The sequence below is a fragment of the Anabas testudineus genome, chromosome 18 (assembly GCF_900324465.2).
Source record: "Anabas testudineus chromosome 18, fAnaTes1.2, whole genome shotgun sequence".
Lineage (NCBI taxonomy): Eukaryota > Metazoa > Chordata > Actinopteri > Anabantiformes > Anabantidae > Anabas > Anabas testudineus.
Window position 1 is genome coordinate 26918047 of NC_046627.1, and position 135817 is coordinate 27053863.

General features: G+C 38.2%; 22 protein-coding genes across 34 annotated transcripts; 21 read left to right on the top strand and 1 right to left on the bottom strand.

Moving 5' to 3' along the window:
• The first annotated feature begins 381 nt into the window (after positions 1 to 381).
• On the top strand, positions 382 to 2048 carry LOC113157733. The gene is made up of 3 exons (XM_026353359.1): positions 382 to 444; positions 601 to 1290; positions 1385 to 2048. The coding sequence occupies exons 1-3, from the start codon at positions 402 to 404 to the stop codon at positions 1516 to 1518; spliced, it is 867 nt and encodes a 288-aa protein (XP_026209144.1). The 5' UTR covers positions 382 to 401; the 3' UTR covers positions 1519 to 2048.
• Positions 2049 to 5468: 3420 nt separating this feature from the next.
• Positions 5469 to 9572, top strand: LOC113157816. Its single transcript, XM_026353435.1, has 9 exons — positions 5469 to 5534; positions 5685 to 6383; positions 6498 to 6608; positions 6704 to 6747; positions 6866 to 6981; positions 7574 to 7641; positions 8232 to 8411; positions 8504 to 8547; positions 8673 to 9572. The coding sequence occupies exons 1-9, from the start codon at positions 5480 to 5482 to the stop codon at positions 8787 to 8789; spliced, it is 1434 nt and encodes a 477-aa protein (XP_026209220.1). The 5' UTR covers positions 5469 to 5479; the 3' UTR covers positions 8790 to 9572.
• Positions 9573 to 12046: 2474 nt separating this feature from the next.
• LOC113157163 (immunoglobulin kappa light chain-like) lies at positions 12047 to 15427 on the top strand. Its single transcript, XM_026352470.1, has 5 exons — positions 12047 to 12105; positions 12214 to 12921; positions 14424 to 14540; positions 14629 to 14672; positions 14786 to 15427. Exons 1-5 carry the CDS (start codon positions 12048 to 12050, stop codon positions 14900 to 14902), a joined length of 1044 nt encoding a protein of 347 aa, XP_026208255.1. The 5' UTR covers position 12047; the 3' UTR covers positions 14903 to 15427.
• Positions 15428 to 18041: 2614 nt separating this feature from the next.
• Positions 18042 to 19601, top strand: LOC113157230 (V-set and immunoglobulin domain-containing protein 1-like). The gene is made up of 5 exons (XM_026352574.1): positions 18042 to 18101; positions 18222 to 18929; positions 19012 to 19137; positions 19224 to 19267; positions 19378 to 19601. Exons 1-5 carry the CDS (start codon positions 18047 to 18049, stop codon positions 19495 to 19497), a joined length of 1053 nt encoding a protein of 350 aa, XP_026208359.1. The 5' UTR covers positions 18042 to 18046; the 3' UTR covers positions 19498 to 19601.
• A 3854-nt stretch (positions 19602 to 23455) lies between these two features.
• Positions 23456 to 24992, top strand: LOC113157229 (immunoglobulin alpha-2 heavy chain-like). Its single transcript, XM_026352573.1, has 5 exons — positions 23456 to 23519; positions 23642 to 24349; positions 24432 to 24557; positions 24644 to 24687; positions 24798 to 24992. Exons 1-5 carry the CDS (start codon positions 23465 to 23467, stop codon positions 24915 to 24917), a joined length of 1053 nt encoding a protein of 350 aa, XP_026208358.1. The 5' UTR covers positions 23456 to 23464; the 3' UTR covers positions 24918 to 24992.
• Positions 24993 to 28523: 3531 nt separating this feature from the next.
• On the top strand, positions 28524 to 30506 carry LOC113157228 (immunoglobulin alpha-2 heavy chain-like). The gene is made up of 5 exons (XM_026352572.1): positions 28524 to 28584; positions 28701 to 29408; positions 29491 to 29616; positions 29703 to 29746; positions 29871 to 30506. The coding sequence occupies exons 1-5, from the start codon at positions 28530 to 28532 to the stop codon at positions 29988 to 29990; spliced, it is 1053 nt and encodes a 350-aa protein (XP_026208357.1). The 5' UTR covers positions 28524 to 28529; the 3' UTR covers positions 29991 to 30506.
• A 3181-nt stretch (positions 30507 to 33687) lies between these two features.
• LOC113157233 (signal-regulatory protein beta-2-like) lies at positions 33688 to 36216 on the top strand. 2 transcript variants are annotated; one of them, XM_026352578.1, is made up of 6 exons: positions 33688 to 33864; positions 33955 to 34299; positions 34388 to 34732; positions 35328 to 35450; positions 35540 to 35568; positions 35647 to 36216. In XM_026352578.1, exons 1-6 carry the CDS (start codon positions 33822 to 33824, stop codon positions 35797 to 35799), a joined length of 1038 nt encoding a protein of 345 aa, XP_026208363.1. In that variant the 5' UTR covers positions 33688 to 33821; the 3' UTR covers positions 35800 to 36216. The 2 variants fall into 2 exon arrangements, with proteins under 2 accessions (XP_026208363.1, XP_026208364.1); XM_026352579.1 differs by having other exon boundaries at positions 35540 to 35560; positions 35647 to 35724.
• A 3262-nt stretch (positions 36217 to 39478) lies between these two features.
• LOC113157241 lies at positions 39479 to 42083 on the top strand. The gene is made up of 5 exons (XM_026352588.1): positions 39479 to 39539; positions 39665 to 40345; positions 41313 to 41435; positions 41528 to 41550; positions 41905 to 42083. Exons 1-5 carry the CDS (start codon positions 39482 to 39484, stop codon positions 42022 to 42024), a joined length of 1005 nt encoding a protein of 334 aa, XP_026208373.1. The 5' UTR covers positions 39479 to 39481; the 3' UTR covers positions 42025 to 42083.
• Positions 42084 to 47795: 5712 nt separating this feature from the next.
• On the top strand, positions 47796 to 49399 carry LOC113157244. Of its 2 annotated transcripts, none has more exons than XM_026352597.1 (6): positions 47796 to 47841; positions 48000 to 48341; positions 48456 to 48497; positions 48650 to 48763; positions 48868 to 48902; positions 49187 to 49399. In XM_026352597.1, exons 1-6 carry the CDS (start codon positions 47796 to 47798, stop codon positions 49307 to 49309), a joined length of 702 nt encoding a protein of 233 aa, XP_026208382.1. In that variant the 3' UTR covers positions 49310 to 49399. The 2 variants fall into 2 exon arrangements, with proteins under 2 accessions (XP_026208382.1, XP_026208383.1); XM_026352598.1 differs by having other exon boundaries at positions 48653 to 48763.
• Positions 49400 to 51845: 2446 nt separating this feature from the next.
• Positions 51846 to 54199, top strand: LOC113157246. Its single transcript, XM_026352600.1, has 5 exons — positions 51846 to 51914; positions 52103 to 52444; positions 52564 to 52605; positions 52793 to 52926; positions 53276 to 54199. Exons 1-5 carry the CDS (start codon positions 51875 to 51877, stop codon positions 53393 to 53395), a joined length of 678 nt encoding a protein of 225 aa, XP_026208385.1. The 5' UTR covers positions 51846 to 51874; the 3' UTR covers positions 53396 to 54199.
• A 1573-nt stretch (positions 54200 to 55772) lies between these two features.
• Positions 55773 to 61489, top strand: LOC113157242. Of its 8 annotated transcripts, none has more exons than XM_026352595.1 (8): positions 55773 to 55851; positions 56030 to 58614; positions 58785 to 59465; positions 59604 to 59939; positions 60138 to 60179; positions 60260 to 60358; positions 60837 to 60871; positions 61020 to 61489. In XM_026352595.1, exons 3-8 carry the CDS (start codon positions 59420 to 59422, stop codon positions 61167 to 61169), a joined length of 708 nt encoding a protein of 235 aa, XP_026208380.1. In that variant the 5' UTR covers positions 55773 to 55851; positions 56030 to 58614; positions 58785 to 59419; the 3' UTR covers positions 61170 to 61489. The 8 variants fall into 8 exon arrangements, with proteins under 8 accessions (XP_026208380.1, XP_026208379.1, XP_026208376.1 ...); XM_026352594.1 differs by having other exon boundaries at positions 56030 to 58350; positions 58535 to 59465; XM_026352591.1 differs by having other exon boundaries at positions 56030 to 57008; positions 57310 to 59465.
• Positions 61490 to 71975: 10486 nt separating this feature from the next.
• LOC113157245 lies at positions 71976 to 74989 on the top strand. Its single transcript, XM_026352599.1, has 7 exons — positions 71976 to 72018; positions 72426 to 72522; positions 72646 to 72975; positions 73095 to 73136; positions 73239 to 73334; positions 74132 to 74163; positions 74282 to 74989. Exons 2-7 carry the CDS (start codon positions 72480 to 72482, stop codon positions 74423 to 74425), a joined length of 687 nt encoding a protein of 228 aa, XP_026208384.1. The 5' UTR covers positions 71976 to 72018; positions 72426 to 72479; the 3' UTR covers positions 74426 to 74989.
• Positions 74990 to 83828: 8839 nt separating this feature from the next.
• LOC113157252 lies at positions 83829 to 85794 on the top strand. 2 transcript variants are annotated; one of them, XM_026352608.1, is made up of 6 exons: positions 83829 to 83985; positions 84358 to 84525; positions 84661 to 85008; positions 85137 to 85247; positions 85381 to 85415; positions 85546 to 85794. In XM_026352608.1, exons 2-6 carry the CDS (start codon positions 84486 to 84488, stop codon positions 85666 to 85668), a joined length of 657 nt encoding a protein of 218 aa, XP_026208393.1. In that variant the 5' UTR covers positions 83829 to 83985; positions 84358 to 84485; the 3' UTR covers positions 85669 to 85794. The 2 variants fall into 2 exon arrangements, with proteins under 2 accessions (XP_026208393.1, XP_026208395.1); XM_026352610.1 differs by lacking the exon at positions 85137 to 85247.
• Positions 85795 to 87096: 1302 nt separating this feature from the next.
• On the top strand, positions 87097 to 93913 carry LOC113157236. Its single transcript, XM_026352583.1, has 7 exons — positions 87097 to 87228; positions 90116 to 90248; positions 90349 to 90672; positions 90756 to 91100; positions 91301 to 91432; positions 91624 to 91667; positions 91749 to 93913. Exons 2-7 carry the CDS (start codon positions 90206 to 90208, stop codon positions 91875 to 91877), a joined length of 1017 nt encoding a protein of 338 aa, XP_026208368.1. The 5' UTR covers positions 87097 to 87228; positions 90116 to 90205; the 3' UTR covers positions 91878 to 93913.
• A 935-nt stretch (positions 93914 to 94848) lies between these two features.
• LOC113157232 lies at positions 94849 to 99388 on the bottom strand. The gene is made up of 5 exons (XM_026352577.1): positions 97973 to 99388; positions 97128 to 97829; positions 96372 to 96500; positions 96252 to 96295; positions 94849 to 96113 (listed from the first exon to the last, which is right to left on the bottom strand). Exons 1-5 carry the CDS (start codon positions 98013 to 98015, stop codon positions 95988 to 95990), a joined length of 1044 nt encoding a protein of 347 aa, XP_026208362.1. The 5' UTR covers positions 98016 to 99388; the 3' UTR covers positions 94849 to 95987.
• A 699-nt stretch (positions 99389 to 100087) lies between these two features.
• On the top strand, positions 100088 to 104277 carry LOC113157234. Its single transcript, XM_026352580.1, has 5 exons — positions 100088 to 102361; positions 102470 to 103165; positions 103244 to 103369; positions 103849 to 103892; positions 104081 to 104277. The coding sequence occupies exons 1-5, from the start codon at positions 102307 to 102309 to the stop codon at positions 104189 to 104191; spliced, it is 1032 nt and encodes a 343-aa protein (XP_026208365.1). The 5' UTR covers positions 100088 to 102306; the 3' UTR covers positions 104192 to 104277.
• Positions 104278 to 107428: 3151 nt separating this feature from the next.
• LOC113157225 (immunoglobulin kappa light chain-like) lies at positions 107429 to 108994 on the top strand. 2 transcript variants are annotated; one of them, XM_026352569.1, is made up of 5 exons: positions 107429 to 107492; positions 107630 to 108328; positions 108405 to 108533; positions 108611 to 108660; positions 108795 to 108994. In XM_026352569.1, the coding sequence occupies exons 1-5, from the start codon at positions 107435 to 107437 to the stop codon at positions 108918 to 108920; spliced, it is 1062 nt and encodes a 353-aa protein (XP_026208354.1). In that variant the 5' UTR covers positions 107429 to 107434; the 3' UTR covers positions 108921 to 108994. The 2 variants fall into 2 exon arrangements, with proteins under 2 accessions (XP_026208354.1, XP_026208355.1); XM_026352570.1 differs by having other exon boundaries at positions 108408 to 108533.
• Positions 108995 to 112994: 4000 nt separating this feature from the next.
• LOC113157226 (immunoglobulin kappa light chain-like) lies at positions 112995 to 115102 on the top strand. Its single transcript, XM_026352571.1, has 5 exons — positions 112995 to 113081; positions 113235 to 113942; positions 114059 to 114187; positions 114280 to 114323; positions 114438 to 115102. The coding sequence occupies exons 1-5, from the start codon at positions 113027 to 113029 to the stop codon at positions 114555 to 114557; spliced, it is 1056 nt and encodes a 351-aa protein (XP_026208356.1). The 5' UTR covers positions 112995 to 113026; the 3' UTR covers positions 114558 to 115102.
• A 2205-nt stretch (positions 115103 to 117307) lies between these two features.
• Positions 117308 to 119591, top strand: LOC113157239. Its single transcript, XM_026352585.1, has 5 exons — positions 117308 to 117372; positions 117471 to 118154; positions 118380 to 118496; positions 118576 to 118616; positions 118729 to 119591. The coding sequence occupies exons 1-5, from the start codon at positions 117318 to 117320 to the stop codon at positions 118837 to 118839; spliced, it is 1008 nt and encodes a 335-aa protein (XP_026208370.1). The 5' UTR covers positions 117308 to 117317; the 3' UTR covers positions 118840 to 119591.
• Positions 119592 to 121598: 2007 nt separating this feature from the next.
• On the top strand, positions 121599 to 123397 carry LOC113157235 (immunoglobulin kappa light chain-like). 2 transcript variants are annotated; one of them, XM_026352581.1, is made up of 5 exons: positions 121599 to 121718; positions 121828 to 122535; positions 122781 to 122894; positions 123016 to 123059; positions 123171 to 123397. In XM_026352581.1, the coding sequence occupies exons 1-5, from the start codon at positions 121661 to 121663 to the stop codon at positions 123267 to 123269; spliced, it is 1023 nt and encodes a 340-aa protein (XP_026208366.1). In that variant the 5' UTR covers positions 121599 to 121660; the 3' UTR covers positions 123270 to 123397. The 2 variants fall into 2 exon arrangements, with proteins under 2 accessions (XP_026208366.1, XP_026208367.1); XM_026352582.1 differs by lacking the exon at positions 123016 to 123059 and having other exon boundaries at positions 123171 to 123251.
• Positions 123398 to 125721: 2324 nt separating this feature from the next.
• On the top strand, positions 125722 to 127589 carry LOC113157231 (immunoglobulin kappa light chain-like). Its single transcript, XM_026352576.2, has 5 exons — positions 125722 to 125781; positions 125892 to 126599; positions 126867 to 126983; positions 127103 to 127152; positions 127260 to 127589. Exons 1-5 carry the CDS (start codon positions 125724 to 125726, stop codon positions 127374 to 127376), a joined length of 1050 nt encoding a protein of 349 aa, XP_026208361.1. The 5' UTR covers positions 125722 to 125723; the 3' UTR covers positions 127377 to 127589.
• Positions 127590 to 131771: 4182 nt separating this feature from the next.
• Positions 131772 to 133476, top strand: LOC113157238. The gene is made up of 5 exons (XM_026352584.1): positions 131772 to 131868; positions 131984 to 132685; positions 132785 to 132904; positions 132989 to 133023; positions 133127 to 133476. Exons 1-5 carry the CDS (start codon positions 131814 to 131816, stop codon positions 133226 to 133228), a joined length of 1014 nt encoding a protein of 337 aa, XP_026208369.1. The 5' UTR covers positions 131772 to 131813; the 3' UTR covers positions 133229 to 133476.
• Positions 133477 to 135817: the final 2341 nt, after the last annotated feature.

Consider the following 135817-nt stretch of genomic DNA (forward strand, 5'->3'; position numbering starts at 1 on the left):
ACCCACAATACATCTGTGGAAAGCAGACAATTACTAAGCCACTACATAGTACCGGTGACACTAAACTACTCAAACTCATTTTTTGCTGCCTGTCCAACACACTATTGCACATTTAAGCACCAAGCACATTGTGTCTTGTTACTGCTGTTCATATTGAGTATTAAAGTTATTCATTTTCCGTTATGTAAATCTGATGCATAGATGAGGAATCGTTATGTTGCATCTATCTCTCAGGGTAAACCCTTGCCAAAAGCCTAACTTGGGCTTAGGTGACATGTGATCAAAGAGGACACACAGTCCTCTCAGGTTGGCCAATCAAATGCAGTCTTGTCTCTTATAAATAGAGAAACCATTGGCATTCTTTCATTCAGCACTGCAATTTGAACACACTGGCATCTCCGATGGGTATTTTCTGTCTCATGTGTTTGTTAGTGTGGAAAATGGGTAAGTTGCATTGTTGTGATATCAACTTTTAGTAGTTTGGAATGTACGATCAGACTTAATACAAACAGGTTTAATATCTTTTACTGCATACTGACTCTAACTATTTAATACCTACATTATAATAACTTTATGTTTCCCTCTCTCATTTCACTTTAGCTCCAACAACTGGTCTGAAATTCTCCTCATCTGTTCATGAAATGGTTCATTTTGTTCCAGTTCAAAGTGGAGATAACTTGACTTTACGATGTTTCAGTAAAGATGCTGCTGCACAAATGTACTGGTATACACATTCTCTGGGACAGGAACCAAGACTGATCTCTACCTTCTACATGTTTGATAAAAATGCCACTTTTTATGGGGAATTCAGTAACAATCCACGCTTCACACTGGATAATGACAAAGGTAAAAATCACTTGACAATCACAGACGTACGTACTTCAGACTCAGCTACTTATTATTGTATGAGGTGCTACTTATACTCATTAGAATTTTCAGAGAGCATTACTGTCAGTGTAAAAGATTCAGCGTTGGTCCATCAGTCAGCATTTAAAACCATCCAGCCAGGAGGCTCTGTGACTCTGAACTGTACAGTGCACACTGGGAGCTGTGATGGAGAACACAATGTTTACTGGTTCAAAGACTCTGAAGAATCTCATCCAGGAATAATTTACACCCATGGAGACAGAAATGATCAGTGTGAGAGGAAACCTGACACACAAACAAACACCTGTATCTACAACTTATCACTGAAGAACTTGACTCTTTCTCATATTGGGACCTACTACTGTGCTGTTGCCTCATGTGGACACTTATTGTTTGGTAATGGGACTGAAGTTGACATTGAGCGTGAGTAACTTTTGTTTATGGTTATTTTTCAGTCAAACTTTAATAAAATGGACACAAGAGCTGGAATCTCTGTTTCTGATGTCTGATTCTGCAGACAAGGTGAACTCTCCCAGCTCTCTCGTGTATTACTTGAGTGGAGCTTTGATATTCATGACCATCCTGGTTGTTTCACTGGCTTTCTCAGTGTGTAATATAATCAAGAGAAACAACTGCCAGTGTACAGGTTAGTGATACTCACTTGCTAATTATAACATACAACACATATATCAAATACAATCACTTCTCACAATTTTCCCACCTTTTCACTTTCTGCACATTTTATTGCATTATACATTTTTTTAAAATAGAATTAAAGTTCTGCAGTGAATCTACACACAAAAACCCAGAATGACAAATTGAAAACAGAAAATAAAAAATTTTGCAATGAAAATTCACAGATGATGCTGATCATTCTGACCATGATTATGTACCACAAAAATAAGAACTAACTCACACTAATTATTTATGTATCCATTATTTTAACCATGAAAAGTCTATGTTGAGTGAGTTCCATCTGCTACAAGTAGATCTCCAGAAAAATGAAAACGATCAGGATGCACCTCACCACAGTTTGAACTACAGTAACGGGTCTGAAGACTTCTATAAATGTAAAGTGGTAAAATGTGCAAATAGTGTAGCTGTATGAATACGTTCCATCTTCACTGTTTATACAATATATTATTTGTTGCATTATATCTAGAGTGTCAAGCAAGATTATCAGCTCCCTCCACAAACCAAGAGGTAAATATTATTTTAACAAGTTATTAATTACCATGCTGACAGCAAAATGCTAATTCATTTCTATATGCTTTATTATCAGGAGTATCGAGACATAGACAACCTGCATTATGCTGCTTTAAGTGTAAACCTGCCCAACAGATCAAGAAAACAGAGGAGCACCAGCAAGACTGAATGTGTCTACTCCAGTGTGAAGCAGTAGAAGACTGTCAGTGGACACTTTTCATTACAGTGCACTTCATATGCTCTGTAATTCTGTTTATACTAAAAGATTCTGTAACATTTTCAGTTCTACTGTGAGATTTCTCCCTCGCTTTATATTGTAAGGCAGAAATCATGGAGTACAGGAGACCAGAACTCCTGCTGCATGTAATGTGTCATGTAAACCCAATAAAGAAGTTTATTGTCTATCCGTAATTAACCATGCTAATCATGGTTTATTTGCAACCATCATTTTTGCTGAGGTGTAACCGTCTAATATTAACTTGTTTGGTGACAGGTTTAAGGTTTACAGTATCTGTGCTTTGGTTCATTTCTCTGATGTCATAATCACTCCTTGAGAACTGTATTTGTACACAGTGCATTAGTTATGTGTACATGCTAGGTGCTGTTTAAATTATAAAAAAAAGGTATTTTAAACACATTAAACAAAGTACACAATCCTTGAGTCTTTGACTGTCTGGCTTTGGCTTCAGAAGTAGACAACTTCAACTTTGATTACAATACTGTATAGCAAAGCTGCATGGGAGTCATCTAGTCACCTGTGGAAATCTCTCTTAATATGCTCCTAATAATTTTCCAAGTAGAGTCTTGCGAGACACACTGTCAAAGCATGAGTTTAGTGTACATTAAATCACAGCAAATGTCATATTCTTTACATTTTCACTTAAACTCTATGTTCATAGAATCATTTGAAACAGTCAATGAACAATCTGCACCATAAACTCATAACATCATTAACACAGAATACCCATGCAGAAGCACTTACATCAATCTATCCATTTAAGAAATACAACCCATTGCGAATCAGTTTCACCTGCTTTTTTGCAAATGAAAGTGACAACAACTTGCCAATGGACAATCTGAGACTTTCTCATACTGGGACCTACTACTGTGCTGTTGCTCCATGTGAAATTATTCCCTTTGGAAATGAGACCAAGCTGGACATTCAAAGTAGGTAAAGATAGTCTCAAATGACAAATACAGTATCTATGGATATCATTCTCCCCCAGTTAAACTTTGCAGGAACACAGATATAAAAGCTGAAGGTTCTTTTTCTGATCGCTCACTCTGCAGACAATGTGGTCTCTATTTAGTTGGTGTAAATATGGAGTGGAGCTTTGGTATTCACCACCATGCTGGTTGATCGACTGGCATTTCTGCTGTATAAGAGAAACAGCTGCCAGCCTACAGGTACTACTGAGCAGCCATGAAAGCAATTTTTAACACCATGATTACATGTCTTGTGAACATATTTTAATTTTATGAGAAACCATCTTGTAATCTAGTTGTTACAAGATATTACAACAGGGTTACAAGATGACCATAACCTTCATTATGCTGCTCTCTCCCTGACAGATAACAGGTAAGAAAGGACCCGATTAAATTGCCAGAGACCAGTAACTAGTAGAAAAATGTGTTTATTGTAAGGTATGGTAAAGGATAGAAACAGGGACAAGGCAGGGAATGTGGGTAACTCAAAGAGAAACAAACTAATAAAACGTGGCAAACATTTACATTTACAATGAGTTATTTGGCATATGCTTTTTTCCAAAGCAACTTACAAGTGAGGTACAAAGCAAAGAAATATCTAAGCCAAGGAGACGAACTTCAAAGTAAAGTGCTCCAGAAAGAGCTGTTTCAGTTTCACGGGGTATAAGTGATAGATGCGATAGATGAAATATTGTAACCACCATTTGCAGCAATAACCTCCTTCATGTAGCTGTGGATTAGACCTACACACTTCATACCACATCCTAAGAATGAAGCAGTTCTGTGAGGACAAATAGTCTGAAATTTGTCGTGGACAAAACGATGAACAGCACCTGATCTGGTGTTCTGCTGTCAGACTTATTGCTGATTGCTGTTTGGCAAACTGCAAGTTGGCAATCATATGTCCTATGGACCAAGGCACTTCTTACCCTGTCAACCAGTTTAATCAAAGTCCAACTCTAGATAGTCTGGTGCTTCCAAACTATTCTATTGAGTACATTGTGCTGAGAACTGTCAAAGTTTTAGAAATAGTTTTATAGCTTTGCTCTGTTCGCAGCTTATAGTAAAGGTCTGCAGAGTTTGTTTGACTTCATGGTTTCATGCATGTGGACTACAGTCAAGAATAATACTTGCACACCGATGGCAGGACTACAGTGCTGCTGTCCTGGCTAATGCAGAAAATTTGGGGGTTCAGTGCTTTGCCAAAGGACTAAAACATATGACAACCAGAGCCAGGAGTCCACAATGTTTGCACAGTTACTGTAAATAAAAAATAAACATGAAAATGTATATTGGCGTGTGAAACACTCAGACAGCTCATCTCTCCTTGAAGAGTCACTCGCATAGTTGGTGGTTTCTCCCTTGTTTGTATCCTGACAATCAGATATTTCTGTCTCATAATTGGACCCATCACTATCCTCATGATGCAGATTGTAAGTTAAAGTGACGCAACACAGAGCATTGGGCAGCCTTTCAGCAGCTGGTAGGCATTCAGGAAAAGTAAAGAGGGTAGGTCATTTGTGTACTGGAAGCACTTAGAACCCAGTGGTCAGTGGGTCTATTCATAAATATAGTATTTAAAGTAATTTATGAATGCTTTGCACTTATATAGCACTTTCACACTGCATCTTATTCAACCATTAGCACACACAAGCACACACACTCTCACACACCGATGGCAGAGCTGCCATTCAGCTAACTTGACTCACCAAGGGCAACTTGGGGTTCAATATCTTGCCCAAGGAAATGTTGACATGTGACAGAAGGAGCTGGGAATCAACCACCGATCCCATGATTGGTAGATGATTGCTGTCGCCTACCAACTGTATTATGTTAACTTTTATATATATCATAAAACATTTTCCCATCAATACAACACAGGAGGCAGCTGTTTCTGTGAAATAAAGCTTGAAAAGACAGTCAAAGGTCTATGAGTATATAGAATCAAAGTAGATTAACTATCTAAAATGATTTTTGTTGCCTGTCTAACATAATAACCATCATCTTTGCATCAACTGTCGTCTAGGATCTTCATGTATCTCTCACCATTTGAAACTTGACACCATAGGTGGCAGTACACATGTGATCATAGTCTTTAGAAAAGACACACAGTCAGGTTGGCCAATCAAACGCAGTCTTGTCTCTTAAGAGTAGAGAAACCATTGACATTTTTTCATTCAGCACAGAAATTTTGAACACGATGGCATCTCCAATGTGTATTTTTGGTCTCACATGTTTGTTCGTGTGGAAAATGGGTAAGTTGCATTGTTGTAATTCCAACTATTACCTGTTAGAGTGCATGGGTGGTTCTTATTTAAATGTTACTTTATGCTTTACGCAGTCTTTACTCATGAATCTCACATTAAAATTATTCTACATTTGCCTTTTCTCTCGTTTTACCACAGTTCAGATGAAAGAAGAGTCCTTATCTGTTCATCAAGCTGCTCATTTTGTTTCAGTTAAAAGTGGAGAAAATGTGACTTTACAATGTTTCAGTAAAGATGAAGCTGCAAAATTGTACTGGTATAAACAAACTCTGGAACGGGAACTGAAGCTCATCTCTACCTTCTACAAGTATGAGGAAAAAGGTCCCTTTTACGGTGAATTCAGTAACAATCCACGCTTCACACTGGATAATGACAAAGGTAAAAATGACTTGACAATCACAGACGTACGTACTTCAGACTCAGCTACTTATTATTGTATGAGTTGCTCTTTATACACATTAGAAATTCTGGAGGGCATTAGTGTCGGTGTAAAAGGTTCAGGTTTGAACATCCAGCCTTTGGTCCATCAGTCAGCATCTGAGACCATCCAGCCAGGAGACTCTGTGACTCTGAACTGTACAGTACACACTGGGAGCTGTGATGGAGAACACAGTGTTTACTGGTTCAAAGACTCTGAAGAATCTCATCCAGGAATCATTTACACCCATGGAGACAGAAATGATCAGTGTGAGAGGAAACCTGACACCCAGACAAACACCTGTATCTACAACTTACCACTGAAGAACTTGACTCTTTCTCATGCTGGGACCTACTACTGTGCTGTTGCCTCATGTGGACACTTACTGTTTGGAAATGGAACCAAGTTGGACTTTCGGGGTAAGTGAATTTATAGCAGATACTACAGTTACTCTCCTCATTAAACTTTGCATACATAGAGATAAAAGCTGAACATACTGTTAATGATATCTGAAATCTATGCCAATTATGCAGACTCTCATGTCTTGGTGTATGTTTTGAGTGGGGCATTGACATTCACCACCATCCTGGCAGGTTTTCTGATTTTCTCACTCTATATAAAGACAAACAACTATCAGTGTACAGGTACCCATAATTTTACATTATGTTTTTTTATATGTAGCACTGACAGTACTGAATTTCGGTTTTTGATCAACAAGCCCTCTTTAATTTACAACCAGAGTCCCAAGCAAGACTTCCAGCTCCCTCCACAACAAACGCAGAGGTGAATATCATTTTTAATAACTACTGAACAGACAGTCCAGTGCAACAGTTATCTGTGTGGTCAACAAAGCAATCGTTTCAATCAGGAATCATCTTTTTTACTTTTCACATATTAACAGGATTACCGAGATGAAGACAACCTCCACTATGCTGCACTAAGTGTTAACCTGCCCAAGAGATTGAGGAGAGAGAAGAACAGCACCGAGACTCATTGTGTGTACACGAGTGTAAAGCTGTAATTTGAAATATGTGAGAAATAATTTTCAAGGTACAGTTTCAAGGTGTTTTTCTTTTGAGTGTGAAGCATGTCTGCAGTGTTTTTCTTAGAAGAATTAAACAATAATCTAAAATCCAAAGATTGTCTTTGTTTTCAATTTATGCTGTAGAGAAATCTCCTCTTGTACTAGGAGAGTGAATAAGTGATAGAGCAGTAAGAAGAGCAGGTGGGTGAGTTGACCCAATGCCTCTTTTGTGGCAACTTAAAAAAAAAATCATATAAACTATAAATAAACTATAAAAGCACATAACTTGATGTAATGGAGAGAAGCAAGTGGTAATCATGTGTTGTATCTTAAAGACAAGTTTTAGCAAGTTTTAGGTGTAATGATTGTTATCACAAACCAAATTTACCCAGGTCTAAAAATACATATTTAACATGTTGGTCATGACGTCATAGAGCCTGAGGGCGTTGCGTGGGTGCTTTGGGACATCTCATGCATTATAATGCACTCTAGTGTCCACACACACATACACATCCCACCATACACACAGCCAAGCTGGAGGGGAGCTTTCTGCTGTATGTGTGTCACTGTCTTCTGCCTTGCCAGGGTAGGACTGCAGCTATGGGGGGCATGGGTCCCGCCCGGAGCCACGCAGGCTTTCGTTGTGTTTGAGTGTATGTGTGTGTATAAGTTTGGGTATATGTCCAGATGGGCAGGTGTTCATGTAGCTCATGGGTATAGGCTGGTGTGTGTGTGTGTGTGTGTGTGCACGTGTGTCTGTCTGTGTGGTGCACTTGGGGAATGTTAGTGTGGCTGACAGAACAGCTGGACTGTTTTGTGCACTGTGACATATTCTATCTTTAGCCAACCATACAGACAAAAACTAAAAATTCATGTTTTTACAGTAAAAGCCACCAACCTTATTGAAAAAACAGAAAAAAGCTCTGAAAATAGAAGATTAGGTCAGTCAGTCCTCTGAGTCCTGATGCCTGCTACTGAAACAGTTTTTTGTAATGTAGTTCTCTATGTTTTATGTTTTTTCAGCAGGATGTATGTGTTTCTCACAGAGATGACCCTTAATCCACTCAATGGTGGAGCTACCGTTGTGTTCTTTAACCATCTCTCACCATAAAAACCTGGTTAAAAACTTGACACTATAAGTGGGTGTGAACATGTGACCATGTTTCCTTTTCAGTGTCACCTCAGGTTGCCTTTTATTTAAGACGACTTTGAACGCAAGAGTTGAGCTCACGTTGAATTCCAGCAAAAAGAAAACAACCTGAAATCCACAGTATGTTTCTGACGTCTCTATTCCCGTTTGAGCTGGACTGTTTTGTGCTACTGTATATTTTGATTGGGTGTTTGACATTTGCCACCTTCATAGTTGTTTTACTGGCTTTCATCCTGTGCAAGATAAACAGGAAGATGACATATCAATCTCCAGGTAAGTGGCACATTTAATTCCGGGTAGTTTCTGTTCTGTTTCTTTCACAGGAATTTTAATCCCAAATCTTTTTTTCTGTGTTTCACAACCAGATTTCAAAGGAAGAATTTCAGCTCATTACGCCACAAATACAGAGGTGAATGTAATGTTTACTCATGAATTCCTGCACCACAATTATCTAACATGTCTTGTAAGCATTGTTTTCATTTTTGCCAGGTGTCATATAGTAATCCACTTTGTACAATCTGCTTTTGTTAACAGAACGGCCAAGATAACAACTTCCATTTTGCTGCATTAAGTGTTGAGCTGCCCAACACATCAAGGAGACAGAGGAAAAGCACAGAGTATGAATGTGTGTACTCCGACATACGGCTGTAGAACTAGACATTTGCTGTTTGTGTTGTGTGAGTAAGACAGACATTTCTCATGGAGTGATGCAGATTTCTATGTATATCTTAAGATGAGCTTTTGTTGTGGTGAGGTGTTATGATGTACATACATGTTTAGGACCTCCTACTTTTTGTTTCTTCCTGATAGTTTAAAAGCTGGCCCTATAGATACCTAGATATCTTAATAAAATAAAATGAAAAAATCCCAGAACATTATTGATTTTGTCTTATACCAGGAGGTTAGATTCATGCATGCTCTTTAAAACGACTACATACTAGGATATGAGCCCCACAATAACTGTTATTATTGCCATCTATTTTTAATGATTTCAATCTAATTATCAGTAAACAGTTTTGTTTGTTTTGTTTTACATTTACATGTAGACTTAGAATAACTTGGAGCAAAGAAATATAATCCATAATGAGTTGTCAGTGTCAGTCTTACAGGTCCTGCCACCCTCACAAAATAAATTTTACTCAGTATCATTTTACAACACAACACTTCCTGTCATTCCTGCACATCCACCCATCTCTGCTCCGAAGTTCTTACAGTTATAGCCCTTCTTCACCAGGTCAGATAACTCAGTTTGACCAGATGGACAACTCTTGAGACTTTGTGGATCCAGACTTATATCATTTCACAATAGCTGAAGCCCCTGTGCTCCCTGGACGTCATGTTGTGGTTTTTGTCTGCACACAGTCTGCATGTTTTGTTTAAACAAAGGACCTGATTTCATGTCATTGTTAGTTTCTAATCAATTTGTGTACTTGTCTTCACATAATGATATGCAGCATTTCTTAATTATTAAAAATTATTGTCTCATCATAAGAGATGTAATTTGTTTTTGTAATGTAATTTTCTTCTCTTCATATGAGACATTATAACAGCATATTACTTTATAAGGACTATGATTGTGGGCTATTCATCCAAGATGTATTTATGTTGGTTTCTCGTTGGTTTATCATAAGCATGTGTGGACATACAGTAACTTGCCTAGCCTGGAGCTGCAGTAAACATTTAAGGTTAAAATGGCAGTGTGACAATAGGTGTCCATTTTGACATCATCTGTGGACAGGTTCCATCACTGCACAAGCACTGGTAATACATACACACAGATTATGCACAAGAGCTCAAACTAAATGAAAGTAATCGACAGCCTTAATGCCTCACTGACAGATTTTTGTATCAGGATGTGTTCTAAGTAGTGTTAATAGTGTCAGTGTCTACTGACATACTACTGAACACACAACATGACAGTGGGAAAAGTAATGGCAACAGTTTTCAATAACTTGTTGAACCACCTGTTGCAGCAATAACCTCGAGCAAGTGCTTCCTATCACTGTGAATTAGACCTGCACAATGTCCATGGGCAATTTTGAATCATTCTTCCTCACAAAACTGCTTCAGTTCAGACATGTTCTTAAGCTCTGCATGTGCAGAGGTTTATTTTTCTAAAATGTCTAATCAATTCTTATCCACAGGTGGTATCCAATCAAGCTCTACACACACCTCAATAGGTTAGGTGAGCTTCCTCCATGAAAACAAATAAAGCCCTTAACATTTCCATGGAAACGTCCATAAACAAATGTAGATTAATTGTTTCCAAAATGACAAAATCTACATTAAGTTTCATTCAGATAGTTTACTGATGTGCTGAGCCCTCGGACAATTCATAGTTAAAACTGTAACCTTCCTGACTTGCAACAGCTTTTGCCTGAAGCAAAAGGCAGCAAAGCAGCCCCACAGCATTATGCTCCCACCACCATGTTTAATTGTGGGAAGAGTTTTAGGCCTCTCCTCCCAGCATCCATTTCCCCGACCACTCAAGTTTGGTCTCATCAGACCAAAGGACAGGCTTCCAAAGCTCATACTCGTGTTTGAAATGTTTATAGGAAAACTCAATCTGGTTTTAGTGTGTTGCTGTGTGAGCAATGGAGTTTTTCTTGGCTAGTGACGGTGTACCTGAAACCCAGCATGAAAAAGAGTGTTGAAACAAGTCCAGAAGAGACCAGTTACATTTACATGCACATTTAATAACTTACACATGCAACACAGTAGCATTACCTGCTGTAACAAATCACCTAACTGTTGTTCAGAGAGTACACTAAAACTTTTGTTATTGACTTTGATTATACTTCAAATAGATTGTAAATGAAAGTGATGGGACATTGTATGTGTAATGTGTGTTAGTGTGTCTGGTTTAATTCTAAACACAAATATCTGAAAACCTGAAACAGTAGATCTGAAAAAATACGTCTTAGGCCCGAAACTGTGTCCTGCTTTCTCTGCCTTCACATCTTTTATAGTCTGATTAAAAAGGAAGTTAAACTTAAAATAAATAAATCATTTATGTTATAATTCTTTCCTAATATACATTGTATAAACCATTGATTGCTGTATTCAAAATCACACTGAAAATCAAATTTATAAAAAAAATATAATTAACAGCCTCATCCTAGTTGTGTGTACTTCACAACTCGTACTATTACTCAGAGGCATGTGTGGCTCACAATTGCCTGTATATACTCCTGGGCATGCTTCTGATGAGTCAGCAGATAGTGTCCATGGGTATCCTCTAGCTCCTCAGTGAGCCAGAGGATAATGGTCATGCTGCTGAGCCGGCACCCTACTACTCCTCTGACGGCTCTCCAGCTGTAATGGTCAGTTACCTGTTATATTCTTCATGTTCTGTCTGCTCTGCTGGGAGGCACATACAGATTTACCATGTGAGTGGAATAACAGTGCTAACTAACCTAATTTGGCTGCAGGTACTGCCTCATGCTAAAGACAGAGACAACGGCTGTAACAAATCACAAACCTTGAGATAAATCAGTCAGGAGTGAACAATAGTGTGTTTGTCTGAGACACCACATGCAAAACTATTCCCTTTTTGCAATTCCATTGCACTTTTTATGTGAACCAAAGCAAATTGAGTTGATTCACAATCACTTGTGCTTCCTAAAGATGGAGATAGATCTCCCTGAATTTCAACTAACTTAATGTTATATTGTGACTTTTTTAAAGTCGTGTGGATTTCAGTTTTGTTCCACAAAATGCAGAATTGTTACAGTATGTTGCCTTACCTCTCATTTTGTGAAACATCTAAACAACACACACAGGTGGCAGTGAACAAGCTTCCTATAAAGGACATACCGAGTCACCTCATGTTAGCCAATCAAACACAGTCTTGTCTCGTAAGAGTGGAAAACCCATAGATTTGCTCTCATTCAGCACAGCAACCTGAACATGATGACACCTCCACTGTTCACTTTCTATCTAACAACTTTGTTCTTGGGGAAAACAGGTAAGTTGCTTTTTCGTGACTAACATTCCTCTGTTAGTGTATTGTCACTTTCCACATAAATGTTTTTAAACTAACTGTGCTTTTGTTTTGTCTCTTATGTCTTCTTAGCTCAGATGACTGATCTGACATCATCCTCATCTTTTCATCAACTCACTGGTTTTTTATCTCCTAATGTCGGTGATAAGGTGACTTTGCCGTGTTTCTATGAAGGTGATGTTGCTGCAAGGCTTTACTGGTATAAACAAACCATAGGACAGAAACCAAGACTCATCTCTACATTTTTTAAATATAATGTGAATCACACTTTTCATGGTGAATTTAGTAACAATCCACGCTTCATGCTGGATACTGAAAATGGTAAAAATCACTTGACAATCAAAAATCTACATATTTCAGACTCAGCTACTTACTACTGCTTGAGTACCTATTCATACAACACAGAATTTATCGAGCTCACTACTGTCAGTGTAAAAGGTTCAGGTGTGAACATCCCAGCTTTGGTCCATCAGTCAACATCTGAGCCGATCCAGCCAGGAGACTCTGTGACTCTGAACTGTACAGTTCACACTGGGAGCTGTGATGGAGAACACAGTGTTTACTGGTTCAAAGACTCTGAAGAATCTCATCCAGGAATCATTTACACCCATGGAGCCAGAAATGATCAGTGTGAGAGGAAACCTGACACACAAACAAACACCTGTATCTACAACTTATCACTGGACAATCTGAATATGGCTCAAGCTGGGACCTACTACTGTGCTGTTGCCTCATGTGGACACTTACTGTTTGGAAATGGAACCAAAGTGAACTTTAAGGGTAAGTAACATATCTAGAAGTGGGGTTATTTATTATTTATTTATCTATTCATTACTAGTCTCTATTTAAAATATATTTAAAAGTACAGGGATTTCATAAGAAGCTGTCTTAACTGAAAAATATTGCTGATAACTCAATTAACTATAGATTTTCATCAATATCAAGTCTCTGTTAATATAAAAGTTTTATGTCAACAAAAATAACTGATCACTGATATAAATCATGTCACACTGGTTATAAAACAATTTTTTTCAATCCCTTTATGAGAGAGCAGGGCAATCCATAGTCCTTTGTTGTGCTAAAATCTAAGATCTGATGTATCTAAGACTGTAATGTGATGGGAGGCAAATAATAAATGTTAGTTTTCACAGTTTCTGTTTCATTTCAGCAGTTTTAGGCTGTTATTCGGGTTGCAAATCTCTCCAGAAAAAGGTATAATTTTATAGTATACAGTGGCAAGCGAAAGTACAACGTTATTTCAAAGACTAGAAATTCTCTAAAGTTAGGCAAACAATCTACAAATGGAGACACCCACCAAGAAGTGGGCGGCCAGTCAAAATGACCCCAAGAGGCCAACAAACACTCACCAATGAAGTAAAGAAACAACCCCAAGTGACGGGCAAAGATTTAAAGGCATTATTGAAACTGGTTAACATTTGTGTTCAGAGTCTACGGAAGGTAAAACATTGAACAAGCAGGGTGACTATGACAGGACACCAGGAAGGAAGCAGCTGCTTACTAAAAAGAACATGTACTTCTGCACACACAGAACAGCTGAAGTTTGCGAAAGAGCACACTGAGACTCCCCAGCAGTATTGGCAAAATGTTCTGTGGACTGATGAAACTATATTGAACTTTTTGGAAAGAACACATAGCACTACATGTGGCGTAAAAAGGGCACTGCATATCAGCATTAAAACATCAGCCCAGTCATAAAATATGATGGAGGAAACATCATGATTTGGGCCTACTTTGTTGCATCAGGGCCTGGCTAGCTTGCAGTAAATGGCATGAAGATAAATTCCCAAGTGTATCAAACAATTCTTAAGCATAATGTGAGAATGTCTGTACGTCAGCTGAAACTCTGTAGAAGTTGAGTGATGCAAGAGGACAATGACCCAAAACACACAGAATTTGCACCACAGAATTGCTTTAGAAAAATAAAATCCACCTTTTGGAGTAGCCAAGTCAGAGCCAAGACCTCAACCCAAAAGAGATGTCATGGAACAACCTGAAAAGAGCAACACAAATGAGACGTCCAAAGAATATGACAGAGCTAAAGCAGGTCAGCAGGAAGAAAGGGCTAAAATACCTCCTGAATAATGTGCAGGTCTGATCCACAGCTACAAGAAGAGCATGGTTGAGGTTGTTGTTGCCAAGGGGGTGTCAACTAGTTAATTATAATTATTAATTCCACTAGCACTGTGAGGTTTTTATGGTTGTATACAAAACACAGCCATAATCAAACTAAACTACTCTGTTTATGATATGTGGATCCGCAGATGCAGTTAACTCTCATGTCCTGCTGTATGTTTTGAGTGGAGCTTTGACATTCACCACCATCCTGGTTGTTTTACTGACTTTCCTACTGTACAAGAAAAACAGTTGTCAGCCTACAGGTAACCTTTCTTTTTCCTCAAAGCTTACATAGAATTTGAGTGACTTTGACTTTTTAACAAACAATCGAATTTTGTGTTTCTCAAACAGAACTGCAAGCAAGATTTTCAGCTCCATCCACAACAATTTCAGAGGTAAATATAGGGTTTATTTTTTGATTATCAGGCTTTAATGACTAGATTTATCTGCTTTGTGGATATGGCTTTAATCTTTGTCAACAATCATATTTTTAACTACTTGTTTACAGAGCAACCAAGATGGCAGCCTTCATTATGCTGCTTTAAGTGTTAACCTGCCCAACAGATCAAGCAGACAGAGGAAGGACATCATGAGTGAATGTGTGTACTCCAGTGCAAAACAGTAGAACAGGACATCTTACATTTGTACTGAGGGAGACACAGAGTTGAGGTGGAAGATGGATATTACTGGATATTACCTGACATTTTTATTGTTTTATTTATTGTGAACTCAAGACAAACTTCTTGAGACAGAAGATCTTAGAAAGTAAATGTTGAAATAGATATCTGATGATTAGTTAGTTTCATAAAATTGTTCATGCACAGATCCATGGTGGAGATGTGTCTGACTTTGCCAACCAACAGTGGAAATACAAATGAGGGAGTTAGACATCATCTTTTCTGACTACATTATACAATGTTTATCACATTGAGTTCAGTTGTTTTGATTAACATGTTATAACTCTGCATAATGTAATAAAAAAGTAATAAGTCTGTACATTTACTGAGTCTGTAAATGTGCCAATAATGTAATTAATTTGTGAGTTCATATTTAGATACACACATATACAAGTCATTGAATTACTAGTATTGCAAACCTTTTTTGTTGTTTGGATGCATGTACTGTATTTACTCTATGATACTACAGTAAAGTCTGTCTGCTAACACAACTAAACTCTTAATTGCAACTGGATTCTGTTTACTCTTAACATAATGACCATATGTTCATAATTAACATATATGACAAGCCACAAATACGTTGATACATAAAATACCAATGAGATACATATTATTTTCTACCAAAATATCTGATGTTGCAGTTCAACATTCAGATATATGTTTCTAGGACAATATACACCTGCCATTCACCTCAACCTCCTCCTTTTGACTCGCTTTCTGTTAATAAATGTGATTTATTTATTCAAAGTATGTTTCACAACATACATGTTTTTACAACGTGGTCATTACATTTGTCAGTTTAGTAACATAGTAAAGTATTATTTAGGAGACAGGGTTGTATGAAGAGGTGTTACATTGGCTGCATTGGGAAAAGATATGAGATCACTTACAATAGTTATGGGAATAGAATTGATGTATTCCAGCACATAGAGACCCTCACCTGGTCAATGTACTTACAGTTCACTGCAAGAATGAATATACTAATGTACCACAGTATATGTTAAACAGAAATGGAATAGGGAGTCTAGGCTAGGCTTGCCCTTTAATCATTCCATATTGGCAAAATGCTAAAGACATAATGGGAATTATTGGAATAGAAGTGATTAGTAGTGACAGGAAAGCGATATGAAAATGGCTACCACCAAGTACACCACCAGAGAATGCCTGGACAAAAACTGTAAATGTGGTCAACCAAAAGCTGACAATTATTCTGAAACTGAGGTATTGCCACTACTGTTGGTAAAATACTGATACATAATAGACTGCTTGGATTGGATGCTTTAAAACACTGGTTTTCTTATCCTCATAAATTAATAATGAAGTAAAAACAAAACACACCAAAAAAGAAAACACCAAGGCTTAGTGTGGGTATGAATCCCTAAACTCTGTTTTAGTCTTGCAAGACAGACTAGACCATCTTTAGTCCATCACTCAGCATCTGACACCATCCTTTCAGGACAGTTTGTGACTCTGAACTGTACAGTACACACTGGGACTTGTCATGGAGAACACAGTGTTTGCTGGTTCAGAGACTAAAGAATCTTATGCCGGGATTATTTACACCCATGAGGACAGGGATGATCAGTGTCACAGGAAACCGAGATATACAAACACAATTCTAGATTTAACAGAAAAATGATAAAATTGTGACTTTAATGCAAATGAGGGAGTTCATGTTTATGCCTTTTAGTGAAGTTGCAAATTACATGCATGTCTGTCCAGACTTGTATCTTTCTAGTACATTGAAACATCAGTCCAAGTGGATGCTTGTGCTATGTTTAAGGAAATTCCTTCAAGTTGATTCTGTGGCATTCACAAAATTGGGATAAACCTCAGATCACTTGACTTGATTGCACTTTGACTATTGACAAAATACAATTCTATCCTTGAGTCCAGTTTGTGACACTTAAAATGTCTCAAGAGTTGTTCTCTTCAAAACATTCCTAAAATATTTTTGCTTCGTGGTAGGCGGTATTATCTATTAGTTTCAGGGCGCTGAAAGAGGCCACAAACATCACGGAGTACTCTTTCAATACGGTGGAGATGGTCTGCAAAAATGCTTAAAAAGTGATTAATCAGACCAGGCTGCCCTCTTTCGTTGTTCTGTGGTACAGATCTGAAGCTCATGTGTATTCTGACACCTTTTTCTCAAAACCAGCATTAACTTCTTCAGCAAATTGAGCTACAGTAGCTCGTCAATACCACACTGGCCAGCGTTTGCTTGTTGTGAGGTGGACATATAAAGGTTTAGACAGACAGGATATATAGGAGGTCAACAATCTGATACATTGCTCATTACGTCCAAGTGGATGCTTGTGCCACATTTATAGACTAGCTCTAAAGTCTTACCATAATATCATGTTCACAAGAAGGTCTCATGATGAAAAGCTCATCTTTCAAAAAACATTTTTCTATTTGTAGTACACCTTAGTAGCCTTTGTGGAGCTATTGCAAACACTTGAAGTTTTGTGGTCTACACTTCTGTTGCATCTGCAGGAGTGGAGATAGATAAAATGTGAGTTTTCATAATGAAAATTTGTTTTGAAACAGAAAGAGAGAGAATAAAAAAAATGCTCCGTATAATAAACATTTAAATTAAGTTTAAATTCATTTTAAGTCATTTTATGGTATAAAGTCACATCACAGCACGTCAAACAACATTAAAGGAAAAGCAAATCTCATTGAATGGATGAATCGTGTTTGTACATAACAAAAGATTATTTGAAAGAGAAATCTATAATTCAAGAAAATTGAGCATAGTGATACGTCTTTACTAGAGACGTTCAGAAAATACATTTTACCAGTCTCATATGATATGATACAATATCATTTCATATTAGATCATATATAATAAATTAAGAATAAATACACATTTTTAATATGATTATGTCCAATTTATCTTTGTGTTCTTCGTATACCGTGTCTTTCACTATCTTCTCAGAAACTAAGCTTGACTCTATATGTAGCAGTGACCATGTGATCATGTTTCCTCAGTAGAACAAGCTTCTGACTGGCCAATCAAACACAGGCTTGTCTGTGAAAAGTGGAAAAAACACTTTCTTCTTATCATTCAGCATAACAATTGGAACACAATGACATCTGCACAGCTTGTCTTCTATCTGACATGTTTGTTCTTGGGGAAAATGGGTGAGTTGTGTTTTTGTGACTGCAGTTTAAACTGTTTGAAGTGTTTGTCTACTTCTCTTGTTGCTTTAGACATTTTTTTTAATATATTCATTACTTATATTGGCTCTCATATTATTTCAGCTCTGACGACGGATGTGAAATTCTTCCCATCCATTCGTCAGGACAGCGGTTTTATTTTAGTTAAAACTGGGGCAGACTTGATTTTGAGATGTTTCTATGAAGGTGATGTTGCTGCAAGGTTTTATTGGTACAAACAAACAGTGGGACAGAAACCAAGACTCGTCGTTATCTACTACAAGTTTGACAAAAATAGAACTTTTTTTAATGAATTCAAGAACAATCCACGTTTCACTCTGGATACCGACGTTGGTAAAAATCACCTACAGATCAGAAACCTGCAGATGTCAGACTCAGCTACTTACTTCTGTGCCAGTCGCTATTCATACAAGTTCTACTTTGCCGAAGGAACTACTGTCAGTGTAAAAGGTTCAGGTGTGAACATCCAGCCTTTAGTCCATCAGTCAACATCTGAGACCATCAAGCCAGGAGACTCTGTGACTCTGAACTGTACATTACACACTGGGAGCTGTGATGGAGAACACAGTGTTTACTGGTTCAAAGACTCTGGAGAATCTCATCCAGGAATCATTTACACCCATGGAGACAGGAATGATCAGTGTGAGAGGAAACCTGACACACAAACAAACACCTGTATCTACAACTTACCAGTAAAGAACCTGACCGTCTCTCATGCTGGGACCTACTACTGTGCTGTTGCCTCGTGTGGACACATACTGTTTGGAAATGGAACCAAAGTGAACGTTGAGGGTGAGTAACTTTCTAGTAAATGGGTGTTCTTCTTTAGATATATAATAATGTCCTCTCCTTAAATCTGTCTCAATCTCTACAGATGAGGTGGACTCTCATTCCTTGATATACTTCTTGAGTGGGGCTTTAGCATTCACCATCATCCTGAGTGTTTTACTGACTTTCTCATTGTGCATGATTAAGAAAAGAAGCACATGCCTCTGTACAGGTATGGTAAATTATTTTGTTAGCAAATGACAAAATGTGCTAACTGAACACAGCAATTAAGTAAGAGAACGTTTTATTCTTTTCCAGAGTCTCATTCAAGAATTTCAGCTCATTCCACAGCAGATGGAGAGGTATTTGTTGATTTAGATTAACTTCCGTAAGACTGTCAGAACCTTTTTAAATGTAGTTTTCATTTCCCTCAAGTCTTACATGACTATTTACTGTTTTATTTTCTGATTAGAGTCTCCAAAATGAAGAAAACATCCATTACGCAGCTTTAAAGAAGCACAAGACCAACAGATCTAGAAGACAGACAAACAACACAGATACTGAATGTGTTTACTCACATATAAAGCAATAACATGGTACATGTTTTGTTATTGTGTTGCATGTAATGCCTTTACTAGTTTTTCTGGGCAGCGCCATAAGACATGAGAAGCAACTACTACTTAAAATGCGAAACCACATTTCCAGTGGGTTTACTGTATGTACACATAATTAAATCCATTACGTGTCATAATAAATTTGTATGATGTCTTTATTTGATGAGTTAGACTATATTTAATATGTTTCACAGATAGACAAAAACAGTTGGTATTATCTACAACAGCAACTATTTCCTGGTGAACATTATCCTAACTCTATAGCCTCAAATCAACATCATTTGTACATCTAGCTGAAAGTGAAAATCCGACTGTATGTTTCAGTTTGGAGTTGTAGTTTGTGCTTCTGTTGAGCAGTACTGCATATAGAGAGAGGATTCTACTGTTTAGCCTACAGATAACAACCAGACAGATAATAGAAGACACATTTATGACCCAGTACATTTCTAAAACTCAGCTTGAACAAAAAAAAAAACAAAAATAAACAAAATGAAACTACTATGTACAATTGCTGTGATACTCATTCTCTCTTTAAGCACTCGAATTGAGAGAGAGAAAACACACTGTACGTGAATCACATTCCAACATGTTAATATGACATTAGTGTCTGAGTAAATCAAATTAAATATGTAGACGCCTTCCTAATATTTCAGATCTGTAAGAGGGCTGTTTCAATCCCTTAGAGATGGTTCAGCTGCTTCTAACCTGTGAAACTCTACCATCAAACCATGCCACTGCTGTATAACTGCACTGTTACAGTGGCAAGAAAAAGTATGTGAAGCTTTTGGGATTATGTGGAGTTTTCCATGAACTGGTCATAAAATGTGCTCCGATCTTCATTTAACTCACAACAATACAAAAACACAGTCTGCTGAAAATAATAGTACACAAACATTATATGTTTTCATGTTTTTATTGAACATAACATGTAAACATTCACAGTGCAGAGTGGAAAAAGTATGTGAACCCCTAGCCTAATGACTTCTCTAAGAGTTAATTGGAGCCAGGAGTGAGCCAACCTTGAGTCCAATCAGTGTGATGATATTGGATGTGTTGGTGAAAGCTGTCCTGCCCTTTAAAAACAAACACCAGTCTTGGGTTTACTGTTGCAGCACTGTTGCTACTCTCCCTAGGCGTGGTCGTCCTGTAAAGATGACTGCAAGAGCACAGCGACAGAATGCTGAATGAAGTAAAGAAGCATCCTAAAGTGTCAGTTAAAGACTTACAGAAATCTCTAGCACCTCTACAATAAGGAAAACATTAAACAAGAATGGAGTACATGGGAGGACACCACGGAGGAGCCATTTGAAGTTTGCAAAAGAGCACCTGGATGTTCCACAGCACTACTGGCAATATTCAGTGACAGATGAAACCAAAATTGAGTTGTTTGGAAAAAACACACAGCACTATGTGTGTAGAAAAAAGGGCACAGCACACCAACATCAAAACCTCATCCCCACTGTAAAACATGGCGGAGGGAACATCATGGTTTGGGGTTGCTTTGCTGCCTTAGGGCCTGGACGGATTTTTGTCATTGATGGAAAAATGAATTCCAAAGTTTATCAAGACATTTTGCAGGAAAACGTAAGACCATCTGTCCGATCACTGAAGCTCCACAGAGGATGGGTGATGCAACAGGACAATGACCCAAAGTAATTCAACAAAAGAATAGCTTAAAACAGAACACAATAAACCTTCTGGAGTGGCTCAGCCGAGTCTTGACCTCAACCCGATTGAAATGCTGTGGCATGACCTTATGAGAGCCATTCACACCAGACATCCCAAGAATATTGCTGCACTGAAACAGTTTTGTGAAGAGGAGTGGTCCAAATTACTCCAGATCATTGTGCAGGTCTGATCTGCAACTACAGGAAACGTTTGGTTGAGGTTATTGCTGCCAAAGAAGGGTCAACCAGTTATTAAGTCCAAAGGTTCACATACTTTTTCCACCCTGCACTGTGAATGTTTATATGTTATGTTAAATAAAAACATGCAAACATATAATGTTTGTGTACTATTATTTTAAGCAGACTGTGTTTTTGTAAAACTCCACGTAATCCCAAAGGGTTCCTAAGCTTTTTCTTGCCACTGTACATTGATACATCAGTCCAAGTGGATGCTTGTGCTATGTTTGAAGAAATTCCTCCAAGGTGTTTCTGTGGCATTCACAAAAATGGGATAAACCTAAGATCACTTGACATTGCGCTTATACAATACAATTCTATCCTTGAGTCAAGTTTGTGACACATTTAAATGAAATCCCGCAAGAGTTGTTCTCCTCAAACCATTCCTGAAACAGTTTTGCTTTGTGGTAGGGTGCATTATGTATTATGTTCAGGGCGCTGAAAGAGGCCACAAGTATCATTGAATACTCTTTCAATGCGGTGGACATGGTCTGCAAAAATGCTTAGGTAGGTGATCCACATGGAAAGCCTGACCAAATGTTTCTAAACAGAACATATATCAACATGTGATGCCCAAAGCATCACACTGCCTCCATCCACTTGCCTTCTTCCTATAGTAGTCAAATTGATTAATCAAACCAGGCTGCCCGCTCTCATTGCTCTGTGGTACAGATCTGAAGCTCATAAGTATTCTGATACCTTTTTCTCAGAACCAGCATTAACTTCTTCAGCAAATTGAGCTACAGTAGTTCGTCAATACCACACTGGCCAGCGTTTGCTCCCCATGTGTGAGTAACCCTTGGCCACAGATGACAATGTTGTCGGTTCACCACTGTTACCGTCTTGGGCCACTTTTGAAAGTGGTACTGACTACTACAGACCAGAAACACCACACAAGAGCTGCAGTCATTTATCCATCAAAATGCGTCCCTTGTCAAACTTGCAGGAAGTCCTGAAATCCTGATGCTTGCCCGTGTTTCCTGCTTCTAACACATTACCTTTGAAAATGTTTACTTGTTGCCTAGTACATCATATCTACCACGTTTTATTGATTATGTCTGTCAGTGGCCATGATGTTATGTCTGATCAGTGTATAATCAGTTCACCATTTAGTCAGAATAGATGTTTCAGAAATTCCCTTTATGGCCCTTGTGGGGCGTGCCTGGAAGGGTTAGAAAGATAAGGATATATAGGAGGTCAACAATCTGATGCATTGTTCCTTAAGTCTTACCATAATATCATGTTCAAAAGAAGGTCTCATAAGGAAAAGTTCATCTTTCAAAAAACTTGAAACATTTTTATACTTGCAGTACACCTTAGTAGCCTTTGTGGAGCTATTGCAAACACTTGAAGTTTTGTGGTCTACACTTCTGTTGCATCTGCAGGAGTGGAGATAGATAAAATGTGGGTAAAAGTTTTTTCATAATGGAAATTTGTGTTTGGAAACAGAAAGAGAGAGAGGGAGAATAAAAAAAAAATTCTTCAAACAAGGCTTCAATGCTCAGTATAATAAACATTTAAATAAAATTAATTTCAAGTGATTTTTGTGGTATAAAGTCACATCACAAGGTCAAACAAGTCACACAACATTTAAGGAAAAGCATATCTCCTTGACTGGATAAATCGTGTTTGTATATAACCAAAGATTATTTGAAAATATTTAAAATTCTGTAATTCCACAAAACCAAGCAAAGTGATATGTCTTTACTATAGACGATACTATCATGTCATGTTCAGAAGATACATTTTACCAGTCTCATATGATATGATACAATATCATTTCATATTAGATCAATATAATAATTTAAGAATAAAAACAAATTTTGAATATGATTATGTCCAATTTATCTTTGTGTTCCTCGTATACTGTGTCTTTCACTATCTTCTCAGAAACTAAGCTTGACTCTATATGTAGCAGTGACCATGTGATCATGTTTCCTCAGTAGAACAAGCTTCTGACTGGCCAATCAAACACAGGCTCGTCTGTGAAAAGTGGAAAAAACACTTTCTTCTTATCATTCAGCATAACAATTGGAACACAATGACATCTGCACAGCTTGTCTTCTATCTGACATGTTTGTTCTTGGGGAAAATGGGTGAGTTGTGTTTTTGTGACTGCAGTTTAATCAGTTCAAAGTGTTTGTCAACGTCTCTTGTTGCTTTAGACATTTGTTTTTTTATATATTCATTACTTGTACTGGCTCTCGTATTATTTCAGCTCTGACGACAGATGTGAAATTCTTCCCATCCATTCGTCAGGACAGTGGTTTTATTTTACTTAAAACTGGGGAACACTTGATTTTGAGATGTTTCTATGAAGGTGATTTTGCTGCAAGGTTTTATTGGTACAAACAAACAGTGGGAAAGAAACCAAGACTCATCTCTACCTACTACAAGTTTGACAAAAATGGAACTTTTTATAATGAATTCAAGAAAAATCCACGTTTCACTCTGGATACTGACGTTGGTAAAAATCACCTGAAGATCAGAGACCTGCAGATGTCAGACTCAGCTACTTACTTTTGTGCCAGTAGCTATTCATACAAGTTTGACTTTGCCGAAGGAACTACTGTCAGTGTAAAAGGTTCAGGTGTGAACATCCAGCCTTTAGTCCATCAGACAACATCTGAGATCATCCAGCCAGGAGGCTCTGTGACTCTGAACTGTACAGTACACACTGGGAGCTGTGATGGAGAACACAGTGTTTACTGGTTCAAAGACTCTGAAGAATCTCATCCAGGAATCATTTACACCCATGGAGACAGAAATGATCAGTGTGAGAGGAAACCTGACACACAAACAAACACCTGTATCTACAACTTACCAGTAAAGAACCTGACCGTCTCTCATGCTGGGACCTACTACTGTGCTGTTGCCTCATGTGGACACGTACTGTTTGGAAATGGAACCAAAGTGAACGTTGAGAGTGAGTAACTTTTTGGTACATGGGTGTTCTTCTTTAGATATATAATAATGTCCTTTCCTTAAATCTGTCTCAATCTCTACAGATGAGGTGGACTCTCATTCCTTGATATACTTCTTGAGTGGGGCTTTAGCATTCACCATCATCCTGAGTGTTTTACTGACTTTCTCATTGTGCATGATTAAGAAAAGAAGCACATGCCTCTGTGCAGGTATGGTAAATGCTTTTGTTAGCAGTTGACAAAATGTGCTAAATGAACACAGCAATTAAGTAAGAGAACGTTTTATTCTTTTCCAGAGTCTCATTCAAGAATTTCAGCTCATTCCACAGCAGATGGAGAGGTATTTGTTGATTTTAGATTAACTTCTGTAAGACTGTCAGAACCTTTTTAAATGTAATTTTCATTTCCCTCAAGTCAACATGACTATTTACTGTTTTATTTTCTGATCAGAGTCTCCAAAATGAAGAAAACATCCATTACGCAGCTTTAAAGAAGCACAAGACCAACAGATCTAGAAGACAGACGAACAACACAGATACTGAATGTGTTTACTCACATATAAAGCAGTAACATGGTACATGTTTTGTTATTGTGTTGCATGTAATGCCTTTAGTAGTGTTTCTGGGCAGTGCCATAAGACATGAGAAGCAACTACTACTTAAAATGCGAAACCACATTTCCAGTGGGTTTATGTGCATATAATAAAATTCATTACATGTCTCAATAAATTTGTGTGATGCCTTTATTTGATGAGTCAGACTATATTTAATATGTTTAACAGATAGACAAAAGTAGTTGGTATCATTTACAACAGCAGCTGTTTCCTGATGAACATTGTCCTAACTCTAACTCTTGGAGTTTGTGCTGCTATTGAGCAGTACTGCATATAGAGAGAGGATTCTACTGTTTAGCCTACAGATAATAACCAGACAGATAATAAAAGACACAGTTTTGAATCAGTTCATCTCTAAAACTCAGCTTGAACAAAAAAACTAATAACAAAAAAATAAAACAACTATGTACGATCAGTACCATCAAACCGTGCCAATGCTGTATCACTTCACTGTGTCAGTGGCAATAAAAAGTATGGGCACCCTTTGTGATTACGTAGAGTTTTGCAGTAACTGGTCATAAAATGTGCTCCAATCTTTATCTAACTCACAACAATACAAAAACACAGTTTGCTGAAAATAATACTACGCAAACATTATATCTTTTCATATTTTTAATGAACATAACATGTAAGCATTCACAGTGCAGGGTGGAAAAAGTATGTGAACACTAAAAACTTTTCCAGAGCTAATTGGAGCCAGGAGTGAGCCGGCCTTGAGTCCAATCAGTGTGATGATATTGGATGTGTCGTTTAAAGCTGTCCTGCTCTTACAGACTTACAGAAATCTCTGGCACATGCTAACATTTTTGTTGACACATCTACAATAAGGAAAACATTAAAACAAGAATGGAGTACATGGGAGGACACCACGGAGGAAGTCATTGCTGTCCAAAAAAAAATATTGCAGAACGTTTGAAGTTTGCAAAAGAGAACCTGGATTTTCCACAGCACCACTGGCAAAATATTCTGTGGACAGATGAAACCAAAATTGAGTTGTTTGGAAAAAACACACAACACTATGTGTGGAGAAAAAAAGGCACAGCACACCAACATCAAAACCTCATCCCCACTGTAAAACATGGCGGAGGGAGCATCATGGTTTGGGGCTGCTTTGCTGCCTTAGGGCCTGGACGGATTTTTGTCATTGATGGAAAAATTTATTCCAAAGTTTATCAAGACATTTTGCAGGAAAACGTAAGAACATCTTTCCGATCACTGATACTCCACAGAGGATGGGTGATGCAACAGGACAATGACCCAAAGCATACAAGTAATTCAACAAAAAAATAGCTTCAACAGAACAAAATACGCCTTCTGGAGTGGCTCAGCCCAGTCTTGACCTCAACCCGATTGAAATGCATGACCTTAAGAGAGCCATTCACACCAGGCATCCCAAGAATATTGCTACACTGAAACAGTTTAGTGATGAGGAGTGGTCCAAAATTACTCTACATCGTTGTGCAGGTCTGATCTGCAACTACAGGAAACATTTGGTTGAGGTTATTGCTGCCAAAGGAGGGTCAACCAGTTATTAAGTCCAAAGGTTCACATACTTTTTCCACCCTGCACTGTGAATGTTTATATGTTATGTTAAATAAAAACATGCAAACATATAATGTTTGTGTACTATTTTTTTAAGCAGCCCCATTTTTTGTAAAACTCCACGTAATCACAAAGGGTTCCTAAGCTTTTTCTTGCCACTGTACTTTGATACATCAGTCCAAGTGGATGCTTGTCCTATGTTTGAAGAAATTCCTTCAAGGTGTTTCTGTGGCATTCACAAAAATGGGATAAACCTAAGATCACTTGACATTGCACTTTTGAGAACCTAAATGCAATTTTATCCTTAAGTCCAGTTTGTGACACATTTAAATAAAAATCCCTCAAGAGTTGTTCTCTTCAAACCATTGCTGAACCATTTTTGCTTTGTGGTAGGGTGCATTATCAATTATGTTCAGGGCGCTGAAAGAGGCCACAAATATCTCGGAGTACTCTTTCAATGTGGTGGACATGGTCTGCAAATACTCTTAGGTAGGTGATCCATGTGGAAAGCCTGACCAAATGTTTCTAAACAGAACATATGACAACATGTGGTACCCAAAGCATCACACGGCTTCCATCCACTTGCCTTCTTCATATAGTGTGTCCTGGTGCCATGTGTTCCACAAGTAAGCAAAGTATACAGCCGACTACCCACGCAATATAAAAGAAAAAGTGATTAATCAAACCAGGCTGCCCTCTTTCATTGCTCTGTGGTACAGATTTGAAGCTCATGTGTATGTGTGTATGTGAGGGACCCTTGGCCACACGTGACAATGATGCCATTTCACCACTGTTCCCGTCTTGGACAGTTTTTGAAAGTGGTACTGACTACTACAGACCAGAAACAGCACACAAGAGCTGCAGTCATTTAGCCATCAAAATGCATCCCTTGTCAAACTTGCAGGAAGTCCTGAAATCCTGATGCTTGCCCGTGTTTCCTGATTCTAACACATTACCTTTGAAAATGTTTACTTGTTGCCTAGTACATCATATCTACCACGTTTTATTGATTATGTCTGTCAGTGGCCATGATGTTATGTCTGATCAGTGTATAATCAGTTTACCATTTAGTCAGAATAGATGTTTCAGAAATTCTTTTTATGGCCCTTGTGGGGCCGACCTAGAAAGGTTAGACAGACAGGATATATAGGAGGCCAACAATCTGATGCATTGTTCCTTAAGTCCAAGTGGATGTTTGTGACAAAATTTATAGACATCCTCTAAAGCCTTACCATAATATCATGTTCACAAGAAGGTCTCATGATGAAAAGTTAATCTTTCAAAAAGCTTAAAACATTTTTCTACTTGCAGTACACCTTAGTAGCCTTTGTGGAGCTATTGCAAACACTTGAAGTTTTGTGGTCTACACTTCTGTTGCATCTGCAGGAGTGGAGATAGATAAAATGTGGGTATGAGTTATCATAATCAAAATTTGTGTTTGGAAACAGAGAGAGAGAAAGAAGTGTCTTCAAACAAGGCTTCAATGCTCAGTATAATAAACATTTAAATAAAATTAATTTCAAGTGATTTTTGTGGTGTAAAGTCACATCACAAGGTCAAATAAGTCCCACAATATTTAAGGAAAAGCATATCACATTGACAGGATAAATCGTGTTTGTATATAACCAAAGATTATTTGAAAATATTTAAAATTCTGTAATTCCACAAAACCAAGCAAAGTGAGATGTCTTTACTATAGACGATCTCATCATGTCATGTTCAGAAGATACATTTTACCAGTCTCATATGATATGATACAATATCATTTCATATTAGATCAATATAATAATTTAAGAATAAAAACACATTTTGAATATGATTATGTCCAATTTATCTTTGTGTTCTTCGTATACCGTGTCTTTCACTATCTTCTCAGAAACTAAGCTTGACTCTATATGTAGCAGTGACCATGTGATCATGTTTCCTCAGTAGAACAAGCTTCTGACTGGCCAATCAAACACAGGCTCGTCTGTGAAAAGTGGAAAAAACACTTTCTTCTTATCATTCAGCATAACAATTGGAACACAATGACATCTGCACAGCTTGTCTTCTATCTGACATGTTTGTTCTTGGGGAAAATGGGTGAGTTGTGTTTTTGTGACTTTTGTAAATCAGTTCAAAGTGTTACTTGTCTTTTTGCTTTAGACATTTGTTTTTTAATATATTCATTACTTGTACTGGCTCTCATATTATTTCAGCTCTGACGACAGATGTGAAATTCATCTCATCCATTCGTCAGGACAGCGGTTTTATTTTAGTTAAAACTGGGGCAGACTTGATTTTGAGATGTTTCTATGAAGGTGATGTTGCTGCAAGGTTTTATTGGTACAAACAAACAGTGGGACAGAAACCAAGACTCATCTCTACCTACTATAAGTATGATAAAACTGGAACTTTTTATAATGAATTCAAGAAAAATCCACGTTTCACTCTGGATACTGACATTGGTAAAAATCACCTGAAGATCAGAGACCTGCAGATGTCAGACTCAGCTACTTACTTCTGTGCCAGTAGCTATTCATACATGCTTGACTTTGCTGAGGGAACTACTGTCAGTGTAAAAGGTTCAGGTTTGCACCTCCAAGCTCTGGTCCATCAGACAACATCTGAGACCATCCAGCCAGGAGACTCTGTGACTCTGAACTGTACAGTACACACTGGGAGCTGTGATGGAGAACACAGTGTTTACTGGTTCAAAGACTCTGAAGAATCTCATCCAGGATTCATTTACACCCATGGAGACAGGAATGATCAGTGTGAGAGGAAACCTGACACACAAACAAACACCTGTATCTACAACTTACCAGTAAAGAACCTGACCATCTCTCATGCTGGGACCTACTACTGTGCTGTTGCCTCATGTGGACACGTACTGTTTGGAAATGGAACCAAAGTGAACATTGAGGGTGAGTAACTTTCTGGTACATGGGTGTTATTCTTTAGATATATAATAATGTCCTATCCTTAAATCTGTCTGAATCTCTACAGATGAGGTGGACTCAAATTCCTTGATATACTTCTTGAGTGGGGCTTTAGCATTCACCATCATCCTGAGTGTTTTACTGACTTTCTCATTGTGCATGATTAAGAAAAGAAGCACATGCCTCTGTGCAGGTATGGTAAATGCTTTTGTTAGCAGTTGACAAAATGTGCTAAATGAACACAGCAATTAAGTAAGAGAACGTTTTATTCTTTTCCAGAGTCTCATTCAAGAATTTCAGCTCATTCCACAGCAGATGGAGAGGTATTTGTTGATTTTAGATTAACTTCCGTAAGACTGTCAGAACCTTGTTTAAGAATCTTTTTAAATGTAATTTTCATTTCCCTCAAGTCTTACATGACTATTTACTGTTTTATTTTCTGATCAGAGTCTCCAAAATGAGGAAAACATCCATTACGCAGCTTTAAAGAAGCACAAGACCAACAGATCTAGAAGACAGACGAGCAACACAGATACTGAATGTGTTTACTCACATATAAAGCAGTAACATGGTACATGTTTTGTTATTGTGTTGCATGTAATGACTTTACTAGTGTTTCTGGGCAGCGCCATAAGACATGAGAAGCAACTACTACTTAAAATTCAAAACCACATTTTTAGTGGGTTTATGTGCACATATGTGCACAACAGTGTCGTCCTAACTCTATAGCCTCAAATCAACATCATTTGTACATCTAGCTGAAAGTGAAAATCCGACTGTATGTTTCAGTTTGGAGTTGTAGTTTGTGCTGCTGTTGAGCAGTACTGCATATAGAGAGAGGATTCTACTGTTTAGCCTACAGATAACAAAAGACACATTTTTGAATCAGTTCATCTCTAAAACTCAGCTTGAACCAAAAAAACTAATAATAAAAAATAAAACAACTATGTACAATTGCTGTGATGCTCATTCTCTCTTTAAGCTCTCTAGATGAGAGAGAGAAAAAACACTGTACGTGAATCACATGTTAATATGACATTAGTGTCTGAGCGTTTACTGGTTCAAAGACTCAGATTCAGGAATCATTTACACCCATGGAGACAGGAATGATCAGTGTGAGAGGAAACCTGACACACAAACAAACACCTGTATCTACAACTTATCACTGGACAATCTGAATATCTCTCATGCTGGGACCTACTACTGTGCTGTTGCCTCATGTGGAAGGATAATGTCTGGAAATGGAACCAAACTGGACTTGGGGGTCTGTCATATATCCATATCCTTAATTTATTTATTCAACTCGACTTTTGGTTTGTGTTCTCTTGTCTATCTCTACAGATCTTTACTCTGGTGTTATAAATGTCTTGCAAAAGCAGTTATCTGTGTATGTGTGTGCACATGAGAGAGCCTCAGAGAAGACTTTCTTTGTTCTTCCACAACAAAGGCAGAGGTTTTCAGTTTTAATTTAGCTTTTGCTTCAGTCATCGTCAATAATGCAGTTTACTTTTAGTTTTTCTGAATGAGGATAACTTCCTTTACACAGTGTCACCACAGATTGAGATCAACAGAGGAAGAAGACAAAGAGACGACAGCTCTCTGGTCTAAACCTGTCGAGCTAAACCGGTTTCATCTGTGTAACAACATAGGATGTTATACTCTCATCTCTCGCTATCTCTCTCTCATTTGGTAGTAGCATCTTTGTGCATCCTCGGTGTCATTTTGTATACAGTTACTGCAACACTGAAAATGCTTTTTTAAGAAAACACTGTGTAACATAAGATTTTGTGTGTGTGTGTGTGTGTGTGTGTGTGTGTGTGTGTGTGTGTGTGTGTGTGTGTGTGTGTGTGTGTGCCCTCAAACCACAAATGTTTTGTGCTCATGTGGTAAAGAGAACTGACGCAACAGGATGTGAAGACACAGAGCACACAAAGAAGATAAAGAACAAACATTAGAAGCACATACAACTAGAATTACCACATTGTGGTTGTGTCTCCGTCAACCAATGAGGTGACAGTTCACATGCCTGACTCTTTAGACACAAACTCTAATAGGTTTGTGCTTGAGTCCAAATGACTGTGTCCTAATGACTGCTGGCAAACACTGTGTAACATGTGGTTTATGCTGGTGGCAATAAGTCCAGTGTGTCTATTAATAAGCACAAGATAGACAGAGTTAGGTAAACAGCAAGTCCTTCTCCCCACAGCATTCAAACAGCCTCTTAATGAGAGGTGTTCCTCTGCGTTTTGTGGTGGTAAGGTGTCACTGACAATCTGGCTCTCGGACTCTGTCTCTGTCTCACCTGGCCTTTCTCTGTTCTCCAGCCTGCTGTCTGCTCTGTGTGCAAGAAGTGAGTTCTGTCCTTGATCAAAGAGAGCAGATACAAAGGGAGGAGAGGCTGCAGCAGACAGTAAACACTGTGTAACTGTATTTTTATTTATCATGTAAAGGTTGACCTTGCAGTTAACTAGGATTAAAGTGAAATTCTGTCCATCTCTGTGCCAGCATAGGCTATGCCATGTGTGTTTGACAGGGAACAGCAAAACAGGGCAGTGGCCAGGTGATGGATGTATGCAGCGGGCATCAGAGGGAGAGACTGGCTAAATGTGGAAGTGGTACATCGTAAAGATTGAATCCAAGACAAAACCAGACGCTTTATTCACTGACACTGCAGTATGGACATGCTATTCAAAGTTGTGTTGTTCCATTCATTCCAAATCACAAGAAAACATATTAGATCTCAGAGATATTCGATCTCTGATGATGTAATTAAATAAAAAATCAATCAAATCAAGTCATGCTGAATGAATATGATCAAACTATCTTAGAACATATCCAAGAAAAAAAAAGATGAGGAATTCTGAGCCCACTTTTATTGACAAAAGCTGCTCTTTATTTCTGTTTTGGAAAATAAATTCAAAACTAAGATTACTAATTCAACTTTGCAAAAGAAAGTAAGGGATAACCAGAGATAACCAAGTACATGCTGTCTGTTTCAGATGCAGATACAGTTCAGTGTAATCTCTTAGTCAGTTTCTATCCAAAGTGAAGAGAAGCTTCGAGACTCAGTTACTTCTGAATGTCACATGGAAAGTGATTATTAAGTTACTATTAAGAACCTGTTGAGATCATACATCCCTAATTCCAGAAAAGTTGGAACACTGTAAAATATACATAAAAACAGAAAACAATGACGTGCAATTCTTATAAACCCACATTTGATCCACAACAGAATACAGAAAACAAGTCAAATGCTTAATGGAGAAAATGATGCTGAAAAACGATGGTGATTGTGAAAATGATGGCAGCAACACTTGCCAAAAAAATTAGCGACCATGTTTATGACGGTGTAGCATCCCTGCTTCTTTTGACAACACGTATGTGTCTGATACAAGATTCATTCTGAACTGATGACGCACTTTTGAACTGAACACTGACAACAAGGTCAGGAGGTCCAGATTTCTCAGTTACTTCTCTGGTCTCTCCTTTATCATGCTGCAGTAGCTCAGCTGGTAGAGCAGTCATCTACAAGCCCCAGGGTAAGTGGTTCGAGTCCTCGTTCCTCCTAGCTACTTGCTGAGGTGTCCTTGGACAAGACACTGACCCTGTAGTGTATGTATGCTAAGAATGTGTGTTTTTTTTTTCATTGGTCTCGAAATTGGTGAAAAAGATGATGACATGCACTTTTTGTAAATGTTGCAAGCCATTCCAAACCATAAACATGTACACCTGTGATCTGTATTAACCTTTATTAAACCATTGAATATCCTGGTGCTGACTGGTTGATGGTTGAGTTACATTCTGTACAGATTGTTATAATTAAGAATAATAACAAATAATTCCTTTTTAACAGAATCAGAGATCAGACATATAGAGGGTAGTTCTTTTGGAAAAGACATTACTCTGACGTCTGGGTTCTGTTTCCCACTCCCACATTTCTCTCTCAACAATATTTTGCAAGTAGATGCCCTTTCATTTTGAGGATGTTGTGTGTACTCAATGTAATAAGCCAGCAAAAATGTAGGTCTCCAGGTCAATAATAAAACAATGCTCCAGTAAAATGCTGTTTCCATTCTGCCAACCTCATTGTGGTTTACCAAAGTGCTGCCATTTAGTATCAAAGAGCTAAATTTTCATTTCTATGCATGAAGGAAGCACAGCGGCAGTATGAAAACAAATCTTTAAGCTATTACTGACAATGAAAAAACAACTTCCATTGTGGCCTGATTTTTTTTTTCTTCTTCACTGAGAACTAGCCAACTCGGCTTGCAATATGCAGATGATGAACCAATCAGACCTGAGAGAAGTGACGGAATATAGCACATTGTGCAGTTGGTAAATCTGTTGAGACTGACTCTTTCAGGGCAGAATTGCTGTGGAGAAGCAGGACCGGAGAAGATGCTGACGTACTTCATTAATGTTCTTCTGCTCAGGTCCTTGTGTAAGTTCAATTCAAGTCAATTCACTTTTGGAAAATTTTCATGAGTGTCTTTACACACAAAGCTGATTACTTCTTATCTTTTTATTTCAGGTCTGGCACAGTTTAGTGAAATCCATCAGCCTGATTCTTTCCAAACAGTGAAGCTCGGAGACTCAGCTACTATCAAATGTTACATAAAGAGTGAAATGAGAAAGAGAGTGTGGTACAAAGTGACTACAGGGAAGAGATTACAGCTTGTGGCAGAATTTAATTCTCACTATAATCGGAGCGAACTTGCTAAAGAATTTCGTCAGCATTATTCATTAAAGTTTGACAGAATCAACAGTCATCTGAGTATAACTGCAACAGCGTGGGAGGATGTTGGAACATACTTCTGTGGAGTGGTGAACTTAAACAACATTGAGTTTGGATCAGGAACCCTTTTGATACTAAAAGGTATTCTTCCTTTGTAGCTCCTCTCAACATAATTTCAGCTGGAAGTCAACATAATTCTGATCCACAACTGATTTGTCTTTCTCCCAAGGTACAAAGATGATCACTAACTCTGTCGTTCAGCTGCCAAAGTATGAGTCAGTCCATCCAGGAGACTCTGTGACTCTCAGATGTTCTGTTCACATTGATCACTGCTCGGCAGAACACACTAGTGTCGTGTGGCTTAAAAACTCTGATCACTCTGCTCCAGAAATAATTTACTTCTCTGGAAATAACAACAGCACCTGCCAGAGGACTGAGAATGAAACATCTACCTGTGTGTACACCCTTCTCATGAGGAACCTCAGCTCTGACGATGCCGGGACCTACTACTGTGCCGTGACTTCATGTGGACAGATACTGTTTGGAAATGGGACCAGGATTATAGATTATACAGGTACTGTGTATGTCTCTAATCAAATATGTTTTCAGTCAAAATGCCAAAGTTCTTAGTTCGTTCAAAGTTTTGTAGTGTTGACAGGAAGCGTTGAAGCTACAAATAAATTCAACTCACTATAAGACAACATTGCAATTAAAAGATGCTGAATGATGAGTATATACAGTTGTCCTCCATGACATGTCTTTATGCTGGTGCACTCCCACCAGAAAAACTGCACCAGTGTGTAATAATCAACATGTGTAGATGTTGTTATGTTACAGCATAAATGTCCCATCATGTTTGTGGACTTGCGCAAACTTCACAAAACAGTCAGATACTGATCACACTAAGAACACGGTTTGTCAAATTGTGGCTTTTTTTTTGTTTTATAGAAACTCATCACTTAAATCTGCAGCATATCTGAATATGAAATAGAGATATTTTCCAAAAGAGGTGCTGTCAAAACCTTGTCTGAAATTAAATTCACAGCGCTTCCCCGGCAGAGGTGCAGAAATATTGTGTTGGGTAGATTGATTTTGTGTCCTATGCTAGTGTTGGCTTAAGTTACACGTTGTCGCTTTTAGCAATGTTTGTTGTCTTTCTTTTAAAACAGAAACTGCCATCATCAGATCGAGTCCAACTGTTATTGTGCTGATTCTTTCAAACGTCATTCTTGGGCTCATGACACTCTCTCTTCTTTGGATATTTTGTAAGAATCAGAAGAAAGAATTTACAGGTATGAAAACTATGAGTTACACTGATCAGAGTCGGTTACATCCACTGGCTGAATTGATTATAGTTCATACCTTTATTCGTTTTTTTCAGAGGCTGGGGGGTCTTGTGAAGGTAATCAGGTAAGATTTCCTTAGGACTTAGTCGCTGTATTAAGTGACACATGTTCATTGTATTTCATTGTATTTCACCTCTCACAGACTAGTGAAGCTGTTATGTATGCAGCTGTGTGTTTGTCCCCAAGAAGCCTCCAGTTCAGAGAAGAAGCAGTGGAATCCAATGGAGACTCTGTAGTTTATTCTAACATCAGATACTGTGAACACAACCCAGAGCCACATGATCCAGAGTTATAATTTAGAAAATTGCATCAGTTGCTTTTACTGTGTTGTGGTACTCAGTGTGTATTGGTTTGTGTCATAACATGGAAATAATAAATAAATAAATAAATAAAGGTAATTCATTAAATGTTAATGTCGATTCACATGCATTGATTGAATAAAGAAATCTATGCATGTATTAAGTTTGAATGTATCTGACATCTTTTAGATATTAGGAGGAGTTCTCTTGATATAAATTCGAACCAGACCACAAGTCAAGTGATGTACAGTTGGGTGTCACAGGCTAAGTTTTAGGGCACTGTTGGAGCATGAAATGTTCTGGATGATCATGAGCCAAGTCAGTGCTAAATTTTGATCCAGGAAGTATTTTTACTGTTTTTGTTTTATCTGTTCACTTAATCCTGAACTTTCTGTGCCTAACCCCAACTCAGTTGTCTTTATGCCAAAGGGCAGTTCTAGATCCTTTCTGACCCTGTTATTCCAGCCCTCTTAAAAGATCAACTATTAAAATTTGTTGAAAGTATAATTTCTACTTTTTAAAATAAAAATGAAATTAACTAAGAAATGCAGGACATCAGATTTTTATAGATTATAGATATAGAGTTTCCCAATTGAGAGACAAGAGTTGCTAGTCCAGGCTGTTCATTTGCCTCCCAAATGAAAACACTTTAAAAATGAAACAAAAAATATATGTATATAAATCAACCATATTAATATTTAAAGCATATTTAAAAATCTAAAGTTGTATGATATGTTTCCCATGCTAAGCGCCCCTAAGTATGAAATCCTAGAGCCGTCCCTGTTTATACCTAAACTCTTGCCCTGTTTCTACAACCAGTTAGCAGTTATTGTTGTTATTACATGTCTGACACGCAGCTGTTAAATTAACAACTGATGCTAATGGGTTCCTTTAGCATTAGTATGGCATAGAAGTTATAACGCACAAGTAATTGACATCATAAGATGATAACGTTTTGAACTGGAAAATGTAGCACCTTTCCAGATGTGCATGGGGTTGTGGACAGGAGTTCCAGTGTTTTTATTTTGACAGAGCCTGTCATCCCTACTGTGGAATCTTTGCCATTTAATTGCATTGGAGATGTCTTTAATACTATAGTTGGTTTGAAATGTTTGAAGCAGTGCAACTGAGTAAAACTAGTGTATGCGCATATAGTACATGGAAATACATGGGTTACGCAATAAACATTCCTGCCTGTTGTGTTAAACTATAGAGGGTATGTACATACTGTACATCACTTTTTCCAATGGACCACGGGTTCTTCACTCAGACTGAGTTGCAAAGCAAGCGGCAACCTGGCCGCATTCAGTAGGTTAAACTGCGAAAATGAGTGTAAAATAGATGCTTGGACTTAAAAGGGATCCTCACAACTTATTAAAGATACAGTGGTCCGTGGACAGACAGAACCTTTTCATAGAGCTAACTGCACTATTCAGTTAAATTCAATTAATTTCAATTTTATTAGTATAGCGCCAAATCACAACAAAAGTCATGTCAAGGTACTTTATAGTGTAAGGTTTAAGATCTTACAGAGTATAATTGAAAAAACAAATGATAAAGAAAACCCAACAATCCCATTTGAGCAAGCTTTAGGCAACAGTGGAGAGAAAAAAACTCCCTTTAGAGGAAAAAACCTCCAGCAGAACCAGGCTCACAGTGGGCGGCCATCTGCCTCGACCGGTTGGGGTGAGTGGAGAGAGAAGAGAGAAAACAACAGCAGACAACAGAAAACAACAACAAGCAGCAAGAACATTGGGCAGGTCAACTGGATTCTGGAAATATACAGCTCCAGGCTGAGGATACCTGTAGAAAAGTACAGAGAGGAGGAAACACAACTACAGGAGAGAGAAGACACAAAGTTAATGACATGAAATGGTGGCATTTGAATGGATAGAGGAGAAAGGAAAGAGGAGAAGAGCTCAGAGTCATCTGAACAACAAGTAGACCTGCACTTAGAGAACTGAGAGTTCTGCTGGGAAAATACAGAACTATGAAGATAAAATAAGTTGGTTTCAGCTTCAGTCTGATTTTGGGTGGACATTAAATAAGTGCACATAAACACACGTTGTAATCGACATGGGTGTGAAATCATGTTTCCCGACATTTATATTTTTGATTTCTAGTTTTATATATTTGTACAGTAACTCACACAGCAGCTCTTTCCCAAGTAAGATGTGTTCTCAAGTTTCTGCACACAGCAGTTTTTAAAGTAAAAAAGCCACTCATCTGTGCCACTGAGTGGGGAAATAACACCAGTGACTTCCGCGCCATGATGTCATGTGCATACTCTCTATTCTACTGTTCTCCATGTTGTAGTAACAAGCTACTGTAGTAAATCGTAAATACTGTAGTGATTACATACATTCTGCATAAAAGCTCACTTTCAAGGGTACTTTTTCTCCAGCAGCACTTTGTTTTTGTTCATTAAAACTATCCCAAATTACACTCTGAATGAATGTGAAGAATGTTATTAGGTTCTCTGAAGGTGCAAAGTAAAAAAGTTTGCTAGAAGCGTCTCACATGGAATTGAATGGAACAACAAATCTAGTCAACAGTAACTACAGCTAGTTAAAAAATGTTTAGGACGAAAACTCTGGTGTCATTCTGTCGAGTAGTATATGCGTTTGCAAATAGCTTAATGCACAACACTGGATGCAGACATGTATGCTTTTTAAAAAAATCCCCTCTAATCTATTAATAGCTTACTCTAACCAGAAACAACAGAGGGTGCAACCTTTAAACTAGCCAGCTCTCAGCACTGACTTCTGTTCTGACTCCTGTGGTGAACTGAGGTGTGATCTACTGCGAGCAGGTTTCCGCTGGTGGAAACTTGAGTCCTAGCATGTACACAGGAAAGCTGGCCTACGGCCTCCAGGCCACAGAGTACAGCAACTCAGACTTAGGCTAAGACGAATCACTTTCAAAAGGCAGTGTGAGATAACACTTATTTCGTACAGTGAAAATAAAAGCACCCATCAAGAAGGAACTTCATGGTTACAACACAGCTGGAAGCAAGAGAGCAGAGTTCCATGTTGTGTCGACTGAAAGGGTCCCAAGTTTTGAAATTAATTAATTGCATTAAACATTTTTTGGCTTGTCACATGGGAGTTTTTAGGCCCTACTTGATGCAAACCTAACCAAATTTCATCCGGGCTGAGGACTGTGTGTACTGGGACTCTGACATATGGTTAGGGAGGAGTCAGGTCATGAACCACCAACCCTAAAGTCGATGGGCAATCACTGTACCAACTAAGCTACAGCCACCCCAAACTAATAGGCTTCTCCCAGTTTTAGTTAATTCACTGTTAACAAGACATATTAACTAATGTATAAATTATGGATCCTACTGATTATGTTGTTGTTTTGAAGCTCAGTGAGAGAGAGGAGATAAAGACTGCCATTTGTCCTTATAAGGCAAAACATATACTGCACACTGGATGTAGCGTAGAACCTGGTGTGTAATATAAATGGAGATTTCATTAGAAGATAATTTTTATTACCAAGAATTATGTATGAATGAAACCCAAGGACCAAAACTATCAAGGCAGAGGGCATTGATCATGTGTTTACTGTTTCCAAAACATAAGAGTGAATCTGATTGGCCAGTGAAACACAGTGTTCTCTGTGAAGAGTTGACATCGTATATAGATTGAATTCAGTCCTCACAGCATTTGAAGCATGATGACGCCTCCAAACTTTGCTTTGTATTTCACCTGTCTGTTCATGGCCAATATGGGTAAGTTGTGTTTTGTAACTTTTAGACTTTATCATATATTAGTTTTCCACTTGTTTAAATGCATTTTATAATACACATCATTAAAACACTGTATCAATAACTTCCTCATTTCTATTTCTCCTCAGCTCAGACAACATGTTTAAAACAATCATCGCTACATTTTGAATCAGCTGATGTTGGAGAAAGTGTGACTTTACAATGTCTCTGTCATGATGATGTAGCAGTGATGTTTTACTGGTACAAGCAAACTCTGGGACAGAAACCGAAGTTAGTGTCTACGTTCTATAAGCATAATAACAAAGGCAGCTTTCATGATGAATTTCAGAACGATCCGCGTTTCCTATTGGATGCTAAAAACTTGACAATATCACATTTGCAAATTTCAGACTCGGCTACTTACTACTGTGTAAGGAGCAATGTATATGACTTTGAATTTTGTGAGGGCACTACTGTCACTGTGAAGAGTTCAGGTTCAAGGTTCCAAGCTCTGGTCTATCAGTCAGGATCTGAGACCATCCAGCCAGGAGACTCTGTGACTCTGAACTGTACAGTGCACACTGGGAGCTGTGATGGAGAACACAGTGTTTACTGGTTCAAAGACTCTGAAGAATCTCATCCAGGAATCATTTACACCCATGGAGACAGGAATGATCAGTGTGAGAGGAAACCTGACACACAAACAAACACCTGTATCTACAACTTACCACTGAAGAACTTGACTCGTACTCATGCTGGGACCTACTACTGTGCTGTTGCCACATGTGGACACTTATTGTTTGGAAACGGAACCAAGGTGGAGTTTGAGGGTATGTAACATATCTAGTAGTGGGGTTGGTTTTTATTTATTTATCTATTTCTTAATAGTCTCTATTTAAAATATATTGAAAAGTTGACTTAAGTATTTGCAAGAAGGAACGAACATGTGCACATGCAGACAAAATTTTATATCAAATAACTCTAATGAAGTATACACATGTACACAGGGTGTTTTCTCCCCTAACTTCATTTCTAATCACTGACCAGTAATACTTTCAATTGGAACATGGAATGTGCATAACAAATAGGTAGACCCCATCCCACCTAGACTGCTCAAAGATGTCTTACCTTTGATTAGCACATCCATATTAAATCAGATCAATCTATCTTAACTAACAGGCTACATAGCACAGGCTTTTAAGGTTGCTGTAGTCAAACCTAGGGGCCAATAATGGATCAATATCCAATCTGCCCTTTATCTCTAAAATTCTCGGAAGGGAAGTTTCAAAGAAATTATGTGTCCACCTGCACAGGAATAACTTGAATGACACCCTCTCTACATTTAAGACTAGACTTTGTTATAAAGCTTATAGTTAGAGACGGATCAGGTGACTCTGAACCATCTCTTAGTTATGCTGATACAGGTTAGTCTGCTGGGGGACCTCTACTGATAAACTGAGCTCCTCTCCTCTCCTCTCCGCTATCAATTCAAATGCCACCATTGCATGTCATTAATTTTCATTTTTTTCTCCCGTAGTTGTGTTTCCTCCTCGCTGTCTCCCTCTCTCTGTACTTTCCTGCAGGTATTCTCGGTCTTGGAGCTGTATATCTACAGAGTATAGTACTGAACTGCCCAATGTTTTTGCTGCTCTCCTCTTTCTACTGCAGGATTTAATCTATAGCAAATTCATAGTACAAAGCACAATGAATTTGACATTTAAGACCCCGAGATCCAGATAAAATACAAAATAATATTGGGGTCTGTTGAGTCTCCTGGTGTCCTTTTTGTCTCTACAGAGGATCCAGACCATGTGGTCTCTGTGTATTTATTTGGTGGAGCTTTGGCATTCAACAGCATTCTGGTGGTGTTACTGGCTTTCATAGTTTACAAGATGTACAAGAATAATAACAAACGCACAGGTAAGTGTTTCAAGTGCAGAGTGGACACTACTGTAAATTAAAATAAAAGTTAATTTAGCTTGTCATAACCAGACTGCATCGTCTTCTTTCAGCTCCCTACACTCCAAACACAGAGGTATGTATCATTTTCTATTAAGTAAATAATTTTAATAGCACAGAAATGTATTTGTTAAATTTCCTATCAGCAGCTGTAGCAACACAACAAAGTAATTTGTCAGACACTGATCCACAAAAACTGGTCAGCTTTTGCTGAGTGGAGATAGATGACAGGCCCAGGATGATGAAACTTAAAAAGCTGCATGGGTTTAATACAGATAGACACTACATTATTTAAATTAACAATAAAATGCAGGCTTTGCTGACAGATGTTCTTAATTCTGTTTGACGTTTTAATTGCTTGATCAAAATTATTTATTATTCATGACTGTTTTTTCTTATCTAATACCATTTAATCATTTGTTGTTATCAGTTATGTCAAGATGAAGAGACCCTGCATTATGCAGCTTTAAGGGATCACAAGATGAACAGATCAAGAAAACAGAGGGACGAGAGAGGGGCAAAGGAATGTGTGTATTCCAGTGTAAAGTAGAGTTGGAGACATTTCTATTTTTAGTTTTTTCCTACATGATATCCTGTAATTAAGGTGAATTTTCCTGCAAAATTAGTATGCATGTTGATATGATATGAATAAATTAAGTTCAATAAAAATGCTGTTATGCCCTTTTACAAACCTCTTCCACTTCCGTCCACTGAAAGAAATGTGTGCCTTCTGTCAGACGAATTCTGTGAATTGAAACATTTCCACTGTCAATGCACCACTGGTTGACAGAGCTGAACTCACACCTCTGTGGTACAGGTGGGTTTAGCTACTCTGGGAATTTCCAACACTCAGATGAAACCCCGCTGACATCACATGTACAAAACGCATATATGGTCAAACACACCACAGTGATCACAAAACATAATGCACAAGTTGGTAATTGCTGCCATAAATGTGGACATGAACACTAAAAAGCCAGTTGTAACTTCTCTACAAAGAGGATACCTCTTAACCTCTCATGCTTTTTGTCTTTGTACTTGTAGTTTCAAACAGGATGACTCTACATCAATGGTTCTCGGTGTTGTGCTGCCTTAGGGCACTGTATCATAACAACTGAAAGAGTTATTGATTATTTAGTGAATAAGAGACACACACATAATAGCAACAATACTACTGACTGGGTTAAGAACTGATCCAACTGTCACATTAAACATCAATATCAAATCAAATGTAACCACATAAGCTCTAAACTCAAAGCAATAAGAAGTACAAAGTCCTACTTGTCATGAACTACAGTTACCACTGCGAAATGTAGAAGCACTGACATCTTCAACAGGCTGAGAAAACTGAAGGTTTCTGCAGAACTAGTTGTTCTATTTAGATTATACTGAAATGCAGTGATTCCTGCATCTGCAACTGACGAGACTAATAACACTTCCAAGCAAGTGCAGAACAAAATGACATATTCTTCATAGTTATCTTTATGAGCAAATATTTCGATTTTGCCCCATTGTTTCACTGTGGCAGGCCTTGTGGGCCACCTCAATGAAAACCTTCAGTCCCACCTTCTAAGTAGGATGAAGTCCTTTCAAGTACACTGTACAAAGACGATGTTTTACTTAAAACAATGCCGTTGCTTGGCAACCTCATCCACGTCCTAGTACATATTACAAAGGGAAAGGAGAACATGCTTTTTACAACTGACTCTTAAACAGAGATGGACTGGAAAATGCACATACTCAAGGAAACCACCACCCCTACCCATAGAGCGCACAGAAGATCGTGCCACTTTTCAGTGTGGTTAGTTGAACGATCTGCACAGATCTCTTCACTATCTGCTTTCTATTCAATAATTACTTAACAACCATCCAATTATCAAAGTTCTCACGAAAAAAAACTATTGTGATGCTGTTACTGTCACCTCAGCAAATCACAGCTGCTGTGTAGAAGGTAGAGCTACAAGTAGAGAAGAAGAAGACGATGATGATGTGTGTAAGTAAAATAAAATAACACGTGTAACCCTTTTTTACACCATTCTCAAATTGGTTGGACTATTTAAATATTCACATTTCAAGATAATTCAGCTGAATATTAATATTAAGCTAACAATCTCAGTTCATCTGCTTCTTTTCCCAAGGCGCAAACATGATTAGTAATTAATTTGTCCAGCAGCCAAAGTATCAATCAGTTCATCCAGGAGACTCTGTGACGCTGTGAAGCAGAACACATCAGATTAATGCAGCTTAAAAACTCAGATCCCTCTGCTCCAGGAATTATTTACTCTTCGAGAAATGAGAACAGCACCTGCCACAGGACTGAGAATGAAGAACCTCAGTCCTATGGATGCTGGAACCTACTACCCTGCTGTGACTTCATGCTCCACCTGCAGACCAGCTCTAGTCAGACACAGTAGAGACAACTCTATTTATTTAGATACCAAAGACTAATTATTTTGTTTTTTTCTTCATTGATTGTTGACTATGTGCATTACATCACAAACTAAGTTTATCATTATTTTAAAAAAGTGTAAAAGTGTAAATTTGTGTTTACTCGTTACTTGTGATGTACCTGGTCATTATCAAAGATCTGATTTCAGCACTGAGCTTTTTAGAATATTTCTCAGACATGTAATTGTAAATGAAGTTTGATGAAAATGTAATGGACATTATATGAAGCAGTTTTCTTTACATTCAGAATCAAACTCTATCTCAATCTCTAGCTCTGAGTTAAGTGAACATTTTGAGCTCAGAGCCAAAGTCTGCATTGAGGACTTCACCATCCTTGTCCGAACCAGTTAACACTGAGTTCTTTATTACAGCTCCCAGTATGATGTCTTGTATAATCTCTGGTGCTTTCATCATCATTTGACTATCATGGAAAACTTGTCATAATGTTGTAGATATTTAAATGTGCTGTCCATTTGGTTATGGTTGATTTGTACATGTGTTCTTTTGTATGTTTCAGCTTTACAGTGTTTTCATTTGGGAGACAAATAAACAGCATGAACTAGCAACCCTCTCATTTGGGAAATTGTTCAGCTATCTGCCAAACTGAACACCTACATTCAGGGAGGGCAGAATATGTAGAATAGCAACGAGAAAAAAAAAACGGATTGTTGTTTAATTGTTGTTAAAAATTAGTTATTTTCATTTTTATATTAAAAAGTAAAAATTATACTTTCAATACATTTTGATAGTTTGATAGTTGATCATTTTACGGGGGTTGAAAATGACAGTGGAGCTGAGCCCCTCTAAAAAGAGTCTAGAACGGCCAATAATGGAAAAGCAGATGTCTAGCCAAAAGAAAAGAAAGCACAATACTTTTGACACTTAAAAGACTTGTTCCCTTAAATTATATGATGTGGGACTGTGAGCTTGCACAGAAATATGCAGCTGAATCTGAGAGGTGGCCTAAAATGGACAAACTAAACTTTAAAACAAAGTGGGAACAATAATGCTCATTATCCCACGTAAAAGATATTATCAAAATAGGTTTATTAAATTCACTTTCTAAATAGGAGTGTTTAACTATCGAGCCCCTCTCCTGTGGAACCAGCTCCCAGTTCAGGTTCTGGAGGAAGAAAAAATTCAAGACTAGATTTTTTTATAAAGCTTACAGTTAGACATGGCTCAGATGACTCCATCTCTTAGTTATGCTGCTATAGGTTAGTCTGCTGTGGGACCTCTATTCATACACTAAGCTCCTCTCCTCTCCTCTATACATTCAAATGCCACTATTGCATGCCACCCACCCTGAGACTGGTTCTGCTGGAGGTTTCTTCCTCTAAAGGGAGTTTTTCTCCTCCACTGTTGACTAAAGCTTTCTCAAATGGGATAGTTGGGTTTTTTATGTAATTTTTATACAATTATACTCTGTAAGATCTTAAACCTTACACTGTAAAGTGTCTTGAGATGACCTCTGTTATGGCGCAATACAAATAAAATAGAATTGAAGTGAAATATGTAAGTAACAAACAAAGTAACATCATCACTTCACATAGTGCTACTGGCCATACACAGTATCTTACACAGATATAAAGTTTTAACATAGAGGAAAACAATATTAACACGATTGTATTGTTCAAAGTGAAGAATGCAGGGATATACTGCTGTTTAGAAGAACTGGATTTCAGACTTATTACTGCAACAGGAAATAAACTGTGCTCAGAGCAGGACACTGATTGATAGAGATGTGCAGTGCCTCCTAGAGGCAACACCTGAAATATGTAGTGAGCAGCACTCAGATTTGACCCTTTGATTTCAGTTACCTTACTCTACAAAGATCAGTTGATTAGTGGGGGGGTGGGGGGGGGGGGGCATAGAAAACTTTAAAGAACAACTGATCACACAAGAAGGGGAGCACTAATGTGGACATGAGCAGTGACTCCTGTGGGTTTTCCACCTTTCTCTGTAGATTTCCTGACAGATACACAAAGAATTTGTGGTAATAAATCTCTTCTTCCGTCATGTTGACCACTGGTGACCCTCAGGGCCACATGCTGAGCCCACTGCTATTAGCACTTTAACACAAGTTTACTTTTTTTCCAGTCTTTTCTTTCTACTTTTCTGTCTGGAGTCTCAGATGAATTACTGTCTGAAATATACACTGCTCAAAAAAATAAAGGGAACACTTAAACAACACAATGTAACTCCAAGTCAATCACACTTCTGAGTAATCAAACTGTTCACTTAGGAAGCAACACTGATTGACAATTGGTTTCACATGCTGTTGTGCAAATGGAATAGACAACAGGTGGAAATTATAGGCAATTAGCAAGACCCCAATAAAGTAGTGGTTCTGCAGGTAGTGACCACAGACCAGTTCTCAGTTCCTATGCTTTCTGGCTGATGTTTTGGTCACTTTTGAATGCTAGTGGTTCTTTCACTCTAGTGGTGGCATGAGACGGAGTCTACAACCCACACAAGTGGCTCAAGTAGTGCAGCTCATCCAGGATGGCACATCAATGCAAGCTGTGGCAAGAAGGTTTGCTGTGTCTGTCAGCGTAGTGTCCAGAGCATGGAGGCACTACCAGGAGACAGGTCAGTACATCAGTAAATTTACATGGAGACGTGGAGGAGGCCGTAGGAGAGCAACCATCCATCAGCAGGACCGCTACCTCCACCTTTGTGCAACGAGGAACAGGAGGAGCACCGCCAGAGACCTGCAAAATGACCCCCAGCATGCCACAAATGTGCATGTGTCTGCTCAAACGGTCAGAAACAGACTCCATGAGGGTGGTATGAGGGCCCGACGTCCACAGGTGGGGGTTGTGCTTACAGCCCAACACCGTACAGGACATTTGGCAGTTACCAGAGAACACCAAGATTGGCACATTCACCACTGGCGCCCTGTGCTCTTCACAGATGAAAGCAGATTCACACTGAGCACGTTTGACAGACGTGACAAAGTCCGGAGACGCCGTAGAGAATGTTCTGGTGCCTACAACATCCTTCAGCATGACCGATTTGGCAGTGAGTCATTAATGGTGTGGGGTGGCATTTCTTTGGGGGGCCGCACAGCCCTCCATGGGCTCGCCAGAGGTAGCCTGACTGCCATTAGGTACTAAGATGAGATCCTCAGACTCCTTGAGAGACCATATGCCAGTGTGGTTGGCCTTGGGTTCCTCCTAATGCAAGACAATGCTAGAACTCATGTGGCTGGAGTGTGTCAGCAGTTCCTGCAAGTCAAAGGCATTGATGCAGTGGACTGGCCCGTCCGTTCGCCAGACCTGAATCCAATTGAGCACATCTGGGACATCATGTCTTGCTCCATCCACCAACGCCACGTTGCACCACAGACTATCCAGGAGTTGGTGGATGCTTTAGTCCAGGTCTGGGAGGAGATCCCTGAGGAGACCACCGCCACCTCATCAGGAGCATGCCCAGGCGTTGTAGGGAGGTCATACAGGCATGTGGAGGACACACACACCTTGTTTTAAGGGCATTACATCAAAGTTGGATCAGCCTGTAGTGTGTTTTTCCACTTCAGTTTTGAGTGTGACTCCAAATCTAGACCTTCATGGGTTAATAAATTAAGTTTCCATTGATAATTTTTGTGTGATTTTGTTGTCAGCACGTTCAACTATGAAAACAATAAAGTATTTAATAAGAATATTTAATTCAGTCAGATGTAGGTTGTGTTATTTTAGTGTTTCCTTTATTTTTTTGAGCAGTGTATTTTGTCCTATTTCTTCACGACATTTGTACCAGTATTAAAGTAATGAAACCACCTAACATGAGCTATTCAATACCCCGCCCCTTTTCAATGAAGCCCCCTTACACAATATAAAGTGCGCTTGCTGTGACACGGGTATATGCACAATGAGGAGTTTCACCCTAATAACAGCTTTACTTCTGTACAGCAACAGTAAGTACTGGTATTAAATTATTAACACTCATATACAACAAATACAATGCTGACCTTTTTATAACCAGTAACACAACTTTATTTCAACTTATTATACCAGTATCCGATTAACTTAGTTAAAAAGTTATTAGTTTAAAAGGTGTGTCTGTTTTTTTCAGGCTGGATCTCTGTGTCTGGTTCTGAGTCTCAGACTGTGGAGGTCCAGCCTGGTGAAGAAGTGACTCTGCTCTGCTCCAACATTTCCACAAATCCAACTCAGACAGACTGGTTCAGAGTCGTCAACAGAACCAAGCCACGCTGTATCTCCTCTATGTACGGGTCTGATGGTGAAGCTTCGTACTGTGATGGATTTCAAAATGGATTTGAAATGAGCTCCAACACGTCGACTGTCTTCCTTAAAATCAAGCGAGTGGATTTATCAGACTCTGGACTGTATTTCTGTGGATTTTACATAAAGGCACATACAATCATTTCCAGTGCAACATATTTAAATGTTCAAGGTAAGATCCTAGTTATGTCTAATCTCTTACAGAGAGTATGTATGTAAGTATTGCTTAAAAACTGCATAAATAAGAAGATGTGTCACATTATTTCATCTCCGTCTTTAATTAAAGGCCATAAACAATCTGAGAAGGATGTGGAGATTGGAACTGAAAGTAAGACTCTCCTTATACTGTAATATGTAACTTTATTCAGTAACTTTCTCCGTTCTGTAATTTCATAACATTAACTACTTGATGTGTTGGTCAGAGCATGGTGGAGTGAAGCAAATCAGAAGTGACAGGAGTGTAATCTTTACTTTTTTCAGTAGTGAAGCCTGATGGAACAACAAACCTAAAGACTGTGATCCTTGGAGGTCTGGCTGTTTTCCTCACCATAGTCATCATTGTTCTAATTGTTAAAATCAGGAAACTGAAGACAGGTACTGTTGATTTAGTTGCACAACTTCATGTTTTATGTGAAATGATAGACAAATCCAAGCTACATGGTCAGAAAAAAATGAGACCTTTGTCCTTTGCATTTTAGCTGTGACCGAAGAACCACAACTGGAGAGAAACAAGGTATACACATTTGTTTTATTTGTAGTACACAAGGTGTTTGTTATGTTTTTTAAATTTAAATTCAAGCAGTTGGAAACATAAATAGTCTGTTATTGATGTATGTGCCATAGTGGAATCAAAGGCTCAGCAAAGCATGTAACCATGTTGTTCCTATTTAGCCTAATTTGATATTGTTCCTGTTAGCTGATTTTTAAACTCTAATTTAAAGCGTGATGTTGCAAACATTAATTGACACAGGTGTGTGTAGCGTAGTGTGTAGTGACTATAAACACTGTGATTTACAGAATCGGGCCTCAGATGACCTGAACTATGCAGCTCTAAGTTTCCGGGTAAAAACAAAAAGAAACCACAGAACTGCATCTGAGAGAGCGCTGGAGCCAAATGTTGTGTATGCTGCCACCAGATGAACTCAGGAAACCGCTGGAACTGCAGCTCAGAGGGGAACTGATGCTTTATCATCTCAGTGTGAGGTTGTGTTTTTGTGTGTGCGTAGTGGATAGAAAGGAAAAAATAAAGTCTGAATTTTCTGTACTACATGCTGTGGTTTTGCTCAGGTTTCTTTTTGTCTCTCTCTGGGTCATTGTTATTCTGTCTTATTTTTCCTGGCTATTTTCAAAGTTCAACGGATGTGTGATGAAGGAGCCTGATAACTGTCAAACTCACTTATAGAAAGACTGAAATGGTTTGTGGGTTGATGAGTGAGTGAGATACAACAGGAAGAGACAGCCCAGTGCGGTCTGAGAACAAACAGAGGTGAAAATCATGAGGCCTCCAAAGTCATAGCTCTGAAGGAGAGTATTCAAGAAAACAGATAACTGAAAGCTAAATATTTCCTCTTTCTTAAGACTGTTTTGAAAGAAGAATTGAGAAAGGATATACTGTTATTAAGTGGTGACAAAAACTGTAAAAGTAAAACAAAGTCAGGTGAGTCAAAACACACATTACCTTTGACAAGAAATATACAGTATTACATCATCAAATGTAATATATTCCATATGGGACACTCAGAGTTTTTTAAAGACAATTTGTTTGTTTTTGCTCTATGCTAGAGACAGTGTGGCTCATCTACATCTGAATCTATTTAGTCATAAAAATATGTTGTGATAATTCATATGTCATGCAACATGTGTAGCACACCAGAAGTCAATGAGGAGTTATTGTTTAAGCGTCTGTAGTTCTCTGTGACAACCTTTATGTTAGCATCTGATGTGGATCTAAAATTGTAACATAACACATTAACTCTCTGTTTTACAGCATATATCTAAAATAAAGTTATATGTAAACATCCAGCATTGTCAGGAAGTGTGAACAGCAATAAAAAGCCAAAAGTGCTCCCCTCAGAACTCCTTTATAAGAGCTAAGTCCCACTAGATTTGCAGTAAAACAACTAAAGGCACAGTAAGGAGCTTTTCCTTGACAACGACTTTATATCTCTGCAGCCTTTGTAAACAGTCTCTTCCTGTCACTTTATGCCCATTGTGCTATTGAATTGATAGATTGTCTAGGAGGTAGGAGGTGTGGTCCTCCTGGTGAGAAACTGTACTGAACCGAAATAGGACCAAAAGCTATAAATCACACTAATTTTAATTCATTTTCTTCCTGCACATTTGTTCGGGTCGTGAGCAGATGCAGTGCCTCACAGACATCGGGTCGGTTGTCTGTGCAAATGATATTACATAAAAAAAAAATCAACTGGGGGAAGTGATGCATTCTGGTACAATTAGATTTTATTCCTCAGACTAGAGCAAACATACTAGAGTGTGAAAATTCCCCTAAACTCTGCAGCTCTAAACTGGGTTTAAGCATATAAGTAAAGGCAAACTAAACTATAACTAAGAGTAGATATATTTACTCATCAACCCTAACCCTCTAAGTTTACATACCACACCGCATTTGAGAGCATGCTGTAGCCAAATGTTGTGTATGCTGCCTCCACATGAACTCAGGAAACAAGTGGAACTGCAGCTCAGAGTGGAACTTTATCATGTCAGTGTGAAGTTGTGTCTTCCAAACACTGTATGTATGAGTAAAAAAGAAAGACTTTCACCAAGCCCACAAACATCAGAGGACTTCAGAGGCTATCCTGACTCAATATGAACACTGGACCTGCTGGTTGTTTTATTGCTCCACAAACATACAGCATCTGCGCTACCTTCACACTACACCTACATCAAGATCATCTCCCTTCAATAACAAAGAGGTCCAATGAAAGAACTTGGCTCTGTATATTTGAACGTACCTGGTTCTAGTCTCAGGTTTTTAATGTTGAGAGTTAAGTGAAATACCTTCACTAGGGCACTAAGCTGGAGAGAATGATCCTTAGCCCTGTAGAGTAGAAAGCAAGTGAAGTGACCTCAGTACTTCAGCTAAACTTCATTTATAGAAGTAATATGAGCTGCTCCTGAGTTTAGGCTAATGATCTATTAACTCCACCCTTTATGCTTCTACTGAATCAACCTGGACCTGATTGTGGTCTCTGTAAGCCGGATTATATGTGCTATTATCAAAAGTTATACTATTACTTAACACATTATGAAAGCAGCACGTCACCCTCCGATTTACTAAACACCTTTAGAATCAATACAAACAGACAACACATCTGTAGAAATCAGCGCCAGTCAACAATAATGTATCATGGCTTTATTTATTTTTTGTTAGCTGGAGTCAGTGATGAGTAAATGTTGCCAACTGTAGTTCTTTGTAACAACGTTTGTTCAAGTAGAATCTGACCCAGTCATAAAGGTGATCGTAAGATGTTACCTCTCCTAGCACCAAACTTTCCAGTGTTTCATTATTTCAGTATTTATATTTTTAGATATGTACTGGAGCTACCACACGGTTCGTGTGTAAAGACACTCCATTGGCATAAGTGAGAGCAGCCCTATAAAAAACAAAGACGCCCTCCCCTCAGACCTCTTTTATAAGAGCTCGGTCACACTAGATTTGCAGTAAAAAAAAAAGCTAACGGCACAATGAGGAGCTTTGCTTTGACAACAACTTTATATATGTGCAGTAAGTAGAGATCTTTGTTTATTCATTTATTTATTTTACCAGCACCTTGTAGTGTAAAAAACTGCTGTCTGTATAACTACATTATTATTATTTTTTTATTATTATTATTGTTGCCTGATTACAGTAACTGCTGCATTATTTGTTTAGAGATACAGTAAATGTCTTTTTGTGTTTGTTGTTTGTTTCAGGCTGGATCTCTGTGTCTGGTTCTGAGTCTCAGACTGTGGAGGTCCAGCACGGTGAACAAGCGACTCTGCTCTGCTCCAACATTTCCCAACATCCAACTCAGACAGACTGGTTCAGAGTCGTCAACAGAACCAAGCCACGCTGTATCTCCTCTATGTACGGGTCTGATGGTGAAGCTTCGTACTGTGATGAGTTTCAAAATGGATTTGAAATGAGCTCCAACACGTCGACTATCTTCCTTAAAATCAAGCGAGTGGATTTATCAGACTCTGGACTGTATTTCTGTGGATTTTATATAAAGGCACATACAGTCATTACCAGTGCAACATATTTAAATGTCCAAGGTAAGATCCTAGTTATGTCTAATCTCTTACAGAGAGTATGTATGTAAGTATTGCTTAAAAACTGCATAAATAAGAAGACAGTATGTGTCACATTATTTCATCTCCTTCTTTAATTAAAGGCCATAATCAATCTGAGAAGGATGTGGAGATTGAAACTGAAAGTAAGACTCTCCTTATACTGTAATATGTATCTTTATTCATGGCAATATGCTTCAAAACTAAATGTTGCGTTCTCTAATACTGTAATTTCATAATATTAACTACTTGATGTGTTGGTCAGAGCATGGTGGAGCAAAGCAAATCCAACTGAAAGATTAACAGGAGTGTAATCTTTATTTTTTTCTGTAGTGAAGCCTGATGGAACAACAAACCTGATGATTGTGATCCTCGGTGGTCTGACTGTTTTCCTCATTATAGTCATCATTGTTCTAGTTTTTAGAAACGGGAAAACTGTGATTGAACCACAACCAGAAAAAAACAAGGTAGACACAGTTTTGACTTTTATAACGTGATACTCTAACTTTAGTCTCTTTTGATTAATCTGACATTTCTAACATTGAGTTTATTCAGAATCTAAGTGGGACCCATTCTTTTCACTTCCGAGTAATTTTTATCTCCATTGATCACAAATCTAAGTTGTATCATTATTTTGCCACCAATGATAAAATGAAGCTGCCACATCTTTAAAAACACACAACCTAGTTACATATACTGTGTAGCTTAAATATTTATTTTGGTGCAATCCACAAAACCAACATTTTACCATGTCCTGGCAGACTCAGCTTCAGTGTGTGCTACAAATTTTGTAATTCTTAATATTGTGATTTTCAGAACCTGGCCTCTGATTGCATGAACCCTGCAGCGATGAGATTTCTTCCTAACAAAATAAGAAGCAGGAGACCTGCAGCAGAGAGAGAAGTGGAGACTTGTGTTGTTTATGCTGCCAGCTGAAACACTGAGGAAGCTGGAGACTGCAGCTCAGAGTATTACTGATGTTTTATCATCTTAATCTGCTGGTTTCTTTTTGTAATTACGCTCCTATATTATCAAACAGTTGGGATCTTTAGGTTCATATTTGTTTCTTTTACTTTCTTGGTCAAAGTCTTTGAAATAGCATTTGCCTCCACAGCTCATCGGAGAGAAAAAAAGACATTGTTGACATTTGATGGGGGGGAAATGGTACAGATGACTGGTAAACTTGATTATAGGAAGAATCAACTGATCTGTCAGGGGGAGGGGGTGTGATACACATGACTTCACAGGAAGAGATAACACAGTGTGGTCTGAGCATACTGAATATGAAAGACTCTAAAGTCCAAGCTTTGTACCAAAGTATAAAAAGAAACAGTAACAACAGACTTTTCTTGGTTTTGTATAAATAATACTGGCCTTTGTATGTGTTCTGATTATATTATATATGAAAACAAGTCAACTGAACAACAGTGGAACAAAAGAGTAGCCTGTGGTGACACACATTGTTTCTAACAGGAAGACTTCAGCCCTGACCACAAACATCACATGGTTTCCTGTTTTCAAAGACCAAGAGTAAGAGTGAGACTGTAATTAATTGTATATGAAATTATTCTTTACACAGCCTTCAACATCCACATCGACATACTCAGGTTACGTTTTCTATCTACCAGCCTTAATGAATAAATAACTAAATCAATAAAATATCCACTTGTGGTGCATAAAGCAGTGTTTGACCTCTGTGGACTCACATGGTAATTTAAAAAGGCCAAACATCTGTGACAAAGATTAGATGAATTTTCATGACAAACATCACTGTACTTCTCAGCTGTAACCACTGGATTCTGCGCCAGCATGAAGGTTTCTGCCTCCAACATTAAACATTTGTGTGGGATGAGAAAAGCTACAAAGGTTTCGAGTCCTAAATTCAGTAGTAAGATGAAAAGGATATTTTCTAGCTAATGTGTGTGTCCTTTATCTAAAGGGGTTTGATGGAGGAGGAGTCAGCAGAGGACACTGATCACAGTCAAATGTCCATATGAAGACATTCTTCAGTGACATCGAGCACACATCACTTATTTGGCAGGAAGCAACAGCAGAGTGTGAAAATCATACGAGCTAAGACAGAACTTGTTGAACCTACGTTCATATCAACAGTAAACATAAACATAAAGTAAACTAGACAACAACATAAACTAGAAGTGTTTCTACAAGACTTCTAGACTGATCCTATACATGTGTCCATAGTCTCCTGGCCTTGTAAATATGTTCATTAAAACAAACAGGTAGCTTTCTGCCCCACATGTGTTTTGCAAGCACATGTGCAGGCAGGCAGCCATTCTAGTGCCCTCTCCCCCTGTTATTTTCCACTGCGGTGAGAACGTCGTGTGCATGAGCAAAATCGAAAGTCACAGCAGGACTGGCCTCTAGCTCTTTGAAATAAAACCTCACACAACAAAGGAAGTACTACCTTCACACACAGAAACAAAACCTTGACCTTACTTTTTAATGCTAAATGTTTATTGCTTGTTGTTTTTAGTGTTGGATGTAAAAGACTATTGTCTGCAACAGATGCACTGCTTCTCAAATGGCCCCCTTCTTTACAGACAATACAATCTGACAACTATTTTACTATTTTACACACACTACAAATGATGCAGCTCAACAGATACAGATATAGGTTGTCATGGGGGTGGCCCTGATTGTGAAAGGCTGACTGAAAGCACAGTACCACCAGGCTTCACTGTGTCCCTGCCTAATGTTGTGAAGTGCTGACTGCATAATGAACAAAAAGAAGACACTCTTATGAAAACATGAGGCTGTTCAACTGTTAAAAAACATTGTTGACAGTCCCAGCCCAGCTGCTTGACTAGCACCACATTGCACACAGTAATTCTGCATGCGCTGACGTTACCTGTATGTAAGTATGGTGTGTGAGGGTGGAAAGATCATTCAGCCATATGCCACCCTGGCATTGCTTTAGTCTGAAGAACAGAGCTAGGTGTTTTCCAGTTGTTTATATAATGGTGGTGACCGTCACGTACAAAAGGGTTGTAAGCAATGACATATGTGGTTCCTACTATCAACAATCTTCTATTTGGGGGCCACTTTTTGTGTAGACCTTTATTAAAATAAAACATATTAATTTATTCTGCAGTAGCCCTCAATGTTTTCAGAAGAAAAAGGAAAGTAAAAGCATGCCGGCACTAACACAGAACCTAAGTCTATTTTCCCCCATACATTTTTGGACACAGTTATAAAACCACATTAGCAACACTTCAGCTTGTCGGTGGGATGGTAGCATTTTGTGTGGTCAATGTTTGACAAGTTAAAGAAAAAACTTCCTCTTTAATGAAACCTCCTACCTGTGTCAGCTGCAGTGCAGAAAGATGAACTTTACTATACTGTAATTACATCTTTACAGTTCTACAGCCTCAGTGAGTACTGACATTTACTAACTCTCAAAATGTCTAACATAGCTAAATTATGTAAATTAGCAATCATCAGCAAAACTGAATTTAGTTGCTACTTTAATCACGTATAAGCTTTTTGATGTACTTGCTGCATTTTCAGCTGAGAGCCAAGTATCTCTGAACTACACCTCTCTTTTTTCAGGTTGGACCTCTGTCTTAGGCAGTTGGTCTCACACTGTGGAGGTTCAGTCTGCTCTAGATGTTTCACTGCTGTTCTCCATCTCAGATAATCTGGTTTAAACTAGGACCCAGCTCCACTGTATTTCCTCTGTGTACAGTTCCAGTGAGTCTCCTTCATTCTGAGGTGGAGCTGAAAATGGCACATTTGAATTGACATCCAATACCTCCAATCTCTTTCTCAAGATCAAGCATGTGGATTTGTCTGACTGGGCTGTTTGTTGTGAATATTACATAAACAGATGTGCAGTTATTGTATGTGCAACATATTTAACTGTTCAAGGTAAGAATGTTGTGTCAAATATCTGTTGTATAAGTGATGCTGAGCACTGTGTCTCTTCTTCTCACAAGTGTCATCGTTAGCCTTGTTATCAGAATGAGGATTCAGGTACCTGTTTGAGGTCTGTCGCTTTAGTTTGTGCGTTTACTTTTAGTTTAGTTTGTGCTTTTGTACTGTAAAACTTGATCATTTTGTAAATGAATCATCAATCAATCACTATCTCACTCACTCATAGATGATTTTTCAAACATGCCACCTGCTATGATCTACACTACAATCTTCAGCAATAAAATGTACAGGCCCAGTCTGGGGACTCTGTGGACCTGTTTCTAAGGCCATAAAGGTTCATAGAAACAATCTATCACTATACATCATGAATAAATGAAAGGGTTCTACTAATTAAGAAAATCCACAATAATATGTCCATTGCTGTAGAGTACTTAAAATGAGTCACTGTACCGTTTGTGATAAGCTCAGCTCATGTCTTCATCTCTACAGAAACTGTCTGACTCTGGACTCCTCCTCCTGACTCCTGACTCAGCATTGATTTTTTTCTGAAATGAGAAACTCAATCACATTGATTTAGGGGCTCAGCACAGAGCAACACTAGGAAACTCTGGGAATTGGAAAGAAATCCAGTTCGACTTTTGATGCTGCAAAGTTGGTGTGTAGTGATGTTTCTTAGTTACTGTATATATTGTGTTTTTTATCACTATATATCTGTGTGTTTTTTTCTTGCAGCTTAAAAAGAGCAACTTGAAAAACAGAAAATCATAAAGCAGATGTTATGACTGTTAATATCTTTTTTGAGATTAGATAAAATTTGACTGTATGTAATGTAATGATTTTCCAGTATAATTCGGAGTCTCATTTTATGTGGCCTGCAAGAGCTTACAAATTATTCTATTGTTATTATAAATTTTATTTTATGATCTAAAAATCACAATTAGTGATTATCACCACAGGTCGAGGCAGATGGACGCTCACCCTGAGCCTGGTTCTGCTGGAGGTTCCTTCTCCTGCATTTGGATTGTTTTCTTCTTCATTAATCATCTCTTTATATACTTGTTGCCAGATAAGTTTGATCATTTAAATAAGCTGCAGTACCATCATTTTTGTGTTTTTAACAATAAAGATAATTTAGAGCTTGGGGTGGAAGAGGAACAAACGTGAAAGAGGAACAAACGTGTAAGCTCACAGCAAACCAGTACAGGTGGACATGTCAAACATTGGCCTCAAAAGCAAAAAAATCAAAACAAACAAAACAAAACAAAATTCTCCTCTCAGTGTTAAACTGAGAATGTTTACTCCTGCTTCATAATAGTAATTATCACATCAACCAGCAACAGCCACTGCCCCATCTGAGAATCAATCACTCACGTGTCTACGCCACATTGTCATTAGTTGGAGTTGTAAATTGTGTTAGTGCTGGATTGACACACCAACACACATTCACGGGGAGAAATTTGGTACACAGGACATAAACACAGAGTTGATCAATGACAATGTCTGGTCCTCACTCAGACATTGTCCCACCTTCACTCAAGAGGGAGGGGCTTGGACATGCTTCAGCAAGACGTCAAGAGACACTGACAGCACTCTGCGCTCTGGCACCACAGCACACACTACTGTGACACACAGTCATCAGAAATCAACATGGGGATTTGCAAGGAAATACTTAGTGGTTCATCCTTTTTTAAAAGATTTGCTTAGATGTGAGAACCCCAGTTGCAGCGTGACTCACAAGATCCCCAGCTATCTAATTACTTGTTTATTCATTTATTTAGTGCCACTCTAGTTCACCTTGAGTGACTGCCCTGATCAGGGTGACCTGATGGCTGCTGACCAAAGCTTCCCATCACTCCTTATTCTTCTGGATTTCACATCTGCATTTGATACAGTCGACCACTAAATTCACTTCCACCATCTCCAGCACATAGCTGGATATTCTGACAGTGCTATGCAGTGGTTCTGGTCCTATCTCACAGATAGAGCTGAATATATATGTGAGTATTTAGCGCTTCTGTCATGGAGAAAGAGAATTCTGTCATTTTTACTGTCAATTACGGTTAGGGTTAGGGTTAGAAAAAACAGAAACAGTCTGTACTAAATGTTATTGTGTTATAGAGATATAGAGATACAGCCAAGAAATTGAAGACTTCTTCAAAAAGTGTACACTGTTGTCTCCAGAGACCTGCTGCAACTGGATCCACTCAGGACAGCAGCGACACAGTGGAGGTCCCAATCTGCACATCTGTCCACGAAGACAAGTACTTAAAAGTTCTCCTTGAGAGACAGACGCCTTGTGTGTGTTTTGAGAAAAACAACAAAAGACTAAAAGAATAAATAAGTGTGTAGTTGTGTCCAAACTTTGTCTTGCAAATTAGCATCAACATCTTCTGACTTCATTTCACAACTGCATTTCACTTTGCACAAACAGGCAGAAGTCAAACCTACATCCGTTGTACTGAGCAGGAGATCCAGGAAACCAGCTGAAGAGAGAATAAACAAGGAACATAAATAGCCCATAGGATTATACCCCAAATATAATACCCACAAACATTCCCAGATTTTCCCTGCCCAGTCTGAAGATGAAAATAAGTCTCCATTCATGTTCTTCTGGTGTGTGTGTGTGTGTGTGTGTGTGTGTGTGTGTGTGTGTCTATGCGTGTGTGTGTGCACACACGTGTCTGAGATAGAGTGTTATTCAATCATATACCAATTTCTAGCACAAAGTAGTCCACTGTACAGTCAGCAATACTTCAGAGTCCAAGCCAATGAAGGGATTTACTAACACTGCTACTCACTCACAGCGAAGTAGCAACAGCAGCAGTGAGCATGAGACACATAACAGTGTTTGCAGCTAATAACACAGGAACACATTAGCTGATGATTTTTTTTATTATCAAATAACACCTTTTGAAAAATAATTGTGTTGTATTGCATTGTGCTAAACATCTGTATCAACACCTTTTTTTTTTATGTGGTCACCAATAACAAGCCCACCTCTGTGTTGAAAGTGCACCCTTCCTGGGTCACACTTCAATTAAGGACAGAGCTTCAGTCATACACACAATGGTGAACTTTACCTTGATGACAGCTTTAATTCTCTGCAGCCTCAGTAAGTACCTGGTTTAAATTATTATAATATATATATTTAATGTTTAACCAGGTATTGAAACTTGTTTACTTGAATAGATATTATTCACCTTAATGTTACTTTAAAACAAGGCAGTATTGTCTCTGCCATTTGTTTCAGGCTGGATTTCTGTCTCTGGGTCTCACAGTGTGACCGTCCAGCCTGGTGAAGATGTCACACTGCTGTGCCCCAACGTTTCCAACTATGACACTGTGAGTTTCTGGTTCAGACTGGTCAACGATTCCCAAGCCAGATGTATTTCAGTTATGTTTAACGCCAAGAGCAAAGTTGAATTCTGTGGTGGATTTCAAAATGACAAATATGAAATCAGCTCCAACATCACTGTGCTCTTTCTCAAAATCAAACAAGTGGATTTATCTGACTCTGGACTCTATTTCTGTGGATTTTTCATAAGTGGACGTCCCATTTTCAGTGTAAAGCATTTAAAAGTTGAAGGTAAGATTGTTGTTTTTCTTATAAGTCTTTCTGCCTTATTTGGTTATATTTTCCATATATATTTTGCAAAAATAATTTTATTGATTGTACTAAAAACAACATTTGCTATTCCACTAAGTGACTATCACAGTTTTGATGTAAGTCTGCCAAAATTAAAATAATCTTTAGTTAAATTTATCATCTTCTTTGTTAAAAAAGACAGTGATGAGGCACAGAATGACATGGAAAGCACACAAAAAGGTAAACATTTTCATTTTTGCCAGGTTTCAAGTCTCTTAAAGGAAATAAAAATCTATATATCTGATATTTTTTTCTTGTAGATGAATTCAACAGAATATGGCTGATCAGTATGATCCTGGGTGGACTGACTTTCTTCCTTTTAGTGGTCATTGTTGGTCAGATCAGGAAACCTCAGACAGGTATCTACAGTATCTTAGAACATATTGCGTGAATATTAGTGGTGCACCAATTCGACATTAACAATATTGTAACGATATCCTAAATTTAGACCTGATGTTGCCCGATGGTTAAGAGTTAGATCTGTTTTGTCTGGATCCATTCACTTGAATTCTATTATTTACGATCCGTGCTACGTCATGGATCAACAGCTCATGCAGCATGCCGGTAGACTTGAGATGCATGGAGATACATTAGGATATGATGTGCAAATTATAGGTTGCAAGAGTTTGTGGTATCACTGCAAAATACAACACAACAAGGTTATCAAGGTTCTTTATTTAAACTCTGCTCACTGACAGGGGCACCTGTGTAGGGAGTGTATCAGTATCTGAAGTGGAAAAGTCGCATTGGTGCATGTCTAGTGAATATGCATGAAACAAACACCTGGTTTAACTGATGATCAAATAACTGACCAGATAAACTGTTTCTGTCACTCAGCTCATAAAGAACAACAGAATCTAGAGCAAAGTCAGGTGAGTTCAGCTTTCATGTTATAGTTTTATTGTGCAAATAAACAGTCTGGACTATATTGGACAGCCTGATTTTAGCTTGTCCACAGTGTATTTAACTATTTTCATTATGTACATTTCTGGATATATGACTCAACTTGCTGATTTACAGAAAGTGGGCTGTGTCTACATAAACTCTGCAGCAATCCTTCTGAAGACACTGACAAGCAAGAGACCTGCATCAAGGGCGGAAGTGGAGACTCATGTTATTTACCGTGCTAAGTTACTGACTGAGCAACCTGAACTGCAGCACAGACTCTAACTGATGTTTAGCAATTTAATATGCTGTCATTTGGTGATGTTTATATGAATGGAGAGTTACTGTTACTGGCTGATTCGTATGACTTTCACTCTTCTTGTTCAAGTCTATCTGACTTTGTCCTCCTCAAATGTTCATCTGAGAGAAAGAAAAACGTATTTAATGGTTGAGAAAGTGTCACAAATGCTAATGATGACTGTCAAACATAGGGCGAATCAAATGTTGGGGAAGGGATGTTTGCACAGTGTGGGCTGAGCTAAAGTGAAAACTAAGCGAAAGTGACAACAATACGTAGTCTGCAATGAGCTTTGCCTTGAACTGGAGATTAGTGGCTATAAACAATATTAATAAATTTGTTAATCTAATGAAATACTGCTGTCCGTTCTTTTAAACAGGTGTAGACAACAGCAGCTGTATCAATCCTGATTGCAGCAGATATTCGGAATAAGAAAGGTGTACTATACATATATGCTAATAACAACATTAATATTAATTGCTCCCTTAATCCAGAGAAATATTGAAAATCATTTTCCAGGACTCAAAAAGGCTCCTTCTGAGGAGGTAAACACAGTTTTGACCATTTATATCTGCAAAACAGAGCATAAAGAGTTGACTTTCAGTCCCGGCCTTGTTTGCGAGCTAATGCATGTGTAACATGTGCCCCCTGCCTCTATCATTTACTGTACCACTGTGGTGACAACAATATGTGTACCAATCGTAAAAGCTACAGTATGAGTGGCCTTTACCTCACTGCTATATAACCACGTGCTACAAAAGCTGTACTACTTTCACCCATAAGCTTTGCTGCTTCCTTTCAGGATGTTTAGACTTGTTCATGTTGGTGGAATCCTGTCACCAACAAAAGCCATTTCTTTCCAAACTCTTAACTTTTGTACACACCACATCAAGTTTCCTCAAACCTGCTTTACTATTATACATCTACACATCAACACCCTATCTACAGAAAAAGCAAATGACAATCTTGAGGCTAAGTTTTCATTTGTCCTCTTATGGATCCGTATTTGCACTATGGACATTCAGAGAAGAAAAACTTGCACTGCGTCGTATGTTTTCTAGACTATCATACTGCATTTACACCACGTGCACTGCAATAATACCAACAGGCATAATGCAGTTCAGGGTTCTGCACATTATTTTGTTCTACAACTAAAACTCCATTGCAGTTGGAGAATCGTATACACACAGAGAAGCTTTATTACAATCACAGCTGTGCTTCTCTGCAGCCTCAGCAAGAACTGGCATGTAATTACTCTGCATATGTACCTCCTCTGAACCGTTTAAAACATTTATTTTTCTGCACAACCTGAAAGAACATGAGATTTTGTGGTACAACTACAGAAAAGGAGCATACCAACAAACAATAAGAAAAAAAAAAATCATGTTCAATTGTTCATTGGGGCTGTTGAGTCGGCTCCACCAGCTTTCATTATTGATCAACTGAAAAGAAAAGTGTTTTTTTTATGTATCATTTAGATTTATATTATTTATTGTGTAAATATGTTACAGTTTAATTATTGCCCACGGAAATCAGTTGTAGTTTTCTTAACGCAATACCTCAAAAATTAACAACAGAGATACAGTATCTAAAACACACAGTCTAGAGAGCTACAGAGCTGCAACAGCAGCACAGCCACTCAAATAGCAGCTAACACTAAAGTCTAAGAGCAACAAAAACAGTAACACAACTGCCAAAATAGCATAGATAAAATATGAAATCTTAACATTAACAAAAATCCAAAGCACTAGATAGTGTTTTAAAACACAAAAAGCTTCACAAATTATACTTACCTAGCACAGGTTTTACAATAATCTCACAAAGGCCCAAAACTCAACAAAGGTAGATATTTAAAGCAATCTGATATAAGCAAGAATATATAAGTGAGACCACTTAAATCAGTAGAAATACTGCATAATAGCAACACTCCAGTGGGAGTGAGGAAGAAATGTCAGGGATCTTTCTTAGTCACTTAAAGTCAACTTTTTTTAGACCTCAATTTCAGAAGATAAAAAGTCAAACAAGTCAGTGCAAGAATCGAATGTTTCCAAAAACATTCAAGTATTCACATTTTCCTGACATCTGCAGGCAAATCTAGTAATAAACTGTGACAATGGTACGAGAAGGTTGTGAGGCAGAGGTTTCTGCAATTCATACCAGCCTACCTACAGCAAACACATAACATTATATATTGCTCTTAAACACTTGTGTTGAATCAGAGTTCAGTCATTCACTTGCTTCTTTCTGGGCCTGGTTTGAAGTAGATGTTTCCACTACATCTGTGGTCAATGTGTTGTCAATAGTTTTGTCTCATACTCCCTGAGGCTTATTTTGTTGTAAACATAAGCAGCCAAGAGAATACACACCAACAACAACAACCAGCCCACCTCTTTATGTTGAAGGTGCACCCTTCCTGGGTCACACTTCAATTAGGGACAGAGCTTCAGTCATACACACAATGGTGAACTTTACCTTGATGACAGCTTTAATTCTCTGCAGCTTCAGTAAGTAACTGCTTTAAATAAAATGATGCCTGTTTTTGACTTTCATTATTTAATGTTTAACAACATACAATTTGGACATATTTGTATTATTACGCTTTTGCTGAAATTTCTTAGAAAAATAGTTACTCTTCATGTTGTATGTTTGCTTCAGGCTGGATTTCTGTCTCTGGTTCTCACAGTGTGACCGTCCAGCCTGGTGGAGATGTCACACTGCTGTGCCCCAATGTTTCCAACTATGACTCTATGATCTTCTGGTTCAGACTGATCAACGATTCCCAAGCCAGATGTATTTCAGTTATGATCAACTCCAAGAGCAAAGTTGAATTCTGTAGTGAATTTCACAATGAAAAATTTGAAATGAGCTCCAACATCACTGTGCTCTTTCTCAAAATCAAACAAGTGGATTTATCTGATTCTGGACTCTATTTCTGTGGCTTTTACACAAGCGGACGTCCCATTTTCAGCGTAAATCATTTAAATGTTGAAGGTAAGATGGTTGGAACATCTTTCTGTTCAGTTTTGTCATTTTTAATTTATTCTGTAATATGAAAAAAATGTTCTTAAACAACATCCTGTATTTAACATGGTGTTATTACAATCAGAATGTCAGTCTGCCAAAATTAAAATGATCTTCATTTTCTTAAAGGCAGTGAGGAGCCATATGATGATGCGGAAAGCAAGTGTAAAAGTACAAATTTCCTCTTTCACTCTGCAGATTATCAAACATTTGTAAGTATAAAACAATGTGGAGTCTAACTGTCTTTCTTGTAGAAGGGTCTGATGGGATAACACAGCTGATCAGTATGACACTGGGCAGTCTGACTTTCTTCCTTGTAGTGGTCATCATTAGTCTGGTTGTTCATATCAGGAAACTTCAGACAGGTACAACAGAGCTGAAATATCAGTCTTTATAATATGATGAAGATGAAGATGCTAGGTTAAACAGACAATGATCATTTAACCGACCAGATGAACTGTTTCTGTCACTTAGCTCATTTAGAAGAACAGGATCCAGAGCAAAGTCAGGTCAGTTCAAATTCCATTTCATATATTAATATGTCTGATATTGTCTGATATTATTTTGTTCCTGATGTACTGGTATTGTGTGTGTATTGTGTCTTTGGTATCAGTCTGAAAATACAGTGTCTGTTTAGCTCCATTGCAGGAATTAATAGCATGTCAAATCACCACATTAAGACTAAATATTGATTTTACAGATTCCTCAAGCCGAAGACCTGAACTACACTGCAGTCACATTTAGACCAAAAGCAAAATGAAGAGAGATGGAGCCAAATGTTTTTTATGCAGCCACCAGATAGACCCGGATTATTCGTGCGCTCTTGTGAATTGTATGACTTGTTGTTTAGAGGAAAAAATACAAAACAAATCAAACGTTTCAGTGAAGATTAAACAAACAGTATCTGTCTGTTTCTAACTTTAAAATCTCAGCTTTTCAATTTTTAGTCTGAGGTTTTTGATGCGGGGGGGACCAGTAAGAATCATGGCTTACTGTCAGAGCTGAATGAAGCTGTGCAGCAGCGGAGGAGTGATTGTGGTTCATGTCATTTTTTTGGGGGCAGGAAGAGACAGCACCGTGTGGTCTGAACAAAACAGAACCAGCTATAAACAGCACTGTTATCTATTTTATGATCTACGTATAGCTGTATCATTTGAGAGAACAAAGGCTTCATGTTTTCAAACTTTACTAATCCTCCTCTTCTTGTCGAAAAATACAAATTCATGCTAAATGTATTGTCAACATATTGATCAGTTAAGAATATGAATACTAAACATCATATTTATTTGTTTATTCAGGACTTTGGATAAAATTGAATTTAGCTCCTACCCATAGTGGCAAACTCCGACTAGCTAGTTTCCTCACCGTGCTACTGCTGTGCTTGATTGACCAGTCAGCAAACCTGACCTGAACCCCTCAGAGAATCTATAGGGTATTGTCAAAAGCAAGATGACCGAACATTACAGACAAGCTGAAGGCTGCTATCAAAGCAACCTGTACTTTGTACTAATGGAGAACTAACCTTGTGGATTTAGATGAATAAATGAACATACATCTCAGAAGGTAGACAAAGAGAAGGTCTTCATTATAAATCTTTTTTTGATTGATCTTAAGAAATATTCTAATATTTTGAAATACAGGAGTTATAAGTTTCATGAGCTATGAGCTGTAGTCATTAAAATTTAAACAAAAAAAGGTTTAATATATTTATGTGCAATTAATCAATAATTACATATTTAATTCACAATATTTTAGTTTGTTCTAAAGCAACTGTACACATGTGGACAAAATTGTTTGTACCTGTCCGTTAATGAAAGAAGAACCCACAAAGGTCACTGAAATAACTTGAAAATGACAAAAGTAATAATAAATAAAAAGTTTACTAAAAATGAACTCGTGAAAATTAGACATTGCTTTTGCGTTGTGTCTCAACAGAATCATTTGAATTTTTGTGGGTTTTTCTTTCTTTAGCAGAGATGTGCCAACAATTTTGTTAATGTGTGTACATCTATTTTACCAAGTTCTCTGCTTTGAACCAGAATTACACCTTTGTTAACCCTTGATGTTGTGGGTTAAACACTTTTCTGTCCACGATCATATTCTAATGAGTTAATGCATGAGTCCAAGCAGATGTTTGTGCCATCTAAAGTGACAAAATTCAATAATATATATTTCATCGAAATGTCTAGCAAAGCATAAGTGGTAACTCGAAATTTCATAACGTTGTAGAAATCATTTTTCTGTGAACATTGATCCAAGATGCATGCTTTAAAAAAAAAAAACAGATCTCTCATCGCCAATCTGTTCATTCATACCAATATCTTGGTAGTTCAACTGAATGATTTTAATTATGAATTTCCAAAAACTGCTAGTTTCACTTCATAGAACTAACCTAGTGGATTTAGTGCATAAATGAACATATATCTCAGGAGGTAGACATTTCTTTGTTATAAACCTTTTTTTGATTGATATTAGGAAATATTCTAATATTTTGAAATACAGGTGTTATAGGTTTCATGAGCTGTAAGCTGTAGTCACCAAAATTTAAACAAAAAAGGTACATTAATATTTATGTGTAATTAATCAATAGTAGATTTTACGAAATTCACAATATTTGTTCTGTAGAAACTGTACATACATACATCTATTTTACCAAGTTCTTTACTTTGAACCAGAATTACGCCTTTGTCAGTCCGTGATGCCAGCCTGAGCAGTTTATGCAGTCACACTCACACACACACACACACACACACTGGGCAGACACTTCATGACCTATGACTCCTGCTTTGCACATCGTATGTCACTTCTTTAGGGTCAGATGCAGATTATAAGAGAGAAAATCATGTGAAATAAATTAAACCCAAAACTAATGTATTGAGTGTATTACATTCACTTTTCTACTCTCAATCCATCCAGATTGCTCCCTAACTCAGATGAGGGAGAACCACCTCACTGCTTGCTTGTTTTGGATAGGTGGCTCTTCAAGATTGGACCTAAAGGATACACAGATTACACTTGTGAGATGCAATTGTTACCAAAAATGATTGTGGTTGTAAAATTTGATCCGGTCTCTCTAGGCAACACAGCAGTGGATGCAGCCACAAAGGCAGCTGCTAGACCAGGATCTCAATTTCCTGTTACTCTAACTACACTCTTAAACTCTTTTCTTGATGGTGCTGATGCTGTAGACATGCAGCAGCAGCCAGACAAAGCAGAGAGGTTACTGTGGCAGAAATCAGAAGCACATTATAAAATCAGGTGTTTGGTCGGGACCACAAACAAATTATGTTTGCCTTAAGCCTTTAACAGGGTGTTTTGTCACCCTGAGTGTGTGCAGATTATTTCACATGTGGGTTTTTAACTTATGCTGCAGATTTTTGTGAGAGATGATTGACAGGTGCAGTTTGAGTGAATAGAGTTTTCAGTACATGTGTGTACAATGAATGTTCCCACAGCTTATTAAGACACATTTACAGTAGCAAACAACACAGCCTTTATAGCCACGGGGGCTTTCAATAGTCCTGGTTTTGCAAACTAGTTGTCTCAGTATGAATTGTTAATACAGCGCCTCTAACGTTCAATGCAGGGAAAACAACACCTACAGTTTAGTACAACTTTACTCATAACACGGACATAACACGTCTTACTCCATAGCATTCACCTCAGAATACCTCCTCAAAACTTTGAGCGAAGGCAAATGCAGGCTGGGTACCAAGCAGAAAACCAGTAACCAACCTCATCTGTTCACATACTTCTCCTTCAAATTTAACAGTTTGTTAATATTTGAGCAGCAGGTGAACAACAAATCCCCCACATTTAAAATAAATATTATCAAAATGGAAATTACTACAAAAAAAAGAAACAACAGACATTGTTCTACTTTCAACACTTGTCAACAGGTGGGGCTGCTGCTGCTAAAACAGATATAAACTATGGTGTTGCTGGGACCCTGCCACAGGGGACTGAGTTCAGTTCTTTTAAAGATGACTATATGTGACAACACCCCCTGACTCTGACTCTAAGCATAAAGAAAGCAGGACAGGAAGTGTAGCATAGCTTGATGAGAAAGGGACTGAGGCATGATTGTGATAAACAGCTGTGTAACAGGTATTTCTTTGTTCACTCACTGAACCTTCTCGTCAGAGTGTTGTGCTGTATCACTCAGTGTCTCCTTCTCTGTCCTTCATGTAATAAACAACTTTCAAGACCATCTTGATAGAACTTCTGTTTATTTGCATGATTGTGTTGTCAGTTAAAGGAACAAAGGCAAACCACCCCCTCCTGTTAATAATGAAACCACAAGCTTCCTGGGGACACTTCAGCAATAGACAGTGCAGAGCTGCAGCCACACAGCACATGCACAGAGATGAAGTTTGTCAAAGTTGTCCATCAGCATAGTTATTAGAATTTTCTGTTTTTAATTTATGGTGACACTCTCTTGAACTTTAAGTTAAAGTAAGGAAAGTCATGTAAAGAGGTGGAAAGCAGAACTGTCTGTATTAGTGAGATGTATGAATCTGTATTTTCACACTTCTATTGCAAACACGAGTTTATCTTTACTTAGTACGAACACATCTATGAAACCTGTGAAAAGACGCCTGGCGCAGTTCGACACTTTTACAGTCTCGTGAAAACATGAGACTGTAAACATGTTTATCACAGAAACATGGCTGCATTCTATCTGTTGTAACTTCACAGGTACAGTAGGTACAGCCATGGTCAAAAGACTGCTGCTTCAGTGTTTTTAGATCTTTTTGTCAGATGTTACTGTGTTATGCTGAAGTAACAGGAGGTTTATGCAAAGATAAACCTATCTAACCAACATTTTCAGTCAATTTCCTTTCAAGACCTCTGTAATTCTGCCTTACGGCAACGTGCTCCGTCATGTTTAAAAAGAAATTGTTTGTCACCAAACTGTTCTTGAATGGTCAGGAGAAGTTGCTTTTGGAAGGGTTTGGTTGGTTTTCTTAATTTATTGACGTGTTCATAGACACAATTGCGAGCGAGCCTTGCTAAACCCCACACATGAATGGTATCAGGATGCTTTATTGTTGGCAAGACACAGAACTGATGGTAGCACTCATCCTTTTCTCCTTTAGTCCTCAGCAGTCCCTGTACCTTTGGCAGAATATCAGTCCGTCCTTGATGTTTTTCCTGGAGAGAGGTGGCTTCTCTGCAGCCCTTCTGCATACCAGGCCATCCCCCAAAAGTCTTTACCTCACTGTGCATGCAGATGCACTTACACCTACCTGCTGCTCTTCCTGAGCACGCTCTGAAGCCTTTTTCATAACAACTGAACCTCTCTTCTTGAAGTTCTTGTTGATGCGATAAATGTTTGATTTAGGAGCAGTTTTACTAGCAACAATACCCTAGATGTAAATCTTGTACAAAGTAATGATGACTGCACGCGAAGAATGAGAACAAGACTTGAACACACCACTTTCCAGTCTGTTATTCTAACTCAATCAGTATGACACTGTCTCCTTTAACACCTGTGTTAACGAGACAATCACTGAAATGATGTCGGATGGCCCTTTTGTGGCACGGCTCAAATGCAGTGGATGGTTTTTGGGAGGCCAGGTTGAGATTAAACAAGGTCAGGGCTCTGTTCTATGTATCAATCATGGCTCTGTATTAGATCAGTTTGTTCTGTGTTTATTCATTTATTTTTCAGTGAATATGTGGAGAAAATACAAAACGCCACACCGAACTAGACAATCAGTGAATTATCTGATCAGACATTTTGTCTCGTTCATCCAGCTACTGATCAGAATCCACAACAGCTGAAACAATGAATCAAGATTTACTCTTCATCATGACATATTTTAAAGCTTTAAAACTGGCAAAACTACAACAAAGCATGATTTTCTTCTATTGCAGCTATTGTTGCCACGTGGAACTCTATCTACTCTAACTTATAGACTCTGGGCTGTGATCAGCTGAAGGCTGCAGCACTGAGTATATACTCAACAACAATTATATGTAGGAGACAAGTGGAGAGTCAAGGTATTGATGCAGGTCAGCATAAAGACTCAGAGGGGAACTGCTGCTTTTATGAGGTTACTTTACTGATGTGTTCCTTAGAGTTCAAATGTTCTTATTGAAGCAAAGGTCAAATAATGGAATAAATAAACATGCAGACTTATACTTGTGATTTACTCTCATGTCTCTCTCAGTCTGTCTTCCTATTTTGATCAGACTTTGTGATCAACATAGAAAAAAGTCTGCAGCAGTGCAGACCTGGCTGACGTACACAGTCATTGTTTGACAGGAAGAGACATCACTGTGTGGTCTGAGTTCAGCTCAAGTGAAAATCGTAAGGCGTGTAAACTTTTACTTAATTTTATAACAATAAAATCTGAAATTAATCACTCAACAGTGGCTCACTGTTTTCTGTCACATCAACAAAATCTTTAATCGCCCTCTCAATATCATTGTTATCAGAGATTTTACTTAGTTGTGATGTTAGATATTATTTATTTGTGCTACATGTCTGTATTAGACGTACATTCTACAACTAAATAACTGGTGGTTGTATTTATAAAGATTAATGACACCTCTGTACCCACAGCTGAACTTTAAGCTGTAGTGGAAAGCAGAACTGTCTATTAATGAGAGATCTGAATCTGTATCTGATACAAACACACCACTAGTTTATTTTCACTTCATACAAACACCTCTTTAAAAATTGTGATCAGACTTGTGAAGCAGTTCAACACATTTGTTCATTTCTATAAAAATCTGATAGGTTTGATCCTCGTGGTCTGACTGTTTTCCTTGTCACTGTCAGCATTGGTCTAGTTGTTCAGTCAGAAAACTTCATAAATGTACTTTTGGAATGCAACTGTATGAATTGTACTTATTTGTTTGTTTTATTTCACACCTAACTAGAAAATCATGTAAATATTCTGATTGGACATATTTTATTTCTGTCATTCAGTGGCAAATGAAAAACCTGACCTTCAACAGCAGGTCCGGTATTCTTGTGAAGAATTAACTTGTTTAATAATTTAATCATCATCATTATGGTCAGCCTTTATATGACGTTTCAGGTAAGATAAGTGAATGGATATACTCCTTTTCTACAGAACCTGGGCTCTAATGATCTTCCATCAAAAAGAAAGATGAAGACAAATGGAGCCAAATGTTGTGTATTCTGCTACTAGATAGGCTCATTAATGGATAAAATGAGTTCTATCAAAGTTATCTGGAAAAAGTTTAACTGAGGAAAAGTTAATTTGCAATATATATCTTCATCGTGTTTTCGCTTAGCCCAAATAAAAACTACTGTTCAGTTCGAAGTGAGCCTTTGTTTTGGTTGATCTGTGAAGACTTAAGCTGCCTTGTCAAAAAATCAACATCCAATCTTCTCTCCAGTGATTCATTTTATTTCATTCCTCTCTTAATAATTGCATTAGCATTAACATATACTGGATGTATATGTTGATTTACTAAATGTGCCTCTACGCATATACGTATATATGACAGATACAAAAGGTAGAAAAGTCATTCAGACATTCGTTTTTTTCAACCTGGTGTGATTGCCTGATAACGAGTGAAGGGTGACTACATAGCTAATACCTTTTTTTCTGTTTTTAACTCTGATACACTTGTCCGCATAAGAAAAACTGTATGTTTACTGAAGCAGTGATGGTAATAGTTGCTGTTTCTCATATTCATAACAGCCCTCACATGACCTTTAATACATGATTTAAAAATATTACGAAACAAATTGTGCAGGAGCGGTACGCAGCACATTTGACAGGAAGAGACAGCACAGTGTGGTCTGAGCACAGCTCAAGTGGAAATCGTGAGGTCTGTGAACTCAGATTTTTGTAACACTTATATGCAAGAATAGCTGACTTTCTTCAACAAACTAATGTCTCATTACTATAGTTGTTATTAGAGATTGTATTTAATTTTGATGTTAATCTGCTACATACCTGCATTAAAGGTACTATCTATTGCTAAATTAATGGACAATGTCTAAATAATTTTGAAATTGATTAAGAGTTGCATTTTATGTTCAATTTGTAAGAATTAATTGAAACATTATTTGTGTTGATTTATTTAAACAGCTCATGTTTGATATGTTGTTTATTGCAAACAGTGAAAGTTTTGCCAAAATATCTCAGTCCTCAAGTCCTATTTGGTGTCATCTCTGGTTTTACTGAAAAGATGTTCAAGTAAACAAAAAAAATGTCCCACCCCCTCTTAAATAGGCAGCACCCTTCCTGCAGCACAGAAATTGCAGAACTACGATCATATGCACTATCATGACCTCCATCTTGATGAGAGCTTTCATTCTCTGCAGCTTCGGTAACTACTAACTAACAATACATTTCTCTCAATGTCAAAATTACAACTTTTTTCTTTCAATTAATTATTAAGAGTTATCGTTAAACATCTGTCACGACTAAATCTCGTGTGTCTCTGTTTCAGGCTGGATCTCTGTTTCAGTTTCCCACGATATGAAGGTCAAGTCTGGTGACAGTGTCACACTGCTGTGCCCCAAAACCACTGAGACTGTGATAACCTGGTTCAGACTGGTCAACAGAACCAAGACGAACTGTATCGCTCTTATCAGCAAATCTAACAGCAGACCTGAATTCTGTGACGGATTTCTAAAGGGAAAATTTGAAATGGGAACCAACGTCTCTACTGTCTTTCTCAAAATCAAACAAGTGGATTTATCTGACTCTGGACTCTATTTCTGTCAATTTTTCTTTGGTGGACGTTCAGTTTACAGTGTGACATATTTAACTGTTGAAGGTAAGGTTCATTTTAAAATCCTGCGTTCCTTTTCCTTTCTATGTTACTACATCAAATGATTGTCATAAAAACTATTCTTGATCACTGTCCAGATTAATTTATCCTTATTTTTATAAAAGGCAGTAATGGATTTCAGGGTGATGCAGACATAAGGTCTGAAGGTAAGATTGTCTTTGGCAACACATTTCTTTCATTGTGTACATTTGTCAGTTGTTTACAGATAAACAGTATGTCTGACTAAAGATTTGTTCATTTAATTTTAGCAGAGTGTGAAACAACAAAACAGATGAGTTTGATCCTCGGTGCTCTGACTCTTTTCCTTGTCATTGTCGTCCTTGGTCTGGCTGTTAAAAACACAGGTACTTGACACAGGTTCTTTATGAAATATACTAGTGGGTGGGATATACTGCATTAGGCAGCAAATGACCATTTTGTTCTCAAAGTTGATGTGTTAGGAGCAGGAAACCTTAGCAAGTGTAAGAATTTGAGTAAGTGTGACAAGGCCCACGCTGTGATGGCAAGACAACTGGGTCAGAGAATCTCCAAAACTGCAGTTCCAGTGGTGAACCAGTGGTGAAGGTTGGCCCATTTAGAAGAGGGCAAGTCAGGGGAGACAATGCTCTGCTCAGACACCTTGGTTCCAACCATACATGTGGATATCACTGTGACACGTAGCACCTACCTAGTAGGTAGTAAGTATTGTTGCAGATCATGTAGATCTTTTCAGGGAAATGGAGTTTCCCGATATCTGTGGCCTAATTCAGCAGGATAATGCTGCTGCTCCTTCAAATTCCCCAAATTTCTATACATTCAAGCTTCCATGGGATGTGCTGGACAAACAAGTCTGATCCCCTCTTCACAACTTGCAGTACAGGACTGCTGCTAACATCTTGGTGCAAGATACCACAGCACATCTTCATGGGTCTAGTGGAATCTATACCTCATTGGGTCAGGGCTGTTTTGGCAGCAAAAGAGGGACCAATGCAATATTAGGCAGGTTGTCATGATGTTATGCCTGATCAGTGTGTGTTCATGTGTTTATACATCCTGCATGTTTCAGTGTGTGAAACTCTATTTGGAGTCAACAGAATTACTGCAAATTTTAAGAATACAAGCCGTCAGTGAACTAATCAGACATATTGTTTTTTTCATCTAGCTTCCGGTAAAGATCACAATCCAAAACATAAGGTGAATTGAGGTTTATTCTTTATTATGAAATATTTAAATAGTTTAAAGATGATAATATTTTGTATTAACAAACTTGGCTATTTTTGCCACATTTAACTGTTTTTACTCAAATCTACAGAATCTGTTCGGTGATGAGCTGAAGGCTGAAACACTGAGTTTGTTTTCAACAACAATAAGAAGTAGGAGACCTGCATTACAGACAGAAGTGGAGACTCGCGTTATTTATGGAGCCAGCAGAGACTCAGAGTGGAACTGTTTCTAATTATGAGACATCTCAATCTGTATTTTCACACACTCAGTATGTTACCTATAAATTCAATTACTAAATAATAAGGTTGGCCCAGTGTCTCTGTTAATTGAATACACTGATTCCATCATCCAGTAACACAACAGTCTCAATGTGTGACTTAAAAGCAAAACCGAGACATGGATCACATTACTGTAATGTTCCAAGCTCTGGTTATACCATTTGGTAAGAACATTTTTGCTTTGTTCTTTGTCAGCTGTCATCCTACCTTTCACTTTGTCATTGTGTGTGCACACACTTACCAAATAAACCCGTTACAATCCCTTCTTGACAAAACCAATATTCTTTAAGAGTCATAAAAAATAAGAATCCTCATTGCTGTAATCAGGGTAGGAGGTAAGAGAAACTTTATTCCCCCAATTACAATTCCAGTGCACAACACAGATTAATATCTACGTGTAACCAGGTCTCTTATCATTTTTACAAGTACATAATCATTTGACTGTAACTAGGAATTGTAATGGATTAAAAGAGACATTTTTACAAGTAGTGATGCCTCCTTGTGTATGGTCAGTTTACAGACCAAATAAAACTAAAACTAACACAAAGTGGCCTGGAAATTCAGTTCTGTTTAATTCAGTTTTATTTATATATTGGCAAATCACATGTCAAGGTGTTTTCTAGTAATTAAGGTTTAAGACTTTTAAATAAGATGGAGCTTGATTATTAAGTGCTTTATGCAAACTGGGATCTATCCGATAGATGCAATTTAAACCACCCCAGTGCTGTTCCTTTAATCCCAATGACATGTTACAGTCTGTCTTACAGAATGTGGTTGAATGTAGCACTAAAATTTAACAAAACAAGTATAGAGAGAGGCCCATTGTAAGATGCTAACAAAAGATTGTTACTGACCTTTACCAGTGCTGTTGCTGTACTATGATGTCCTCTAAATCCTGACTGACAATCTTCATACAGGTTGTTCCTGCATACATAATTACTTTGAAACAATAAAAATGTCACAGATTTTAGCGATAAGGGGCCAATTTAGATATTGCTCTATAATTGGCTAAAACCCCTGAGTCCGGAGTAGGTTTTTAGAGGTTTGGCTACAGCAACCTTAATATACTTTCTACTATTCTATTTTATTAATTTTGTGCGAACTTACAGTATCCTAACAATAAGCTCAAGAAAAAGGGTGTATGTAGATAAACGTTAGTCATTACCTTAGTTTGATGCAGTGGGTCTCTCTGCAAGTTAAAATGTGACAGAATCTTTTTCACACCAAAAAATTGCTTACAAGGGGGCCTGAATGGAGATTGAAAAAAAGATAAATATATGACAGGAATTTAAAAAATATGCGGTCAGATAAAAATGGCTCCACCTCTTAAATAGACAGCACCCTTTCTGCGCAGTTTCATAACAGACATTGCAGAGTTATGATCACTTTCACTTTCATGAACTTCACCTTGATAACTGCTTGGCAGCATCAGTAAGTACTAACAATACATTTCTCTCCAATTCACTGCCATAAGTAACTCTCTCTCTCTCTAATAAAATTTAAAAAAAATTCCCACTCGCTCCTTCCTTGGAGGGGTCTTATTCCTACAAGTTCAAGTCTTCCACAGGCCTGGGAGCTTGATGGTCCTGCGTAGTATCTTAGCTGTTCCTAGGATTGCACTCATCTGGACAGAGACCTCAGATGTTGTTCCTGGGATCTGCCGGAGCCACTCTCCCAGCTTGGGAGTTACAGCCCCCAGTGTTCCTATCATCACCAGTACCACTTGGGCCTTCACCTTCCACATCTTTTCTATCTCTTCTTTCAGCCCTTGGTACTTCTCTATCTTCATGTGCTCCCATTTCCTGATGTTGCTATCACTTGGGATTGCTACATCTATCACTACAGCCTTGTTCTCCTTTTTGTCCACCACTACTATGTCGGGTTGGTTGGCCATTACCAGTTTGTCAGTCTGTATCTGGAAGTCCCACAGGATCTTAGCTTTGTCATTCTCAACCACCTTTGGAGGCGTGTCCCATTTTGACTTTGGGACTTCCAGTCTGTACTCAGCACAGATGTTCCTGTACACTATGCCTGCTAGCATCTTGCAACCCCGTTATGTGCTGGATTATTTCAGGGGCATCTTTGCACAGCCTGCACCTGGGGTCCTCCCTGGTAAAGTAGATCACAGCCTCTATCGATATTGTACTCAGAGCCTGCCCCTGTGCTGTCTTTCAGTCCAACTTAGTCCAGCCACTGGTTTGTCCTTCCATGCCCTCCCGGTCGTGAGGTAACCCGCTGGCATATGGAAGCCATATATATATATATATATATATATATATATATATATATATATATATATATATATATATATATATATATATATATATATACAGTACAGACCAAAAGTTTGGACACACCTTCTCATTCAAAGAGTTTCCTTTATTTTCATGACTATGAAAATTGTAGATTCACACTGAAGGCATCAAAACTATGAATTAATACATGTGGAATTGTATACATAACAAAAAAGTGTGAAACAACTGAAAATATGTCATATTCTAGGTTCTTCAAAGTAGCCACCTTTTGCTCTGATTACTGCTTTGCACACTCTTGGCATTCTCTTGATGAGCTTCAAGAGGTAGTCACCTGAAATGGTTTTCACTTCACAGGTGTGCTCTGTCAGGCTTAATAAGTGGGATTTCTTGCCTTGTAAATGGGGTTGGGACCATCAGTTGTGTTGTGCAGAAGTCAGGTGGATACACAGCTGATAGTCCTACTGAATAGACTGTTATAATTTGTACTATGGCAAGAAAAAAGCAGCTAAGTAAAGAAAAACGAGTGGCCATCATTACTTTAAGAAATGAAGGTCAGTCAGTCCGAAAAATTGGGAAAACTTTGAAAGTGTCCCCAAGTGCAGTCACAAAAACCATCAAGCACTACAAAGAAACTGGCTCACATGCGGACCGCCCCAGGAAAGGAAGACCAAGAGTCACCTCTGCTGCGAAGGATAAGTTCATCCGAGTCACCAGCCTCAGAAATCGCAGGTTAACAGCAGCTCAGATTAGAGACCAGGTCATTGCCACACAGAGTTCTAGCAGCAGGCACATCTCTAGAACAACTGTTAAGAGGAGACTGTGTGAATCAGGCCTTCATGGTAGAATATCTGCTAAGGACAGGCAACAAGCAGAAGAGACTTGTTTGGGTTAAAGAACACAAGGAATGGACATTAGACCAGTGGAAATCTGTGCTTTGGTCTGATGAGTCCAAATTTGAGATCTTTGGTTCCAACCACCGTGTCTTTGTGCGACGCAGAAAAGGTGAACGGATGGACTCTACATGCCTGGTTCCCACCGTGAAGCATGGAGGAGGAGGTGTGATGGTGTGGGGGTGCTTTGCTGGTCACACTGTTGGGGATTTATTCAAAATTGAAGGCATACTGAACCAGCGTAGCTACCACAGCATCTTGCAGCGGCATGCTATTCGATCCGGTTTGCGTTTAGTTGGACCATCATTTAATTTTCAACAGGACAATGACCCCAAACACACCTCCAGGCTGTGTAAGGGCTATTTGACCAAGAAGGAGAGTGATGGGGTGCTCCAGATGACCTGGCCTCCACAGTCACCGGACCTGAACCCAATCGAGATGGTTTGGGGTGAGCTGGACCGCAGAGTGAAGGCAAAAGGGCCAACAAGTGCTAAGCATCTCTGGGAACTCCTTCAAGAATGTTGGAAGACCATTTCAGGTGACTACCTCTTGAAGCTCATCAAGAAAATGCCAAGAGTGTGCAAAGCAGTAATCCGAGCAAAAGGTGGCTACTTTGAAGAACCTAGAATATGACATATTTTGAGTTGTTTCACACTTTTTTTGTTATGTATACAATTCCACATGTGTTAATTCATAGTTTTGATGCCTTCAGTGTGAATCTACAATTTTCATAGTCATGAAAATAAAGGAAACTCTTTGAATGAGAAGGTGTGTCCAAACTTTTGGTCTGTACTGTATATGTATATACAACTCACAGTGGGATACATTTTAAATGTTCAAGGTAAGATAACCATAACATCCTGCAACTGTTGTTCTTGTTCCACGCTTATGTATCTAAACCAAGACTGTCTGTATCAGTGACCTTCAGCTATTTTTTTTTTTCTGGTTTGTTACTTTTACAGTGCAACAACTACCACTAAATATATGAGATATTAATATATCTTATTATATCCACTTTTCCTCTGACATGTGACATCAAAGGACAAATGACACTTTCAGTTGAAACGTGATGATGGAGAGATTAAATGTGATTGTGCTGGTCTTAAATAGTACGAGCCTTAACGTTAATAGAATTTAGGGCATGACATGATAATTTGAATAAAGAGAACAAAAATCTTCAGCATTTAATAAAATTTGATACATTAGAGTTTTTAGATTTTTTTTTTTTCAGGGATATCCAGCTCTTCAAAATAAATGTCAGTTTAAACATTTGCAATTATACAACAGCTCCCGTACCATTAACTGATAAAGATCATGCTGTTACTGCCAGAAAACAGCTACTAAATAGTGGTAAAATCCTTTCCTCAAACTAACACTATTTGTAAATGCTAATTTGGTCAAATACTATAACACTATTCAAATATGTCAAGGATATTTTATTTATATTGACCGGAAAAAAAATAGGTTGTTCAGATAGCTTTTCAAACTGTACAAGTTATAAAACATCCTTATTCCTCTAGACAACAATAAAAAATGTCATATTTTTATTTATTTTATGTTTAGTTTTATTCGAGATGTTATATTTTCAACTGTGAGTGCTGATTTTTTGGTTCATACTTATTTAAACTCTACAGAACAGGTACATTTATATATAAGAAAGAAATATTATTATTATTTATTGAATATTCTTACTACTAAAACTATGATTTAATATTATAGTAGTTTTGCTGGAGCTTTATCACCATCTATCGTCAAGTGTTACTGATGGATGTCAAACCAATGACCATCATATCCTTTGCACAGTATCATGCTTAGTAGATGGAGTGAGGTTTCATTTCACAAGATTTCATTTAAAAGGAAGAGACAGAACAGTGTGGTGTGAACTGAGGTAAAAACCATGAGCTCATAGATCATAAACACTTGAATCTTAGTAAAGCCTAAAATGAATCATTAACTTAGATTTTCTATATAGTGTTATGAACCACTGACACCCTTTAGATGCAAATGCTTAGTAATATAGATGTAATGCTTTGAAGTGATTCATTGAGTATTTATCCATGCTTAATTAATTAATTAATTAATGCTTAGTAAAGTGAGGTTATGGTAAAGCATTACAAAAAGTAGACTTTGGTCATTTGTAAGAACCTTTATGGTGTATTTATAAACCGGACAGTCAAAGGAAACATCCACTGGATGGTTTCAGACTGGATCTCTGTCCCAGTCTCACACTGTGGAGGTTGAGCATATTGAAGGAGTCACACTGGTGTTATTTTGTCCTCCAGTAAATAATATATTTAGTAATGCCAGAGGGCGAAGGACAATTTCCAGACTGGTTAAAACTGATAGAAAGGCAACAGTATCTCAGTAACCATTCACGCAGAAGAACATAACTTAATGTACAACACCTAAAACCCACCAGGTTCCACCAAAACCAGGTAACCGAGGCTACGATCATTATGGGTTCACTAAAATTGGACAACAAAAGAAGAAGTACATTTGAATGGCCTGGTCACATTTGGCATAAACACCCTAAAGCATGGATGCATCCTACGTTAAATCATTGTTCAAATAACAAAGCCTGTTGTTTGCTGGCCATGTACATCCCTAAAAAACTACAGTGTACCGATCTTCAGATGGCAACTATCCAGCAAGATAACACAGACTAACATACAGCTAAAATAATCTCAAGCAGGTTTATTGAACATGACTATGACTGTGGTCAAATGGCCTCCACAGTCAGCAGATCTCAATCCAATACAGAACCTTTGGGATGTGTGAACGAAATGATTCACAACCTACCAATAGATGTGTCAAGTCTGCAGCAACTGGGTGATGCTACCATGTCAATATGGACCAATATCTCTAAGGAATGGTACCACCACCGTGCTGAATCTACTGTATATCACATCAAGGAATTAAGGTAGTTCTGACAGCAAAAGGGGTACAAAGAGTATATGTGTTTTCTGGTTAGTGGTTATCTGAATGTATCTGAACTTGTTTCTGTGAAAACATCTTTTAACTTTAACCTAACAGCCTCTATCATGACACCAATAAGTTAGTAACAAGTTAGCAAGTTTTAATATATCCTCTGTCTGTCATGGAGCCATTAACAATTTTCAATGCATCTGTCTCTAGTAGCTATGCATGTAAGCATAGAGGTTTCTGTGGTATGAGTACAGACTGGTGTTTGTTTAATCAGCAAATCTGCTATGTGCTGTTCTGATCTAACGATGTATGGCATAACTTTCGACTGACATGACAGCAGGCCTTTATTTAGGTTGGCATTGCTACCATCACCAGAATACATCTTTTTATAATAAAAAAGATAAAGATAGGTAGAAACAGAGGAAAAACACATAAGGAACAAAAACAGAATGATTATGAGATAAGGGAAATGCAGGACACTTCACTATGCTCTGACCAGCTCTCCATCAACCTGTTTCACTTTGCTTCTCTGCTTTCTGTTATGCTCATAATATCATTGTAATAAATAATGAAAATCAACTAATCGAGCTGAAGCTAAGATTCCAATTGGTTACTCTGTGTCCAGAAGTCCATGACCAGTCTTTCAAAGGACTTAATAACAACTAAGGTTAGAGCTACTGGACAGTAGTCACTGGGAAAGGTTGTGCTCATGTTCACTCTCCTAAATGCCTTCCTCATGTCATGCTCTGAAACGATGAACGCGTATTCCACTTTAGAGCACTGTTGGTAAAGATTCTCCAGGACACCAGTCGTCCAGGTGAAGTAATCTGGAAGTTTAGTCGTGGCAACTGGACTTCTTTCTGGTTTTCTGGTAACATTTTGTTACTCATACAAGTAACTTCATCAGTCTGAAGGTTGGAGACCACAAATTTGTACTCCAGGTTTGGTTTCACTCCACCCCTTGGCTTGAATAGGCTAGTCAGGTGAAACAATGGATGGGGAGGATGTAATAGAACACCTAAAATGGGTCACGTGTCCAACCTGGTGCAGGTGAGAATTGGGCCTGGTCTTTCTGGGGAGAGATGAAAGGGCAGCATTATAAATAGCAGATAGGTTGTGTCTAAGTCCTCCATCTCTGTTGAATAATGGGGGTGTTGATTTGCACATGTAAGTCCTCCCTCACCTCTCTCTGAAACCACTTGTCCTCTTTGTCCAATATGTGAATGCCACTGTCCTCGAACAAGTGTCCTTAAGATGAACGAACACATCTGATTCAGGTCTGGATGTGTTACTCCTCCTGTCCTGTGCCATGCTCCTGTGTAGCGGCTGTTTTGTTCCTCCACTGTACAGCTCAGAATATTCTTCACTGCACTGGACCACATACACTACATTGCTCATCTTCTGTTTTGGAGTCCAGTCTTTGGAGTGGACTAGTTTCTGGCTGAGTGTGGTGGTGGGTTTGAAGTAGATAGGTATGCTGTGTTTTCTAAAAATCCTGTAGAGCTTCTCTGAACGCCTAGCCATCTAAGGAATGACCAGGTTTTGCTGCCTTGTTGAAGGCCCACTTGGGGTATCCACAGGTCTTGTCTTTCTTCTTTTGGGCTTCTGTGGAGGAGGGGGTGTTTTGTGCTTTATGGTTCAGGGTCCTGATGACTCCTAGTTTGTCTTGTAGTGGGTGATGTGAGTCATACAAAAGGTACTGGTCAGTGTGGGTGGGTTAGGGTGAGGATTAGTCAGTTGCTTGTCCCAATGATAACCGCACAGTCCAGGAAGGCCAAACAGTTGTCTTTGGTGTGCTCCCTTGTGAAACTGATGTTGATGAAAGCATGTACCTCCTGGATCTTGATATTCACCAGGGCGTCAACCACATATCTGAACTAGTGGGTAGGTGTCATGCCCGGAAAGGAGTTGAGAGCTTTCTTCTCATGGGAACTCATGGGACAGCCAAGCCTCTGTTCATAAAAGTCACCTCTGTACATGAAGTAGGTGGCACAGAACCAGAAGTAAAGATCTGGAGCACTGAAATACCATAAGCACTGCAAACTGCAACCTTGAAGCAAGGGTAAGAGGTGTTTAACTCTCTGCCAGAGAAACATTGCAGACTGTTTTCTCCACTTACAACTTCTAGATTTGAAACATTCTGATGGATGGGTTTGGACTACATCAGGAAGAACGCAGCATGTTCTTACTTCCTTAATAATAGATGTGATTGTGCCTTGTAGCCATCTTTAAAATGTCCGCAGCAGTGATCCACTGTTCTGTCGCCCTGTTACAGTCCTCTACCACGATAAGTGCAGAGTCATGACGTTTTGTCTGATACAATACCAGCCTTCTTATCATATCTTATCTTATCTTATCTTATCTTATCTTATCTTATCTTATCTTATCTTATCTTATCTTATCTTATCTTATCTTATCTTATCTTATCTTATTTCATCTCATCTCATCTCATCTTATCTCTCTTATATTATCTTATTGTTGAGAGCTCCAGGTTAGATGAGCAGGAGCATGAAAAATGTAGGTTGCTTACGTTGTCTCATTAGCTGTTTCAGATACACGCCACCTCCCCCTGACTATCCTGCCTGTATTACTCTGTCAATGTGGTAAAGCAAGGACTGTGCCAGCTGGATGGCATAGTTAGGACCTGCTATCACATCTTGGATGAGATGCAGTGTAAAAGCGCTTTGAGTACCAGTTAGATAGAAAAGCGCTCCATAAGTACAGACTATTTACCATTTATTACATTAGGTAAAGTAGCAAATTTTGGTATTTTGGTGCGCAATATATGAAAATATTAAACAGGAGCTGCACTTAGTATAATTTTTTCATTATGTTGTTTTGTTATAGACTCTAATAATGATTTAGAATGTATTTTAGAGCAGTATAAATTATGACAGTAAGTGAATGCATCACGACTTAGTGCTCAATGTTCAGCACTGATTGTGCATGTCACTGTTCAGTAGGTAAGTGTACATTAAGTCTGTTATTAGCTCAAGTTCAATACAAAACCAGCTCATGCAGATACTGCATACAGTGTTAACAGCTCAGAGTCATCAGGTTATGAAGTGGCTTTTGTGGTGTATTTTTAAAAAAATTAAACTGTGAATCACAGTGCAGCTGGTAGCTGTCTGACAGCAGTGAGGAGCTCCACCGATAACAGTTAGTGATTCACTGAGGTGTACGTGTAGTGCATATGTCTACATCCGTGAGCATCCTGTTAGTGGTAAATCAATCTCAAACTCTGTTGCTGATCTCCATGTCACAGTCACACGTTCCATGCGTGCACAAAGTCACATCACTACTCTGTTGTGTTACTCAGTGTTTTAAGTTATGACAGATCACGTCAAACTAACAACAGCTGAACGTCCCATACATCTCCAGTGTGAAATGCAGTTGAAGCTACTCAGTTGCGCATACATTAACCCAGTACTTATCATTGGCCAGGTAAGATTTGAATTCATATTACTGATACAGTCATTTAATCAATGACTAGATTAAAATTACATAATTTCAAAGTTAACAAAACTATAAGTGGTTATTTCTTCTTGTAATTCATATGTATGTAAATACATACATCACTTGCATGTCAATGGCTCAATATAATGCATGCAATAGGGTTATACTTCTGTGCATGTAACAACTACTAGTCCAACAAATGAACTTTCAGTTAAAAGAGCTGTTAAATGTGATTATTAATTCTATACTAAATAGGAGTTGATAGAGGAGAGTAATTACTGATTATCTAAAAATGTTATTAAACTATAACTTTGTCCAAATCTCATTGCAGCTAATATTCTAAACCCATCTTCCTCACAGATATTTATCTTACCAGTTTGAGCAAGCGGATAAAGAAAAGAAAGCCCGACCTCTTTACATTAAGCCCACTGTCACTGGAGCACAGTTCAGTTGCTTACATATAAGTGGTGCAGGTCTACTGTACGCAGATGAACTTTACCTTGGTAACAGCTTTCCTCTACATTTTGAGTGAGTATGGCAGCTGATTTCTTTCTCTGAAAGGAAAAAACTGTACAATGATCTGGTAGAAATTTAACTTAAAGTATTCATTAGAAACCATTGCAGGTTTAATTACAAGTAAAAAAAAAATGTCATTTGTTTCAGGCTGGATCTCTGTCTCACTTTCTGACTTTCACACTGTTTCGGTCCAACATGGTGAAGAAGTCACACTGGCGTGTACCAACTTTTCCAGTTTTCCCTCTCACATACACTGGTTCAGACTGGGTAATGGGACCAATGTCAGCTGCATCTCATCTATGTTCAGCTCTGATGCCAATACCACGCTCTGTGTTGGATTTCAAAATGGCAAATTCAGTATGACATCAAACACTGTTACCGTCTTTCTCAACATCAAACAAGTGGATTTCTCTGACTCTGGACTGTATTTCTGTGGATTGTACTCAAATGGAAACTCAGTGATTGTTCATGCAACATATTTAAACGTAACTCAAGGTAAGATTGTTGTAAATTACTGTGATTTGATGAGAAAGAAACAGAAAAGTTCCACATTTTATTACAAAGTAAGGACTGATCTGATTCTAACCCACAAAAAAAGTCTAATTTAAATATATTTCTTGTAGAAAAAGTTGGTGAAATACCAACTCTGACCACTGTTATCCTGGGAGGTGTGATTATTTTCCTCATTATATTCATCATTAGTCTGGTTATCAAAATCCTGAGACTCCATAAAGGTACTTACACTTTTTTCTAGTTGTAATTTGTAAGTTGCAATCAAAATGTTTACCATTGCTATTGCGTACCAATTTGTTTGTCAAACAGTATTGACAGCAATATTTTTAGTTGAATGATGTTTCTGTCGTTTAGATCCTGATCAGAGACAGAATCCACAACACAGTGAGGTAATCTAAACACATGTTATCCTAAGATTTAAGTTAAGTCTATTTTTAAGCATGATCTGTTTTTAATCATTTATCAAACACTGTAAGTCTGTGAAAGTAGTGACTATTTAGTAAATATGTCCATTTTCAGACTCCGGGCTCTGATGCTCTGAACTATGCAGCAATAAGTTTCCAACCAAAGCCAACGACGAACCGCAGGCCTGCATCACAGAGACAGCTGGAGGCAGATGTTGTGTACGCTGCCACCAGATAAACTCAGGAAACTGCAGCTCAGAGTGAAAAGTTGCTTCATCATGTCTGTTTTTGGAGTTTTCTGTGTTTGGCGGATTGCAGGCATTTGTAATATATAAAACTTTGCAATAAAGATTTTGTGTCCAAACTGTGAAGTCTGTGCTTCACAGTTCAAATGTGCTGTGGTTGCCTCAATTTAAAAACTTACTTTCCAGCCAAACTCCTTTTGCTATTTTAATCTGAGAGCAAATGAAGATAAATTAATGACATTAGATGGAGGAGGAGCCAATAAATGAGGTTAGATTGATGTCTGCAGCACAGTAACAAAAACTGAGCTACATATCCTTTGTTTGACAGGAAGAGACAACACAGTGTGGTTTGAGGACACGTGAGGTAAAAAAAGCAAAAGTCCTGTTATGTCAAAGATTTCTTGAAATATATCTGCTCACACTCTGATCAAAACAGTTTATGGGAAATATAAAGAAGCATAAACCTATGTGAGTGTGATTTCATCTCCAGCGTGGCTGTAAGCTGTCTGTGTCATAACCAAATCGAAAATAGATGATTGGCACACGGCATAAAGGCAAATAAGTGGTGGCAGACTCTCTAAATGCTGTTGTTATTTGTGGAATTTTAGTTTTTTTCGTTAAATTAACAGAGCTGCATTAGTTAACATCTTGCCCCTCTACAACTTTATAATAAAATGCACGGAAACTACCTTTTGTAACTCACCTGTCTAGAAACCCTAGTATAATCACACATTTACACCCAAATACCTGCCAGTTTCTCAGTAAACAGTGGTGTTACCCCAACACACGAAGCTTTGTGTTTATTCAGATGTGACAAAATAAAAATAAAACACTTATGTAATTGATGAAGAAATGTGATGTTTATTCACACAGCCTTAGCGGGACGCTCAGCAGTTAACAATATTAGCCACACTGAAAAAAAAAACAAAACTAAAAAACGTGTTTCTCTCCTGCTTCTTTTGTTTAAATACATTTTTAAAATTTTTACTCTGTTTAATTAAATGTAGTCACCAAACCAGGACATATGTTGCTTTCATCATCAACAATCTGTAAATTTCCCCAAACATAATGAGGAATACATTAATAACTTAATGTAAAAGAATTTAGTCTTTCCAAATGTCAGAAAATGCATATCAATAGTTTATATCAAACTTTAAAGGTATATTTGTACAGTGCACATGTAAAATATGTATTCGAATGCAGTTAGTCATGTGTTATATGTAGAGTTCAGTGTGCATGCCTGAGGAGGGAAAAACTGCATCACCATCCCCGTCATCATTGGTCACACTTCAGACTCATGTTAACAAAAGGTGCATCAGTTACTTCAAAGTTGTGAAAAGGTGCCTGCAGCAGTGCGACACCTTTGCTCACACTGATAAAACGGCGTCTGGCTCCTACACATCTCACAACTGCGCATTTTTACAACTGATCACAGCAAAGCCACAGCAGCAGCAGCTCCCGTTAATCTACTGTGCCTCTGAAGTGCAGGGACATGCAGTTAAAACGGTTTCTGCTCACAAGCAAAGAGGTTTCATCTTCTCACACACTGGCACGTAAGCATAAAGATGACACAAACTAATCATTTCAAAAATGTAATTATCTGATGAATATTTACCCTGTGCTTCATTCAGTGAGCAGTAAAAGTCACATCTTTATGTCCCGTTGGATCTAATCCTGACATAATTAAAGTAAACCAAATCAAACTATGCTTGTGAGTGAATGGAGTGCAGCTGGAGCCACCCTGGTTTACTGAGGTTATTGTTGATTACATTTGCCTGATGTCACAACAAGTCTGAATAAAGAACAACTGAGCTGATGCATTTCAATTCTCTAACAATATTATAAATAAATATGAACATTAAAATGGTGCCAAATTTTATACCATAAACATGAATGAAGCATGTTAATATTGTAGCTGGTAGAGAGAGGACTCATTCTGACTACAGTTTTATTGTTTGACTCTTTCATGTCAAAGTGGAAACAGAACTCTACAAAGTCATCTAAATTCATCAAAAATACACTGGCCTTAACCCCACTGAGAAACATTGGGATGTGCTGGAGAAAACACAGTGATCTCTCCCATCATCAATAAAAGATCTTGGTAAAAAATGAATGCAACTGTGGACAAAAATAAATGTTGTAACATTGCAGAAGCTCATCGAAACAATCTCACAGTGAATGCATGCTGTAATCAAAGCTAATAGTGTTCCAGCAAAATATTAGAGTGTGAGTTCAAAGTTTAGAAATTCCTTCAGACAATAGCTTCAGATAATGAGAACACTGTGGTTACACAATTCAGTGTTCACGATCTGCAGTATTTTCACCTTTCCAGAAGACTAGAGGTGAATAGAGGTTGAATGGAGCCAATAGCACATGGTGGAAAATGCTGTAAGAGTGCTGTGTAGGTGTTTAAGCACTTCTCTGGGGCACACTCTGTGATCACTGCTCCTACTCACCTTGCAGCTCCTCCATCTTTAGTGATCTGGAAATATGATGACATCCATCTCAGTGCTCTCTGGTCTTCTTGGTGAAGTGGCCTCAGTGTTTTTCAGTCTCAATGCCACAGTGCTGTGCATCAACATTAAAATCCAACTTATATGTTCTTAAACGCTGAATTTGAATAAGATCCAAAGTATCTGTCTCAGTGCTCAGAATTCAAAGCATAGAAAATACCACAGTGTAGAAATACACTGTACTAGTACAGAAAAGTACAAAATCAACTAAGTATTCTACTAATAAAAGTAAAAATAGTTGTTTTGCAAACAGAATGACGTAGTTATTGATGAATATTGTTTAGTGTTGCAGCTGCTAAATAACTAAAAAGAAAAATTACCCTGTGAAATGTTGTACAGTAAAAGTGCAACATACTTCATCATGTAAAATGTCAAAATTTAAAAATGAAAAAATTAAAGACAATAAAGACAATGAAGTGACTGTTGTTGAGCAGGAGGTAGCAAAGATGAGTAAGAGTGAAGTGAGGAGCGCATTGAAGAGGATGGAGAGTGGAAAGGTATTTGGACCTGATAATATACCTGTAGAGGTAGGTGTCTAGTAGAGGTGGCAGTAGAGTTTCTGACTAGTTTGTTTAACAAGATCTTGGAGAAGTGTACTGGCGCAAATTTTTAAGCATAAGGGAGATGTGCAGATATGTGGCAACTTCAGATAAAGTTAAGATAAAGCTTAGATGAGCTGTACAATGAAGTTGTGAGAAAGAGTAGTGGAAGCTAGGCTAAGGGAAGAGGTGGTTTAATTCCTACAAAGAGTACAATAGTTGCAGTATTTGCTCTGAAGATGCTCACGGAGAAGTACAGAGATGAGCAAAGGGAGTTGCACAGTGTCTATGTAGATCTAGAGAAAGTGTATGACAGGGTGCAGAGAGAGGAGCTTTGGTATTGTATGAGGAAGTCTGGAGTGGCAGAGAAGGACATGTATGATAGCTGTAAGACAGTGGTGACAGAGGAGTTCAAGGTGAAGGTTCAACGATCAGCTCTGAGCCGATGGGCAGGCTGACAGTTCAGGTTAGACAGGAATCTCCATGGACTGCGATGTTCAGAGATCACACTATGATCTGTGTGTGTAAATGAGAGGAAACAATGAGGTTACAAGGAGCACAGGTAAAGAAGGTGCAGGACTTTAAGTACTTAGGGTCAATGGTTCAGAGCAACGGAGAATGTGGAAAAGAGGTAAAGAGGCGCGTGCAAGCAGAATGGAAGGCGTGGAGAAATGTGAGGGGTGTCAGAGAGAATGAAAGAAAAGTTGTTTAAGATGGTGGTGAGACCAGCAATGATGTACGCCTTAGAGACAGTGACACTGAAGAAGAGACAGGAGGCAGCGCTGGAGGTAGCAGAGCTTCAGATGTTGAGGTTCAGGATTAGAATCAGAGGGACAGCACATGTCACATGTTTTGGAGATAAAGTCAGAGAGGCCAGATTGAATTGCTTTGGACATGTTCAGAGGAGAGGTTGTGGCCATAATGGTAAATGGATGCTGAGGTTGGAGTTGCGAGGCAGGAGGTCTAGGCAGGAGGCAGCAGGCAGGAGGTCTAGAGGAAGACCAAAGAGGAGATTTATGGATGTAGTGAGAGGAGACTGAAGTTAGTGAGAAAAGAGGATGCAGAGGATAGGGTTAAATGGATGGCTTGTTCCTTTATCTAAAGCAGGTTAAAGTTCCTGGACAAAAGTTCAAACACACACAAACCCTCAGTGGGACTGACTGTTCTGAACAAAGCAACATCTAGTCAAGTAAAAACTGACTAGATGAAGTTGAATAACAGTGGAAAGTGTTGGAGGGGGAGTTTTTGGGGTTAGAAACTTATGAAATGTATTGATTGGACAGAGTCAGTGAAATATGTAAAATTAAATAAATAAAAAGTGTCAATTCAGAGCATTTCACTTCCTTTTATACAAATACGTACACCCACTTGCGTTTCCTACCTCACAGACTATTTCCGCTGGTGGACGGCTTTTATGTTTGACCCCTTTACTGAAACCACCAACACACTGGGAGAGTCAGAACACCGGAGAGTGAAGGATGTTCAAACTTTATGTGTACTTGATTTTTCCCTTTGGAGCCTGTAAGTCTGTTTTATTATACTAATAAATATTCTAAAGATCATACTCTTTGAGTGCATAAGGTTGGATTTGTATGTTTATAACATTTATCTTTCCCTTCAGATGGCGCTCTGCTCTATGCTAACCTTGGAGACAACGTGACTTTGCCCTGTTTCTATGACACAGGAGCCAAACATCTGTGCTGGTACAAGCAGGTTGTAGGGGAGCAGCCTCAAATAATATCTTCTTTCTACAAACATTCACCCGACTCCAACAGCTTCTACAACCAGTTTAAAGACAACCAGCGATTTTCAGTTCATACAGGAGCAGGTTTTTATCATCTCAACATTTCTAATGTGCAGGACTCAGATTCAGCCATGTACTACTGTGGACAAACCAGTGTGACAGTCACCGAATTTACCAAAGGAACATTATTGGTTTTAAAAGGTATTAATGAAGGGTAATGGATTTTCTACTTCTACTGCTCCTTCTACATCCTTTTTTTAACACCTTACATATGTTCTTTACAGACTCTACTTGCAGGTCTTTCCTTCTGCAGCCAGCGTCAGAGTCAGTGCAGTCAGGAGGCTCCGTGACTCTGAACTGCACGGTGCACAGTGGAATCAGTGACAGTGAACTCAGTGTTTACTGGTTCAAAAAGGGCACGGAAAACTCCCAGCTGGGAATCCTGTACATCCACGCACACGGCAGCAGCCAGTGCATTGGGAGCTCAGAGTCTGAGTCTCCAGCACAGAGCTGTGTGTACGGCTTAACGAAAAGGAACGTGAGCCTGTCTGATGCTGGGACGTATCACTGTGCCGTGGCTTCATGTGGACACATACTGTTTAGTAAAGGAACAAGACTGGATGTTGGAGGTGAGATACACACAATTTGTTTCAGCTGTATCCCTACAATGATTATTTTTACAGTAATAACATCTCAAGCAAATCTGCAAGCAAGCTCCATTCTATGTACCTGCATAGCTTTTATATGCATTTTCAGAGGGTACAAAGAGCCACTTCTTCTTTTCTTCTACATCTATACCTACTTTTTGTTTGTTTGTTTATTTTAACAGGGGAACAATTTGACGCTTCCTCTGTCTTGAAGCACTGTGTGGTTGCAGTTCTACTTGTGTCTGTTATGTTGAACAGCATCTTTGTCTGTATCCTCTGCAAAATGACCAGGAGAACCAATCTTCAGTCTGGAGGTATGACTGTGTAATACTTCCTATGTTCTGAAAAGGATAAGTGAACATTTGAAAACCATAGTTACTTACTTAAGCCAAATTAAATCTATTCATGTGGACAGCTTGGGAATTATTTGCCCATATTTTAAGGTTCTGCAAACTAATGTCAGATGACTGGAAGTTAATAAAAATAATATCTAATTTTGTTAAAGGGTTACATCCCCAGCTAAGTGTCCCAGAAACCACTGACGGACAGGTGAGTTCCAAAAAGCCTCTCAAACATGAGTTGATTTGCATGTAGACACGTGCTATAATGAAATGATTTGATTTCCTACAGAATGAGGAATCTGATGCTCTGCAGTACACAGCTCTGGACTTCAAAGAGAAGCCAAGCAAGACAAGGAGACAGAGGAGCACAGAGGAGGAGACGGTTTACTCTGGAGTGGGACTGTCAGACCTCAAGTGATTCTCACTTCTTGGTGAAACCAAACCTGATGAGCTCCCCCCACCACACACCACTGTTATGTGTCCAACACAACTCTAACTACACATTTAATTCATTCATAGTGCCTTTTAATCATCTATCTGTTTAAGGTTAAATCAGAAAATACATTTTTCATTAAAAAAATACATTTAGCAGTTTTCTGAAATCAGTGAAGAGTGTTGAACTTATGTAATTAATATAAAGGGGGTCTTAATAAATGTAATAATTCCTCTCATTCATACTGACCAATGACAAGCTAAAGTTACTATGAGGACAAAGCAGCCTGACTTAATTAAATCTCATCCCCTGTGGAGTTTGGCCCCCGTCACTTACATAGGAAGTGTATTTTGGGATGATCACTTTAAGGCCTGAATTAACAGGAGCAATACAGGAAGTAAAACTTGTTCTAGTGTAAACATGGTCCTCTGACTGTGCTCCTCTGAGCCAAGATCCTACTGTCACTTGAAAATTTGTGAACCAATCCTTTAAAGCTACATAATTCATGCATTTGCAAACCAAACCATGCAGGAAACTGGAGCTCACATAAAATGTGACTCAATGTGTTAATTGTTGATTTGACAACTGTGAGCTCCCACGACTTAGACTTTTGGTTTCTCTGGTTGTTTAGAACACACACATCAAAAGCAACAAAGATTATTAGCTATATTATTAGGTATGAATTTGTTTATATTCTGAAACGGACAAAAGGATGCTTTTCATGTGACCTGCAAGACTTTACTGTGTTTCTTCCTGTTTGAAAAACTGTATAAGGTAGGGGAGGATTACTTTATTCAAATAAAAAGGCGTAAAATAGGTATAACAACAATTTTACGCCTTTTACACTTTCATAAAGTTGGGGTTCTAGCAAAAGGCACAACGTAAAGAATAGTCAATACCGAAACAAGACTGTGATACATTCATTTCAGAAACTGTTTATTCATTTCTTATAATTCATCTTAGAGCATCCTTAGGGTTTAATTAGTTCAGTTAAGTTTCATGTGTAAACTCACTGGAGTTCCCCCTAGCTTACTATTGGGTCTTAGACGTTTCAGTTTACTACTGTTTACAGTTAAGCTCTTGGTCAACAGGGGGCAGCAGACCACCTACAGTAGACAAATACAACCTACCCAAAACCACCACATCTTGCTTTAAACACGTTTTTGCTCTCACTTACATGTTACTGTGACCACCAAATACCTAAGATTAGAAAGATAAATCATGTACTGTGAAAACAACACAAACACAACACAGACTGAAGACGTGTGTGTGAAGAGTTCACAGATACACGCTTGTGAATTTGTCTTGTTTGTTCAAGCGCCAATGGGTATTGCTGCAGAAGACTGACATAAAAAGTCTCCTTCTGCCCTTTGTTCAAGTTCCCAGAGAGTCGTCAGTACGGCAGCAACCTTTACGTCAAAGTGAACACACTTGTTTTGTGTTTTTCAGACTTGGTTCCGGTTGACAGAGCGATCTCAGCTGCTTCATTTCTATACAAATCTGACCCAAGTTGGTATTTACCATTTCGAGTTATGTAGTCAAGGTTGGGTGAGTTTTTTGACTTAGAAGTGATTTGTTTTCAGGTGCTGCCGCCGACTAATAAGAACAATAAGAAAAGAGAAAAATGCTTGCTCGCTTATGTGTTCCCACTCAGGTCTGGCTCCCCAGCTTGAATACAAGTGGTTTAAATACGCCCACCCCCGCCACCCCCACCCCATTACCACAGGATGTCTATGCAGTTTTATTTGTGCTGCTGTTTGTTCCTGTTGCGTCGCAGTAACGCCTCTCTTTGTTCACTTGTTGTTCACGTGCACACTGATCAGCCACAACATTAAAACAACCAGGAGTTTTTAATCATGTAGGACAGGGATCAGGCGCATCACAAACTGTTTTTTTGTTTTGTTTTGTTTTTTTCTGTTTTCTTTTTTGTACCATAACCACATTTTTTCCCTGTGTGTCTCCAGTATATATGTTGCTGGATAAATGTACAAAAAAAAAAAAAAAAATCAATAAATAAAAAACATAAGCCACTAAAATTGATTTAGTCCATTAGTAAAAAGGAAGAATATTTGGCCCTAACTGACCTAATGCTTCTTTATGCAAAAAGTATAGTGGAAAAATAATCTTGCTACACGATGTAGTTGAAGCCCACTGATCAATTTCAACAGACACAACAAATAATGAGGGATATAGTTTCTACTAGATAGGACTGTGGAGTCTTAACATTTATCACTTCAAGATAATGTCAGTGAGATGATGGATACATTTAAACAATTTTGTTTACATCAGTTAAAGACATAATTTATTTACTCTTAAGATGTGAAGAAATTCTGACTTTTTACCGTAGCTCACACTACATCCACAGACAAAGTGCAAAAGCCCTTTGCTCTAAATGACATTGAAACAACATTGAAAGTATCGCACAGTGCAGAGCAGGTTTCGACAAGCAGACATTTACGCAACTGACTAAAACCACAGAAGTACAACGTGTACTTCAATGTGTTTCCATCTTGTTGTTTGTGTCTACTCAATAACTGTAAATATGTTAAACTAATACTTAGCATGGCGTGAACATTTGACATATGGTCTGACTAAGTCTATTTTAACTAGTTTTTGCAGCATCTGTTTTCCATGTTAGTATTGACGTGTTTGAAAGACAGTCAAAGCTAAAAGGAAGTTTGGCTTTTAGTGTGAAGTGTTGGTCAGTAAAGCCCCGAAGTTACTGTGTCAACAACCATAGAGCTCTTACCACAGTATGTTTTTTTAAGCAGGTACGTACAGACCACAGAGATCAAAAGCTAGATTTGAGTCACACACTGTGCTTCTGCTGCATGAGCTGACATATCTGCAGAAGTTCCGCTGAGGGAATTTGATGTAAATACTCAAGACACACTTGACAACAATCCAAATTAGTGTTTTAACTCCACTAGAAATATGAGCTTCAACACTATTATCGACAAATCAAGCACTATGCAAAATAAATCTTCACCCTACTCTGTCCAACTACAGTTTTAAAGCATTTTTCAATTTGAATCAGAATGAGAACGTGACTCGAGCTGTCTGAATAATAGATGATGAGTTAGTCTCGATTTCAGCTTAATAGTGGTGATGGCACCTAGAACGACTCCACCTCTTTCACAGTAATGATTATTAGAGGGTGTAGGGTTGAGTGTGACTGTCTTCAGTGTCTTATTCACATTAGAGATCAGTTTCACTACTGCTCTACTTGCTTCCCGTAGTTCTGCTGTAGTCTAGGAAGCAAATGTACGGTATTTGAATGGTATTAACTAAACTTCTCTTTCCCCCATATGACATCATCTGTATTGAAAAGGCTAAAAAAAGATATTTAATTTTAGGGAAGGCAGAGGAAAGCTTAAAACCATACCTGTACATGTACACCACAACCAAAAACCATAGAAAAGGAAGTTGAAAAGTAGCGGTACGCTCATTGGTGAACACAGAGTATAGGTCTTGGGAGAGCATTCAACCTTATTGTGATATCAGCGGATTTTTATACAATCATTTTAGACTTTACACAGTAATTTATTGTACCAATCTCTCTAGCGATGTTTGTGAGGAAATACCAAGACTGGGTAGGAAAGCCTTGTGACAGTTTGCACAAGGCACAAGATTTTGTTCTTGTCTGATTAATTTGGCATCTCAAAAAGCATAATATGACCTTTATTATTAGAGAGCAGTAACGCTGCATTACGTTCTATTCTATCGATTTTTTCGAATACATATTTTCCATAACTTCATACGGAGAGGTGCTGTTGAAGCTTTATGTGGAGTCAGTCTCAGAGAACTGTACTTGCAGCGGTGCTGAGGTATTCGCTTCTAAAAGCTTTTGATAAAAGCAGATCGATCACCAACCAGGGAATTTCAACAATTTCTGCTTGATTAACAAGTTTTGCATGATGTTTAACTATAGTTATTTGATAATGATAAATATCTTAAGTGCTGTGATATAGCATAGCAGACAATAGAAGAGAGTAGCAGATCAGGGAGGGATAGGGTGGGGAATTTGGTCATGTGAATAGTTTTCTTGGTGCAGCGACTAACAAGACTGGAGTTGGTGGCTGTAAATGTTGGACTTCACTCTTTTCTGCTCTTTACTTTGGAGTATACACAGGCAGTGTCCGCGTTGTCTTCTTCACGATGTCGTTTTACTTTTCTGTTCAAACTCAGAGCAGCGTAATGGAGAGCGTCTGCATCTCGGGCCTGTTAAGGATTAAATAGTGATAGGAAATTATATGAACATAATTTCATTAATCATGTCAGAAGAAATAGAAACATTTAAAACTTCACAAGTGACACAATAGAACAAATTTTTACTTTTGTTATAGTTATTTTACCCACCAAAGCATCAGAGGCTGCAGCATCTGCCAGATGAGAAACAGACCCTGTAAATCAAAGTATATGAATGTTGAATTCAGTCTGTTAAATACAGCAATACTTTAGTGATTCTGGAAACTTTACCTTTGCAGACAGAGCACAACGTTTTCTTCAGCTTGTACATGACGAATGACAAGGCAAGAAGCACGATAACGGAAACTGCCAATGCCACACTCAGGATATGCACCAGCAAAGGGAGGACACTGGTTGAACCTCTCAGTGTGCAAGAGAAAACATGTATATCATATTTTGATAGCTTTCCTTCCTCAAGATCCCTTCCACTTTCTACAAATCTCCTATCTTACCACCTTTAAGGCACCCCCAGACCATCACACTTCCTCCACCAAGCTTGTCTAAAGGTATCAAGCACTGTTCTAGATACTTCTAGAGTTCCAGAGTTACAGGTCTCTTATGAAATTTCTTTCTTTCTGGCCATTTTGGACCTGCTGATGTTCCGAAACTAAACTAAACTAAAGAATGCCATGATCTCTTGTTTGCGCCAGTAGACCAACTGTTCTTAGCTGTACAACACAAATGCAAAAGGGTTTTATCATAATCAATTAGCCTTTAAAATGTTTAACTTGAACTAGCATCCATACCAGGAGATGCAGTGGACTGACAAATGCTAAGAGCAGGCCTCTATGTAAAAATGTAGATCATGCGTTAAAAATCATCTGAGTAATTTTAATTGTTTGTGAAATGGATAAAATTGTTTGCGAACTGCATGAAAATGTGTACTCTTTGGAAAATTGATCCCAAACTTTTAAGACTTAGAGTATATAAAATCTAGATAGTTAGCTAGTTCATATATCAAAAATGAATATGCAATTCATCACCTACCTGTGATCTCCATTCTAGTTCCTTTTCCAAAAACAATCTCCCCACAGGAGGCCAAAGCACAGTAGTACGTCGAAGCATCAGGCAATCTCCCTGATTTTATTGTAAGGGTTGACGTGCAATTTTTGATATGAGTCTTTTCATTTGTGAAGCTTGTACACTGTTCTTCACTGAAATACATGATTGCAGGCAGTGATGCACTGTGCCTGAACCAAAAGAGGTTCTGCTCTCCTGCACATGGTTCAGCATTTACTGTGCAGCTCAGATTTACAGAGTCTCCTGGCTGATGTGGCACCAGTGCTGGCTGATGAACAGCAGCTTGGAAGTTGGACATTGACTTTTTGACATGAAGGAAAGCTCCTTGCCCAAATTCGATTGCATTAAATTCTAATATTCCACAGTAATAAGTTGCTGAATCTGACAGTCGAAGATCTCTGATTTCGAGATCATTGCTGTAGTGTCCTCTTGTTGTCACAACTTGAAACCTCTCTTTAAATGCAGGGTAGATATCAGCTTCTGAACTGTGCTTCATCCGTGTTGATATGATGTTGGGTTTTTTTCCTAAACTTTGCTGGTACCAAGAAAGGAAAGTTACTGCATTACTTTCAGAAGAGCACCTTAAAGTCACATTCTGTCCAACTTCAGCTGTTACGATCCCACTGTCCTGAATTACACCTGAGGTCTTGACAACAGCTGACAACTGACCTGCATAGAAAAGCATATCATTTTCTTATTTACACTTCATTTATTGTCATTATAGTTCATTTATACGCCACATCCCTTTCACTCAAACCTCAGACGGTGTCCATGCACACAGAAACTGTGAAGAAAAAGTATAAAATACTCACAGATTTCACTGAGCAGCAAAAGAAAAATACAAAGCGGACCCATCTCTGAAGCTCTGAAGTCTGTCCTGTGTTTTGTCGGACACACACAGCTCTTATAGGACAAAAAGACTGTTTCTGATTGGCTCAGCTGACTTGTTGGCTTCAGAGTCAAGCTAGTGGTTTGATCTTTTAGAAAGGTTGAGCCTGATCAGATAACTAGAGCTGCTATCGGGGTCGATTGAGCCTTTATGGTTATGTCTTTGTTGTTGTAAACTGGAAAACAGGAGGTGTGTGTGGTGAGTGTAAGGAGTGTGTTTTCTATAGTATGTAGAAAAAATACTATCAAGTCCAAATATGAATGGAGTGCTTTTTTTTTCATTTGGAAAATAGTTTACTCTTCAGTCATACAGCAAGTTTGTCACGCTGTTAGTTAGATTTAGATGTGCCTATATGACCGTTATGTGAGAGAGTTTGAATGGTTAAGTGGGTTAAAACTTGGTGTGTGGGAGAATCACACAAAGAAAAAAGAAATAAGGTCAAGATAAATCATGTTAGTCAGGTCATGTTAAATACTTGATGAAAAGATGAAAAGCAAATGTTAATATTCTTGAGTAAATGTGTGAGGGTTTCCAGCTCAACAACCCTACAATTGTGATATAGACCTACTTCCTGGCTGCTCTCCTCCTAACGCTCATTGCTATTCCTTTTCTGCTCTGGAACGTAAGGCCATGCAGAAATATTTAGATGCAGCTATAGCTGCTGGGCTTACCCATCCTTCTTCTATGGTTGGTGCAACTTTTTTTATTCGTAGGGAAGAAGGATGGGGTCTGCGTCCATGCATCACCTCCCAGGTCATATGACAGGACAGTAAAGAACAGTTATCTATTGCCTCTCATTTGATGAATGCAGGGAGCTACAATCTTCACCACGTTAGACCTTTAGAAACACTTACAGCTTGGGTTGCGATTTTGTTGAGAAGGAAGAATGGAAGGCAGTCCTCAACAACCCGGTAGGCCCTTTCAAGTAACTAGTCATGCCTTTCGGTTTGACAAAGGCACCAGCTGTGTTCCAAATTTTCACTCGATGTTTTAGGAAATATGATCAGATTTTTTTTGTCTACCTTAATGACATTCTGATCTTTTCCCACTCTAAAACCAAGCATGTGCAACAAATGAGAGCAATACTTTTCCATCTGCCCCCAGACCACGTGTATGTTAAGGTTGTGAAATGCAAATTCCACGCCACAACAGTCTTGTTCATTGGTTTGATCTTGCCCATGGGAAAAATCCAGAAGGTGCCTGGGCTTCGAAATGTGTATCGTGCTTTATCCAGGGTTAGAGCTCTATTGCCAGTCCTTTACACCAACTCACCTCCTCCAAAGTGTATTTTCTTGAAGAAGAAACTCATCCCAACAACTGTGTCTTCTTCTCACGTTGCCTGTCCCACTCTGACTACAATGTTGGGGAGAGGGAGTTGTTGGGAGAGAGCTGAGCATCCACTTTTTGTCCTAACTGACCATAAAACCCTCGTCAAGCCAGATTGGCATTGTTCTTTAGCCATTTCAGCTTCACCGTGTCTGTGACCATCTTCGTTCTCTGGTCCTCCATTGATGCAACTCCTGCCATCTCTGTTGCCAATCAAGAGAACCCACACTCACTTCCAGGTCCAGCCAAGGTTCTGGAGGTCCACCTAGAAGGAGAATATTTAGGAGTACCTGTTTGCATGCCCCGAATGTACTTAGTCCTCACTAATGCCCTTTTGGACTCGTCCCTTGCCCGTCCTCCATGGTACCAAATTTTGTCGATTTTGTAACCGGCCTTCTGCCGTTTGATTTTCACAGTGCAATCCTTAACATATTTGTAAAAATGTTTCACTTTGTTCCACTTGCTAAACTCACTTCTGGTCATGAGACTGCCGATCTGCTCTTCCAACATGTTGTTTGGCTTCAAGGAATCCCCAGAGACCCTGGTTCCTACAGAAGTCCCCAGTTCATGGCTACATTTGGGTCAGAATACTGCAAGCTGTTGGGGACTTCTCTCTTCTGAGTCCAATGGCCAAACCAAGAGCTGGAGACCTGCCACTGACTCCTGTGCCGTCTGCATTGAGGATCTTTCTTTGGTGGAAGTATTAATGACATATGAAATGTGAGTAGAACTGGATTTCTGCATTGTGTTTTTGGATTTGTTACTTGAATGGTATCTGTCATGATTCTAGCTTTATTTCCTATTGTCAACTATTCTTTTTTCCCACTTCCAGTTTTTTTCTTGCCTCCAGCTTCACTAATGTACGTTAATCAGTTTCATCTGTGCCCTGCCACCTCCTATATCACCACCTGATTCTTGTTTCCCTGCCAGATTGTTAGAGACCACTCTACCTTCCAGCTGTGTCTATTGTGTTTCATGACCTAGCCTGTGTATAATTCTCGAAGTACCTGCACCCTGCCTTTGCCTCCTCCCTCTGCCTCTGGGGTGAGTGAAAGGAGAAGACAGAAAAGAACAGCAGGAAAAACAGCACAGAAAAGAGCCTTGTCAGACCTTTCAGCCAGCAGTTGAGTCAAGTCAGTCAAATCTCCACACGAGAACTCTCCTAGAACACATAACACTTTCCCTCGTATCCTCGAGGATACTGCCTTGAACCACCGGACTTCAAGGGTGATTCCCTCATTTCTCTCCAAGTGCCCACCATATTTCTCATACTGAATCACATCTTGCCCTTCTGACCATATCACTTCGTGACTCACACTGCTTCTGCCCATACTCACCCTCAGAGTTCTTTCTATTATCTCCCCGAAATCATACCAAGAGATAAACTCTGTCATCTGCAAAAATCTGTGCATTGTCTTGACCAAATATTAATTCATTATTCTTGTCTTATCACCCAGAAAATACTTTCCAGTTCCACTGCCAGACAACTTTCCACTTCCTGGTTCTTTTAACCCCACCATAGCCTCAAAAGACTCTTAAAACAATTCTCCTGTCAGTGTTTGTGAGCCCAGTTTCTTAATAGAACAACATCAGAAGCCACATGAGAAAGTTGAAATATACAACTTAAGCTAGCACTATCATGAGACTCAATCCACAAAAAGTCATCACATCATGTGATGTTATAGTGGTCAAACTGTCATTTGTTAGTGAACTCTTCGTCTAAAAATGTAAAAAGGAACCTGTATGCAGAGACCCATGAAGGGGTAGCAGACGTGGTAAATGCATTGGCCTCAGAAGTTAAAGATTTAATAGACAGTGCTACAAGAATCACTGAAGCACTGTCTCTGAATACTTAATCACTGTTATATTTGCCAGAAAAGTGACTGCAGGTTTCACTTTTCAAACTATAGCTCTCTCACAGTCTCAGTGTTTACCTTTCACTTCTGTGGTAAGGGTGGTGTGAAATACTGACTGTAAGTTTCCACTGGTGGAAAAATAAGTACCTAGCAGAGCTTAAAGGCAGGAAGACTGACCTGTTTCCTCCAGGTCACAGTGTGTTGTGCATAAGTGAGTTTGGTCTCTGATTATGATTTTATAAATGCAACAAATCAAAAACAGACAACAGGTTGTAAATTGCAAGAGGCTCAGACTAAAAACTAAACTGAAACTAAACCTTTCATGAAACACATCACGATAACATGTCAGGTTTGTGCTGCATCAATGTTCCTACACAGGACACCTACAGATAACATATTATATCATGTAGATGCACAACTCATATTCAGCATGAGTATCATCAAAGGTCATTGGTTTAGAGGACAAAATATCATGTTTTGTTTAACTGGTACCTGTACTGACTAAAAATTAAAAAGAGAGAGCACATGTACATGTCATTATTTGGAGGTCAGAGGTCACTGTCAACAAGAAATTGTAAGAAACAGCCTGTTTACATGTACCAATCAAAAATAGGAGCCAAAAATAGAGGTGTTTATGGTCTGAGTGGTCTACCTTGTCCCTCCTCTTTACAATACAGTCAGCCAAAACCAGTTAAGTACAGTCTAACTGTACTTTAAAACACAGAGAAATGTCAGTGTTCTGACATCTTGCATTACATATCGCTTAAAGTTATATTTCTGCAGCCAATGATTCAGTGATTTTTTTCATGTTTACTGCAGAAAATGTGAGAACACAAATTTCAGAAGCTACAGATTCTCCTCAACCAGTCACAGTACAGTGTTATTGATAATATTGAATTATTGAGACTTGTTTTCCAAGTCTGCCTCATTACTTTACTTGTAAATGTTTTCACAGACCAACATTAACACTATGAAGGGCACTTGTCATGTGATCAGTCTGTGTTCTTTCTGATTGGCCATTCATACAGTCTTGCCTATAAAAAGTAGAGAACGTACATTCGGCAATTACTACAAAATGCCACCTCCGGTGTTTGCTTTGTGTGTGACATGTCTGCTCGTGGGGCTAATGAGTAAGTACACGTTTCTTGTCTCCGTCTCCCATATTTTCTGATAGTTCTTGCTCCCAGTCATAGTTAAAAGGTAACTGTGTATTTTCTTGGTGTCTGTTTTCTCCTCAGCTGATGTAACGGCTCTGGAAGAAGCATCATCTTTACATTTTAAATCAGTTCATGTGGGTCAGAACGTGACTTTGACATGTTTCTTTGGAGATTCTGTGGCAGTGATGTTTTACTGGTATAAACAAACTCTGGGAGAGAAACCACAGGTTGTCTCTAAATTCTATAAGCATGACAAAAATGGCATTTTGCTTGATAAATTTGAGAAGGATTCACGTTTTCAACTGGAAACAGCCGTTGGTAAAAATCACTTGATAATCTCAAATGTGCAAATGTCCGACTCAGCTACTTACTACTGTGTAAGTGGCTATTCTTACGTGTTTGAATTTTTGGAGAATATTATCATCAGTGTAGAGCATTCAGACTCCAATATCCAAGCTCTGGTTTATCAGACAACATCTGAGACCATCCAGCCAGGAGACTCTGTGACTCTGAACTGTACAGTACACACTGGGAGCTGTGATGGAGAACACAGTGTTTATTGGTTCAAAGACTCTGAAGAATCTCATCCAGGAATCATTTACACCCATGGAGACAGGAATGATCAGTGTGAGAGGAAACCTGACACACAAACAAACACCTGTATCTACAACTTATCACTGGACAATCTGAATATGTCTCATGCTGGGACCTACTACTGTGCTGTTGCCTCATGTGGAAGTATAATGTTTGGGAATGGGACAAAGCTGGACTTTGAGGGTGAGTAACTTTGTGGTCGATGTTTTATAATGAAGTTTTAATGTTAAGTAATGTGACCTGATGTCTGGCTCTCTGCAGAAGTGGATGATTCTCTTGTTTTGGTGTATTTCTTGAGTGGAGCCTTGGCGTTCAACACCTTCCTAGTTGTTTTCCTGGCTTTTGCAGTGTATAGAACCTACAAGACAAACTGCTGCCAATGCCCAGGTAGGATGCTATTGTTTATGGCAGCATGTGTTTGACAAATATGATGAAAAGACAACATGGGCGCCATTTTTTGGCAAAGATCGAAGTAAAAATAATGCCTTCCAGAAATTGTAGTCCAATTCTCTCTGCAAAACAATTTCAAGCATTTTTTACTGATGAGATGAGATTCTTATCCTGGAACCCAGTGTTTGGTTATCATGAAACACGAGACTTCTCATTAAAGCCTCACAATATAATAATAAATAATACATTTATTTATATAGCACTTTTCTAAACATCTGTTACAAAGTGCTTCACAAGAGACAAAAAAACCCAACAAGTGTTGTAGCCCAACAAGATCAACTTGAGCATGCACTAGGCAAACAGTGATTGAAACAAGTGATTGTCATCATTTACTTTTTCTTTTGGTCCAGAGGACCTACTGTACTGTAATTATGTTAAAACAATTATCCCACCTTTTTTTCTCACACCTATTGTAGATTCTCAGGAAAGATCTTCACCTCCGTCTCTTCCAAATACTGAGGTAGGTATTAGTGTTGCACTATTAAAACATATTTTATAACGAAAAGTGCAACAGGGAATATAAAAATTTGATGCGTTCAGATTTACATACAGGGGAGAATTGACTGATGTTCACCGTACAACATTTTGCTGTAATAGATCAAATTACCTAAGGAGTTGTCAGTTCATTCTTTTATATCTCATCTCCAGGACTATCAAGATGAGGAGAAGCTCCATTATGCTGCATTAAAGGTCAGCAGATCAAAAAGACAACGACATGACCCTAGGAGTGAATGTGTGTACTCCAGTGTAAGACAGTAAATGTGAACAGGTTTCATTTGACTGTCAGATACCCTTTGCCTGTAAAAGTTGTAAAACATTATATACCTTTGCTCAATTAAAGATAACCAAGGCATTTTTGAAAGCTATTTTGTGTTGTCACATGTATCTTTCCACTCTCACTATACCTGTCAAATGCAGTTTACAAACACCACACATAACTGATATATGTGGTGCTTGTGGGATCAGATACTCGAGAGAGAGTTTGAACGTGTGGAAAATGAAAATGAAAAAAATCATTATTATGTTTATTTGTCCTGCAATGCCAATGGCATGGAGACTCTGCAGATCTTTGTATATGCATCTTAGTTTGTTTTTGGTTTAAAGTTACTTTCACAGTCAAATGCATGTGTGCAAAGGCAAAACTCACATACAGACATGACTCTTTCCGGTGCACTCAGAAGCAGCAATGTCTGCTATGATAATGGCGAAAACACCTAGAAAGACCCTGCTGCAAAGACCAGCCACAGAATGAGTGCACTTACTAAGTGTTAAGATGATTCCTGTTATTCTTTGCACATTGTTTACTGTAAATGTGCTGGTTGTACACTACAGGAGGTGGGAGGATCTTTTTTTAGCCTCCGTGTGGTCGGCAGTCAGAGATTAGCTCTTAGTATACTTGGGTTGTGTATTTCTGAAGGACCCGCTGCTCTCTTTGTCGATGTGGTTTCAAACAGGAAGGCTGCAGTGTTTTCATGCATAGTTGCCACAGTAAGTGGCGTCGTATTGGAGTGCATTATATTGAAAGGTGTTATGTAATGTTTTGGTTACCCTATTTACATAAGTGGGGAGGCGAAATTGTCTAAATTTGCAAGAGAGCTGTAATGTATTAACAAAACCCTAAGACTGGCTTTGCCTAAAGAGAAGCTTTGCTGTTAGCCCAAGTTTCTGTTTGTACCTTTCCATCTATGTGCACAGTTGCCACAGTTAGTGGCATACTGCTGCCAAAAAGCCAGGCATTAACATACAAATGCAAACTTTCGGTGAACAGCTTTGGCTGATCAGCCGAACAGTGCCAAATTACAAATTTCATGACATGACAGCCACTAGAAAGAACACAACACATTTCAATTTACTGGTATAATGTAAGAGCTCATTCTATCCCACAGCATCACATAATGATGCTTCTCAACTGGCTTCTCAATACTGATGCTAGCCATGCCTCCACTGTGTAACCAATCATTTTGATAAGAGGTCCAACAGGCAGCTACCGTTATTTTCACGGCACCCATACAAAGTGGTCAACTCAACACCAATCGCTTACCTCACCTCCCCCATCCTTAACATCGCCCTTGCCCACTGCCGTCTGCAAATGAACAACATTTTACATTTACATTTAAATATATATATCGAAAGCGTCTTACAAGTGAGGAACTCTGGGGGTCATCAATGATGACCCCCAGATTTCTGGCCATCTTAGCGGGGACAATCACCACAGATGCAGGGTTGAACGAGGTGGTAAAGGTGCCTGTTGTAAGAGAAGTGTTGATGATCTGTGTAATGGCTAATGTTAGCATTGGTGCAACAGCTTGAAGAAGAATGGAGGAGATCAGATCTACAGAGCAGGTGGTCGGGCGATTTGAGAGGAGGAGGGTGGATACATCGTCTCTCTGATAGGGTTTAGAAAATAAAGTGAGATGCATTACTGGATGTAGTCAGCAGGATGTAATCGTCAGGAAATGAAAACTGGGAGCTGATAGCTGCAACCCTGTTGATGAGAAAGGAGGCGAAGTCGTCAGCTGTGAGACAGGTGGCTGGCGGAGGTCGAGGTGGATAGAGAAGTGATTTGAAACAGCTTTCTGGTGTCTTGTGGTCCCCTCACCTCACCTGAAAAGATCAAAGGCAAAACTGTCATTCCACCATCGTGGAACCACAGAGCTGAACACTCTGTGGTTCCACGATGGTGGAATGACAGTTTTCAAAAACCTGCTGAAACCAGAGCTCTTCCCAACTTTTCTTTGTAATTAAATGTTTCATTGCACTTAAAAAAAAACAATTTTTGCACTTTTTCCATGAAACTGAAAAAAACACTTCCTAGAGTACTTTAAAGGTTATGCCTTCGGCTTAGATACGCACATGAACAAAATTGTTGGTACCCCTCTATCAAAGAAAGAAAAACCCACTAAAGTCACTGAAATAACTCGAAACTGACGAAAGTATAATAAATAAATGACTAAAAATCAAATCATTTAAGTCTAATTAAACATAGTTTTTGAGATGTGGTTCAACAGAAGTTTAAAAAAAAGGAACTAATAAAACTGGCCCATACAAAAATAATGGCACCCATAAGAAAGATGTTTAATAATTTGACCATGTGAACATGTTAAACTAACGTGTTACCTGTAATTAGCTTCACAGGTGTCTTCAAACTTGTGATCAGTCAGTCTGCCTATTTAAAGGGTTAAAAGTGGTCACTGTGCTGTTCATAGTGTGTACCACACATCACACACATAAACCACAGAAAGCTAAGCTTGTCTCAGGAGATTAAAAGATAGACAAACATGTTAAAGGCAAGGTAAAGGCTGTAAGACCAACTCCAAGCAGCTTGATGTTCCTGTGACCACAGTTGCACATATTACTTAGAAATTTAAGGCCCATGGGACTGTAGGCAACCTCCCAGGACGTGTCCATAACAGGAAAATTTGATGACAAATCGTAACAAACGGTAACCCAGAATAACTTCCATAGAGACTAAAGGTAAAATCCAAGGTCAATGTACCTCGGGGTCGGCTTACACCATCAGTCACTGTTTAAACCACATTGGACTTAATAGAAGACGACTAAGGAGGAGGAGGACTCCACTGATGAGATCAAATCGTAAAAAAAAGAAAACATATATTGACAAACCACAAAGTGTCTAGGAGAACGTCCTTAGGACAGATGAGACAAAACTGGAACTTTTTGGGTCACATCAGCTCTATGTTCATGCAAAGATGAAGCATACAAAAAAAAGCGGTGCGATCTGTAAACTACAGAAGTCTAGTTAAGCATAACTGGAACTCAGTTGTAATTAATAACAGGTTTTTTCAGATTTTAAACATCACACAATGTGTCTCTGGTAACACTGTCCTCACTTTTTGACTTGAGACCCAAAGATGTTCTCAGTGTTTCCAAAATAGGAGTGTTTGAGTGTCACTTCTTTGTTAGCCAATCAAACACAGTCCTCTCTCTAAGAGCAGAGGACGTACGAAGGTCCTCTACATTCTTCAAGACATTTTCATCAGGATGACATCTCTAATGTTTGCTTTATGTTTGACTTTATGCCTGTTCTTGTGGATATCAAGTAAGTTGGTTGTATTATTCTACATGTATGATCCTATGCAATCACTACGATTATATACAATTCTAAGCTATATTATTAAAATAATTTTATTTTTGCAGTGAACATATAATAATACATTAATTTACCTTACCTTTCAGCTCGGGCAGCCAATGGTAAACTGTCTGTCCGCGTAGATGGTGGTTTTATATCAGCTAATGCTGGTGACAGAGTGACTTTGCAATGTTACTTTGAAGGTAGTGCAGTGATGTTTTATTGGTACAAACAAACAGTGGGACAGAAACCGAGGCTCATCTCTACCTTCTATAAACATGAGAAAACTGGCACCTTTACAAATGAATTTAAGAACAATTCCCGATTCTCACTGGAAACTACAAAAGGTAATAACCACTTGACAATCTTAAATTTACATGCCTCAGACTCAGCTACTTATTACTGCGTAAGTTGCAAGGCATACAAGTTTGAATTTGCAGAGGGAATTACTGTCACTGTGAAGGATTCAGGTTTGAACATCCAGTCTTTGGTCCATCAGTCAACATCTGAGACCATCCAGCCAGGAGGCTCTGTGACTCTGAACTGTACATTACACACTGGGAGCTGTGATGGAGAACACAGTGTTTACTGGTTCAAAGACTCTGAAGAATCTCATCCAGGAATCATTTACACCCACGGAGACAGGAATGATCAGTGTGAGAGGAAACCTGACACCCAGACAAACACCTGCATCTACAACTTATCACTGAAGAACTTGAATGTTTCTGATGTTGGGACCTACTACTGTGCTGTTGCATCATGTGGAAAACTACTGTTTGGTGATGCGACCAAGCTGGACTTTGGGGGTGAGTACTGTAAAATTATAGCATTAAACATAGATAAACGTGAAAGGTCTGTAATGTTTCGCGGTGTTTATCTTAGCAGATGATGTAGACTCTCGTGACTTGGTCTATTTATTGAGTGGAGCTTTGGCATTAACCACCATCCTGGCTGCTTTATTGGCTCTATCAGTGTACAAAATTAACAAACGTAACAGCTGCAAGTGTACAGGTAGGTAACACTGCTTGTATCTAACATATTTACATGTAACATGGATTTGAAATAAAATATCCTTCTCTCTGTTTCAGAACCTAATTCTCAAGTAAGATTCTCAGCTCAAACCACATTGAATGCAGAGGTGAATGTTATATGTTTGAATTACCACGCTTCAATTAGCATCTCTATATACAGCACAACAGCTTTGTTTGTTGTGGATTTTACATATTAACTTTTATGTACCTTATTTTCATTTATATACATATTCTACACTAGGGTGACCAAGATCCAGACAACCTTCATTATGCTGCTTTCAGAGAACTAAGGTTTAACCGGGCAACTAGACAGATGGACGACACTCTGAGTCATTGTGTGTACTCCACTGTAAAACAGTGCAACTGATGTTCGATCTAGACTCTGTATGTATGTAAGTGATCATTCTGATTTGAATGATAATGTAAACAGTAAACTACTTAAACAAGCTAATAAGAGTACTGTATTTTTTTCACTACTATGCGTACTATATACTGCATCTGTGATACAGTATTAAATCTTTACTGGTTCACCAACAACCCTCTTTATTTTTGTTTTTTACTAAAGCAATGAATAGGTAATAGGTAAATGTGTGCTTGCTTTTTAAAGAAATCAATATATTGAAAAAGGCCAGCTTGACCGATGTTGTCAAAAAGTGAAAGACTATAACATATAACGTGTTCTGTGATCAGTTGGGTTCATGTTTCAGCTTGTTTTTTGGTAAAACCGGTCTCTGAGCCAAAATGGAAATGGTTAAAAAGCTACCATCTGTGATTGTATGGTATGGTATCAATACCCACAGCATAGGTGAATATGTGTGATGTATACGTGTATGTATATTTGGAATTTTAGAGAGACATCATGGTTTCACCTTTCCCTAGGAAACCAGTGGGGCAATACCAGGATTCATTCTGTACATGCTGCAACATCATGGCTTCGTAGACGCAGAATTTGTTTGCTCAACTGGCCTGTTCATGTAACACAGTGGTCTTATGTATATATATATATATATATATATATATATTTGTTTTATTGCATTTTAATTGTGTGTTTTTACAAATTACAAATTTCAATCAAACCAATGTCACATAAGAAAGCTGAAGGGAAAGAGAAAGCTACAGCCTCACGGCTGTGGTATGTTGATGACTGCTATACAGTTAACACAAGACATCATTTTTTACTAAGGATTACAAATTAAGGGTGAAATGTTTCATAAACTGTGGAAAATGTGCTAAATGTAAACTTTAGATTAAAGACTTGACATTGTGGTACAATAGTTAGCTTGTCAACTATTACCTGACCATCAACAACACAGTGCTGTGTAGACTCTTGCTTTAGACAGCATGAATATAACCTACAATGAGTTTAAGTAATGAATTTAAAGACATAACAGATCATGTAAATACAGATAAGTCATTTGGAAACCCCAAATGACTTGAAAGATGTTGCAATGTTTATGGAGACCAGTTGTTTCTCTCTTTTCAACATTATGATAAGCCAGGCTATAATATTACAGGAAGTTGAACTTGAATCAATCTTATCGTCTAGAGGATTTAGATGTTGTCAAGAAAGGCTAGTTAATGAAGGTGCTGTTCCCTAAGCCTAATGAGGAATAAACTTTTTAATGGTGAATTTAATCAATCTAGCACTCCTTGATGTGCGACATAGCATAGTTCTCAGAGTTAAGTTTTACTTTGTTTTTGTTTTGTTACAGTGCTGGTCACAACAACAGTATGCAGTATGTTAGAGATCATTTAAAGTATGACTGAGAGAGTCCGCTATGGCTGGGAGATCTGGAGGATATTGCAAATCTTTCCTTGAGGAATGCTGACCAACAACAACAACCCTGTGGAAACTGCACTCCATGTGACAAGCACTTATGTGACTCTATCATGCGGCACAGAGTCCTTAAGGCCTTTGTGGAACAGCTGGCAGAGGTGTACACAGATATCTTTAACATTATAGGAAATAGTCTCACCTATCTTTAAGCTCTCTGTTATAGTACTAGTCTTTAAAAATCCAAACACAACCACAAGGGATGACTTCAGATCTATGGCACAATGGTATACATTTTGTGGTTCCACAGTGGACCCTCTCCACTTTTCCTATAACTCCAACAGATCAGAAGATGACATGGTAGCACTACAACTTCACTGCACATTACAGCACCTGGATATTCACAACACATAAGTGATCCTGGAATACAGCTCTGTCTTTAAGACTATCAGGCCTTGGAAGCTAGTTACTAGGATGACCTGGGAGTACAGACTCCCACCTGTAATTGGATCTTAAACTTTCTCACAGACAGGCCGTAGGTGGTGAGGATCGGAATAAGGTCACTGCTGAGCTCACAGCAACTAGAGGAACCCAGCAGGGCCGCTGCCACAGCCCCAAACTTTTCTCGCTACACACACGACTGTTTCTACTCAGTACAATAACATAACCCTTAAGTATGCAGATAATACGACCATGCTTGTCCTCGTCAGAGTGGGGATTGAGTCTGGATGAAGGAATTTGGTTCACAAGATCACAGTCTATCCTGATCCTGTTCTGAACATAGACAAAACCAAGGTGCTCATTCTGGACTTCAAGAGAAGTCCAGAAGTCTGCAGTCTCTCAACCATCATTAGGTCTGAGGTGGAGCCTACTGACAGCTTTAAGTTTCTGGGCCTTAACATCTTGGGGATTCTCAGCTGAAAACATGGCACCAACAGTAAAAACAGCTCAGCACAGGCCTGCAACTTCCTGTTTGCTCATACTTGGACTTCATCTTCCTCTACTCTCTTTGACTTTGATTACTGATTCATTTCACCTGTTAGTCTCTGTGCCTTTATAAGCATACCCTCAGTCCTCTGGTTGGTTGCTGATTTGTTACATCACACATGGTTACTCTCGTCTTGTTTGTTTGTTGGATTTAGTTTGCACTACACCCTCCATCTCTTTTGTTTGTTTGTTTCGTCAAGGACCTTCAATGTTTTATGGACTTTGTTCCTGTTTGTAAGTTTGTGTTTTGTCTGCTATTGCAGTGCCTTTTGTTGTTACTTTGTATTGTTTGGTTTGTATGTTTGTTCGAGTTTTGCCTGCCTTCGGTAGTGATTTTCGTTTGTTACTTTGGATTTCTTATTCAAGAGTTTGTTTGTGTTCCATTAGCGTCTTGTTTTGTGATTGTTTGTTGGTTAATAGTTTGTATTTTTGTGAATTGATTGCTTAGTTGTTACTTTGTATGTTTTAGTTGGTTTATTAGTTCGTATTTTGCCTTCGTTACCGCAGTGTTTTCAGTTATTACTTTGTATGTCTGTTTATGTATTTGTTTGTATTTTTCTACCGTGTTGTTTCGGGTCTGTTTTAGTTGTTACTTTATTAGCGTTCGTTAGTTCCCCATATCACCTGTTGCTGAACAGATTATTTAATAAATCCTTTTTTGTTCATACTCATTTGTCCCGTCCGTCTGTTTGTAACAGAACTAACCAGCCAAAACAGCGACCATGGAATCGTCGCATGCCACTGGTTGCTCCATTTTTCTTCCTCGTTCTTGTTGCTGCTTTAGTTTGTCCTGCAGCTGCTCTCATCCCTGAGCCTCCTGTTCCTGCTCCTGCTGCTATCGCTGTCCGCCCGAGGCTCCACTGTCTCCTGGTATGATGCGCCGGGGCCCTCCTCTGGGCCTCCCTTCGCCCGCCTGGTCTGACGCTTAACTGCAATAGCAAATGCAGGGCTGTAAATGTAAAACTCAAAAAGTAAAGTAGTTAATTAGGAAAAATTATAATTAAGCATGACTATTAAAATAATAAATGTGAAAATAATATCAGCAGCTCTTCTTTCTCAATATGATAAACTGTATTGGGTTTCATGGTCATTTCAGTTTTGTATTATGTGGACTGATTACAACAGTAGATTCCATCCATTATCTAAACAGTTTGTGCTGTTAAGTTAAAATTAAACTCATCCCTAACTGCCACAAACAATCCAGCTTAACAATCATGGTGCCAAATTAGTTAGACTTATTAGACGTTATATCAAACTTTAAATATGATGATCTAGAAATATCTAAGAATTGTTTGTCTACGGCATGCACTACCCACTGCACTTAGATTTGGTCACTAAATGCATCACTACAATATTACACTGTAAATTCAAACCTTCTCACTGACTGAATATTGTTGTAGACGCAGTACACAGTATAACTAGCAACATCATAACACCATAGTGATGTCAGATGATTTGGTCAGTCCAGTTACAATACTGATTGTTAAAATATGATGCTGAGATAAAGATCCTGTAGTTTCCTTAACTCTCACTATGTAAATCTTCTCAAGAGCCTAACTTGACACTATAGGTGGCACTGAACATGTGATGTTTTCTAAGTAGGAAATACAGAATAGTGTCACATCAGGCTGACCAATCAAACACAGCCTTGTCTCTACAGAGTGGAGAAAGTATCGAGACCCTTTTTCAGTCAACTCAAGATATCGAACAAGATGACATCTCTAAAGTTTGTCTTCTGTCTGACATGTCTGTTCATGGGGAAAATGGGTGAGTTGTGATTTAGTTGCTTTAGTTTAAAGCAACATTTTAGTTTAACTGTTCACAGAGAAACTTCTTTAATTTGTTTATTGAAATATTTATAATTTGATCCGATTGAAAGTAATTAATTGAGCATTTCCTTTTATTCTCATTGCACTTTAGTTCAGAAGACGGATCTGAGTTCTCCATCAATTGTCCATCAAGCGAGACGTCTTCTATCAGTTAATGTTGGAGACAAAGTGACTTTACAGTGTGTCTATGAAGATGAAAATGCAGGATGGCTTTTCTGGTATAAGCAAACTCTGGGACAGAGACCAAAGCTCATCTCTAGTTTCTATGTGTATGATACAAAAATAACATTTCATAATGAATTCAAGAACAACCAACGTTTCACACTGGAAACGAAAAATGGCACAAATAACTTGAACATTGCCGATGTGATCATTTCAGACTCAGCAACTTACTACTGTGCAAATAGCTACACATTTGTGTTGAGTTTTGCAGAGGGCACTACTGTCAATGTACAGGATTCCGATTTGAACACCCAGCCTTTGGTCCATCAGTCAGGATCTGAGACCATCCAGCCAGGAGACTCTGTGACTCTGAACTGTACAGTACACACTGGGAGCTGTGATGGAGAACACAGTGTTTACTGGTTCAAAGACTCTGAAGAATCTCATCCAGGAATCATTTACACCCATGGAGACAGGAATGATCAGTGTGAGAGGAAACCTGACACAAAAACAAACACCTGTGTCTACAACTTGTCTCTGAAAGGGTTAAATCGTTCTCATGCTGGGACCTACTACTGTGCTGTTACGTCCTGTGGACAAATACTCTTTGGAAACAGGACCAAGGTGGACATTAAGTGTGAGTAACTTGCTTAGAAGTAGTATGATTGAAGGAAAAGTAATTTGTTTTTAATTTTCTGTAAACTTTATATAAATACAAGAGCTGGAATCTGTTTCTGATGTCTGATTCTGCAGACGAGGTGAACTCTCCCAGCTCTCTCGTGTATTACTTGAGTGGAGCTTTGATATTCACGACCATCCTGGTTGTTTCACTGGCTTTCTCAGTGTGTAATATAATCAAGAGAAACAACTGCCAGTGTACAGGTGAGTGGTACTGTTTGTATAATTTAGATTGTATTAAACTATATAGAGCAAATAAAGTAAAGTAAAGTAAGTTTTTTCTGTTTAACAACTAGACTCACAGAAAACATCATCACCTCCCTCCAAAACAACTGCAGAGGTGAATATCATTATATAATCTAATAATTACCGTAATTACAGTATTAGTTTGTGTCCATGTTAAATTTCTGCTCACATCAATAGGCTAATCCATTTCTACATATTTTCCTACCAGGCGTGTCGAGACGTAGACAACCTCCATTATGCTGCTTTAAGTGTAAACCTGCCCAACAGTTCAAGAAAACAGAGGAGCACCACCAAGACTGAATGTGTCTACTCCAGTGTGAAGCAGTAGAAAACAATTTGGGCACTTTCCACTTTTACATTTTTCTATAAAATTATGTTTGTATTCCAAGTGTAATGTCAGTTGTTCAGTATAGATGTTACAATACTGTACATTCATGTGTCTGTCTCATGGTCTGCAGTCAAAAGATACAGCCATGTACTGCAGTTATGTTCTTAAGGTTTCAGTACCTCATTAATAATGAGCTCAGAACGTTTAGTTCTACTGTAAGTTGAAGTATTCTCTTTACAGAAAGCAGTAAGTTACTCTGTAGTTAGTACAGTTTCCACTGTAAAAACAAGTTTTCTAATCTCTAAGCAGTTTATTGTCATGCTGTAACTAAATGCTAATAATAGTTTATTGCATGAACATATTTTCTCTACTTTTAACTGCATTTTCTTGTCTGGTAATGGGTTAGAGATGCATCTGTGCTTTGCTCCCTTCCTGTCTGTCTGTGTAGTTGGCAGGATATTTTAGTTTAAGTTAGAACAATTTGTGTTCTGTACATACTGTCCATTTTATGCAATTGGTGATATAATAAAGCTATTTACAGTAAATATGGGACATTTTACCCTTACAACAATACAGAATGTGTGTGTGTGTGTGTGTGTCCAGCATTGAACGCCAAAGTGTGTTTAAGCAAGCACACAGCGTTCTGGGACAGCACTGCTGTCTGTTGTCATGCTGTGTATACGAAAGCTGTCATGCATGGCGACAGTGTGGATTTTGGACAGTGCAGAGTGTTTTTTTATTTTTTATTTTAATAAAAGTATGTTAATTTTTACGGCACTATATCCAAGCCCGACCCTCGTGAGCGAGAAGCGGAAATTCCCACCATTCAACTCTATTTATACAATAATGTCTGCCCTGGACGGTGCATGTCAGTGTATCCATCAAGCAGTAACACAGTTTACAACTATAACACATGATACTGTATGTGGAGTAGACATGTGAGTATTAAATTGTCCAGGATGCCAGGTGGATACATCATTTCCGCCTAGAGCAACAGAAGTGCATGTGCCGGGCCTGATTTTCAGGTAAGAAAATACAATTTATAATGTTATGTTTATTAGAACATTTTTTTAAGCTCTTGAGAGCCACATAAAATGAGGGATTTGCCCGGGTTTGGCCCTTGAGTTTGACACCTATGTAAACACAGCTTTACCTGAAAGCAGTTTTTAGTTGTTATTTTATTTTAATATTTATTCACATAAGCATCCAGCTTTGACGTTGCCATTCACACTAATCACTTGAAGAATATGTCTGAGCAGATCCTCCTGCACAAGGTGTGATCTAATCCACTGCTAAAGGTGTCACATGTCCAGCTCCTCCTGCCCCTGGTTTGCTCCCTGGCTTTATAAGCAGGAGCGTTTGTCTCCAACATTTGCCAGATAGTCTCACAACAATCTGACAGCAACAATATCCTGCATTAACTTTGGACTGCCATCTTGTTACGGACTCTGCCTGCCCTGGACCTTGTTGTTGCACGACCCTCCGGTACTCTGAGTTTCATCCCTACTGATCTGTTCGCAGTACTGGACCTGTACTCCCTCTGACCCATCTCTGCCTGATTCCCCTTACGGGGCCTGTACTCCCGGGGGTGTACTCCTGGCATTGGCAGTCAACTGCTCTACCTATTGAGCAGTTGACTGCCAATCACAGGATTGGTGGTTTGATTCCCGGCTGCCACGTCACAGGCCAAAGTGTCCTTGGGCAAGATACTGAACCCCTAGTTGCCCCCAGTGAGTCAGGTCAGCTGCATAGCAGCTCTGCCATCGGTGTGTGAATGTGTGTGTGAATGGGTGAATGAGAAGCAGTGTAAAGCGCTTTGAGTACCAGCTAGGTAGAAAAGCACTATATAAGTGCAGACCATTTGCCATTTATTCCCCTTACCGGACCTGTATTCTCTCTGACCCGAGTCTGCCTGATCCTCTGGTGCTATGAGTTCAATCCCACCTGATCTGTTTTCTCCCTTGTCCTCTCAGTACTGGACCTGTCCCTCTTACTATTCCCCTCCTTATCCTCCCTGCTCTGTCTCTGTGTGTGACCTGCTGGTGTATTACCCTGCACCGTCTCTCTCTTTAGGCCTAGTGGACTTGTAAATGTGTTGCCATTGTGGGAGCTGCTTCTGTACATGACTGTGTACTGTAGTTATCGTACTGTTATTGGTTTTTGGATTTGGACACCATTCATGACCATGTCTTGCAGAAAACCTGGAAAAACAGTGCCATTACATTTCAGCTGTATATAATATATTATCAAGTATCTCCTGTAAAATAAATCTCATCATCCTGCATTGTTATTCTGAACATTTAAACCTGTTCAATTTAGCACTGTTATGCCTAAAGCATAACAGAGCTGCTAGCACACAGCCGTGCTTTGTTTTCCTCCTCCCTTTGTTCCTGGCCGCAGATATACACAGTCACAGGAGATAGAAGTCATGTACATGTACAGAGGACTGTAACCAGCCAACAGTAATTTCAATTGTACATTGTGTTTGCTAATGCAAGTTTAATTCACATGTAAGAGGATAACTGATCATTAGAAAACCCTTTCGGTAACATTGTAACACAGCTGAAGACATAGTGGTGTACAACACCATGAATCACCAAGAAACACAAACTTGACACTGCAAGTAGCAGTGACCATGTGACCATGTTTCCTAAATAGGTCATACAGTGTGACTTCAGGCTGGCCAATCACACACACAGTCTCCTCTGTGAAAAGTGGAAACATCATTATTCTTTCATTCAGTGCAGCAATATAATCACGATGACAGCCACAAGATGTGTCTTGTATCTTACATGTTCGTTCTTGTGGAAAATGGGTGAGTTCTGCTTTTCTTGCTTTGGTTTTTATACTTCGGTATATGAGTGAACTCTATACAAATATTTTATTATATTGTATTTGTCACTTGTTTCACAGCTCAGATAACTTGTCTGAAATCAGTTTTTCAAGAGAGCGGCTTCACATCCATAGCACCAGGAGACAAGTTGATTTTGCGCTGTTTTTATGAAGTTGACATCTCAGCATGGATTTACTGGTATAAGCAAACTCTGGGACAGAAACCAAGGCTCGTCTCTACATTTTACGTGTATGATACACACGGCACTTTTTATCATGAATTTGAGAACAATCAACGCTTCACGCTGCTGACCGAAAATGGCACAAATCACTTGCAAATTTCCGATGTGAACTTTTCAGACACAGCCATTTACTACTGTGCAAACAGCTACACTTATGCCTTGAATTTTGCAGAGGGCACTACTGTCATTGTAAAGAGTTCAAGTTCAGTCCATCAGTCAACATCTGAGATCATCCAGCCCGGAGGCTCTGTGACTCTGAACTGTACAGTACACACTGGGAGCTGTGATGGAGAACACAGTGTTTACTGGTTCAAAGACTCAGATCCAGGAATCATTTACACCCATGGAGACAGAAATGATCAGTGTGAGAGGAAACCTGACACACAAACACACACCTGTATCTACAACTTACCGCGAGACAATCTGAATACCTCGCATGCTGGGACCTACTACTGTGCTGTCGCCTCATGTGGACACATTCTGTTTGGGAATGGGACTGAACTGGTCTTGAAGAGTAAGAAGGGTAATATATATATATATATATATATATATATATATATATATATATATATATATATATTATATGTTAACGTTCCTATTTAAATTCCTAGTTGTAACTCATTTATTCAAACTATTTATGCCTATATGCCTTTTTGCTTTTAACTGTACGATTTGTCTTGTCTCATAACTCTCAAAAGAACAATCATGAATGCTGGAAGCACTTTCTGTGATGTCTGGTTTTTTGCAGTTGATGGTGCCTCATTTTATATTTTGAGTGGAGCTCTGGCGTTCACTACTATTGTAGTGGGTTTTCTGGCACTCTTTGTGTTCAAGATGGAAAAAACAAACAACTGCCAATGGCCAGGTACAGTAACCAGTACTTTTTCTATCTGCTTGTGTCAGCCGAATATGACTTTTAAGTCTTTTATATGTTTCACAACCAGAGTCTCAAGCAACATTCAGTCTCTCCACAACAAACACAGAGGTACATTTTATCTCTTTGATATGTTTTTGAACTGTCAAATTAATTTTTTGGATGTTGTTAAAGAATTTTTGAGAGATTTGTATTGTGACCTTTTACTTATTTTCGTTTTCAGGGCCAAGATGCAGACAACCTTCATTATGCTCCATTAGATATTAACTTGCCCAACAGATCTAGAAGACAGAGGAACAACACTGAATGTGTGTACTCTAGTGTAAAGCTGTAGTATTGACCATGTTATATTTAAAGGTGTGATGTTCATTTGGAAGTGGATTTTGAAATACAGTTGATGTTTCATTTAAGAATCTAGTTTCTAGTATAACATTTGTTCTCAAGTATCCGTTTTTTGCTTTGTTGTGGTCTGTAATCAAACAATGAAATCTCTCTAAGCGTAGTTACTTTGAGCAATTTGGGATCTAGGACTCTCTACTGTCTTGTTTGCCTTCATTGTCCACAGCAGGGTATTACACAATTATTTTTTTGTTTTTGTTGTTTCAAATGAAAAGAACACAAAGGTTATTTTTAGTACATATGAGTAAAGCTTCACTTTGATCAAATCTAAACATGCAGCAGATGGATTCATTGACATTTTACAACAACATGACACTTTTGCGTATGTTATGTCCAAGTTGACCTGACTAACAGGATTTGGAAAGATCAAAGCAGTCCTGGCACTCCTTTCAGAAAACACAAGGCTCGCTAAAATCAGAATTCACTAAATTACTGTTTGGTTCCATTTATTTATGATATGGGATTAGTCCAGGTTGGCTGGGGAAGGTATATCATATATCATCACCATCAACAGTTTCAGTTCAATGTCAATGTGAAATAGCAACAATGTTTTTGTTTCTTTACCTGATGTTTTACTTACTGTTTTTAGGAGTCATAATTTAATTAGCAATTTGTTTGTTCAATGGCAATTCAATATATGAGTCTGTAATGCAAGTTGACAATGAATTTTGCAATTGGCAATGTATTTCCAAGAGTTGCAATTCGATTCTCCACTTCTTTAAATAAATGTTTGAATAAAAGTTTAATCAATTGCTTTTCACATTGCTATGAATTTTTTGTGTCTTTATTCAAATGGCAATTCATTTTGCAATTGACAATTCAATATTTATTTTACTTGAGTGCATGTAGATGCACTGATTCAAAAGGAGTGACGTTAACGTTCCTAGTCTGTTCGGCAAGATCCTCGGCAGCCTCTAGAAGGAGCTGTGCTACTGATCTCACCATTCTCTGGCTTCTAAATGTGCAGAAAATATTCTGATTGGCTGGTGGTTGCAACGCTCATTGATAAGGTTTGTTTAGCCTCTGGTTAGAGTTAGCCAATCAGAGGGCAGAGTGGGGGCAGATGCTGCTGTTGACCCGCCTTGATGAGAGGACTGACAGATTGCATTTCCATTTGAATTTTGACATCAAAAGAATCTGGTGACAAGCTAGTAAAAATGCATTAGGCTGGGGGCGCTGTTTCGCTGGCCCATTTGAATAAGGAGAAAAATCACATATTGAATTGCCAACTGACTTGTTACTCTGAAAATATATATTGACCCTCATCTGTGCGCTATTCACCAATAACCCATGTTTTTTTCAAGGTCAGGAAATAGCTGGAGTGTGGCTTTCAGTGCTCTTTATTATCAGTTACCTGATGAGATTACCTGATTCATTTTCAGGCCCAATAATGTTAAGAGCTAACCTGAAATCTTTTATACATTTGTCCACATGTTTTATAAAGAAGTAAGTTTTGTTCTGTTAAAGGTTAATATTATTGCTATTTCATTACAATTTTAATGTACACTGCCTGTCCAAAAAAAAGTTACCACTTGGATTCAACTAAGTAAATAGATTAGAGACTCCCATGGGATTATTATTGCATGGATGATTATTTTTCAGTTATTAAGTTATATAAATTATTTAACCCTAGCTGATGCAGTGAGCAGCTTCTCATTTCTTAAACAACTATGTCAGAAGACACATCCTGTGGTCGTGGAAAAGATGTTAATCTGTTTCAGAAGGGTCAAATTATTGGCTCTGGGCTGGAATCAAGCAAAGAAAAAAATCTAAGGAGATTGAAACTACTAAAACTGGGTTAAGAACTGTCCAACTAACAGGACTAAAAAATAGATAGTGGGGACCCATCATCTTCAAAGAATGTGGTCAGAAAAAAAATCTTGAATGATCATGATCAGGGATCGCTTAAACGTGAACGAAAAATTGTAAAATAGAAGAAAAACAACAGCAGAAATTTACTTCTTTGTTTGAGAGTGAAAAAAAGAGCATTTCCGCACATACAATACGAAGAGAACTGAAGGGATGGGAAGAGAGGCAGGTGAAGTGATTGCCTACTGTACAAGCCTATGGGGGAAGAGCTATGATCTGGGGTCGAATGAGGTCAGCTGACTACCTGAATATACTGAATGACCAGGTTATTCCAGCATCATACTGTGCAATAGTTAAACACATCCCTGTTCATATCAAGGAAATTTTCATTTCAATATTACAAAACAACTTCTATGGAACAAGGGTAAACAAATTGTAAGAGAGTGTGTTGCTCTATATACATTTAAGTCTGGAATGACCATGTTTGTCTAGAATAAAGCTTGACATTAGATTGTCTATCAGAATATTTTGTCAAATGTGGATGATCACTCCAAATCACAAATTCTTGTGTGACATACCATACAAATCGTTCCATTTCCAAACGATAAATCATAAAGCATTCTACTCTGTCTTGTTACTGGTTTTTGTATTCAACATAAAGATCTGTTCTTTACCGTTATCTTCGATCTGTTCTTTATCGATAGTTCAATTCCAAGATGCAGAGTTGTTATGTTACTTTATTTCACATATGAAACTTCTAAACAAACATAGTTGTCACCTCAGGTAGCAGTGAACATGTTGTGAACATGTGATCATACTTCCTATAGAGGACAGACAGAGTCACTTCAGGTCGGCCAATCAGTAGCAGTCTAGTCTTTCAAGAGTGAACCAAGTGAGTGCAAGTGAGAAACCTTCAATATTTTTCCACTCGACAAACAAGTTTGATCATGATGGCATCTCCAATCTTTACTGTCTGTCTAACATGTTTGTTCATGTGGAAAACGGGTAAGTTGCATTTTGGTGACTGGAGCTTTTATCTATTAGTCTAAAGTCTATAGCCACATGTTTTTATATATTTTTAAATATGTGTTTTTTGCTTTGCCTCTTATTTCAGCTCACATGGCTGATCTGACATCGTCCTCATCTTTTCATCAACTCACTGTTTTTTTATCTCCTAATGTCGGTGATAAGGTGACTTTGCCGTGTTTTTATGAAGGTGATGTTGCTGCAAGGCTTTACTGGTATAAACAAACTGTGGGACAGAAACCAAGACTCATCTCTACATTTTATAAATATAATGTGAATCACACTTTTTTAGATGAATTCAGTAACAATCCACGCTTCATGTTGGATACTGAAAATGGTAAAAATCACTTGACAATCACAAATGTACATCTTTCAGACTCAGCTACTTACTACTGCTTGAGTATCTATACATTTAAAATTGAATTTCTAGAGGTCACTACTGTCAGTGTGAAGGGTTCAGGTTTGAACATCCAGCCTTTGGTCCATCAGACAACATCTGAGACCATCCAGCCAGGAGACTCTGTGACTCTGAACTGTACAGTACACACTGGGAGCTGTGATGGAGAACACAGTGTTTACTGGTTCAAAGACTCTGAAGAATCTCATCCAGGAATCATTTACACCCATGGAGACAGAAATGATCAGTGTGAGAGGAAACCTGACACACAAACAAACACCTGTATCTACAACTTATCACTGAAGAACTTGACTCTTTCTCATGCTGGGACCTACTACTGTGCTGTTGCCTCATGTGGACACATTCTGTTTGGAAATGGAACTAAGTTGGACTTTGGAGGTAAGTGCTAGAAAAAATTGTTCCATTAGACGAGTTGTAAACAGTCGACAGTTTCATCTGTTTTTCTCTGGTGAGTTTTATTATATCTATTGTGATAGTTTAAAGATAGGAAGTGTTTCATGCTGTAGTTATAAAGGCATTTAGTACGTTTTGTGATTTCTGAGTATATTTAAAAAATACTTGTGAGTTCATTCTTATTTTCTAATGAAACTTCATAAAACCTTTGTTGACATATGGATGTGCAGATGGAGTGACCTCTCCAGTCTTGATTTATTCATTAAGTGGAGTGACATTCACCACCATCCTGGTTGTTTTACTGGTTTTCTTTCTGTACAAGAGTGACAGTGGCCAGTCTACAGGTAACATAAACTTGTAACATCTGACAGCTTGAAATGACTGATCATGGGTGTGTAAAAAAAAAAAAAAAAAAAACTTATCTTAAATCCTTATCTCTAAATCTTATTTCTGTTTTACAAGCAGAATCTAAATCAGGATGTACAACTCCATCCAAAACATATGCAGAGGTGAATAACATTTGTTCAAAGTAATTGTTGAATAGTTCATTTGCACAGTCTAATACTTGTCGGAAATGTTATCATGTTATACTGATATCTATTGATCTGTTGTGTTACCAGGGTGACCAATACAACAAACTCTTCTGGTACCTGACCAACAGCCTGAAAGGACAGAGGGATCAAACCTGGAGTGCATGCGTGTACCACAGTGTAAACTAGTAGAAATGGTCTAGCTATATTTGTACTTTGCTTTTGCAGAAGATAAGAACTTTATTTGTCTTTATCTACCTTTGTTCAGTTGTATTGTGGATATTAAAATTGATATTTTATAGCAAATAAACATCAACTTTGAAACACTCACACAATATGTACATTTGTATTTAATACAGTGGTAATTCAGGCTTTTTCATTTATCACTATATGATAACCTCATGAAAGTGTTGTTGATCTCACCAACTCCAGTAAACTTCTGACTAATGAAGCTCAACCATTTTGGTGCTAACTTAAATAAATGCAGTGTCACTGTGGGAAAATAGTGGTGTATTCAAAGCAGAAGCAACAAGTATTTCTGCAGTCAGCCTGTTGTTCACTAGAAATCTAACCTCTGACATTTTACAGCTATCTGAAATGTTTCATCAAGTCTGACCTCCACCTGTGCAGTACTTTGTTTACAGTATGGGTATAAAACTGAACACACACATTCAAAACATTTAAGGTCACAGTTGACGCATGGCAAACGCTGTGTACACAGGATACAACATTTTACACAAAGGGAATAAAAACACAGCATTACTCCCCACATCTCAGTCATGTAACAGTGTCCTGTATTGTAAATTAAACTTTAAACAGGATAAATTTCTGTTTTTAAAATGAGTGAGATTTGCAGAGAACAGTCTGCCATTAATCTGCGGGTCATCTCACTGATGTAGACGCTCATGTCCAGACTATTTCAGACTATTGCGACACCCAACTTACAGCCCTACCACCACACACAATCAAACCTCTCCAGATGGTCTCAAATGCATCAGCACATTTCATGTTTGATTAAGCACAAATGAGACGTCCCGCCACAGTTATGAACAGAAGTTTAAAGTCAGGCACTTGTCCTGAACTGGCTCCAGTGTTGACTTACCCAAGTTTCCTGTAACCAGGAGTTGTCTGTGTTTGGCTGCATTTACTTTTCTAAATGTGAGAAAACGATTTAAGACATTTTTTCATTCTGTCTAGAATAAAGAATACTTTATTGTTCCTCTTGGGGAAATTATTGGCCACTGGAGTAGAGTGACACACGCTGGAAAGTAAAAGGAAAGCTAAAGGTATCAGAAACCATCTATGTTGGTGTTGTTGACAGCTCTAATAGCTAATGCTACATGTACTGACAGAGGTCAGCTGGGGAAATTGTACTGATGGACATAATCGACAGGTGTCAAAACACACAGCTCACCACAACTTGCTGTGTATGAGTCTGTGTAGCTGCTGCACTGGCCTTTTCCAAACATACAGTGAACTGTTGTTGAGTGGCCAACAGTTCTATCACTGGCTTTGTTTAATCATCAATCAAAACACATAGTGCAGTGACTGGAAATATTCAGTTTAATTTATGTTGGACTTTAACTCAAACATTGCTGAAACAAACTGAAATAATTAATCAGAACTGATGTTTGTTACTGTCATACTTGTAATGCAGCTCTCTCACTGCAGCAACCTTTGTGGTTTTCAGCAGGATGTGAGAGTTTGTACTGACATAGATGGCCCCCGACGCAAAGAGCACTTGCAGTAAACAGGTCATGTTTTAAGACAACAACTAACAGAAACATTTCTCTGTCAGTTGGAATACGGTCTTATTTCTTCATTCATTGTAACTGTTATTAAATGTTTACTGTATATCTAAATTAAGAGAAATGAAGAGCAACTTGATACAGAAATGGAAAAGTCATCAGAAATGATAGGATTTGATGGTATTTGACATAAATTATTATCTAAATTAATTTTGCAATGAATTCAGTGGGATTGTAATTTTGATTGTGGGGATCAGGCAGGGGTGAGAGGCAGGGAATACTCTGGGCATGTTACTGGTCCATCATAGGGCTGTTATAAAGAGACAACTACTATTCACAGCTATGGTCAATTTAGAGTCACCAGGTAACCCTGACTGCGTGTCTTTGGACAGTGGAGGAAGCCGTACCCAGAGTACCCAAAGAAAACTCACACAGCCATTGGGAGAACATACAAACTTCACACAGGCTACTGGCCGATGTGTACACTATACAGTATAAATTCCTAAAACAGTAGGAATTAATACAATGATAGTGTTATTGCTCTGGAATAAAAATTGGAATATAAATTAAAATGAAATATATACCTGAATATTTTATCAACAAGAATTTAACATCCCATACCAACTATTCAACATTCACTGGTGTTTGTATTCAACATAAAGATTGGTTCTTCTCCATTAGGTAAAGTCCAATTCCAAAAAGCTGAATAGTATTGTTACTTTATTTTACATGTGAAACTTCTAAACAAACACCTCAGGTAGCAGTGAACATGTTGTGAACATGTTTCCTATAGAGGACAGACAGAGTCACCACAAGTCGGCCAATCAGGAGCAGCCTTGTCTTTTAAGAGTGGAGAAACTTTCGATATTTTTCCACTCGACAAACAAGTTTGATCATGATGGCATCTCCAATCTTTACTGTCTGTCTTACATGTTTGTTCATGTGGAAAATGGGTAAGTTGCATTTTCGTGACTGGAGTTTTTATCTGTTAGTGTAAAGTCATTATCCACATGTTTTTAATATATTTTTAAATATGTGTTATTTGCTTTGTCTCTTATTTCAGCTCACATGGCTGATGTGACATCGTCCTCATCTTTTCATCAACTCACTGGTTTTGTATCTCCTAATGTTGGTGATAATCTGACTCTGTCGTGTTTCTATGAAGGTGATGTTGCTGCAAGGCTTTACTGGTATAAACAAACTGTGGGACAGAAACCAAGACTCATCTCTACATTTTATAAATATAATGTGAATCACACTTTTTTAGATGAATTCAGTAACAATCCACGCTTCATGTTGGATACTAAAAATGGTAAAAATCACTTGACAATCACAAATCTAAATCTTTCAGACTCAGCTACTTACTACTGCTTGAGTATCTATACATTTAAAATTGAATTTCTAGAGGTCACTACTGTCAGTGTGAAGGGTTCAGGGTTAAACATCCAGCCTTTGGTCCATCAGTCAGCATCTGAGACCATCCAGCCAGGAGACTCTGTGACTCTGAACTGTACAGTACACACTGGGAGCTGTGATGGAGAACACAGTGTTTACTGGTTCAAAGACTCTGGAGAATCTCATCCAGGAATCATTTACACCCATGGAGACAGAAATGATCAGTGTGAGAGGAAACCTGACACACAAACATACACCTGTATCTACAACTTATCACTGGACAATCTGAATATCTCTCATGCTGCGACCTACTACTGTGCTGTTGCCTCATGTGGACACTTACTGTTTGGAAACGGGACAAAACTGGACTTTAAGGGTTAGTAACTTTATAACTAAGATCTATCTGTTTTCTGATGGGAGGTAAACAGTTCCATTCCTGTTGTTTCTTCTGTGTCTCAGCATCTAAAGTGAGGGTATAAGGGTGAAGGATGTGTTGTGTAAAAGTTGTAAAATCATTATTTTATTTATGTAGTAATGCACTAATTTGTAATTTTAGAGTATATGTATAAAAGTACCTTGCAAGCTGTTGCATTTCCTAAGCAAACAGTCCAAACTACTCTGTTTATGATATGTGAATCTGCAGGTTCAGAGAACTCTCATGTCCTGCTGTATCTTTTAAGTGGAGCTTTGACATTCACCACAGTCCTGGTTGTTGTACTGACTTTCTTACTGTACAAGATAAACAGCTGCCAGCCTACAGGTAACTCATACTTCTTATTTTATTCTTATTTATTATTATTAGACAGTTTGCACTAACTTTGGCTGTATTTGGGTTTTCAAATATTTTTATATATATATATATTTTTTTTTTTAAACTAGAATTGCAAGCAAGAATCTCAACTCCCTCTACAGCAAATTCAGAAGTGAAGGCAGGTTATCAAAACTTTAAAATTGGCATGCAGACACCTTTTAGAACCATATTTTATATCTTATGTATTGATTTTAATTTATTTTATTTGACATATTTTGTTAACAGGATTACCAAGGAGACAACCTTCATTACGCTGCTTTTAGTGCTAGCCTACCCAACAGATCAAGAAAACAGAGGAATAACACAAAGAATGAATGTGTGTACTCCAGTGTGAAGCAGTAGAACAGAACATGTTGTGTTTGTACACTTTAAGTGTCTATTTGGAAGTGTGATGTAAGTTTAGAAGAAGATATTGAGATAAACATCTTTTCAAAACTTTCCTCTAGTAAACTGTGGTTTAAAATATGTTGCTTTGTTACCTACAGAAAAAAACATTGACCTATAATTTGAAACATTTATTATGGTAATATAACAATAATACAAAGAATATTTGGAATATTATTTTAATTTAAGATGCACAAAAAGTTATTTTTGAACAATGTGGACAAGAACTGAAATAAATCAAATTATGACTTCCAGTGAGAATCAGATTGTTGAAGACCAGGTTCGCATTAGCTTTATACATCTATGGCAGATCATTTTATTAATTTATGTCTCAGAAGACTGTTTATGTTTTTGATAATTAAATTCACTGCATTTCTGTGCAAAATGGTCTATCTCTTTTCTATCTTCATGATAAATTGATTGAATCTATTGTTTTTGAATATTTAAGGAAAAGCACAAGTTAAGGTAGGTAATTGTACAGGATTTATATACTGCTGATAATAATCCTTATACGCTGAGTTTTTCATTTATTTTGTAGTGATTTTTATGGCTACTACCAATGGCAGGTTTGTGGTCTTTATAAACACAAAATATAAACATATACTAGCTTTAATTCATTTGTGGGCATCACTCATAGCTTCTCTGATCCGAACTGGAAAAGTCAAACAGACCTGTTTGTTAAGGTGTATTGTTATTTTATTGTTATGATGGTGTTTTTATAGTTATAGTGGATGACTTTAATATTCATGTAGAGGTTGATGTTAACTGCCTCAACACTGCATTTAATTCACTATTAGACTTCACTGGTAAACCTACTGTTTTAATCACACCCTTGATCTTGTTTTGTCATACGGTGTTGAATTTTATCATGTAATAGTTTTTCCCAACTCCTTCTTTGATCTGACCATTTTAAATAATATTTAACTTACTGTACTCAACTTTTCTACACCTAAGATTCCACTACAGCAGATGTTTATCTGAAAACACAGTTGACAAGTTTAAGGAACAGATTCCATTTTATAAAGCCACGTACCAACACAGAGGAGGCCAGTCATCTTAACTGTTTTCCAGCACATGTAGATTATATTTATCTCAATACTGATGCGCCTCTGAAAAAGAGCTCCGTGGTACAATTCACAAACCAGTAGACTAAAGCAGAGATCGTGTAAGCTGGAAAGGAGGTGGTTTTCCACTTATTTAATTTAATCTTGTCTAGCCCGGAAAGATAGTTAAATAACATATTTTAAAAAGCGCTCCATAAGTATTAGTAAGTATCAAACTATTATTCTTCATTAATAGATGTAAAAACCCATCTTTTCCGCACTGTAGCCGGGCTGACAAAGAGCCACAGCTCTGTAGAGCCATACACATAATACATTTCTAGAACTGCCTTCTTCCACCTGAGGTATATGGCTAAAATTAGGAGCATCCTGTCTCACAATGAAAAGCTGAAAAACTGAAAAACTAGCCCATGCATTTGTGACACTTCTAGACTGGACTATTGTAATTTATTATCAACAAGTCATCCCAATAACTCCTTCAAAACCTCCAATGAATCCAAAATGCTGGAGTGCCAGAGTCACATCCAGCTTTGTTCCATCAGTCAGCATCTGAGATGATCCAGCCAGGAGGCTCTGTGACTCTGAACTATACAGTACACACTGGGAGCAGTGATGGAGGACACAGAAATGTCCAAACAACCATTACTGATGATGTAAATACATATATACAGACTTTCACGTGTGTACACAAACCACAAATTTCCTCTGTTAGTGTGCTGACATAAATTGAAAGGAAAGGATGTATGGTGACAGGTAAAGACAGGGAACATACAAAGATGAAGCACTAATATTAAGGAAAAACTGTCTAAATACAGAAAGAACCCTACAAATAGCAAACTTGAGAAACATGTTAAACTGTCTGACAGACATGTAGAATATATTAATATTGTTGCTTACTGTATCTAAATCAAGCTCAGCTTCCTGGAGCACTGCCATTTTAGCCACTTACATATTTATTGCATTTCTGAACTTGGAGCACATCACATCCTACTACGTGTCCCAGAATTTAAGTGGTGGTGAATTTAAGTGGAGTAACTCAGGACAGAGAACAGAACACTGTTGACTATCTGTTCTGCTTTTACCTGCCACAATGAGAAGCTGTAACACGTTTAAGCAACTGATCTCCACCTGCAGCATCAATGAGAATGACTTCTTTGCCTGAGATAAGCTGAATAGAAATGCAGCACTAAAGTCACTGTTTATTTGAAGTCTGGGTCATGGAGATCCTGAACTGTTTCTCTATAATAAAGACTATATTCTTGAAATTCAACTATGCTGTCTAGCAGAGATGGGTATTAATGGTAATACAGTACTACTCCATTACTTGTATGGAGTAATGTACTTCTTTGAGTAGTTTTACTGCAACATACTTTTTACTTTTACTTTAGTAGATTAGTGAAAAAGAGGCTCTACTCTTACTCCACAACATTCAGATACACTCCACTAGTTTCTTTTCTAACCATTTATTCTGCAAATGTATTTGAGGCTAATAAATATCAATTTAAGTTTCTTAAACTTGTAGTTAGTATAATTAGTAGTTGAAGAAATGTGGCAACCACAATAGTTTGTCAGAGGAGAGCATCTTAAAAGCTGTAAATGATACTGACATACATTAATCTTTATAAGAATACTGCCATTTAGGAGTTACCGTTGAGGTTAGGGTTAGGAGTGTGTCTGTGACAAAACCACAAGGTGGCAAGAGTTGAAGAACAGGGAACTTTACATGTCAATCTGCAGCAGCTTGCAGCCTATACAGTAGAAGAGTGAGATTAATGCACAGACATTAATTCTTCTAAAACCTTTTATCTTTCCACAGGCCTTGAATTCATCAGACATCACCTAGACACAGAGTTGGATGATGTCAGTAAAAGCAGCAGCCACTCTGATTAGGACTTTGGGCCACTGAATCAATGCAGGCAGTTGTACCAAAATAAATAAATGAAAAAAAAATACGGACTATCTAGACTTCCATAGGGCATAAAGACAAACAAAACTAGAAAACAAAAAGGGCCTGTCTGTCTACTCTACAAAACACACAAACAAGACAGGAGTGGCATCAACCGCGTGACCTAGTGTGTTCAACAAGTTGTACCTACGTGTTGCACATGTGCAGAGTAGCCCAACTTACCTAACTCCTGCCTCCCACCACACACCACTTTACAGATCAAACAGCACAGTAGGGCCCAGGCTGAGGTTCAGAGAGAGAAAGCCTGCAATGATCTTTTCCTGCACAGTAGGGTACACCTGAAAGAAGAGACAGGAAACACAGAACACAGAACAACATTGTCACCTAACTTGGCTCGTAACACCCCCACCCATCAAGAACCAAACCAAGGGTTTTGACTAGGTCATGTTAGGAAGGCAAGTCTCTTATTATTTATGTTGGCTTCTTTCATTAAAGTCTTCATCTCCATCACTGTACCACTTTCTGAAAGGCAGTCTTTATCTTGTTTTGTCTTTCAAAAATAAAAATAAAAACTAGTCCTTTGTATGTGTGACCAGTAGTTACAGTTACATGTTTGGCAGCCATAGTAATTATGACACAAAGAAATAAGAAAGTTGGAATGGATGATTGAGCATTAAAAAATCTTTTTAACCATGACCGTTTTACAAACTAACCATGTATTTGTTTCGGTAACCATAACAACAAAAGATCCTGTATCATTAAGAAAGTACTTGTTTACGATGAACCATAATCTCTCTATTACATCTATGTGGTTTTGTGCCTGAATCTAACGAAGATAACCAAACCAACATGGTTCCATTATCAAAACTATGTTTTTGTCAACATTTCCATGACAACTAAGGCCTGCTTTTGTTATTGTACTGTCCTGTAGCTTCTAGTATTGATATTTCAAGAAACGCCTGCTGCCACACGGGCACTATTTTAACATAAAGGTGCTATTTAGAGACACTTCTGGTCACATGAGAGGGAATGAACTGGTAAGTCTGGAGGACTTGCTTTGGTTAGCCTTTCTTGTACTTTTTCAAATAGAACTAAAAATGTAGAATTTCACTGGTTTAACACCAGTGTGGTGTTAAACAAGGAAGGATTAGTAGGCATTTATATTATATAAATTATTTCTTATTATGTTACATATTTAATATGTGTGTTCAAGGCCAATTTAAAAAGTAATGATTCTCTTCATACACTGTACGGAAGTCAGTCTACTCAAGAAGCCAACTTGACAGCGTAGGTGTCAGTGAACATGTGACCATGTTTCCTTGAAAGGACATATAGTCACCTCAGACTTTCCAATCAAATACAGTCTTGTCTGTGAAGAGTGGAAAAAAAGATCAAGGCTCTTTTCATTCAAGTCAGCTGTTTCACACAATGGCATCTCCAAACTTTGTTTTCTATCTGGTAATTTTGTTCTTGGGGAAAATGGGTGAGTAGTAGCTCCAAATTTTAGAGTGTGGTCATTTTCAGTGTCATTTTCCTACTTCATTATAAAATTACAATATATTAATTATGTGTTTGTTTTGTGTCACCTGTTACTTTAGCTCACATGGCCGATTTATCCTCATCTCTTCACCAACAAAGTGGCTTTGTATCAGCTCATGCTGGTGACAGCGTGACTTTGAGATGTTTCTATGATAATAATGTGGTAGCAAGGTATTACTGGTACAAGCAGACCCTGAGACAGAAGCCAAGGCTCATCTCAACCTACTATGTCTATGATGAAAATGGCACCTTTTATGATGAATACAAGAACGATCCACGCTTCAAACTGGATACTAAAAATGGTCAAAATCATTTAATTATCACAGGTTTACACTTATCAGACTCAGCTACTTACTTCTGTGCCAGTAGCTATGCATATACGTTTGACTTTGGGGAGGAAACTACTGTCAGTGTAAAAGGTTCAGGTGTGAACATCCAGCCTTTGGTCTATCAGTCAACATCTGAGACCATCCAGCCAGGAGGCTCTGTGACTCTGAACTGTACAGTACACACTGGGAGCTGTGATGGAGAACACAGTGTTTACTGGTTCAAAGACTCTGACGACTCACCTCCAAGAATCATTTACACCCATGGAGACAGGAATGATCAGTGTGAGAGGAAACCTGGCACACAAACACACTCCTGTATCTACAACTTGCCAATGAAAAGCCTGAATGTTTCTCATGCTAGGAGCCACTACTGTGCTGTTGCCTCATGTGGACACTTGTTGTTTGGAAATGGAACCAAGGTGGAGCTTATGCGTGAGTAACTGCAAAACTGTTTCAACGTCTAAATATAAGATTACTCCCGAATTGAATATAAGATAAACCAAGTGAAGATGCTGCTTTGTTCCTGTGCAGACAAGGGAAACACTCGTGGTTTGGCGTATTTCTTGAGTGGCACTTTGGCATTTACCACCACCCTGACTGTTTCACTCTTTGTGTGTATCTTCAGTAAAAGAAACAGCTGCCAATGTACAGGTAAATGTTACAGTGAGTATTTACAGTAAAATGGGGAAATACCGAAATTTGCATTATACAAACAGAATTTCTATGGTTTTTCAGAAATTGATGCAACATATTCAGCTACAAATGTAGAGGTATTTATTATATGTATTATATATGTTATATATTATTTATATCAAAGTTCATGTTAAATTAGTTGTAATTTTTCTACTTATTTGTTTTATATTTCATTACTAGGGTTACCAATATGTGGATAATCTCCATTACAGTACTATAAAAGGAAACAAAGCCAACAGATCAAGAAGACAGAGGGAAGACACAGAGGTGATGTACAGGTGATGATCTGTAAAGTATCTGATTTTTATAGGAAAATGTGACACATATGACATATGTTAATGTGAGTTGATTTGTCCCTGATTTAGCTTCAGTCAGATGACTGAACAAAAAACATTGTAATGCTTATTAAGAAAGTAGTTTTATTTCAGAAATTAAAATTAAATTTGGTGACCATGTAGCTTTGTTATGTTTCTACGAAGGTAATGCTGCAATGCACATGGAAAGAAATCACAGCTGATCACATTGTAACATTGTACCAACAACAGAACAAAATACTTTAAATAAACTGAATTGTTAAGTGTCTAACTGAGTTCTTTACTGTCTAAACACAACTATATTTTCATATTACAACTGATGGTTGCTCTGTTACTGTCCTTGAAAACACTGATGTCCTATTCTTCTCTGCGGAGTTACTAGAATGGAGACAACCTCTTTAACATTGCTTTATGGGTACTGGAGATGAACAAATCAAGAAGACAGAAGAACTACTCCTGCACATGTGTACTTTAGTGTAAAGCTGTAGAGCTGTGTTATGACTGGCTTGTGAGAAGAAGAAGAGGAAATGCATCAGCCATTACACTTTCCTTGCACTTGATATGGTGTATGTCAAGAGTGTAACACTGAAAAAACATTCAGTAATAAATTAATCTATGATTATTATTGCGCATACTAGACAAAAATGTTAATGGGGTGTAAACTGTAATGGCAAAGATGGTCAAATAATATCCACTTAAAAAAACTTCAAGGCCCAAATCAATGTGTCTGTTTCTTAAAAACGGAATAATTAAGCTTGTGATGATTAAACTTATATTAGAAAAAGCAGACTGAACAATCAGTCGCCCCTTCACCTTCATGTAAGAGAGAAAAACTGAAAAATATCACACTAACTCCAAAAACTGCATTAGTTCTTTTTTACATGTTAGATGCATATCTAAGCCAAGCTGAAGAACTAAAAAGTACACTGGAAGAGCACAGCAGACAGGAGGGATTGAAGAGTGGTGTAATGTTAAAAATGAGACGTGCTGCTGCTTAGCAATGAAACTTAGGCCCGCCTAAGATGGAGCTAGCTTTGTGTCTAGCTAGCACCATGAGATCAGATCTTATCCGATCAGCAGTGTATTTACTGGCCTGCTATGATTCAATTCAATTCAATTCAATTCAATTCAATTCAATTCAATTCAATTCAATTCAATTCAATTCAATTCAATTTTATTTGTGTAGCGCCAATTCACAACAGAAGTTTTCAAGGCACTGTACAGTGTAAGGTTTAAGACCTTACAGAGTATAACTATACAAAAAAATGATATAGAAAACCCAACAATCCAATTTGAGCAAGCTTTAGGCAACAGTGGAGAGGAAAAACTCCATTCAGAGAAAGAAACCTCCAGCAGAACCAGGCTCAGGGTGGGCGGCCATATGCCTGGACTGGTTGGGGTGAGTAGAAAGATTTAGATTTAGATGATATCATAGTTATCTAATTATGTTCCTTGATGCTTACTTTGATACATTCACTGCCCCCCGACCATCTCACTTTTCTCTGGTTAGAGAGCATACAAATAGACAATTTAGCCAGACCACAAGTCAAGAAATCACAGGTTGGCAGGCCACTAAAATTGACTGTTGCAAAGCTTCAGTGTCAATTGTGACCAGACATTGTGGAAAGATAAAATGTGGCCCTCGTCTAGTTCTCATATTTTGCTAGGTTTGGGAGAGTGGACATATTTTCAATGGATCTAAGAAGTAGCAGGTTAATCTTTGACCTATTGTGGATGATCATGAGCCAGATAAGCTCTGCAATAGGCTGTATTACTTTAAGTTACAACACAGTACATGGCTGTTTTAATAAGGGTGTGTTAACTGTACCAGTGAGACAAAAGATCCAAGAAGTTCAATTGGTGGAAAAAACATATATATTTAAAGTTTATTGGACAACAAAGCACAGCACACGTCAACTTTTTAAAAAAAGAATGTGTTTCTGAATATTAGGCTTTTTTTTACTAAATGAGTCCACATGAAACATTTAATGTGCAGAAAAAGTCTTGCAGTATGACCTCACCGATAGTAAATGATGAGTTCGATATAGTACAATAGCCACAAACCTCACTGGTGAAGTGTTATAATGACTGACAACAATGTAACTAAGTACTCTGGTGATGCAGAGTAAAGAGGAGGGCTTCATTTAACAAACTCTTACTGGTGGTGTCACAAAGGGCATGAAACAGACAAACATTACAAACACTAAGTAATCGACAGTAAGTTGAAAACATTAGTGTCACATGAGAAGTCATTTAAGTAATTCACAGGTGAAAAGTCAACATAGCTTAAGGTACAACTTCAGATGCAACTGGGCGTGCATAAAAAACAAATCCCCTCCCCCATCTATTAATAGTTTACTCTAACCAGAAACACCAGAGGGTGGGACCTTTAAACTAGCCAGCTCTCAGCACTGACTTCTGTTCTGACTCCTGTGGTGAACTGAGGTGTGATCTACTGCGAGCAGGTTTCCGCTGGTGGAAACTTGAGTCCTAGCATTTACACAGGAAGACTGGCCTGGGGCCTGCAGAGTACAGCAGCTCAGACTGAGGCTAACAC

Coding starts and splice junctions, on each gene's coding strand:
- LOC113157226 (XM_026352571.1), top strand. CDS start 113,027: ATGACATCTCTAAAGTTTGTCTTCTGTCTGACATGTCTGTTCATGGGG. Junction 113,082..113,234: donor TCTGTTCATGGGGAAAATGG/GTGAGTTGTGAT, acceptor ATTGCACTTTAG/TTCAGAAGACGGATCTGAGT. Junction 114,188..114,279: donor AAACAACTGCCAGTGTACAG/GTGAGTGGTACT, acceptor TTTAACAACTAG/ACTCACAGAAAACATCATCA.
- LOC113157233 (XM_026352578.1), top strand. CDS start 33,822: ATGCTGACGTACTTCATTAATGTTCTTCTGCTCAGGTCCTTGT. Junction 33,865..33,954: donor TCTTCTGCTCAGGTCCTTGT/GTAAGTTCAATT, acceptor TTTTTATTTCAG/GTCTGGCACAGTTTAGTGAA. Junction 35,569..35,646: donor GGTCTTGTGAAGGTAATCAG/GTAAGATTTCCT, acceptor CACCTCTCACAG/ACTAGTGAAGCTGTTATGTA.
- LOC113157252 (XM_026352608.1), top strand. CDS start 84,486: ATGAACTTTACCTTGGTAACAGCTTTCCTCTACATTTTGA. Junction 85,009..85,136: donor ATATTTAAACGTAACTCAAG/GTAAGATTGTTG, acceptor TATTTCTTGTAG/AAAAAGTTGGTGAAATACCA. Junction 85,248..85,380: donor AATCCTGAGACTCCATAAAG/GTACTTACACTT, acceptor TCTGTCGTTTAG/ATCCTGATCAGAGACAGAAT.
- LOC113157238 (XM_026352584.1), top strand. CDS start 131,814: ATGGCATCTCCAAACTTTGTTTTCTATCTGGTAATTTTGTTCTTGGGG. Junction 132,905..132,988: donor AAACAGCTGCCAATGTACAG/GTAAATGTTACA, acceptor ATGGTTTTTCAG/AAATTGATGCAACATATTCA. Junction 133,024..133,126: donor ATTCAGCTACAAATGTAGAG/GTATTTATTATA, acceptor TTTCATTACTAG/GGTTACCAATATGTGGATAA.
- LOC113157225 (XM_026352569.1), top strand. CDS start 107,435: ATGACATCTCTAATGTTTGCTTTATGTTTGACTTTATGCCTGTTCTTG. Junction 108,329..108,404: donor GACCAAGCTGGACTTTGGGG/GTGAGTACTGTA, acceptor TGTTTATCTTAG/CAGATGATGTAGACTCTCGT. Junction 108,534..108,610: donor TAACAGCTGCAAGTGTACAG/GTAGGTAACACT, acceptor TCTCTGTTTCAG/AACCTAATTCTCAAGTAAGA.
- LOC113157241 (XM_026352588.1), top strand. CDS start 39,482: ATGATGACGCCTCCAAACTTTGCTTTGTATTTCACCTGTCTGTTCATG. Junction 39,540..39,664: donor TCTGTTCATGGCCAATATGG/GTAAGTTGTGTT, acceptor ATTTCTCCTCAG/CTCAGACAACATGTTTAAAA. Junction 41,551..41,904: donor CCTACACTCCAAACACAGAG/GTATGTATCATT, acceptor TGTTGTTATCAG/TTATGTCAAGATGAAGAGAC.
- LOC113157733 (XM_026353359.1), top strand. CDS start 402: ATGGGTATTTTCTGTCTCATGTGTTTGTTAGTGTGGAAAATGG. Junction 445..600: donor TTTGTTAGTGTGGAAAATGG/GTAAGTTGCATT, acceptor ATTTCACTTTAG/CTCCAACAACTGGTCTGAAA. Junction 1,291..1,384: donor GACTGAAGTTGACATTGAGC/GTGAGTAACTTT, acceptor CTGATTCTGCAG/ACAAGGTGAACTCTCCCAGC.
- LOC113157236 (XM_026352583.1), top strand. CDS start 90,206: ATGTTCAAACTTTATGTGTACTTGATTTTTCCCTTTGGAGCCT. Junction 91,101..91,300: donor AACAAGACTGGATGTTGGAG/GTGAGATACACA, acceptor TTATTTTAACAG/GGGAACAATTTGACGCTTCC. Junction 91,668..91,748: donor CAGAAACCACTGACGGACAG/GTGAGTTCCAAA, acceptor GATTTCCTACAG/AATGAGGAATCTGATGCTCT.
- LOC113157244 (XM_026352597.1), top strand. CDS start 47,796: ATGAGGAGTTTCACCCTAATAACAGCTTTACTTCTGTACAGCAACA. Junction 48,342..48,455: donor AACATATTTAAATGTTCAAG/GTAAGATCCTAG, acceptor CTTTAATTAAAG/GCCATAAACAATCTGAGAAG. Junction 48,764..48,867: donor AATCAGGAAACTGAAGACAG/GTACTGTTGATT, acceptor TTTGCATTTTAG/CTGTGACCGAAGAACCACAA.
- LOC113157239 (XM_026352585.1), top strand. CDS start 117,318: ATGACAGCCACAAGATGTGTCTTGTATCTTACATGTTCGTTCTTGTGG. Junction 118,155..118,379: donor GGTCTTGAAGAGTAAGAAGG/GTAATATATATA, acceptor GGTTTTTTGCAG/TTGATGGTGCCTCATTTTAT. Junction 118,497..118,575: donor AAACAACTGCCAATGGCCAG/GTACAGTAACCA, acceptor TTTCACAACCAG/AGTCTCAAGCAACATTCAGT.
- LOC113157246 (XM_026352600.1), top strand. CDS start 51,875: ATGAGGAGCTTTGCTTTGACAACAACTTTATATATGTGCA. Junction 52,606..52,792: donor TGTGGAGATTGAAACTGAAA/GTAAGACTCTCC, acceptor TTTTTTCTGTAG/TGAAGCCTGATGGAACAACA. Junction 52,927..53,275: donor CACAACCAGAAAAAAACAAG/GTAGACACAGTT, acceptor TGTGATTTTCAG/AACCTGGCCTCTGATTGCAT.
- LOC113157229 (XM_026352573.1), top strand. CDS start 23,465: ATGACATCTGCACAGCTTGTCTTCTATCTGACATGTTTGTTCTTGGGG. Junction 24,350..24,431: donor AACCAAAGTGAACGTTGAGA/GTGAGTAACTTT, acceptor CAATCTCTACAG/ATGAGGTGGACTCTCATTCC. Junction 24,558..24,643: donor AAGCACATGCCTCTGTGCAG/GTATGGTAAATG, acceptor ATTCTTTTCCAG/AGTCTCATTCAAGAATTTCA.
- LOC113157163 (XM_026352470.1), top strand. CDS start 12,048: ATGATGACACCTCCACTGTTCACTTTCTATCTAACAACTTTGTTCTTG. Junction 12,106..12,213: donor TTTGTTCTTGGGGAAAACAG/GTAAGTTGCTTT, acceptor ATGTCTTCTTAG/CTCAGATGACTGATCTGACA. Junction 12,922..14,423: donor AACCAAAGTGAACTTTAAGG/GTAAGTAACATA, acceptor GTGGATCCGCAG/ATGCAGTTAACTCTCATGTC.
- LOC113157230 (XM_026352574.1), top strand. CDS start 18,047: ATGACATCTGCACAGCTTGTCTTCTATCTGACATGTTTGTTCTTGGGG. Junction 18,930..19,011: donor AACCAAAGTGAACGTTGAGG/GTGAGTAACTTT, acceptor CAATCTCTACAG/ATGAGGTGGACTCTCATTCC. Junction 19,268..19,377: donor ATTCCACAGCAGATGGAGAG/GTATTTGTTGAT, acceptor TTTTCTGATTAG/AGTCTCCAAAATGAAGAAAA.
- LOC113157232 (XM_026352577.1), bottom strand. CDS start 98,015: ATGGGTCCGCTTTGTATTTTTCTTTTGCTGCTCAGTGAAATCT. Junction 96,501..97,127: donor AACTAGAATGGAGATCACAG/GTAGGTGATGAA, acceptor GCACACTGAGAG/GTTCAACCAGTGTCCTCCCT. Junction 96,114..96,251: donor CTGCAGCCTCTGATGCTTTG/GTGGGTAAAATA, acceptor AATCCTTAACAG/GCCCGAGATGCAGACGCTCT.
- LOC113157245 (XM_026352599.1), top strand. CDS start 72,480: ATGACCTCCATCTTGATGAGAGCTTTCATTCTCTGCAGCTTCG. Junction 72,976..73,094: donor GACATATTTAACTGTTGAAG/GTAAGGTTCATT, acceptor TTTTTATAAAAG/GCAGTAATGGATTTCAGGGT. Junction 73,137..73,238: donor TGCAGACATAAGGTCTGAAG/GTAAGATTGTCT, acceptor ATTTAATTTTAG/CAGAGTGTGAAACAACAAAA.
- LOC113157234 (XM_026352580.1), top strand. CDS start 102,307: ATGCCACCTCCGGTGTTTGCTTTGTGTGTGACATGTCTGCTCGTGGGG. Junction 102,362..102,469: donor TCTGCTCGTGGGGCTAATGA/GTAAGTACACGT, acceptor TTTTCTCCTCAG/CTGATGTAACGGCTCTGGAA. Junction 103,166..103,243: donor GACAAAGCTGGACTTTGAGG/GTGAGTAACTTT, acceptor GGCTCTCTGCAG/AAGTGGATGATTCTCTTGTT.
- LOC113157242 (XM_026352589.1), top strand. CDS start 59,420: ATGGTGAACTTTACCTTGATGACAGCTTTAATTCTCTGCAGCCTCA. Junction 59,466..59,603: donor TTTAATTCTCTGCAGCCTCA/GTAAGTACCTGG, acceptor CATTTGTTTCAG/GCTGGATTTCTGTCTCTGGG. Junction 60,359..60,836: donor GATCAGGAAACCTCAGACAG/GTATCTACAGTA, acceptor TCTGTCACTCAG/CTCATAAAGAACAACAGAAT.
- LOC113157228 (XM_026352572.1), top strand. CDS start 28,530: ATGACATCTGCACAGCTTGTCTTCTATCTGACATGTTTGTTCTTGGGG. Junction 29,409..29,490: donor AACCAAAGTGAACATTGAGG/GTGAGTAACTTT, acceptor GAATCTCTACAG/ATGAGGTGGACTCAAATTCC. Junction 29,617..29,702: donor AAGCACATGCCTCTGTGCAG/GTATGGTAAATG, acceptor ATTCTTTTCCAG/AGTCTCATTCAAGAATTTCA.
- LOC113157231 (XM_026352576.2), top strand. CDS start 125,724: ATGATGGCATCTCCAATCTTTACTGTCTGTCTTACATGTTTGTTCATG. Junction 125,782..125,891: donor TTTGTTCATGTGGAAAATGG/GTAAGTTGCATT, acceptor CTCTTATTTCAG/CTCACATGGCTGATGTGACA. Junction 126,984..127,102: donor AAACAGCTGCCAGCCTACAG/GTAACTCATACT, acceptor TTTTTAAACTAG/AATTGCAAGCAAGAATCTCA.
- LOC113157816 (XM_026353435.1), top strand. CDS start 5,480: ATGGCATCTCCAATGTGTATTTTTGGTCTCACATGTTTGTTCGTGTGG. Junction 5,535..5,684: donor TTTGTTCGTGTGGAAAATGG/GTAAGTTGCATT, acceptor GTTTTACCACAG/TTCAGATGAAAGAAGAGTCC. Junction 6,384..6,497: donor AACCAAGTTGGACTTTCGGG/GTAAGTGAATTT, acceptor CCAATTATGCAG/ACTCTCATGTCTTGGTGTAT.
- LOC113157235 (XM_026352581.1), top strand. CDS start 121,661: ATGATGGCATCTCCAATCTTTACTGTCTGTCTAACATGTTTGTTCATG. Junction 122,536..122,780: donor AACTAAGTTGGACTTTGGAG/GTAAGTGCTAGA, acceptor ATGGATGTGCAG/ATGGAGTGACCTCTCCAGTC. Junction 123,060..123,170: donor CATCCAAAACATATGCAGAG/GTGAATAACATT, acceptor TTGTGTTACCAG/GGTGACCAATACAACAAACT.